Genomic DNA, 124,056 nt, shown 5'->3' on the forward strand with positions numbered 1-124,056 from the left:
AGAGCCCAAGCCAAGGGCAGGAAGCCCCTATTCGAATGGGAACAGAGCTCAATGCCCTTGAAGGCCCCATATCAAAATGTAAACAGAACTTGAGAAATTCCTCCCCCCCTCCTGGCGGTTCCCTAGACCAGCCCATAAAACGCCCTTAAAACTAAGCTAAAACCCACCTCGGGGTCCAAAACCCTGCTGTGTCGGGTGCACTTGGACCCAAGCTCAAGCTTGTAAATAAACCCTCGTGTGTTTGCATCGGTGCCGGCTCCTTGGTGGTTTCTGGGATTCGCAGTCTTGGGCACAGCACTCAGGAGGCGTGAATGCTTGCAGAGTAACTGCAAAAATGCAGGGAGGCAAGGGGTGCAAGGGCGCACTGCCTACTGGAGCAGTGGGCCAGGTCCTGAGCTTGGAGCACTTAGAGCCTGCAGGGAGCAGGCTAACTTGCAGCGCGGCTCCGAAGAACCGGGCTTTGAAGGTTCTTTTTTATCTTCATTTTTTTAAAGATTTTATTTATTTATTCATGAGAGAGAGAGAGAGAAAGGCAGAGGCCCAGGCAGAGGGAGAAGCAGGCTCCACGCAGGAAGCCCGACGCGGAACTCGATCCCGTGACCCCGGGTCACACCCTGGGCTGCAGGCTGCGCTGAACCGCTGAGCCCCCAGGCTGCCCCCGAAAGTTCCAGAGTGAGCGGGAAGCACGCTCCCGGTGCAGCCCCGGGAACCTGGCTCCCCGCAGCCAGCCCCGAGCCCCTCGGGCCCTCACGCCAGCGGCTCCCCGGGCGCATCTCCAGCGGACAGCGCCGCCGCGGCTCGCACCACCCACGCCGCCCCGGCCCCCGCCCCCGCCCCCGGCTCGGCCCGGCCCCGGGCCCCGCCCCCCGCTCGGCTCCGGGCCCCGCCCCCCGCTCGGCCCAGCTTCCGCTTCCGGCCCCGCCCCCGCGGGGAGGACGCTGTGCGGGGAGGGGGGAGACGTGCGCAGGCGCAGTGTGCGCGGTGCAATGGCGCTACCGTGCCCGCTCAATAGGTATCTGCTGCTCCTGGCGCAAGAGCACCTGGAGTTCCGCTTGCCGGTGAGCGTGCGGCGCCCTCCCGCTGCAGCTCCTCGTCGGGAGAGGAATGCGGGGGGGGGGGGCGGGGAGCTGCACGCAGCCTGAGCAAGCCGGCGTCCGGGAGGGGGGGCTTGCCTCGGGGGCACCCGCGTCCCCGGGCCCTCGGTCCCCGGGAGGGTCCAGGCTGGGCGGAGGGTGCGGGAGGGCCGCGCCCAGGACGGGCTCCCGCGGCCTTGCCCGGCATCTCCATTCATTCCGCCCGCGCGCGGGGTGGAGGTGCGGCGGGCGGGTAGGCGCGGTCCTCGCGCCCGGGGCTCCGCGTGTGGCGGAGGGGGAGGCCGCCAGGAGCGCCGTCCAGGTGGCAGGTCCAGGTGGCAGGTGCGCAGGCCCCGCGGAGGGGGGGGCGGGGGGGTCACAGGAGGGGGAGGCCGCCCGGGAGCGCCGTCCAGGTGGCAGGTCCAGGTGGCAGGTGCGCAGGCCCCGCGGAGAGGAAGGGTCGGGGGGCGGGTCACAGGAGGGGGAGGCCGCCCGGGAGCGCCGTCCAGGTGGCAGGTGCGCAGGCCCCACGAAGTGGGAGGGTCGGGGGGGTCACAGGAGGGGGAGGCCGCCTTGAGCGCCGTCCAGGTGTTAGGTGCGCAGGCCCCACGGAGTGGGAGGGTCGGGGGGTGTTACAGGAGGGGGAGGCCGCCAGGAGCGCCGTCCAGGTGGCAGGTCCAGGTGGCAGGTGCGCAGGCCCCGCGGAGGGGGGGGCGGGGGGGTCACAGGAGGGGGAGGCCGCCCGGGAGCGCCGTCCAGGTGGCAGGTCCAGGTGGCAGGTGCGCAGGCCCCGCGGAGAGGAAGGGTCGGGGGGCGGGTCACAGGAGGGGGAGGCCGCCCGGGAGCGCCGTCCAGGTGGCAGGTGCGCAGGCCCCACGAAGTGGGAGGGTCGGGGGGGTCACAGGAGGGGGAGGCCGCCTTGAGCGCCGTCCAGGTGTTAGGTGCGCAGGCCCCACGGAGTGGGAGGGTCGGGGGGTGTTACAGGAGGGGGAGGCCGCCTTGAGCGCCGTCCAGGTGGCAGGTCCAGGTGGCAGGTGCGCAGGCCCCGCGGAGGGGAAGGGTCGGGGGGGGGTCACAGGAGGGGGAGGCCGCCCGGGAGCGCCGTCCAGGTGGCAGGTGCGCAGGCCCCACGGAGTGGGAGGGTCGGGGGGTGTTACAGGAGGGGGAGGCCGCCTTGAGCGCCGTCCAGGTGGCAGGTCCAGGTGGCAGGTGCGCAGGCCCCGCGGAGGGGAAGGGTCGGGGGGGGGGTCACAGGAGGGGGAGGCCGCCCGGGAGCGCCGTCCAGGTGGCAGGTGCGCAGGCCCCACGAAGTGGGAGGGTCGGGGGGGTCACAGGAGGGGGAGGCCGCCTTGAGCGCCGTCCAGGTGTTAGGTGCGCAGGCCCCACGGAGTGGGAGGGTCGGGGGGTGTTACAGGAGGGGGAGGCCGCCTTGAGCGCCGTCCAGGTGGCAGGTCCAGGTGGCAGGTGCGCAGGCCCCGCGGAGTGGGAGGGTCGGGGGGTGTTACAGGAGGGGGAGGCCGCCCTGAGCGCCGTCCAGGTGGCAGGTGCGCAGGCCCCGCGGAGGCGGATGGGGGGTGGCGGGGGTCACAGGACGGAGAGGCCCCCGCGAGCGCGGGGCGGCGTTCCAGGACGGAGAGGTCGGGAAGAGCGCTTTATTCCTCGAAGAAACATTTTCGGAGTACTTGGAACTGCGCGAGCCGGACGCGGGGATGTGCCGACGACAGAGACTTTCCTGTCTGTTCGGGCCGAGGTCTGAGCGCACGTGTGGACGTATTAGGGGCGTTTGTGAGCGCCCTGACAGGCGCAGAGCACAGAAGGGAAGTCGGGCCGCCTGAGGGCGGGGGATGCTGGCCTTTGAGAGCGCTTGCAGGAACCCGTGACGCTTGAACAGTAAAGTACGGGTAGGACCTAGCCAACCGGGGACATAAACAAGTAAATTGGAATTACGATTCATTACTGCTGGATTATGAAATATGTAGCTGAGGGTGACAGTGCGCAGGAGGGGTAGACAGGGGCCAGAAAACACAAAGCCTTGAGTAGTCTGGAGGGGAAGAGAAAAGTCATTTAGCTTGTAAGGGGAATTTGCTGAGAAGGTTTAAGCAAAGATTTTTTCCTTAAAAATCCCTGTGGCAGCGACAACGAGGGTAGAATTTGAGAGGACAGAGCCTGGAATCAGGGACCAGTTAGGAGCCCGTTGGAAGAGTCTTGTTCGTAGATTAAGAAGGACTGAATTAGGGCCGGGGTAAGGGGATGAGATCGACTGGGAAATTACGTAGGTGATGAGATCATCAGGACTGGATAATGGACCATGACGGGGCCAGGGGCCAGTGAAGGATGACTCCTGGGGTACATGTAAGAGCGCCTGCATTTTAAAATGTAGAGCACAGGCAGAGGAAAGATTTACAATTTGGTTATGCTGAATTTGACGTGTTGGCGTAGTATCAAGTGGAGATGATGGGGTGGGGGCCAGTGAATATAGGAGCATGCTCGGAGCACCATAGAGTGGTGTGGACTGGTCATATATGTTTGGGAGGCTTCTGCCTACGAACACTACGAGAGAAAGTGAAATTATTCAGAAAAAGCAGAGCATCGAAAAAGCGATGGGCCAAACACAGGAGCTTGGTAGCATTGATGTGAGGGGAGGTGAGAAGAGAGGAGGTCATGAAGAGGATAGGCAAGTGTCCGAATAGAAGGACTTTGATGGCACGGAAATCAGGAGGGTAAAGTTTTAGAAATTTTGCTAAAGCTGTTGCGTAGACTTTTGTGGTGGGGTGGTAAGCTAGATTGCTTGGTTTAATGGTCACTGGAAAACGAGGAAGAGGAGATAGACTGTTCTTAACTAGAACATAAGGGAAAGTAAGAGATTGGTTAATGGAGGGAGGGCTAGGGTCAAGCAAAGTTTACAGGCTGACGAGAAGGGGAGAATGATATAAAGGCACAGTGGGAGGTGTTGGTCTCCCCTAGAAGGGGACAGTGGGCAAAGGAGAGTTAGGTTGGATGTGGGGTAGCTTTCTAAGTAATGGACGAGTCAAGGTTGTTTCTTGAGAGATCAAAATATCAGGGACCAAGCAGTTGAGGGGAGAAATTGGGAAAAATGGTTAAATTTGAAATAGTCATTGAGAGCAAAAAAGGGAGCTGCAAGTTAAAAATTGAGAACACGGGTTATTAGAGTGATGCTGGAAACCCACTTGAGGGTGATGATCACCTATTTGTAATTGTGCCGAGATTCTCCCAATTTTTTCAGTGATGCTCACCTCACTGGCCTTAGGAGTCCTGAAGGAAGACTGTGTGGCATTGATTCAGGATTGATGTTTTGCTTGGCAGGTGATTTGGCAAGATGGGGGGTGTAAGGGCTTAGGGTTTCATGGAGGAAGTAATATTTTAGTAGATCTTAATTGATAAAGAGTTGTTGTGTGGGCAAAGAGGACCGGAGAGCCCTCTTCAGTGAGAAACAAAAGCAAGTGTAAAGGCATGACACGAGTTGATGATGGTGGTTTGGGATGTGAGGTGTGTGGGGAGTGATGTTGAAGTAATGGGCAATGAGGCCAGCAAGGTGGGTCGGATCCAGAGTTTGGAATGTTTTGAAACCATTGCAAGGAATGTGGATTTTATTTTAGTTTTAAAGGGGAGCCATTGACTCTTTTTAAGCCTGGAAATGACTTTTTTTCTTTTTGAACCAGTAAGTGACTAGTCATCATTTGTAATTTAGAGGGAGAATTCTGGAGTAGAGAAAGTACATCGCTTAGAGGATACTGGAGTGGAAAAGGAGGCCAAGGAGGATGTGTGCCTGTAGTCGGGCAGCGCAGTGCGAGCTGAGTGGTTAGGCTGCAGCCTTCAGAATAGCATCCCTGGTACTTGGACATTTTACCTGTTTCTTTTTCTTAAATTATTTTTAGTCAGTGTCTTATGCTGGTGCCACTTTAGTCTCCCAAAAAGCTTAGTTCTCTCTCTCTCTTTTTTTTTTTTTTAATTTTTATTTATTTATGATAGTCACACAGAGAGAGAGAGAGAGGCAGAGACACAGGCAGAGGGAGAAGCAGGCTTCATGCACCAGGAGCCCGACGTGGGACTCGATCCCGGGTCCCCAGGACCACGCCCTGGGCCAAAGGCAGGCGCTAAACCACTGTGCCACCCAGGGATCCCCAGCTCAGTTCTCTTTTGCATCCTCATTGTGCCAAGGCTGCAACTTCTTAGTCTGGCATTAGCCCGCCGTTGCATGCTTCTTTTCTCCGTCTCCCCACACCTTCCCACTTCCTACCTCAATGCAGCCAAAAGTGAGTCCCCCCCTCATTCCCTGGATTTCATGCTTTGGCCTGTGCTGCCTTTTGTCTAGTTGGGTTTTCCCTATTGCAGTCTTCAAAATCTATTGATTTTGCATAGTCAGCATGCACTGGGATTTACCCCCATATTCATTTTATTTTAGGTTTATTTTTTTATTCTTTTTTCAAGTCTGCAGTTTCTTTTTAAATAGGCTTTTATTCTTTGTCAAAATTCTTAATTATGTCTTTTATCCCCTTCAGTATAGAAAGCATAGTTATGTTAAATATGACAAAGTGTCGAAAGCATACATACTCACTATGATAAAAGAAGTCCTGTGGGTCTTTTGCTTTTATGTGTTGTTTCTCTTGGTTCTTTTTCATATGTGTGCTGGCTTATTTTTTAAAATACATCGTAGATGTATTTGTAAAGTTAATTGAAATAATATGAGACTCAGAATGATGTAAACCCTCTTGAAGATAGGAGCATTAACAGTCTAGCATGACTTGAACTTATTTTCAGGTATTAAGTTTTGGTTCTGTTCTAATTCACACATGTTCCTCTGGTGTGTAGCTTTTGAGGATCCCAGTCCAAACTGGTGGTTTATCGAGCTGCCTTTCTTCTCCATGGATGGCCCAGTATTTTTGTGCCTAGCTTCATTAGGTTGTCCAAAGGATCATCCAGGCTCACAACTGCCTTTGGAATTGGTAGATGCCCCAGGAAGCAAGTGGCTGCACCTTGGGATTTCTGCCTTCTGAAGTTTGGTTTGCTAACTCTTGTCATCGCTCCACGCCTTCAAGCAGATGCCAGGTTCTTCTAGTTCTCAGCAGAAGGGCTGAATCTGAAGCCTAGTTTGGGGTTGGTAGAAGTGGCATTCCTCTTCCATCTGTGCAGATTCTCTCTGTATTCCAGGGCATAAGTCCATTTCTTTTTTTTTTTTTTTTTTTTTATTTTTATTTATGATAGTCACACAGAGAGAGAGAGAGAGGCAGAGACACAGGCAGAGGGAGAAGCAGGCTCCATGCACTGGGAGCCCGATGTGGGATTCGATCCCGGGTCTCCAGGATCGCGCCCTGGGCCAAAGGCAGGCGCCAAACCGCTGTGCCACCCAGGGATCCCCTATACATATTAGTTTTATAGTAACTATTGAGTGAGAGGATTCCTTTGGGGAAGACCATCAAAAGCAGAGTCTACACTTTTGAGTTCATCTACTGTATTAGAACTGCTAAGCAGCAAAACTGTAATGAGTAGCTGCCTTTATGATTTAAAATGAGAGATTAGGAATATAAGTGTGGTCCTGTTTTACCTTTGTAGAATTAATCAGGGCCGGTTGTAGTTGGTGCCTGCCTTACCCCACTAGAGTTCAGACACCTAGGTTTTATTGCTGGCTCTGAAACAAACTAAATGGATGAAAAAGTGAGTGGCTAAAAGAACTGAAAAGCTCACGTAAATTGATGCATGAGGCATGCCCCAGATCATGCCGTATTCTTACATCCAGTATAAATGTTCCTAATGTAGAAAGATTCTCAACCAGAAAGTGAAGTTGCTACAAGAGTAAAGATTTTGTGTTTTGCTTTTTCCAAGTAGATTGATGGAGTAGTATAATACAAGTTTTGCTTATAAATTTGAAACTTTGGTTTATCACATTTACTCTCAGTTTTAAGTCTTTGCTTAAGTTTGGGGTAGTGGAGCTAATGCTATGCCATAAAACTTCAATAATCCTTCACTTTTTTTTTTTTTTTTTAGACTCCTAGAGACTTTGTGGGTTTTTTGGCCTCTTATTAGTTTTTAACAAGGTATCACAGGAGCAGCATTTTTGATGTTTTAAATGTAAAGCTGATTTCCTACTATGTGTTAGTGTAGAATGAACATTAATCATTCTAGACCAAAGTAACTTCATCTATAACTTAATGTTTCTCTTAAAAAAACAAAAAACAAAAAAACTCCTGTCAGTCTTGCTTGATTTCTTGAGCCACTGGACCTCAAGGTCATCATCACCTTGAGTCCTTTACTAGCACCCTACTTTCTGTGCTCCTGTTGTCACAGACTTCCTTACTTGATGAGGCAGCTAATGATTCCTATTTTACAGATGAGAGAAGTGGCTTGTGTAGAAAACAAACAAACATACATATGGCCACTATTTGGAAGAGGTGAAAATAAAATTGTGGTTTGTCAGACTCTCAAGTCCAGTGATACCTCCTGTTTATATGTGTGTCACTCATGTTGCAAAATGACTTTTGGGTTACCTTCAGTAATTTACTGATAGACTATGCAAGTTCTTGGTCTGTCCATATAATTCAACTGAATTTAGCCCTGTGTAAGTCCAGGATTTAAAAAAATACACACACACACACACACACACACGCACACGCATATGCATACACACTCATTATGAGCTGGGTGTTAAAGTCTCCTTTTCCTAGTTGGGATAAAAGAGGATTGTAGGCCCCCAGAAGAGGGGACAGACATATTTCTAATTGGATTACCTCCTCCGTAAGATTTACAGAGAGGAGTGGGATTCTACTTGCTTTATGTTATTCGAGGAGACACAATTTGTTAGCGGTATATATTGTAAAATTTGCATAGTCATTTTGTATTTATCAGTACAAAGTGATTGCTTCAGAGAATATAATACTATCTGAACAGATTTCAACTTTGCATTCCTGATGTTTTTAAAGTAGCTACTGCTATTCTCTTTCTAGTTCTATAACTTTATCCAGAAAGAACTTAACTTGCTGTTAAGTTAAGGAGGTTAACTTGCTGTAATAACTTCTCTTTAGTGAATCCACAGTGATGCTTCCTGGTTAATCCCTTATTTTTTGTCTGAACATCCTCAACTTACCTGTCTAATAATTCATCTTATTTTTATTGATCAGTGTTGGATTACTAATCTCTAGTGTTTGTCATCCAGTTTTTTCCATTTTCTGAGCAAGGCTTTTGGCAATCTTCTTGTGTAAAATTTCTCAGAAATTACTGTGTTTGTGACTGTAAAATTTTTTCAGAACCCAGAGTTGTAGTTTATTTGGTGTTGAAATTTAAATGCCTTGGGTAGGTACTCTTAAAAAAAATCTTATTGTACCTATATCTGTTAATAGACTTTGAGTTCTCTGTTAAAATGTTTTTTTCTATAATATTTTTAATGTAGGAAATAAAGTCTTTGCTGTCACTTTTTGGAGGTCAGTTCATCAGTAGTCAGGAAACTTATGGAAAGGTAAGTTGAATTTATATTTTTCATTAGATCATGTGCATTATGTTTACAAATAAAACCTTGAGTTTGAAGAGAAGAACTACAAATCTTAAATTTATATTTGTACAGTTATTTGTTTCTTTCTAGGGGCAATTAATAAAAGATATTTTTGAGAAAAAGTTGTGGTTTTGGAAAGTCATTTAAATTTATTTCCAGTATTCATTTAGTTTACTAGTTTTGAATTTTTAATTCAACACTTAAACCATAATTGGTATCTGTCCCTTAATTGAAAAAAAGGGCTGTTTCCCCTTGATGAGGTATGATTAGCATTAGAATTCAGAATTTAGTGGAATTTCAGACTTATAGTGGGAATTATTTAAACATTTAAAATTGTGTATTATAAGATTATAAATTTATGAGCTTTGTATTTTGTTTTTGATAGTTTATCTGTGTATTAGAGAAGCTTGGAAAATAGAAAAAGAAAAAATCATTCATAATTCTTCCGTTACATGACTTACAATCTGAGGGTACTACCTGCAATTTTTTTTCATATACTTTTTTTTCCTTCAGTTCTAATACTACTTAATGAACTTCTGTAGTCTCTTTTTCACTTGATAGTATTAATATAGGCACATGTTGCTACATAACCTTCATTACTAACAGGATTGTGTAATACTTTCTATTGATTAGCTCTACCATTATTTAATGATTTCATTCAGATTGCTTTTAAATTTTTCTAATAAAAATAATACTGAGATAGCCATCTTTTTTGTTTGGATTATTTTGAATTTTTCTGTAGAATAGTGTAAACATTGGAAGAAGAAAGACTGGGTGTGACAGGGAGGATTTCTTCCAGAAGATGAGACAACTTAGTTGAAAGTCCGCTAAGGTTGGACTCCTGGTTGACTTTAAGTACTGTGGGAGGAGGAAGGGGGTAGAGTATAGACATAATTGGGTAAGGATGACAAACTGAGGTCAGGGTTCTGCCTTTTCTATATTCTTACAAGGGGTTGTCTGTGTGGGGATGAAAAGTGCCTGTAATCAGGGTGCCCGGGTGGCTCAGTCGATTAAGTGACCAGCTCTTGATTTCAGCTCAGGTCATAATCTCAGGGTCTGTGCTCAGTGTGGAGCTTGCATAAGTGTCCGTCCTCCCACCCACTCCCTACACCCACATGTGTGCACATGTACGCATGAGTACTCTCTCTGTAAAAATAAAATACAAACCCTTGTTTTTTTATTTTTTTTATTTTTTATTTTTTTTAAATTTTTTTTTTTTTAATTTTTAATTTTTTTATTTTTTATTTTTTTTTTTATTTTTATTTATTTTTTTTTTTATTAACTTTTATTGGTGTTTAATTTACCAACATACAGAAAAACACCCAGTGCTCATCCCGTCAAGTGTCCACCTCAGTGCCTGTCACCCATTCCCCTCCAACACCCGCCCTCCTCCCCTTCCACCACCCCTAGTTCGTTTCCCCGAGTTAGGAGTCTTTATGTTCTGTCTCCCTTCCTGATATTTCCCAACATTTCTTTTCCCTTCCTTTATATTCCCTTTCACTATTATTCATATTCCCCAAATGAATGAGAACATACACTGTTTGTCCTTCTCCGATTGACTTATTTCACTCAGCATAATACCCTCCAGTTCCATCCACGTTGAAGCAAATGGTGGGTATTTGTCGTTTCTAATTGCTGAGTAATATTCCATTGTATACATAAACCACATCTTCTTTATCCATTCATCTTTCGATGGACACCGAGGCTCCTTCCACAGTTTGGCTATTGTGGCCATTGCTGATAGAAACATCGGGGTGCAGGTGTCCCGACGTTTCATTGCATCTGAATCTTTGGGGTAAATCCCCAACAGTGCAATTGCTGGGTCGTAGGGCAGGTCTATTTTTAACTCTTTGAGGAACCTCCACACAGTTTTCCAGAGTGGCTGCACCAGTTCACATTCCCACCAACAGTGTAAGAGGGTTCCCTTTTCTCCGCATCCTCTCCAACATTTGTGGTTTCCTGCCTTGTTAATTTTCCCCATTCTCACTGGTGTGAGGTGGTATCTCATTGTGGTTTTGATTTGTATTTCCCTGATGGCAAGTGATGCAGAGCATTTTCTCATGTGCATGTTGGCCATGTCCATGTCTTCCTCTGTGAGATTTCTCTTCATGTCTTTTGCCCATTTCATGATAGGATTGTTTGTTTCTTTGGTGTTGAGTTTAATAAGTTCTTTATAGATTTTGGAAACTAGCCCTTTATCTGATATGTCATTTGCAAATATCTTCTCCCATTCTGTAGGTTGTCTTTTAGTTTTGTTGACTGTATCCTTTGCTGTGCAAAAGCTTCTTATCTTGATGAAGTCCCAATAGTTCATTTTTGCTTTTGTTTCTTTTGCCTTCGTGGATGTATCTTGCAAGAAGTTACTGTGGCCAAGTTCAAAAAGGGTGTTGCCTGTGTTCTCCTCTAGGATTTTGATGGAATCTTGTCTCACATTTAGATCTCTCATCCATTTTGAGTTTATCTTTGTGTATGGTGAAAGAGAGTGGTCCAGTTTCATTCTTCTGCATGTGGATGTCCAATTTTCCCAGCACCATTTATTGAAGAGACTGTCTTTCTTCCAATGGATAGTCTTTCCTCCTTTATCGAATATTAGATGGCCGTACATTTCAGGGTCCACTTCTGGGTTCTCTATTCTGTTCCATTGATCTATGTGTCTGTTTTTGTGCCAGTACCACACTGTCTTGATGACCACAGCTTTGTAATACAACCTGAAATCTGGCATTGTGATGCCCCCAGCTAAGGTTTTCTTTTTTAATATTCCCCTGGCTATTCGGGGTCTTTTCTGATTCCACACAAATCTTAAAATAATTTGTTCTAACTCTCTGAAGAAAGTCCATGGTATTTTGATAGGGATTGCATTAAACGTATAAATTGCCCTGGGTAACATTGACATTTTTACAATATTAATTCTGCCAATCCATGAGCATGGAATATTTTTCCATCTCTTTGTGTCTTCCTCAATTTCTTTCAGAAGTGTTCTATAGTTTTTAGGGTATAGATCTTTTACCTCTTTGGTTAGGTTTATTCCTAGGTATCTTATGCTTTTGGGTGCAATTGTAAATGGGATTGACTCCTTAATTTCTCTTTCTTCAGTCTCATTGTTAGTGTATAGAAATGCCATTGATTTCTGGGCATTGATTTTGTATCCTGCCACGCTACCAAATTGCTGTATGAGTTCTAGCAATCTGGGGGTGGAGGCTTTTGGGTTTTCTATGTAGAGTATCATGTCATCGGCGAAGAGGGAGAGTTTGACTTCTTCTTTGCCAATTTGAATGCCTTTAATGTCTTTTTGTTGTCTGATTGCTGAGGCGAGGACTTCCAGAACTATGTTGAACAGCAGTGGTGAGAGTGGACATCCCTGTCTTGTTCCTGATCTTAGGGGAAAGGCTCCCAGTGCTTCCCCATTGAGAATGATATTTGCTGTGGGCTTTTCGTAGATGGCTTTTAAGATGTCAAGGAAAGTTCCCTCTATCCCAACACTCTGAAGGGTTTTGATCAGGAATGGATGCTGTATTTTGTCAAATGCTTTCTCTGCATCTAATGAGAGTATCATATGGTTCTTGGTTTTTCTCTTGCTGATATGATGAATCACATTGATGGTTTTACGAGTGTTGAACCAGCCTTGTGTCCCAGGGATAAATCCTACTTGGTCATGGTGAATAATTTTCTTAATGTGTTGTTGGATCCTATTGGCTAGTATCTTGTTGAGAATTTTTGCATCCATGTTCATCAGGGATATTGGTCTGTAATTCTCCTTTTTGGTGGGGTCTTTGTCTGGTTTCGGAATTAAGGTGATGCTGGCCTCATAGAACGAATTTGGAAGTACTCCATCTCTTTCTATCTTTCCAAACAGCTTTAGTAGAATAGGTATGATTTCTTCTTTAAACGTTTGATAGAATTCCCCTGGGAAGCCATCTGGCCCTGGACTCTTGTGTCTTGGGAGGTTTTTGATGACTGCTTCAATTTCCTCCCTGGTTATTGGCCTGTTCAGGTTTTCTATTTCTTCCTGCTCCAGTTTTGGTAGTTTGTGGCTTTCCAGGAATGTGTCCATTTCTTCTAGATTGCCTAATTTATTGGCGTACAGCTGTTCATAATATGTTTTTAAAATCGTTTGTATTTCCTTGGTGTTGGTAGTGATGTCCCCTTTCTCATTCATGATTTTATTAATTTGAGTCTTCTCTCTCTTCTTTTTAATAAGGTTGGCTAATGGTTTATCTATCTTATTAATTCTTTCAAAGAACCAACTCCTGGTTCTGTTGATCTGTTCCACAGTTCTTTTGGTCTCGATATCATTGAGTTCTGCTCGAATTTTAATTAACTCTCTTCTTCTGCTGGGGGTGGGGTCTATTTGTTGCTTTTTCTCTAGTTCCTTTATGTGTAAGGTGAGCTTTTGAATTTGAGATCTTTCCAGTTTTTGAATGTATGCTTGTATTGCGATGTATTTCCCCCTCAGGACTGCTTTTGCTGCATCCCAAAGATTTTGAACGGTTGTATCTTCATTTTCATTAGTTTCCATGAATCTTTTTAATTCTTCCTTAATTTCCTGGTTGACCTTTTCATCTTTTAGCAGGATGGTCCTTAACCTCCACGTGTTTGTGGTCCTTCCATATTTCTTGTTGTGATTAAGTTCTAATTTCAAGGCATTATGGTCTGAGAATATACAGGGGACTATCCCGATCTTTTGGTATCGGTTCAGACCCGATTTGTGACCCAGTATGTGGTCTATTCTGGAGAAAGTTCCATGTGCACTTGAGAAGAATGTGTATTCAGTTGAGTTTGGATGTAAAGTTCTGTAGATATCTGTGAAATCCATCTGGTCCAGTGTATCATTTAAAGCTCTCGTTTCTTTGGAGATGTTGTGCTTAGAAGACCTATCCAGGGTAGAAAGAGCTAGATTGAAGTCACCAAGTATAAGTGTATTATTATCAAGGTATTTCTTGAGTTTGGTTATTAATTGGTTTAAATATTTGGCAGCTCCCACATTCGGGGCATATATATTGAGGATTGTTAAGTCCTCTTGTTGGATAGATCCTTTGAGTATGAGATAGTGTCCCTCTTCATCTCTCACTATAGTCTTCGGGGTAAATTTTAATTTATCTGATATAAGGATGGCAACCCCTGCTTTCTTTTGAGGACCATTTGAATGGTAAATGGTTCTCCAACCTTTTATTTTCAGGTTGTAGGTGTCCTTCTGTCTAAAATGAGTCTCTTGTAGACAGCAAATAGATGGGTCCTGCTTTTTTATCCAGTCTGAAACCCTGCGCCTTTTGATGGGGTCATTAAGCCCGTTCACATTCAGAGTTACTATTGATAGATATGAGTTTAGTGTCATCATATCTATTCAGTCCTTGTTTTTGTGGATTGTTCCACTGAACTTCTTCTTAAAGGGGAATTTTAAGAGTCCCCCTTAAAATTTCTTGCAGAGCTGGTTTGGAGGTTACATATTCTTTCAGTTCCTGCCTGTCTTGGAAGCTCTTTATCTCTCCTTCCATTTTGAATGAAAGCCTTGCGGGGTAAAGTATTCTTGGTTGCATGTTCTTTTCATTTAGGACCCTGAATATATCCTGCCAGCCCTTTCTGGCCTGCCAGGTCTCTGTGGAGAGGTCTGCTGTTACCCTAATATTCCTCCCCATAAAAGTCAGGGACTTTTTTTCTCTTGCTGCTTTAAGGATCTTCTCCTTATCTTTGAAATTTGCAAGCTTCACTATTAAATGTCGAGGTGTTGAACGGTTTTTGTTGATTTTAGGGGGGGATCTCTCTATTTCCTGGATCTGAATGCCTGTTTCCCTTCCCAGATTCGGAAAGTTTTCAGCTAGGATTTGTTCAAATACATATTCTGGCCCTCTGTCCCTTTCCGCGCCCTCGGGAACCCCAATTAAACGTAGGTTTTTCTTCCTCAGGCTATCATTTATTTCCCTTAATCTATCCTCATGGTCTTTTAATTGCCTGTCTCTTTTTTCCTCAGTTTCCCTCTTTGCCATCAACTTGTCTTCTATGTCACTCACTCGTTCTTCCACCTCGTCAAGCCTCGTCGTTAGGACTTCTAGCTTGGATTGCATCTCATTTAATTGATTTTTAATTTCTGCCTGATTAGATCTAAATTCTGCAGTCATGAAGTCTCTTGAGTCCTTTATGGTTTTTTCTAGAGCCACCAGTAGCTGTAAAATAGTGCTTCTGAATTGGCTTTCTGACATTGAATTGTAATCCATATTTTGTAACTCTGTGGGAGAGTGGGCTGTTTCTGATTCTTTTTTTTGAGGGGTTTTCCTTCTAGTCATTTTGCTCAGTGCAGAGTGGCCAAAAACAAGTTGTATTGGGAAAAGGAGAAAAAGAGAGAGAAGGAAAGAAAAGAGAAAAAGAAAAAAGAGAAAGAAGAAAAAAATAGGGGAAAAAGAGAAGAAAAAGAAAGAAAAAGAAAAAAAGGAGAAAAAAGAAAAAAGGGGGGGTGGGGGAAGCAATCAGAAATCAAGAAGAAAGAGAGAAAAAAAAAAGCACAAAACAAAACAAAAAAAAACAAAAACAAAAACAAAAAAACAAAAAACAAAAAAAAACCACGGGGGAGTATCTTCCGATTCTGTGTAGTTTAAGTCCCTTGACTTCCCTTGGAACTGGTCCGTCTCGCTGGTCTTCTGGGGGAGGGGCCTGCTGTGCTGATTCTCAGGTGTGAGCACTTGGGGGAGCTGCTCTGCCCCTGCCTGGTGCAGGGCTCGGTGGGGGTTGTTCACCCCGTGAGGCCCCGGGAGGAAGCCACAGTGGCGGGGGCAGCTCTGGGACCCTGGATTCAGCCCCCGCAGTAGCTCCGGGGCTCTCTGTCTGCAGGGCCTGGGGGCTCCGGGGCGGGGCCGCTGATCTGCTCAGTTCCATGCAGGAGCGTCCTTGCTGTCCTGGGCCCTCCCGGCCTCTGCCTGTCCCGGGGGAGGCCGGATCCTGGGCTGTGTCCCGGCGCCCTGTGCTCCGGGGCCTGCGCTGTTGGATTCGCGCTCCCGGCGGTGCAGCCCCCTCCGCGGAGCCGCCGCCCGAGCCCCTCCGAGCTGTTCCCGGAGCCGCGCAGCCCCCTCCGCGCGGAGCTTCTTCCTCTGCGCGAGCCACCGCGGCTGAGCTGTTCCCGGAGCCGCGCAGCCCCCTCCGCGGAGCCGCCGCCCGAGCCCCTCCGAGCTGCTCCGGGTCCCGCCGAGCGCTGCAGCCCTTAGGGAGCTCGGCGCACTCTCCGGGGCGCAGTTCCTCTGTTACTGTCCCAGGGAGCCCGAGGGCGTCCCCGCCTTTCTGGGGATCCTGCTCCAATTCCCGGGGAGCCCCTTTCCGCGGGGAAGGTCGGTGCAGCTCCTGCTCCTCCGGGACGGGGCTCTCCTGCCCTGGGGACACTCGCCCCGGCCTCAGCCCGGCTCCTCGCGGGACCCCTCCCCCTCGGAGGCCTTTTGTGTCTTTATTTCTTTTTCCCCGTCTTCCTACCTTGATAGAAGCGCGAACTCTTCTCCCTGTAGCATTCCAGCTGGTCTCTCTTTAAATCTCAGGCCGAATTCGTAGGTTTTCAGGATGATTGGATGGTTTTCTAGGTAATTTGCTGAGGACAGGTGACCTGGAGACCCTACTCCTCCGCCATCTTGCCCCTCCCCCTCTTTTTTATTTATTTATGATAGTCGCAGAGAGAGAGAGAGGCAGAGACACAGGCGGAAGGAAAAGCAGGCTCCATGTACCGGGAGCCCGATGTGGGATTCGATCCTGGGTCTCCAGGATCGCGCCCTGGGCCAAAGGCAGGCGCCAAACCGCTGCGCCACCCAGGGATCCCCTAAACCCTTGTTTTTTTAAAAGTGCCTGTAATCTTGATGGTTGAGACAGAGGATTGGTAATCACCCTTGATGCACCTGAAACTTTTTTCCTTAGGTAATGATAATTTAATAATATATCTTATGATTTTCAATCATAGATACTTCAAAGAGTTCCTTTCCTACCCCCTCACGTGGCCACTACTACTTAAAAAAGAGGGATCATTCAAAGTAATAGAGTACTTAGAAGTTAAAAATAAAATAGCTGTATTATAAGGAATGATGAACAATAATAGAAAAATCTGAGATTATACTTTGGTTAATTATTGATTAATTAAATTTTTGTTATAAATTAATTAAAAAATCAAATGAACTTTGATTATTTTGGTCAAAATACATAAGCGAGTAAATAGAAAATTGATCTTCAGTTTAATCTTATATTTGCTGATATTTGCATTTATGGTCATTTATAAAAGTTCTTCAGAAAAGTAGCAACTAGGAATCTCTCCTTACTGACTCCTTGACTCCTTGGCACACAAGGCCATGAAAGCAATTACAAGTAAGTTGTATGTTGTTATTTTTTTTTCAGTCTCCATTTTGGATTCTTAGCATTCCCTCTGAAGATATTGCCAGAAACTTAATGAAAAGGACAGTTTGTGCCAAGTAAGAGAGACTTATAGTGTTTTCCTACAGATTGTACACATTACTTCTACTTCTCTGTGCCTTTTGTTATGTTGGTAGAGGATAGAAGGGGTTGTTGTGGGGAGCTCCCTTTATCTTGCAGATACCCAAATTTGCCACTGGGTGGTGGTGGAAGAATAGGGAGTTCTCGGCTGAAACGGGGAGGGAATTTTCCTGGTGAAATGCATCAACACTTGTTTTGGGTAATGTTAAAAAACTTCTATATTAAGCAGGAATATGATACAAGATGTAAATGCTTCATTTACATAGGATAAATGCCACATTTAGTTATAACCAAAGTACTGAAAATTGAACAATGTTTTTCTTAGAGATGGCTTTTAGTTGGGTGAGCAGATTGAAGTGTGAAATGACAAAAAGTAGGGACTGCCATGAAGTACGTTTTGCTGTTTTATTTGTTAGCGGAATCCCAACTAGCATATCTTGTGTAGATTACTATAATGATGTTGCTCATAGTGTGTCCTACCTGTTTTTTAGATACTATCTTTGGTGTCTGATCTTTTTTCCTTTTTTACCTTCCTTCTTTCTTTCCTTCATTCTTCCTTCTTTCCTTCCTTCATCTTTTAAATTGAAACTTGCTAATGAGTCTTATTTATTCAGTAAAAATGACTAGCAAACAGAAACAACTAAAAACCCACATATTTTGAATAATTATTACTTTTGGTTAGCATATTAAAATTTATAGCTCTAAGAGTTTGATTTCAGCAGATAAGGCTTATTATAAAAATAGCTTTTTGGTTTAAAATAGCTACTTGAGCTCATATCTTCTGCATTTCCTTAATGGTGCAACTAATTACTATGTAATGATTGTATATTATTATATAATAGTTTCCTTGATTACTTTTTATTATCTGTATATTTTGAATAGCTTAGGTTGGGTATACCCTCAGTGATAGCTAAGTAAGGGTTGTATTACTGTAGACATCTTCTGTCTATAAACTTAATAGAAAGCAAAGGAGGAGTTCCTTCTCAGATGATAAAATTCACAATCCTAATTGTAGCATTAATTGTTCTGGAAGTATGGGATGCCTGGATGGCTCAGCGGTTGAGTGTCTGCCTTCGGCTCAGGGTGTGATCCTGGAGACCTGGGATCAAGTCCCATGTTAGGCTCCCTGCATGGAGCCTGCTTCTCCCTCTGCCTGTGTCTCTGCCTCTCTCTCTGTGTCTCTCATGAATAAATAATAAAATCTTTTTAAAAAAATTGTTCTGGAAATAAAAGACTATTATAAGCATGAATTGAAAATTATTATTTTTTTAATCTATTCATGAGAGAGAAAGAGAGAGAGAAGGAGGCAGAGACACAGGCAGAGGGAGAAGCAGGCTCCATGCAGGGAGCCCGAGGTGGGACTTGATCCCGGGTCTCCAGGATCAAGCCCTGGACTGAAGGCAGCACTAAACCACTGGGCCACCGGGGCTGCCCATTAATTGAAAATTAAATTCAAAAAAAATTTTTGTGATACACTAGGGATTAATAGTTAATTTTGTTTTGTTGATTTATTTTTAACATGGAATATTTTCAGGATGCCACAAATAGAATGAAAAATGTAATAGACACCTAGGTATCTACCTTGTTAGATCTCAACATTTTGAAATATTTGATACAGCTTTCTAAAAAAAAAAAAAGAAAAAAAAAGTGGTTTACAGAAGCCATTGACTCTGTGCACCTTTCCCAATTCCATTCCCCTCCTTCCCTCAAAGGATAGTTTCTTAAGGAATTTTTGTCAGAAAGATTTCATTACTACTTCCATAATCATTAAAATATATTAGCTAATATCCATGCTTCTTTGTATAGCACCTGTGAGAAATGTTGCAGCTTATATAAGCTTTACAATCTCTAAATTATGGATTAAAATAGTTCAGTCACATATATATGAAAATTGTTTACTCTGAAAATCTAAATCATAGAAGGTATTATACATTAATGTTCGATTATAGCTGAAGCTTTTCATGTTATATACCTAATCTTTATTTTGACCATTTAAAATAGAAATTTATGAATATATAAGTTCTTTCTGAAAAAGAAGACATGGAATCATAGTTCATTGATTCTAGGTTATCATTACAAGCACTAGTTGCTACATCATTAGGGTTAATTATGATCTGTGAAATTCGGTTTTACCCTGAATGGCCTGGTCTGGGATTCTTTTTTTTTTGTTTTTAATTTTTGAGAAGCAGTGTATTATAGTGCATGTAGTCATGTGTGGAGTCTGGAGTCTGATGGATTGGAATCCTAGCTTTATTAATTGCTATATGACCTGAAATAGTCATTTTAATCTCTTTGTGCCTCAGTTTCCTCTTTGGTTCAGTGGGTGAAGATACTGGCAGCTACCGCGTAGGGCTCCTATGAGGAACAAGTGAGTCCATATTAAATGGCCTTAGAACAGTCCCTTGTACTTTGAGTTACATTCCGTGTTAGCTTTTATTATATTTTACCATTTTTGTTTTTCAAGGTTTTCCCTTTTCAGAGGTTGAGTTACCTCTGCTTTCCCTCAGTTGATCCTCCAGGCATCCTCTCCCTGAAGTTTCACGAAGGCAATGAACTTTGTTTTGTTGTGTCCTAGTGCCTAGAACAATTCCTGGTATATAGTGATCCTTAATAAGTATTTGTTGAATAAATGAATTGATCAAGCTTATTATTTTTAAACATTAAGAAAAAGTCCTGAATACATGGAATTTGGGGACATCTATTTTGAATAATTGTGTTTGCTGCTGTTTACTTTTTGTATGTTTCTGTAGGTGAGGTCACCCCTTTAGTGATGCCTAAGTAAGAGTAGAATTATTGTAGAGGTCCTTTTTCTATAAATTTAGTAGAGAGGAAAGAAGAGTTTGTTTTCAAAGGATAATATTCTCAATCCTAATGGCAGCATTATTTACATTTATAAAGTAGTTTGAATTAGGTCCACAAAACTATGCTACTATGTAGATTTGAGGTCCATTACAATGAATTCTTATAATATTTGTAATGAAATTTTTTTCTCGTGACTGTTTAAGTGTTCCTTGAAATTGGTGGAAGCTTGGGGATTTTTTTATAGTAAGAATTCTCTTTTTGTAATAGTTAGAAAAATAAAAGTCACTAAATGTTAATAAGTAATTGCTGAATATTAATTGTAACATTTTTAACTGCTCATTTTTGTTTTGTAGAGAAGACATTGGGAAAAATTGGATTTACTGCAGCTTTTCATCTGTTTTAGTGAAATAAATGATGTTCCTGCATCATTTGTATTCTAGTATAAAAATATAATAATGAAAACTTGGAAAAATCTTGAGTTAAATTTCCTTTCTTTGTAAAGTTAAACTTTGTGTGGTTTGGACTTATGTTTATTTTTAGGACACATTTCTCATTTATAAGCTTAGAAAATGCAATAATTGTATTAAGGGAACAAACATAAAAAAGTAGGGAAGTAATTGTTAAATATTATTGTTAAACTGATTTTTTGTTACTGAGGTTAGTACTAATCATTTATTTCCTAGGTCCATATTTGAATTATGGGGTCATGGAAAATCTCCAGAGGAGCTATATAGTTCTCTTAAAAACTACCCTGTGGAGAAGATGGTGCGTAGTGAAATGTATTTTTATATAGGTATATCTACAGATACTGTAGAATTACTAAGCTTAAAAGAATTCATTTGCTTTTATTTTAGGTTCCATTTCTACATTCAGATTCTACATATAAAATAAAGATTCACACATTTAATAAAACATTGACACAAGAAGAAAAAGTCAAACGAATAGATGTAAGTGAATTTAGCAAAAATAAAAAAAAAAAAAAACCTGTGAGAGTAATGTGGTCTGATTGCTGTTGATACATAATAATTTCTCAGTTCTGGATAAGTGCTTATTTTGTAGCACATTGTGTGCTAAATAATTTTCATGTTTTGTCTTAATTTAATGCTGATACCAAACTTACAAGATAGGTATTATTATATAAGCACTGTTTTTCCTTTAAAATTCTCATGGGACATGAGAATCACTCTTTTTTTTCAGGCTCTTGAGTTTCTGCCATTTGAAGGGAAAGTGAATTTAAAGAAGCCACAGCATATATTCTCTGTACTGGAGGATTATGGTTTGGACCCAAACTGCATCCCTGAGAACCCACATAATATTTATTTTGGTAGATGGGTAAGCAAGTATTCTTTTTACCTGTTTCAGATTGTTTCTTTAAATATTCTTTCACACTTAGAAAGCTCTATAATCCAAATCAAAAATAAGACACATTACCATTTTTTTCCATGTAAGTATATGCTTATCAATGTTAAATGATGAACATATATTTTTTAATCTTGTTACTCAAGTCTTTTTCCACCCAAAAGTTTTCCTATTTAAATAAACTGTACAGCTTTACAACATTTCCACAGTGCACAGTATTGCGATGTATGGTATGCCCCATACCATACATAGTAGTAGGCCTTTGTGTAGTACTCTATAGGTAAAATTTTAAAGCAATTGAAGACTCAGAACTACTGTATGACTTAAAATCAATGGAAAATATGTGGTTATATGTTGTGTTTTGTTTATTTTTCTGGAGATTCCTGAGAAGCACAAGAGGCTTGTTAGATATAGGACCTAGGTAAGGGGTAAAAATAACATAAGACTTGCCAGAAAGTCTGGATTGATTTTTAAGCAGAGAAAAGGCAGGGTGCGCTCTGGTAGTAAGGGATCTTATTTGTGGGGTTTTCGAATCTAAGCTCACATTCTGAAAAGAAATAAAATTACTGCAGAACAGTCCTGCTCACTTCCCTAGGGTAATGGAAGCTGGGGCTTATGTTACAGAATATTGTTTTTAGGAGGAAAAAAGAGGTGGATAAAGTTTACTTACCACCAACCCCTGGAATTATTGCATTCAAGTTCAATTCAAATTTAGTTTGAAATTGAATTTGTTACAGTAAATTGCAGCACACTAAAAAAAATACAAGGTATTTGTCCATAATTACCACAATCACATTTTTTAAAGGAACAAGTGTAGAGCAATGGTAAGCGGAAAGAAGTTTTTATCATTGAGATACTGTGGTTTTATTGTGAATGGTTATCTTAAATCTGTTTTATGTTGTTAAACTAATTTGAAGAATCTCTGATCTAGATTGCAGATGGACAGAGAGAGCTTATTGAGTCATACAGTGTCAAAAAGAGACACTTTATTGGAAATACAAGCATGGATGCTGGTTTATCATTTATCATGGCCAACCACGGAAAAGTGAAGGAAAATGATATTGTCTTTGATCCATTTGTTGGAACAGGTATTTTTATTTAACCGTCAAACTAGTGCATACATGTTGCTTATTTATGTTAGTCAAGGTTATAGTAATGTTTTTGCTAAAAGATTAGTAAATTTGGACAGAATAATCTTAATTATCATGTGATAGTGGCTAAGAGACAACCACATATTTGTCTATGATAATAACCCAGTATGCAATATTTTTGCCACTTCAAGGATGGTATGATTTTAATTTTGTGGACTGCTTCTCCAAGTAAACCACTAGGTGGAGGGGCATACCATACATCGCAATACTGTGCACTGTGGAAATGTTGTAAAGCTGTACAGTTTATTTAAATAGGAAAACTTTTGGGTGGAAAAAGACTTGAGTAACAAGATTAAAAAATATATGTTCATCATTTAACATTGATAAGCATATACTTACATGGAAAAAAATGGTAATGTGTCTTATTTTTGATTTGGATTATAGAGCTTTCTAAGTGTGAAAATAAGTAAAGTGCCTTAATTATCAACCGCTAGAGCCTGGCTGCTGAGGCTGTGGTCTGGCCTCTGTACACACTTGATTGGATGGCCTTGTAATTGACTTTGTGTAAGAAGTCCTAAAATTCCAAGTTTGCCTCCTCTGATTCCATGAATACTACATTTTCCCACTTTACCCCATTTTTGCTGGATCTTACTCATACCTAGGGAGCACTCATATTTATGTTTGTCTGGCTAGATTCATTGTGATTCAGACTGTGACAGAACAAATTATGTTTGTGGTTGGCGTTTCTCCCTGTAGCCGTCTTTCCCCATCAGAAACTTGGGAAGCAGTGTTGATGCAATAGCAGAAACATTGTTGAATTAAAAAGTAAAAAACTTCCTGAGGAGATTATGGCACAAGAGAGAGGTTATGTGACTTGGCCGAAGTTAGTGTGTAAATTTCATGAGATTGAAACTCCCGCAGTCTAACTCCAGAGCTCATGCTCTTAACTACTATCTTAGGGCTGTCTCTTTCTGCATTAAGGTCTGTTGGCCAGCTGTTATATCATAAACTAACTTGAGGAATGTGACCACATGTGATTAGGAAGAAAGAGTATCAAAGTTAAGAGGTTTCTAACTGTTGGAATGATTTTCTGTGTTTGTTGTTGAATTAATCTGCTAGTGAGTTTTTCTTCTCCCACTCCCCCAGCGTCTCTGTATATCCCACACCCAACATATAGCTTCTTTGTTTCTTTGCTTTCCTCATTATCCTATGCACCTCTCCCAACATTTTAAACTTTTATTGGAAGTAATGCCAAACTTATAGTAAAGATACAAGAATAAGAACAGAGAACACTTGCATATACTTGACCCAGATTAAACTGTTGTTAACATTTGAGCCTTATCATTTGTTTTCTCTTTCTGTTTATTTACATAATTTTGTTTTCTTTACCATTTGAAGTAAGTTGCATCCGTCCTATCAATACATAGTAGTACTACCTTCACAGTTATCATTTGACACTCATTCTATTATAAGCAAGAGTCTTTTATTCTCTCCTATGTATTTATTAATATAAACATGTAGATTCCCCCCCTTCCCCCTTAGTGTTCTATAATTCATTACTTTCCTTTATCATTTAGTTACTCAAATTGTCCCACATTTGCCAAGTGGACCCCTTTTGCATGGTTTCTGTCTTTGTGACCTGTTCCTGTATTTTATTTTATTTGTTTTGTTTTATTTTATTTTATTTTTTTTGTTTATTTTATTTGTTTTTTTTATTTTATTTTATTTCTTTTATTTGTGAGTACTTTCTTACTTTTTGGCTCATCTTTTACCTGCCCAAACCCTGGAATCCATTATTTCTCCAGGAAACCATTGTTTCTTTTAGTGGAGAATGGTGTTAGAGATCAAGATCTGGGTGCTAGGTATCTTCATTTCTCGACCCTTTCAGCAGACAGGCTAGGACATTTGTGTACAAATGTACACAATATACATATAAATGTGTATGCAAGTACATGTGCCTTCTTCCACAGTGAGAATCCTGTTTCCTCTCACCATCCACGCATTTATTCTTTTGCTCATTCCTCTAATACATATAAAATAGTTTCAGAATTGCTTTGCCTTTACCACTAAAAGCAAAGCAAAACAATACAAAAACCCTCTTGAAAGGATATGATTTTAGGCTATGTATTCAGTTCTCTGCCCCAGCTAACGAGCAGTAAAGTTAAATATCGTGCTTTCTTCTTTTTCCCCTTTATTTAAAAATCAGTTTGGAGTTCATTTTTTTTCAATTTACCTTCAGTTTTAGATTTTTACTTCCTTCCATCCTTGTGGATTTATTTTTAAATATGTAGAAGATCAGTTTGCTTCCAAAAGTCAGCTATATGAAAGGTAAACTGAGACAATTATCACTCTTTTCCATATCCCTTCCATCCTCCTCCCCCATCCCTTGTAGATAACCAACGTCTTTTTCAGTTGATTCTTCTTGTTTGTTGTTTGTAATGATAGGCAGATATGTACATTTTATTTCTACTTATTTCTTACACTACTTTGCTTTTCTCAATTATTTCCTGGAAATCACTTTCTGTTAATTCATAGGGATTATCTTCATTCTTTTTTTATGATTGTACTTCATGGATGTATATGCTATAATTTATTCAGTCTCCTATACTTGGACATGGGTCGTATCCTGTATTTTGGAGTTATAAATAATGACTGCAGTGAATAATCTTTTGTAGATATACTTGCATAATGTTGGAGATACAGCTCTAGGGTAAATTCTTAAAAGGAAGTTCATTGGGTTGAAGAATATTATGTATATTGTTAAATCTTGCTTCACCAGAGGAGTTCATTGTCAAGGTTGTGAAATGTTACCAGTCTCTTGGATGAAAGTGTTACCTCAGTGTAGTGTTACTTTGTATTTCTCTTATTATGAGTGAAGTCAATAAATTTTTATATTTTAAGGGCTATTTTTATAACTTTGAATTATTTTTCATGTCTTTTGCTGATTTTTTATGTGGACATTTCTTTATTTTTGAAATTACTTCATATATTAGGGACATTAGCTCTCTCCTGTTTTCTTTAAGTATATAAGATGTATACATACATATATTACATGCATGGAGGTGTGTGTATATATATCCACAAAATAAAATATTTTCTCCCATTTTTTTTGCCATTTGTTTTTTTGCCATGTTTTTTGACTTTACAAGTGATTCTTTTTGTCATGCAAAAGATTTCCCTATATCTAAGTTATAGACATACCTAGCTATGTTTTTCTTCTAGTACTTTTATAGTTTTAATTTAGTTTCCTTTAGATCTCTGGTCTGTTTGGAGTTTTTCTTGTATGCTATGGGGAATGGATCTGTAATTTCTCTTTTTCCAAATGCTAATAAGCCTTTTATGAATCCTTAATTTGTTCTTGGACTTTAAAAATTTTTTCTAAAAACAAAACAAAACAAAACTTTTTCTGTGAAGTAAGAATTCTTTGAATACATACATGTACATAATGTTTAATATGTATACATACATGTAGAAAAGACTGTAAGGTCTAAAAATGGAGTTCCTAGTATAGGTAAAATTTCTTTCCCTTTGTGTATGAGGTTAGATATATTATGAAATGTTAACTACAGTCAAAATATTGATTACCTTCAGAATGTGGGGCAAGGAGACCTGCCCCTAATTTGCTTTAGAGAAGCTCCTTAGATTGGGTAGTAGGTCTTGGTCATGTGACTGTTTACATAGGGCAATTTTTTTTTTTTTTTTTTTTTTTTTTTACATAGGGCAATTAATTGAAAATTACAAAGAGGAAGATGTTTGCAAAGATCCTGCTAAAATATATTTTTGTAATTTCTGTTTGTAGTTTAAGCATAGCTTTAGAATTTTAGTTTTTGGGCTTTTGTTTTGAAATTGGTGATGTAATTGTGAATAGATACAATTCTTAAGTATAGTTTGTCCTTTTTCTTGGGCCTTTTGTCTCACTGATGGGTAGTACCTTCTGAAGGATTGGAGAAATAGTAACCCTGTGTCCTCCTCCATGGCCATAGATTTTCACAAAGTATTTGATGCCATTTTTTCCTTGTTTCCTTTTCTAGTATTTTAAAACAAAGTCAAATGTATCCAATTCTTTTCCATTTTAAAAGCAGGAAATTAAAATACATGAGCTTTCCAAATGCTTTATCCACTGACTTCTCATTATTTGTGATTTTCTCAAGGTTATAAGATAGAGTAGAAAGTTTCTGGGAAGCTGAAAGGAGAGATACTATCTTTTCCAGCCTAAATGCCTTTCCTTTTTCCTTAGTCTGCTACTGTTTTCTAGGATGACATTATGAGCTGTAGAAATTTACTTTCTTTTCCATTTTTAGTGACTATGTTGATTTCATTTTAATAAGATTTTAAAAAAAGTTGTGTATCTCCATTTTAAGAGAGAAGATACCTATCATTGGGCCAGCTCTTAATAGTTAGGAAGTCCTGTTCTAGTGTGAGCATGGCTAAAGGACTGATGAGCGTGGTATGTTGAATACCTATAATGGTACAGGCCTGCCTTGATGATATACAAGAGTTGTGAATTAGATATACAACTGTTATTAACTGAATGTACAGCATCACTTAATTTAATAACAAATTTTACTTTTGTTATCTAATTGGTAAGCTGAGTGTATATTTATTTCATTTGGTGCTGACCTCAAAGGAGACAATGGTATAGAGAAAAGAACAAATAGAGTGAGTTTTAAATCCTTAATCCATCAATTATTATGTTACTTTGGGCAACATTCTTAACTGGTCTGGGTCTCAGTTCCATCATTGATAAAATGGTGATAGTAATATATTGTGAGGATTAAGTGAGGTAAAATATATAACACATGAAATTCTTAGAAAGTTGCCTGACACATGGTAGACATTCAGTAGACTGTGTAATGGTTATCATTATTATTTTGTTAGGAACTTAGATGCCTTTTTGATGAAAGATGTTAGATATAGCCAATATTGAATGGTGATGATGAACAGTTTGGCCATGAACTCATTTTCTAGTCCCTTCTTTGGCTAATTTCCAAGATACTCATAATTTGCAACTGTTGGCAAGTTGTGACATCAGGCAAGGAAATTGAAGGTTAAAATTGTAAACATCTAATTCTTTATTTATAATGAAAATAATTGGTACAAGTGTCTGTCAGGTGCTCTAGGTAGCTGCAATATGATTTTATGACAGGGCTTCATAGATACTCCTTTTCTCCTTGCCCTGTCTCAGGTGAGTGAGCTATTTTAGTGATTGAGAATATACCCAGAACAGTATTACACACTCCTTGGCACCTTCTACCTTCAGATGATCCATAGTGTGAGGAAAGGAGTATGGCTCCTTTTGAATTTTATCATTGCAGAATGATAGACACAGGTGCCAGGTGTTGGGAAACTGACTGTCCTGGTCCTGGGAAGAGACTATGGGGAGAAAAAGAGACAATTAGGAGACCAGTAATTGGTCTTTGTAGTCTGTGTAATAATCTCTGCTTCATTCCCATTTTTGTCCACAATCTTTATAGTCTCCTTTTCCTAAGTTTCCTAGTGTATCCAGTAAAATTCCTGTTTTCTAGTCACATCCTTTTGCTCAGGCTATTAGTGTAACTTGTTTGAGTTTGTTTTGAAAATGGATCTTGTAGGTATGTAGTATTCTATTTTTCCTCCTTTTTTCCTTTTTCAGCAAAACCAAAGCCCAGTCTCTCATTTCTATGCTTTTTGTAAGGCTTTTCTCTTAAATTTCTAATGTTGAGAATCACATTTCTACATTTCTACATTTAGGCAAATATTGTGCCTAATTGTGCCTTATTGTGTCCTTTTGCCTATAAGATACTGCCCTGACCTTAAAGTGGTTGCTATTTAAGTAAAGAGAAATTAGAACACTGAGTTTGGGGTATTGGTACACTTGAGAGTATAATAGGAAATTGGGTGAGTCGCATTACCTGGCCCCTCACCATTTCACCTCTCCTTGATCACCCCTTCTTCCACCAGAAAGCTTCAGGGAAACTCCAACTGAGGTATAACTAAATGCAAAAAAAATACTTCAATTTATTTGAGAAAACAATTAGATGTTTAACAGGGATTACCCAGTGACCAGTACAGAGAAGCTAATTTATATACTGACTTTATTTAAAACTTTGAAAGCTTAAAGGGCACAAAGTAAACTCACAGATGCAGTCTAACAGATTATTCATCTCCTTTCAGCAGTGTGCTCTAAATTGGGTCTTCTCAAAACTCACTCTAACCAAATGGATAAGGTTCTGTTTAAGGAAGCACAGGAAAGCTTTTCTCTTCCCCTTGGCAACTAGTTCTTCTAGGTGAGTATCTGCCTTAATTGGCGGAATCGTAGTAATTCCTCGTAATTTGGGTGAAGTGATTTTTGTGAGTATTCCAACTCATCACAACAGAATATCTTTTCCAAAACGTGGACGGTTCCATTTATAGAACAAGACTGATGAGGTTGACCTAGCTTACCTCTCACACAAATGCTTCTTGTAGTTAGTAGGAGGGAACCTAGGTTTTGGTTTCTGCTGTACTTGTTAGTCCTCAATCCTCTTCTTTAGGGACTCCAGTAGTAGTCATCAGTTACAGTATTTTTCACAAGCAAAGTCTATTTATTTAAGTGCATGTTCCCAGACTGTGTTTTTAAATGGCTATGGAAAGAACACCATTAATTTACAGACCTTGACCCTCTGGAGGCACTACCCATCTTAATTTTAGAGATTACCTTTGAAAAGGATATCAGGGAAAAAATAGAGTTATTGTCCCTTATCTGAGTCTGTGCATAGTTTTAAGAGTATATTTCTGATGTCAGTTTGACAGATCTTTCTACAGTAGAGCTGTTAGGACTAAGAGCATTTTAATTTGGATGATTAAAAAAAAAGGTAAAGTTGAATTAAAAGCACAGTTATTAAAATATTTAACTTTGTGATTCTTTTTCCTTTGAACAGTTTGAAAATACTACCTTTTATTTTAAAGGGTTTTGTTAATTTTTAAATCTTTATTAGGATTTTTCTTCATATGTGAGCTGGGCACAGCCACCAAATTACTTAGTCCAGTCAGATTGTGTTGGGACATTTGTTCTTACTTCAGTCACAGCACTAAGTAAACAGAAAAGTCATTGTATTAATTATTTTTGTGTATGCTTGCTTGGTAAAGTTATGCAGAAATTCATATTTATAGTTTAAAACAAAAGGCAATTGCTTCATTGGTTACAGGAATAACTATTTCATGTCCTAATAGTTTAATTTTTGTAGGGAGTCATGTCTTAACCCATTTAATTATGCCCTCTTTAGTTATTTGAAACTCAGGCTTCAGTGGGAATTGAACCCAATTGTCAGAATTTACTTTTTGCCAACTCTGTGTAGTAGCCTTAAATGCTCATTTGTAAGTAAGGAGCAAGATGTTTGTATAGACCTCTCCAAATCAGATGAAAATGTCTAAATATACATTATTTTGATCAAAAAAGGTTTGTTTTCCCGAAGTGGTATGTTTAAAGTAATGATGCTAAGACATATGTTAATTCCCTATATTGTGACCAATGTAGTGAGCACAGCTTAGGGTTTTAAATCTGAAGCCTTCTAAATATGGTCAGGACCAGTGTTCCTCTGTGGTATTCTTCCTACAGCTAGTTTGTAAGACTCTGGATTGGGTTAAGTGGGGGAATAAACAAGAATCTGTGACTTTCTGGTTAACAGACCATAATTGTGTGATTTTCCAGGTGGCCTTCTGATAGCATCTGCTCATTTTGGTGCATACGTATGTGGGACAGACATAGACTACAATACAGTTCATGGCTTAGGTGAGTAGAGGTTCTAGACTGTTATAGTCTTTGTTCTTCTACCAAGTGTGCCTTTAAAATAAATAAATGGGTTTACATGGAGTTATGCATCTGTCTTTTATGTTAAGATACAGAGTTGTGATAATGTAGTTTTACTTATTTTTTATAAACAGTGATATTTCGTTGGGTATCTGCTTTTTATGAAGCAATCCAGTATGTGCAAAGTGATCTCCTGGGGGGAGCACAAGGATGAATAAGAAAAAGCTCTCCCCACAGGCTTAGTTGAGAGAAATTTTTTAAAAAAATTGGCAGACTCGAAGGTTGTGAACTTTAGGGCTGGGAAAGAAGTAGGAGAGAGACTAGTCATCTTCTAATCAGCATGTCTGTGTTAATAACATGTACTGTTTCTGTTTAAAGATTATCACCATTTTTTTTTCATAATCCAACGTTGCACGAATACTGGATTAATTTCTAGTCCTTGAGTACCATATCATTTTTAATTTCATAACCAACCAAAATATCTTTGAAGCCGTTAAGGTGACAGTAACTTAGAAAATTCTGCATTAGACTGAGGTTAACTCAAGACACATTTGCCTCCTTTTGAAGCCATTTTGGAAACTATTTTAAAATCTAGACACTTTACTAATGATGTGTGATTTGATGGAATGGAATCAGACTAAAGAAAGTATTCCCATATACCTGAATGGCACTAAAAATGTCAAATTTCATCGATGATTCTGAAACTATTTGTGTTGGTATTCCATTGTTGTAACTAGAATCAGCCTTTCTTTTCATCACCCAGTTATTCTCAAGTTACTATATTGGTGAGAATTTATTTTTTATTTTATTTTTTTTTCCTGAAACAATTTGACATACTGTGTTTGACCTCTCTTTTTTCTTCCTTGACTGTCAGGAATTTAGCAAGATTTATCATAAGAAGAATTGGTTATATTTTACCAAGTTTACCTAAGTGAGCTAACCAGAAAAAGATATTCTTGGCAACATGTTAGAGCAGACAAAGTGCTAAGAAGAATTATTCTGGTTTGCTTTTAGTAGAAGCAGTATGTTTACTTTAAGGAGATTGTCCTACGTAATTTACTAGAATTCTTATTTATGAAAGCTGTGTTATAACCTTTCAGTCTACTTGGATAGAATTCTGATTGAGGTAGAATTTTCTCAGAGCTTATCCAAGATGCTTTTAAATATGCCCTCTGTTTCATATGCTTGTAATCTCTTTCTATGCTCTCAAATATTCTCAAAAGTCTCCTATTTTAAAAGAACGAAACCTTTCCTGTCCGTCGTATAGGGGGGCCCCTCTAGCTGCCACTTTGCTTTCCTCCTCCTCACTGTCCTCTGCCCATTATTTTCTAGCTTCCAGGCCCGCAGAAACCTCTTACTAGGGCCACAGATCTATAGCATTTGGCAGTGTTGACCTTTGTACAGCCTCCCTTGGTTTCCTGCACCGTGGCCTCATCGGGTGGTACTTTTACTTCTTTGACTGTTCCATCTCCATCTCCTTAAGGCCCTGTGGGTTTCTTTGACCTGTGATAACATGTTCCTTTTCTCTAGGCTTCTCTCTTTGACCACTTTTCCTATCACAGCGCATGTTATGCAGAGTCATATCATTCTTCCCCTTTTGGTTTTTTTAAGTTTTGTTTCTGTTGTGAAGTAGATCAAGATACAGAAGAGTGTATAAAAATAGAATAATTCTAGAAAAAACATGTAAATGCTGCCTAGATTAATAAAAAATGTCATTCATTCTTATGGGTCTAACTTAAATGCCTATACTGATATGTCCTCAGTGTATATATTCTGGCCTCTAACTACCCACTGAATAACTCTTTCTGGATGTTCTATAGGTAGTTCACAAGCACAATTGATACATTTCAAATGGATCTCATTTTTTCCTTTAAGCTTGTTTTTCTCTTGGTTTCTCTGTTCTTTTTTTTTTTTTTCCCCTTTCTCTTTGAGAGAGGATCTTGAGCAGGCTCCATGCCCAGTGTGGAGCCCAGTGCTGGGCTCGATCTCATATCCCTGAGATCATGACCTGAGCTGAAATTGAGAGTTGGATACTTGGCCAACTGAGCCACCCAGGCACCCTGTTTCTCCAATCTTAATCAACGGTTTCATCATCCACTTGTGTCTCCTAAATGAGAACTTTTGAGCTTCTTCCTTCAACTTCCACTTTAACTTTTTTCATCTGTAATGTCTCCATTTGACTTCCTCTCTCCATGGTCACAGAGCTCCTGCATTTCCCAAGTTAGCTTTCTTTGTTTCTGTTTCACTGATCTGATTCATCCTATTTCTACATGGGGTTGTTTGCTCTCGGAGGAAAGAGACCATGGTCGATACAGCTTTGTATCTTACTTGTATATGCTTTCAATTCAGTAAGTATTAAATGAATGTTTGAAGGCAGTTTTACTTGAAAGATGACAGAACAGGATCAGTTAGTACATTTTACTATTCAAAATATTTTTTTTTGTAGTAGAAGTAAAAAATAGCTGTTTAAATAAAGTTAAGATTTTAAGCAAGTTTTATTCGAGTAAATCTAGGTTTAGATGTGTTAACATTACTTTTAGCTAAACAATAAGAAATAAGAATGCTCTATTTCATTAGTAGTTTCTGTATTCCTTTTTCTTTCCCTTTAGGAAAGGCTAGTAGGAAAAACCAGAAATGGAGAGGACCAGATGAAAACATTAGGGCTAATCTTCGTCAATATGGTTTAGAGAAATACTACCTTGATGTCCTGGTTTCAGATGCATCTAAACCTTCCTGGAGGAAGGGCACATATTTTGATGCAATCATCACTGATCGTAAGTTTATTTTTATACAAAAGTAGGAGTAGGATTTGTTTCCTAAAGTCATTTACATTTAAAGTAGAAAATTTATCGACACACAGAAAAATATCAGGTTGTACTAGTATTCTCCCCCATGACTTCTTCACATAGTGAAAAGGAGAAAAATTGTGAATATAAGGCAGGATACCAATTTAACTCAGTAGTTAAGAGTTTTCTGTTTTGGTTTTTAAAATTACATTTTTTTTTTTTTTTTTTTTTTTATGATAGTCACAGAGAGAGAGAGAGAGGGGCAGAGACACAGGCAGAGGGAGAAGGCAGGCTCCATGCACCGGGAGCCTGATGTGGGATTCGATCCGGGGTCTCCAGGATCACGCCCTGGGCCAAAGGCCGGCGCCAAACCGCTGCGCCACCCAGAGATCCCTAAAATTACATATATTAACTTGTCTTCTCTTTTTCTCTTCAGTTTCTTTTTTGAAGCATATATTTGTTGCAAATTTTTGACTAATTGGTTATTAGTATGCCAACTGGAGCCAAAATGTTATGTGCAATTAGAGTGTTAAATGTCAAGAGAGTTTTATTTTTAAAAAAATATTTTTTAAAAGACTTGCTTGAGAGAGAGAGAGAGAGAGAGAGAACACACACCTGTCTGTGAAAGGCAGGGAGGGGCAGAGGGAGAGGTGGTTTCAGATTGAACAAAAAAATTATCAAGGCATTGCACTGTCATTATGAATCTACTTTATAAATACCGGGTGACTTTTTATTAATAGTCTATTCTCATTCTGCATGTATATTTATATAAAGTATGTATTTTGTTTTGGTCCATTGAGAGTGAGTTGGATGCACTGTGGCCTCTTACCCTCATACTTCAGTGTGTATTTCCTAAGAACAGGGATAGCCAGAGTACGGTTTCAGTTTCAATAAATCAAGGCAATAGTTTAATTTTAGTTTGTCATCCACTGCTGTCAGTCACCCAGTAACATCCCTTTATTTCTTTGTTTTCTCCCTCTGGGACAGTATCCAGTCTAGTGTGTCAGGAATTGCATTTTTTAATATCTCTTTTAGGCCTCTTTTGTCACACTGTCACAGCCTTTGTCTGTCTTTTTATGACATTGACATTTTTGGAGAACACAGTGGCCTGCTGTCCCTCCCAGTGTTTTAAATAGAATGTTCTGTGTTACGCATTCTTGGCTGCAATATTTCATAGGTGGAGATGTGTTCCTCTCCGAGTGTCCCATCTGGAGGCCCATGATGTCTGTCTGTGCCTCACTGGTGATTAGGTGACTTTTGACTCTTCACGTTACTTATGTTTTCTGTCTAGCTCCATATGGTATCAGAGAATCTACAAGAAGAACTGGTTCTCAGAAGGAAATACCAAAGGGGATGGAAAAATGGTAAGTGACAGTTAAATATGATATGTCACTAATTTGAGAAGAAGCATGTTGTTCTTTTTAATTAGCTTAGTTTAGCAGGCTTAAGGTTTTCACTGATTTTGAAATTTGTTTTCTTTTTCTAGTCCAGAAAGCCATGTTCCTGTTTCCCTGAGTTATCATCTGAGCGATATGTTTTTTGACCTGTTAAACTTTGCAGCTGAGACCCTTGTATTAGGTGGAAGACTCGTCTATTGGTTACCAGTGTACACGCCAGAGTATGTAATATTAAGTAATTTTATTTTTAATTTTGCTTGTATATACAACATAATTTTTTCCCTATTTCTCATTGTATTCAGGATAAATACCTTTGTGTTTAATGTTTATAATAGTCTTTGTTTACCTATGTATGCATATAAAACAGGCCCCTTCTTAGTGATTGAATTGCTTTCACCTTTGTATTTACATCAAGAGTTGGCAAACTGTATGTGGTTCATATATGGTTTTCAGCCTGTTTTCGTAAGGTACTTGAGCTAAGATGAGTTTTTACTTTTTTTTTTTTTTAATTTAAGATTTTGTTTATTGAGAGAGAGAGAAAGTGAGAGCACACAGGGAGAGGGAGAAGCAGACTCTGCTGAGCAGAGAGCCCAATGTGGGGCTGGATCCCGGGAGCCCGAGATCATGAACCTAGCTGAAGGCAGACACTTAACCTTAACCAACTGAGCCACCCAGGTGCCCTGGGTTTTACATTTTTAGAGTTGTTAAAAAGAAAAACAAAAACAAAAACAAAGAAGAACATGTGACAGAAATTTATGTGGCCACTAAGGCTAAAATATTTACTGTGTGGCCCTTTATAGGAAAAATTTACCAGCCTGGGTTGTGTCCCCATTCTTAACTCAGGGCCTGATATATCATTAGCTGTTGGCGACTGTTTTGCCAGGCCACAAACAGGTAATTTCTAACAACTTAGTTGAGTGATCCATCTACTACTAGCTCACATTAATATATATTGGTTGTTATCACCTTATGATATGCAGTACATCTTTTTAAAAAGTTAACATCAAGATAAAAGCTGTGCATATATTAAAGCCTTAATTATGTTCCATATTATTAATTTGGGTTTATTATTTAGTAATTATTAAATACAAGCAGAGCTGTGTACATCAGCAATGAAACGCAAGATGTCTTGAATAAATAGGGTCTTTAGATTTGAAAGACAGTTCAGTGTCAAGCTCAAAATTTGGCTATTTCTTTAACCTGCAAAGAAAGAACTGTTCAGTATTGGTTGGACTGCTCATATGGATTTGGTAGCTGTTAAAAAAAAAAAAAAAAAGGGGATCCCTGGGTGGCGCAGCGGTTTAGCGCCTGCCTTTGGCCCAGGGCGCGATCCTGGAGACCCGGGATCGAATCCCACATCGGGCTCCTAGTGCATGGAGCCTGCTTCTCCCTCTGCCTGTGTCTCTGCCTCTCTCTCTCTCTCTCTCTCTGTGTGTGTGTGTGTGTGACTAATAAATAAATAAAAATTTAAAAAAAAAAAAAAAAAAAAAAGGTAGCTGTGATACAAACCCCAGGACACCCACCCACCCAAAGAGCCAAAGAATAGTTCCTGTGACATTCCACCTTCCTCTATTTAGCCCCTCTTGGAAATTCACCACCAAGCTTGGGGACTTCACCCCACAAAATTGTAAGTGTTGTTAGGTTTTCGTGTCAGACTTGCTGTAGCGTGGAGAGTTGTGATTGGTGAGCCAGCCATCTGTGGCTTCCAATTACACCGAGACTGTAACAGCATTTTTACTTTCTGTACAACAAAGAAGCTTTGTAAATAAAATCTTAACATTTTGAAAAAAAAAAATCTTTAAAAAATTATTTTAGTTCCTGTGTTTACATAATTATACAGAATGCATTTTAGAAGACTGTTAACTTATCTGTCTTTTCAAAATGGTGGATGGTCCTCAGTTGGAAGCTGTGATGTTTTTTGTTTTATAAACCTTGTGTTGGAAGTTACTTACCATGGCCTAACTTTAGTCACACATTTGTTTATTGGCTGATAATACTGTACACATTCATGCCCAGATTCCTTAACACTGGCCTTATGTTTGGCTGCCAATGGTAATCTCATTTAATCTTTTCACTTTAGAAATAAGGAAAATTATTTCCAAGGAGTGAGGTGACTTGTCTACAGTTAATAGCAAGCCTTTGGTTTTCTTACTCCTTTGGCTTTGTTCACTTAATTCAACAGTCTATCAGATCTCAGGTGCCTGGTATGTGAGGTGATAGATGGAGTTTTATTAATATTTTCCAAAAAGAGCAGTTTTGTTTCTTTGTATACAAAAGTGGGTCCTGCCTTAGATAAGCTGAATTCCAGCAGCAAACTTTGTTTTTTTTGTTTGTTTGGTTTTTTTTAAGATTTATTTCTTAGAGAGAGAGAGAGAGCATGCAGAGTAAGGGAGAAGCCCAGGGGAGGGGAGAGGGAGAAAGAATCCCAAGCAGATTCCTCACTGAGTTTGGAGCCTGATGCAGGGCTGGACTCCATGACCCCAAGATCATTGAACTCAACCAACTGAGCCACCCAAGTGCCTACTGCCTCTTTAAATTAAAGATTTGTTTATTTATTTTAGAGAGAGAGAAGCTTACTCTTCTTTTTCAAGTTTCAGGGCTAAATTTTTAAGTTTATTTTGAGATAGGTTCAGACTTAAATAAAAGTTTCAAATGTAGCAGAAAAAAATATTTCATCCAGATTTTCCAACTATTAATGTGCACTTACTGTATCTCCCCCCCCCCCCCATTACATTAATCACATACCCATTATCATTCATCTCTTTTGGAACTATTTGAGAAGTTGCAGATAATGATGCCCCATCACCCCTACATATTTCATTTTATTTCTCAGAAATAAGAACATTGTTGTCAAATAGCAGTCAACCCTCCAAGTTTGGAAATCAGTATTGATAACACTACTGCCCATTTTAGGGACCCTATTCAAATTTTACCAATTGTGGTCCATTGGAGAAAATGTGCTCCATTAAGCTATCATGTCATTCTTCTCCAGTCTGGAATAGGTCCCCATTCTTTTTTATCTTTTGTGTCCTTGACAGTTATATAGAATATATGGCTTATATTAAAGGGTGGCCCTCAATCAGGGTCCATCTGAAGTCTTTTCTTCCTTTTTTTTTTTTTTTTTTAAATGAGGGAGGGGGCAAGGAGGGGGAGAGAGAGAAGGAGAAAGACAATTGGTGTTTCTTTTATAATCATATTCATGTAGTGCCCTTGGTAGGAACACCACTAAATTATACTGTGTTTTTTGTGCATTGCTTCATGGGGCACATAGAGTTAACCTCTACTAGCGATCTTAAACTGGATCATCTGGTCATGTGGTTCTCTGTCCGGTTTCTCCACTGTAAGTCATCATTTTCTCCTCTGATTAGTGTTTCATGGGGAAAGTTATCCCAAGATTACATCAATATCTTACTTTTCATCAAATCACTATTCATATTGACAACTCCATTGTTGACAACCACCACAATGGTGCTTTTTTGTTCCATCATTTCTTCTCCATTTTAAGTTGGCATTCTACTGTAAGGAAGAGTTTTCCCTTCTTCTCCTGTTTGTTTACTAATTTATCAATTTATATTGCTATGGAATCATGGATGCTTATATAATTCATTGGGTTATAATTCATTACTGTCACTATTTTGTTCAAATTGTCTCAGATTTGATCAGTGGGAGTCACTTTGAGGTGGTTCCTGTGTTCTTTTGAAATATCCTCATTAGTTTCTGTGTACTTCTTATTTTTTGGCATTTCTGACTGTCCACTATTTTGTAGTTTATTATTTAATTATAATTGAAGTTGAATGTGCTTAAGAATATCTTTTGTAATTCTTTTGTTTTTTCCTTTCTCTTTATACAAAATTAAATTGGAGGTACTTTTAAGTATTTTTAATATTTCTAAAGACCTTACAAAATGGATGCTGGATATTTTTTCAATGACTTCTTGATTTTAATAATTTACAACAAGGGAAAATTTCAAAATGCATATAATCAGAGGGATATATTTGAAATAGAAAAGGGATACGTATTTTTATCACTTTATTTAAAAAAAAGATTTATTTTTTTGAGGTGGGGGAGGGGGTAGAGAGAGGGAGGGAGAGAGGGAGGCCAAGCACACACACTGGGAGAGAGAGAGAGAAGCAGACACTCTACTGAGCAGGGAGCCCGATACGAGTCTTGATCCCGGTACCCTGGGATCATGACATGAGCCAAAGGCAGACAAGCGACTGAGCCACCCAGACACTCCTATCACTTCTATTTTTTTTTTTTTTTTTAATCTTAGATGTTTGTCAGGGGAAAGATTTTATCCAGGAATGTGGCTAATGCTCACATGGGAAGACAATGGTATTTACTTCCCTGACTTCATCCCTGGAAAAATTTTTGTCCACATTCTCTAATGTTCATTATTAGACTTCTCTTTTTCCTTCCCTTTATTTTTTTTTTTTCTGTTTATACTTTTATTTGCATTTATTCTGTGCAGAATTTACTCCCGGGCCATAAGTTTTTGTTTCTTCAGTTTCTTCTGGGATATCCTTTTCTTCTCTGCACCTCCTCTTCTGGTTTAGAAACAGTCTACTCATTTTCAGTAAGGATCATCTCAGTGTGGCAGGGAGCACTCATGTATTGGTTAATCTGACGATGAGCCCTGTAAGTTCTTTGCTGCATCTTGGGGGCTTTATCCACCTGGATGTGCTTGATGACCAGAAAACCTACATCCAGACCCTTACATTCAGCATACTCCCTGCATTTTTAAGCATGTGCAGTAAAAATTCTGCACTCTTTGGGCCATCAGCTATGTCCAGCCCTACTGTTTGGCCTGGGCACAGCTACCAACTCCACCATTATAGCGACAGAATGGCACACATTGCTTCAGATACTTGGTGGCTTTTTGGATATGCATAGCCTTGATGGCCTGGGCAGTTTCATGTGTGTTCTTAAAGTGTATATGAATATTTGAACCTCTTGATTTGCATAATTTTATAGGGTTTTCTGGGTCGAGTGTATAGCAGCCCTTTTACAGAGATCACCTCAGGTTGCTTATGACTAAGATGATCTTCCCTTTAGCCTGACGTGATCTTACTAATGAATTAATAATTTTATTACTGTTAATTTATTAACGAACTTAGTTTGTCTTGTGTTTTTAGGAAATGAATTATTTTAACTTCTGTATTATATGTCATCCAAAATCTTTGTTCTTTTGAAATAGCACAAATATTATTAAGAATTTAAGACCAAAATCATCTGCAAAAGGTTGAAATAATGTTTTTGCTTCTGAATTAAACAATTTAAAATTAGTTTGATTATGCTGTATTGAAAATAAAGCTTTTTATTGGACTAAAAATAAAGATTTCATTTTAAAATTGTACCTTAGCCCAGCTTAAGTTTAAGACTTTTATGCAAAAAAAATACTAAAAAACACAAAAAAACAAAAAAAAACTTTTATGCTTTTGGTATAGTGAATATAGGCTCTTAGTCCTACTATCAAATTTGTTATTCAACCGAATTCTGTTATATGATTCAAGTTTAAAAATAACAGGGACCCCTGGATGTCTCAGTCTGTTAAGCATCTGCCTTCAGCTCAGGTCATGATCCTGGAGTCCCCCATCTAGCCTTGGGTTGGGCTCCCTGCTCAGCAGGGAGTCCTCTTGTCTCTTGCCCTCTCCCCCTCCCCCCAACTCAGGTGCATGTAAGCACCTGTGTGCGCTCTCTTTCTCTCTCTCAACCATCTCTCAATAAAATCTTTTAAAAAAAGAATTACATATTGTAATCAAGTTTAATATTAAATATCTTTAAAACTAGGGCATTTTGAAAAATGTAAGACATAATAAAAATAAAGTGCCACCTAAATGCTTAGTTATTTGTGAAGGATTGTCAGAGCTTCAAATAGAAAAAGGATTTTCTATTTGGCAATTTAAATTGCAGTGAAGAAATTGCTACTCAACAAACTTGCCATATTTTCTCGAGTATAGATTTACCCCATGTTAGTATATTGGGTTTTTTTGTCAGCATCAAAATTTTTTGCTTTGTACACTTTTTATCTTTTCACCTTTGTTTATTCTGTCCCCATTGCTTGATAAAACATTTCTTCATTCCTCAGCTGATAAAATTCTAGTTATCTTTCAAGACCTAACTTAACTGTCACTGCCTCTGTGATACTTTTCCAACCCTTCTCAGCAGAATTACTCTTTCATCTGTGCTCTCTCACAGTAGTTTATTCTTCTCATTCATAGAGACTGACAGCATAGAATTACTGTAAACTGTTGGTATTTATGGGTTTATTATTCAGTTTCAGCTTCTTGCAAGTGACCCTGAGGATCTGTGTGATACTCATTTGGATGGCATAAATTCAACTCCCATGTGTTTGATGTTACAGGAATTGCTAAGCTACTGAGTGCAGTGAGTGCAGCTGTCTGCTTTATGTGGCCATATAATATTGTTTTCTAATTGGCATTATAAACAGAGAACTCTCTTGAGGTGATTAGAAACTGCATTTCTTTTTTTTTTTTTTTTTTTTTTTTTTTAAGATTTTATTTATTCATGAGAGACACAGGCAGAGGGAGAAGCAGGCTCCACGCAGGGAGTTCGACGTGGGACTCGATCCCAGGTCTCCAGGATCATGCCCTGGGCTAAAGGCGGTGCTAAACTGCTGAGCCACCCAGGCTGCCCAGAAACTGCATTTCTTTGTGAAAGATGTCCTTTAATAGAAAATCTCACTGCTCTGCTTGTGATAGAAATGCTGACAAAGAAGCTTTAATAAAGTATGTCCCAGGGGGCACCTGGATGGCTCCAGTGGTTGAGCATCTGCCTTTGGCTCAGGTCATGATCCCAGGATCCTGGGATCGAGTCCCACCCACATCAGGCCTCTCTCAGGGAGCCTGCTTCTCCCTCTGCTTATGTCTCTGCCTCTCTCTATGTGTCTCTCATGAATAAATAAATAAAATCTTAAAAAGAAACATGTCCCAGTATAGGATTTGGGGGATACATTTTTTCCAGTTTTATCAGGAAATAATTGACATACATCACTGTATGAATTTAAGGCCTATATAGCATGATAGTTTGATTTACATTGGGAATAAACTTTAGTAAAATGAATTTTGGAGTGGCTCAGAGCAGTGAACATGTTTTTCATCTCTTAATTAGGAACCAAGAAAAAGTGATCCCTTGAACTGTTTTTAGTGAGTGCTCTAATCAGGCAAAAATGTCTTTCTCAAATGGGAGGTGAAATTCTAATGACATTTGGAAATAGTTTGAGGTGTAAGATTCATAGGAAAATAAGTGTCAAAATTGATTCATGGAAAAACTAGGGGCCTATGTGCACAGTTTTACTTTTAAAAAATATAATCGTATATCATGAAAGTCACCCTTGTTACATCCACAAAGTTGTGCAACCATCACCACTTTCTAATTCTGGAACATTTTTGTCACCCCAAAAGAAACCCCGTACACATAAGCAATCACTACCACTTCTGCCCCTGGCAGCCACTTATCTGTCTCTCTGGACTTGCCTATTGTGGCTGATTCAGGTTTTAAATAGATGTTTGGATTGTAGGGCTATAGTAATAAAAATGAAATGAAGATAGCATACCTTACTATCATAATGGCTCAGGCATAGTACAGGTTTATGGTTCCTACTTAACAGTTTGCACAGTTCATTGCAGTATGTTGGGTATGAAATATGTTAGGATAATATAGAGTAAAGAATTTTTTGTTACCTGATATTTTTAAATTCTTAGTATGGTAAGAATTATGCTAAATTGATTGGTTTTAGTATAATAGGGTAGTGGTTATAAACAAGCTTGTTGATGATAATGATGACCCAAATGATGTTCTTTCATTCTTTTTTTTTTCTTTCATTCTTAAACTCAAAGATCAAGCTGAAAAGATAATCTAAGACACCATTGTTTTTCTGCTTTTAAGCAAAATGCCTGGTGACTCAGTTTCAACAGCTTAGCATCATTTGTGTCATCAGTATCAGTTAAACTTACATTGGTTTTGTACTTTTAGATTTGATTTTAAATTTGTTTTGGTTTTATAGTTATAAGGGATATAAGCGTATGGACTTTATATCACACTTAGGCTTTCTATATCTTTAAGTCACTTTTAATAAGAGTACTTTAAGTCAACTCTGCCAGGAAAGAAGATTTTTTTTTCCCTCTAGAAAAGGGAACATAACTGAGTTTGACTACTGCTGTTTCAGACATCTGTAAACCCTGCTTTTTCTAGCTTAAGGTCAAGGCTATATCTTCTCCTATTAATCATGGTGTAGAATGTATTGCTTCATGTGAAGACTCCAGATTTGATGTCAACTAATGTTATGAGAAATACATTTCTGGCTATCAAGGGAACATTAGAAAAATGTTAGATCAGACAAAAACTGAACTGGTCATTACTTACTGGAAAGCCCTAAGGAAGGATGCAGAGAATGACTTCAAGAGAATTCTTTCCACTGATAATACAGTGAAGTGCATTATGAATGCTGCTTGATAAGTGGGTGATGAAGGTTTCAAGCATGTGGTTGAGGTAATGAGGGAGAGCTCACTGAAGGTCAGAGGGGCTAGAGAAGTCAGTCAAAGAGCGGTAGTGAAGACAATGTTGATGCATTGGAACGGGCTAGCTGAGACTGGTGGTCCTTTACAGGATGCTAATTGGCACCTTTTCCATTTTGGACCAGAGCTTTAAAATTTCCCATACAATAAATGTTTGCAGAGACTACGTAGAAAGGTATCAAGATTTCCAAAGGAAAAGATAAAAAATGGCAATTTACAATGTCCTTAATGGTACCCATACCTAGGGAGCCCCTGTCCACTGCTGTTCTTCAGCATTCTGCTCCATAGTTGTTTCCTCCTCATCTGTCACCTGTTTCTTCTGCAAAGAATGATGCCAACAACCTGTTCTGAACTATGGCAGTCTGACTGTCCTGCTTTCCAGGTGTCCTCCTCTCCATTCACGTAGCACATGAGTTGCATAGCAGCAGTCACCACTGTTCATTATCGTGGATTTGATTTTATTTCATGGTTAAGGTGACCATGTAGTGTTTATTTTATTGGTAGCCTATTTGAATAATCTTATACATAACTTTGATCTTGTATTTACAAAGTTAATAGCGGTTTCAAGGTGCCATTAAAATTTTGCAGGGACACTTCATTTTATAGGGAAAGTATATGCCGATTGGACATTATTCTTTGGGAATTAATAAAAGTCTCCAAATGAATCAGTCCCTCATGAATGTCAAGGAGTTGTGGAATATATTTCTGTCCTATATGCTCTTGTGAAATCCTTTAGCGTGGACATTGTCTTGTATTTTTGTGATTTAAATGCTTGGTATTCTTCCGTAGAGCATACTTGCATTTTCTCTCATACTCATTCTACAGGGAAAATGATTTAAACTACTTTTTTCAGGGGATCCCTGGGTGGCTCAGCGGTTCGGTGCCTGCCTTTGGCCCGGGGCGTGATCCTGGAGACCCGGGATTGAGTCCTGCATCGGGCTCCCGGCATGGAGCCTGCTTCTCCCTCTGCCTGTGTCTCTGTCTCTGTCTCTCTCTCTGTCTATCATGAATAAATAAATAAAATCTTTAAAAAAAATAAACTACTTTTTTCAGATGTGGTAATGTTAAAATACGTTGCTTTTTAAAAATACAGATTATTCATAGGTTAAAGGGACAGTTAGTCTATGTGAAATAAAATGGGGGGACGTCCATACAGCATTGGATAACCCTGTGACGATCCAGTGTGGGGTGTGCATGTGAGTGCTCCTAAAAGTCAGCTGTTCTTTCTTCAGATATACTGAAGAGATGGTACCCTGGCACCCTTGCCTGAAACTTATTAGCAACTGTGAGCAGAAGCTTTCCAGTCACACATCAAGGCGCTTGATAACAATGGAAAAGGTGAAGAAATTTGAGGTAAATTATCCTAGTATCTTTGGGGTAAATTCTGGAAGAATCCAAAGGAGATTTTTGTAGTTTTCCTATAATGGAGTCTGGAATTGCTAAGTCCTTGATTTTTAAAAAGCTGTCGAATTCAGGAAGAGGCAGAAGTTCAAGAGGTTTGTGGGATTTGGTGGGATTCAGAGGGTAGGAGTTGGATACAGAAATTGGGTAGCAGCATAGAAATAGAAGCTCACCTTCACTTCTCATCTTTGCTATGAACACAGTTAAAAAACACAGACACACACTCACACTTAAACAACTGTTGTCTAATGAGCAGTCTACTAGAGACTATTTTTTTCTCCAAAAGCAAAACCTACTTGACTGCATACTATTCTCAAGAGAAAAATATCACTTTATATAATGGAGAAAGTAATTGGCCGTCATCTTAGGGCCTAGCACTCGTGCTCACTCGCTCGCTCTTTCTCTCTCTCCCTCACACACACACACAATTCTTGAGAAGAACAAAACATTGGTTATTTCATATCCAGGTCAGAATTGATATGAATAATGCCTCGTAATGGAGCTTAATTAAATCTACAGAATGCTCCCTGGGCTGTACTAACATGGACTGACAACCGCAGCTTTCCCAAGTTCACTAAACTTGAGCGAGCCCCATCTTTGTTTTTGATCTGTAGAGTACGCAGAAAAGAACAGTGTTACTGCCTGAAGATTTTGTGATATTTATCTCCATGTATGGTTTTTTTTCATCTAATTCACAGCTTATGGATTCTTTCACAGTAATGAAAACTAATATTCATACGGTGCTTTTTGAATATAGTATTATATAATTCTTGTTTTCTTTTGTGCTTTTAATTTTCATTTGCTGTCTGTCTGTAACGTAGACCCTTATTACCACATACCTGGTTTGTGCTGATCGTCTCCTTGTCAATGATCTCTTTTCCATTTTTCACATCTCTAGTTCTTAATTGTTAAATGACTCTTCCTAAAGCACTGCATTCATTATGTCACTTCTTTATGCCCAAAGCTTAATGGCTCATCTATTTACTGAGTAAGATTCAATATGATGTAAACTTTCTTTGGTAATCAGGCTCCAATATCAGGGCATTTCAGAAAGCTTAAGCCATTTATCTATATAAATAGTTGAATCATGTTCACTCAGGGGTGGTTGTATATGTATTTATGTATTTATATACAGGTGTAGGTGATATAATTAACATAAGTGTCTGGTTGTCACTTTTATTTATTTATTTATTTATTTTTTATTTTTATTTTTTTTTTTTATTATTTATTTATGAGAGTCATACAGAGAGAGAGAGAGAGAGAGGCAGAGACATAGGTAGAGGGAGAAGCAGGCTCCATGCACCGGGAGCCTGACGTGGGATTCGATCCCGGGTCTCCAGGATCGCACCCTGGGCCAAAGGCAGGCGCCAAACCGCTGCGCCACCCAGGGATCCCTGGTTGTCACTTTTAAAACAAGTTTATATTCAAATGATATCCATGGGGTGGCATTTTGTACTCGTTATATTTATGTCTTAATTATTCAGTATTTTGAAACTTTTAGATTTACATTTAAAGAAATGTATTAATAATAAACAGTTATTTTGCTGTATAGTGACATCTTGCTTTTCTTCAAATTGTGTTACTGGACTTTGGTGCTCACATTTTAGCACACTGGTCATTTAATTGTTCCTTGGAAATCACAACCTGTTCCAAGGATGATGATCTACCATTAAATATTTAAAACATTTAAGAAATTTAAAATGATAAAAGAGGGGTTTCCAAATTGTTTGACACAATGACAACCTTCAGAAATGACATTTTTGGATGGACAACGTTTATTTGGATATACAGTAGAAGTCCTTTTAACTAACCTCCATTTCAAACTCAGTTGATTAACCAGTACTGGCCATTTTTGTCCTAAAACACCAGTATTTATGCCTGTAACATGACATATACTTCCAGCTGATTGGAAGAGTTGCTTGATCTCTGTTGTGTCTGGAGGCTTCTGTACCTACCAGCTCAATTGCCTGTTTGCCGAGTCATTTGTGTTTGTTGTGGGAACTGTTTAAGCCATGTTTGTTATGGTAATTATGTAGTCTAACTAAGTGCTAGCTTGACCAGTGAAATGTGAGTGTGAGAATAAAGTTGTCATTTCTATAAAAGCTAAGTGGAATATTTCAGAGAAATAGGTTAAATTGAGTTGCTAGGAAGACTCTTGGACTGGGGGTGGGAGAGATGACTATAAAAGATTGGCAAGAAGTTAGCCCAATCTAAGTTTCTCTACCCCAGTTGCTCTGTAGGAGTCTTTAAGTTCTTGCATCATTTTACAGAAGCCAAAGCTGGAAATCTTTGTGGGTCTTGATTCTATATCAACAGATTATAAGTGAATATACAATTTTTTAACTTAAGATGTTCAGCATATTTACAAAACATTTTCATGTTTTTTCCTGATTTTACTGACATTTTCAATTAACTCATATTAGACTGTTTGAGCTGCTATACCAGAATACTGTAGACTGAGTGGCTTAAATAACAGAAGTTTATTTTCTTACAGTTCATGAGGCTAGAAGTCCAAGGTCAGGGTGCCAGCAGGTGTGGTTTCTGGTGAGACCTCTCTTGCTGGATTGCAGACAGCCACCTTCTTGCTATGTCCTCTGTGTGCACATACTCTTGGTTTCTCTCTCTCCATACGGAAACATCAGTCCTATTGGATTTGAGCCCCACCCTTATCTATTTTAACTTCAGTTATCTCCTTTAAGGCTCAGTCTCCAAGTCCAGTCATACTGGGGTTTAGGGCTTCAGTATATGAATATTTGGGGAGTCACAATTCGGTCCATAACACTAAAAATTACCAACATCTATCACAGTGAATAAGAGGCTTCTGTTGCATGTTAGAGATGCTTTTTTCATGCTCTTCCAGTCAGTTACTTCTCATGTATGTTTGTCTTTTAATATTTTGAAGAAAGTATTTGATAATTTAACTTAGTAACACTGCAGCTCTTAGAAATCACAGCACTTAATGTAATTATTTGAGTTAGTAATAACATATGCCAGACACATGAGTAATACATGTAAAAAAATAGGAATAGTACCTGTAGATTTTGTAGTTGTCTTATATTAGTAAAATGAATGACATCAGAATTCTTTATTTTGTGGCCTCCATAAATAGTACTTGCACCATATGATGGTTGTCATGTTCGAAGAAAATATAGAGAAAGGACTCCAGTAATTAACGGGGCCACATACTAAAGTAGTCATTTCTATCTTAATGGCAGAATTGAAACCTGTTGTCAACAATTTTTGCATTTGCTTTCCTTTAATTTATTTAAGAAAAATCTTTTTTCTGGTACTTTTTCCAGGTTTATAATATTTATAATATTTCACTAGGCAGATATTTGGATAGCATAAAAATGCTAAGTAAGGGCACACACCTTAGGTATTTTTTATTTTATTTTTTATTTTATTTTTATTTTTTGATATTTTTAAACCTATAAAGAGAATGTTAATTCTTGTTTGTTTTTATTATTTTACTTTGGTCCTTTTCAAATTGATTTAAAAATAAGGAAAAACTCTAGTGCTCAAATAATTTTTTGAAAGTCTTCACTTTATATAAGTTCAAATTTAATCAGTGAGTTTTAACCAGTATGCAGTGTACTGTAACCGAAAATACTTCGTCATGTTAAATTAATCATGTTTGGTTTTGAATTAATCACCTCATTTCTACCTTCTGTTTGTATGGAGAGGACTGTATATAATTGCAGCAAGATCTCAGTCCTTTATAATGCAAGTGATGACACAGAATTGTCAAACAGTTCTCATACGCCCCTAACAAATTACTCTCGGCCTTGTTCAGCGTTGTTGACTTTGGCAATGGAAGACTATTAATTGTAGATTTTTACACTCTGGTGTACTATCTCTCTGCATTTTTGGTTTGTCACTTGTTAGGTTTAAATTCAGTATGACTTTTGGCCCACTTGATTCATTGTTATAAAGTGTTCTCCCTCTCACCATGTAAAATGTAACCTTAAGTTATAAATGGGAAAACTGTCTAAAGAATGTAGGTATTTTATAAAATTTTGTGTCTTTTTACTATTGCTCTAGTTTTTAGACTTGCTTATTGAGCATTAGTAGTAAAGAAGAGAATTTTTGCTACCCCTATTAATGAAAATGCCTTATAAGAGGGGCCATTATTCCCTATTGATAGAGTGTGAAAGAGAAGGGAATGATGATTAATGCTTTGATGCTGCTTATTGTTACAAAGCTTTCATGCCTATCTTGTTGTGTTATTTTGCTAATTTTAGAGACTAGGAAGTAGCTGAGTAGAGACCAAACTCTTCTTTGTACTTGAAACTCTTTCTTTGACCTTTTTTTAATGCATCATGTTGCCTCTTTACCAAGACAGTTTCTGCCTTTGGAATATGCCAAGGTTAAAAGGCAGATATTCTTGAGTGGCATATTTCTAGTTTCTTTTAAAAATCATTTTTCCTCATTGTTCATGGGGCCATGGTAGAATGGGATTTGTTTTACTTGAATTCATTTTTCCTGTTGATATAACATGTAGTTGATGCTGCTATATATAGCTGTGGTCACAGTGGTTACTCTTATAAAACATTTTTCTCATATGAAGTTTGTTGGGAAAAAAATGCTGATTTCCAGAGTTGTCCAGAACATATCAGAATATGAGTGTAATAGTTACATCTTTGGTGAAAATCACCTAAAACGGTACTGTCCGCCTTTTCCAATCATGCACTTGGACAAAAGAGTACCCAAAGTAGTCATTTTTGAGATTTCCTTAAAGTCTTTTTTTTTTTAAACATTCATGCAGCTTTTAAAGGCGATTCTGTAGTATGTTTAAGTGTAAAAAAAAAAAATGTATCTTAGGTTGCCATTGCACACTACCATCATGTGCTGTTTGTTTTGTGGCTTATCTGACATGCTACCTTAGAGTGATTTGAGAAGTGCTGAAGTCTAGGTAAGTTGAATTCTGGTATTATATGGGCACTAATTTAGACTAAAGTTATGAAGTCAGTTGTAATTATTTTTTACAGCCAGCCAATATGGTTCAGATGATTTAAAATAGAGAATATTGGGAGGTCATAGTGGCAGGTGATGAGAATTAATGTTAATTTTTTAAAATTTGGACTGAATAAAGAGTCCACTAATATGAAGCTGATGAATGCTTCATTAATCAGAATAGAAGGTGACCAAAGCTGAGGGATTTGACTTAAGGACCAAAAGATTTTGAAGCTGTGGAGAGAGAAAAAAACCATTTTTTTTTAAAGATTTTATTTATTTATTCATGAGAGACACAGAGAGAGAGGCAGGCTCCACGCAGGGAGCCCAATGTGGGACTCGATCCTGGTCTCCAGGATCACGCCCTGGGCTGAAGGCAGCGCTAAACCGCTGAGCCGCCCGGGCTGCGGAGAAAGAACCATTAACATTGTAACATGTTTTAAATGAGGAAGGGAGAGAAGAGACTCCAAGGTCACTTGTTTGAGAAAATGACTTATGGATGACTTGAAGTAGAAGAAATTAGTCTTTGTGATAAGTAGTTTACATGGTAGAATGATAGTAGCGTTGCTAATCATAAACTGGTGGTTTGGTGACATAATGCTTGTGCCTATTTTGTTATGTTTTATCTCTTCTCAGGATTAATGCTGCTACTTGTTTTGGCAACTATTTGAATTAAAGGTGGTTTCCCCTGGCTGACCTTTCTTTCTGAAATATTTTGTTTTTTGCCTGTCTCATGCCAGGACAGTGGATATTTTCCTTTTGATTAGAGCTATGAAAGATTAGAGATGAGGTGTGAAGTATTTCAGTCATATAACATGCCTAGTGGGCAGGAGATGCAACTTCATGGAGATGCTACTTTATCAGTGAGAAAAATAAGACTGGGGTGACACTAAGTAAGAACATGGTAATTAGATATGGGCTTTAATGGAGGTCCTAATAGAGTACGGTATTCGGTATTCATTACCATCAAAATGTGTATATATGAGAGACAGAGACCCAGAAAGAATCATTTAAAAAATTACTTGTGTAGTAAGTCAGAAGGAAACCATTTGTATTATCTATAAATTATGTTTTGACCTGAGATCTTTGAAAAAGGCTTGTAAGAGTAGAAAGAGTAGATAGAAGCCTAGTGATGCAGCATATCATGTTGAATTAAGTTTTAAGAACTGTGTTATCTACTTATCTCAGGTTACCTTGTCCTGAATGGCTTGCTTTAGCTGTTAATGGTACTTTTCCTTGAATTTACATCTTAAAGGGTCATCATTTGACTTTTTCTTTTTTTCTTTTTAATTTTTATTTATTATTTATGTATTATAGTCACAGAGAAAGAGAGAGAGAGGCAGAGACACAGGCAGAGGGAGAAGCAGGCTCCATGCACCGGGAGCCCGATGTGGGACTCGATCCCGGGTCTCCAGGATCGCGCCCTGGGCCAAAGGCAGGCGCCAAACCGCTGCGCCACCCAGGGATCCCTGACTTTTTCTTTTATACATCTGCAACTAACCGATTTTGCCAAACAAACTGGGTATTTTGTAAGTTAATACTGTTCATAATGGTTTTAAATTATTGTTTCTGGTAAACCAAGAAGAAGCAAGCGTTTATCGCCTACCTGCTCCAGGAAGGTAATCATTTAAGATACCTGGATTCTAGTACATATCTCTTTTATTTGCAGGAAAAATGCAGTTCTCTGAAGGTGACAGAGCATCTGTTATTATGCTCTAGCTATAATGATTGTATTTTTGAGCTGTGATAATAAAACAGTCTTTAATATACTCATGTCATATTATAGAATCTTAGAGGTCAGTTGCAAAATACAAGGTATGATCTGGGAGTTGCAAAGTATGAATGGTTTAGGGAAATGGGAAGTTTAAATATGGAGTCTGCATGATCCTCTGGAGCTTCTTTTAAAATTCTTGAATGGCAGATTTCCTACTTGTTGGTTTTTTTTTTTCTTTCTTTATTTATGATTTGGTTAACTTAGAATTATCTTTCTGGTACTTGTCAAATCCAAACATGAAAATATATGTCTTCTCCCTCCATGACCTACCAAGAATACAACCCTGAAGTTTTTAAGCATATATTTTTTCTGCCTAAAACATAAGTGTAGGGCAGCCCTGGTGGCTCAGCAGTTTAGCGCCGCCTTCAGCCCAGGGTGAGATCCTGGAGACCCGGGATTGAGTCCCATGTCAGGCTCCTTGCATGAAGCCTGCTTCTCCTTCTGCCTGTGTCTCTGCTTCTCTCTCTCTCTCTCTCTGCTTCTCTCTCTTTCTATGTCTCCCAGGCAGGCAGGCAGGCAGGCAGAAATTAAATAAATAAATAAATAAATAAATAAATAAATAAATAAAATTTTTTAAAAACCCATAAGTGTATAGTTTAATGAATAATTATGAAGTGAACATCTGTGTAACCACCACCAAGGTTAGGATTACAGTACCTCAGAAGCACCCCTTTTGGTGGCTGTTTCTGATCATAAACACTTCTTCCTGCAGGTATAACCAGTAATCTGACTGTTATAGTGATAACTTTCTTGCTTTCCTTTCTAGTATTGTTGCTATTGAATTGATCTGTAAACAAAGTAATTTGCTTGTATCAGATCTTTATGGAAATCCATGTGTATTTTTGTTAATTTTTCTTTTAATGGATTGTGACAGCTTAGAAAAGTCAACTAGAAGAATAGTCTCCAAATTAAAGCAAAAGAATATGTATGCTGGTGCATATTTTGGTCTGTTAGATTCATCCTTTGCTACTTACTTAGTTTTAATTAAATATTTGGACATATTAACTAATAAGTTGTATTACATTTTTATCTGGTGTGTTAGCCCTGTATTCTTTTAATATTTGAGATTAAGTTTTGAATTTTATGAAGTTCATGTATTTCTAGTGGAGAGCATGTAGGAAGTACTTCTAGTTCTGTATCGTCATGATAGCATGAATATCCATGATGGTCTTTTTACAGTTAGAAATTATGTGCTGAGTGCCTGATGTCAAAGTTGAACCACTAAATGTTATTCATTTTCAAAACTCAGTGAAGATTTTAATATATTTAAAAATTTTTTTTAAAAGTACAGATTATATACGAATACCTAATTTAGGGATAAAGATTTCTACCCTTACCTTGTTACCATTAAGAATAATGCTAGAGGTTTCTCTTCAGCGTATTGGATGCCAGACTTTTGACCTGCTTGTCCTTGGTTTGGAAATGGCCTAGTGCTGTTTATAGTTGTATAACTTTAGCACAAGTGGTTTCTATAGCTACTGTCCAGTACCAGATGTAGAACAGTGGGAAGGTTTGATAAGGGGAGCAGGATTTTTAAACAAAAGCCGGACATGGGTAATTACCCTGACGCTGAACTGAGGCCCCTTATATTCAGCACTGTCATTTACCTTTCATTTCATTCTCAACTGATTACAAGGAGAATCTACCCACTGTTTTACTCTTCCATCTCTTTGCCTTCTTCCTCTCACCTTATGTAAGAATGTATATCATAGCTTTAATCCATTTCAACAATACACAAGTGAGTCTTTCTTGATAAAGTTAGATGAGCATTGTTAGTTTGGTGACTTTTGCTGTGATGATAGCATCATTGGTTTTCACTTATCACAGAATAAGTTTCATAAGCCATTTGTACTCAGTTGTTTGCAACGAAACTGCTGTTTTGTATAAACTACTGTCACTCTGAGAATATAAATGACTTCAGGTTAATACTAGTGAAGTAGAAGAAATCATTATCTCATTATCAGGAACTGTCAGTAAGTAAAAAAAAGAAAGAAAAGAAAAGAAAAGAAAAGAAAAGAAAGAAAGAAAGAAAGAAAGAAAGAAAGAAAGAAAGAAAGAAAGAAAAAGAAAGAAAGAAAGAAAGAAAGAAAGAAAGAAAGAAAGAAAGAAAGAAAGAAGAAAGAAAGAAAAAAGAAAAAAAGGACAACTTAAACCTGACATATAATTATAATAGAAGCCATTCGGAATACTTATGAATGGTTGTAGACTTCTACAGCTTCATCCCCAAACTGACACTTCCCTAGGGGAAACCTCTTTATTTTTAAATGGTAATTTTATGCATTGTTATAAAAGGTATACATGTTATACATTGATGAAAAGATATTTTGGGGGAATTGTATAAAAGTAACTCTTTTGGTAGTAAAAGGACACAGTGAGAGAGAACTTTGGCTTTAGTCAGAATGTGAATGGAGGTGTTATAAGAGGTAAAGCGGAGGCTTGTTTATAGTAGAGGCTAGGGTTGGGGGGATCCAGTCTGTAGAAGTGGATGGGGTAGGGGGCAAGGAAGTTGAGGAAACATACCTGATGACTCCCTTATAGTCTGTTAAGAAGGCTGTAAATGTTTACTGGGAGTGAATAAACATTTTAATGTAAGGTCTTGAGGACGGGTGAAATTTTATAAAAGGCACTATGAGAATTGAGAAAGCTGTATCTTTTTTTGTTTTTAAGATTTTATTTATTTATTCATGAGAAATGCAGAGAGAGAGAGGCAGAGACCCAGGCAGAGGGAGAAGCAGGTTCCCTGTGGGGAGCCTGATGCGGGACTTGATCCCAAGACCCCAGGATCACATCTTGAGCTGAAGGCAGACGCTCAACTGCTGAGTCACCCAGGGATCCCCTAAAACTGTATCTTTTAATGATTGTTACATTCATGTACTTCTGATATTTTTGTATGTTTTCTTTCCCTAACTTGTTTACATGTTCACTGAGGAGAAAGCCCTGGCTTTCATCACTCAGCATGTGTTTATGGGACCATTTGTGTAAGGTGTTGAGGCTAAACAGACCAAGTTATAGTCTTTATCCTTAGAGACCTTGCTGAGTGAGAGAAATGGTCACCCAAACCAGTCCAGCCTCGTGTTTGGTTCTGTAGTGATCTGTGCAAGGTGCTATGTGAACATCAAAGAGTGTCTACCTGAGAAAATAGTGGTCAAGGTCAAGAGGAAGCCAATATTTTAGCAAAGGAAAAGAGGCATGAAAGGGGTTGTGGAGCATTCATGGGTCCCTAAACATTTTAGCATCACTGAAATGCTAAGTATTTTGGGGGAGGAATGGTTGGAATCGAAGCTGAACACCAAAAAATGCCTAGGTTGAAGGTCTTTACATACCAAAAAACTTTAAGTTTATCCTTTTGGTGATGGCAAACCATGAGGGGGTATCAGTTAGGAGAGTGGCAACAGTTCGTGTTTTATGCAGGCCAGTTTGTGTTGTGGAAAGACATGTGATATGAATGTGAACGCTCCTGGCATGGTCATGCAAAGATGATGAAGCTGTAAACTAAGAAAGGTAGAATTGGAGGTTGTAGAGGAATTAATAGAATTGAGAGTTTTTGGGAGAGGTAGACATGACAGGACTTGACTGATTGGATAACTGGGCTGAGGGTGAAGGAGTTAAGTAACTTCCAGAAATCTGGCTTGAGATACCTGAGTGGGTGATGGTTTTCTTGCACATGTTTTTCTCCTTTCCTTGTTCTGCCTGGAGCACGTGGGGCAGTGCTCCTTTCCTGGGCTACTGCTGTTGGAGTCTCCCAGCTGCTTTCCCTGCTTCTGCAGTTTCTCCTGCCATTGTGTTTCCTATCTAGTAGCCAGAGTGTCTTTAAGAATGTGTGTAGGTGAGCTCTTGCCTGTGGTCTCATGGCACATTGGTAGTACATCTGAGTCTAGAATACTATAGGTACCGAGTGAAGCTCTCCTGCTTAAAATTCATCAGCAACTTTCTGTGGAATTTTGAATGAAATGCAGGCTCCTTCACATAAGCTTCAAGGCCAGCCTGGTTTACTTCTGTCCTGTGTCTTCCATTTCATTGTGTGTCACCTTTGCTTTTGTTTACCAAGTCGTAGCCACACTGGCCTGTCTGAGGTTCCTGGAGTGTCATCCTCTCTGTCTAGCCTTATAGTCTTCTCACGTTGTGTTTCCTCTCTTGTTGTGTTCCCTACAGTGTTTTCTTCCCTTCTCTTTTTGTGAGTTTAATTCCTCTTTTAGCCCTCAGATAAATATTACTTCTTAGGGAAGCCTTTTTGTTCATACTCTTCACCCTGTCTAGCCGAGTGTTTCATTTTCTTATGGTAACTCTTTCTTCCCAGTGTTTAATCACAATTAATAAGTACATGTTTGGGTATATATTCTTTAATGTCTTGTCTTCCACTAGCATATAAGCCCTGTGAATTCACAGATCTTGACGGTTTTGCTCAACTCAACAAATACTTACAGAATGAATAGTAATTGTTCAGGGATTATTTGGGGTCCTCCTTGAATAAAAACAATCAAATTCAACAATATTTAAACCATCTATTTGAAGGAAGAGTAGGAACAAATAGTTACGGTTTGCTGCAAGTTTTCTGTTTGAAAGTACACGGAATTTTGTCATTACCCTGACATCAATCCTCAGAAATCAGTGTTAAACAAAAACATTTGAATCCCGTGATACCTCAGCCTCATTTCTCATGAGAAGCAAACCAAAAAGGCAGCCGAATCACCGTATCGTGGAAAATCGTAACACCTTCCATCTGTTTAAGGAGGAGATAACAAAGAATGACAAGTTTCTGAGAGAAAGCAGTAATGAGGATAGTTTCACCTACGTGGAGTTCTCAGTGAAGAATCTATATAGTTCCTTTAAAGTCTGAGCAGTTTATGATGCTCAGTTTGAGAAGCACTCATACATGTATGTATGCTCACAGTATAATTTGGGATATCATTAGTTCCATTTAAAGTATCCATTTAAAATGTTACTGCAAAACATACAGTTTTGTTTCTTTTCTTGAAAATTTATTCCCATGGAGGTTAAAAATTACTAAATTATAAGGGGTTGGAGTACTTTCCTTTTAATGTCTTTTTTATTCTTTTTCTTACTCTTTTTTGTTGTAGAGTTGTAAAAATAATTAGCTTGAATGAGGAATAGCTTGAACAAGATCCAGCTTATGTCCTTTTTCTTTCTTTGATTAGAGAATAATTTGCAGTTCTAGATTGGACATGGATGCCAATGATAATACTTTAGAGTCACCAAGGTAGATATGTATTTGTTTATTTCCATATTATTCTTTAAAAAATGAAATGGCATGAATAGGTGCTAATGTTGCCTGAAGGAAAGTGGCCATCCTGGTCATTTTGGTGCTCTGTTATTAGATGTTTACAGCAAGCAGGACTGACAAACGGTGAGGTACGGTGTCAGATATGTGGTCCGCGGTCCTTTAAACCATCAACTCACATCAGCAAATCCTACGGAGAAGGCTTTATCTACTTCAGTCAGCAGAGGGCAGTGTACACATAAAAGTACACCATGGATTGTAAGGCTTCCTTTGGTTTTTTTTTGGCAAGTCTGTTAAAATTCCTCGAGTGGTTTATGTTTAGAATTAGCAGTACTGATAGGACAGGAAATTGGCTGGGTGGGACAGTGGTTAAGGGGGTTCTGTCTAAAAGCTTAGATCAGAAATATGTGCTACCGTAATGTTCCTATTTTGTGAGGAATATCCTCTAACTGTCAAACTCCATTTTGAGTGACCCACTAATCTGTCATGTAGGAAGTTAACTCTTTAGCTATTGCTTCGATATAATTTCTACTAAAAAAAGAAGTGTGATGGAAAAAGCATGGGTCTTGAAGTCTCATCTGGGCTGTAGTTCTGCAAATGCTACTCATTGGCTGTGTGATCTGTGGCAGATTATTTTAACTCGTTCAGTGTCCATTTCTATATCTGCAAAATTTAGATAATGATATGTTAGGAAAAGATGCAGAAGATAATTGACTTTTGTAAAACATATGGTTGTAAATATAAGTTGCTTCCTTGAATCAGAACCTGTATATTTCTTGTCATATTTATGCTGTTTGTCTTACAAGGTTAAGTGATAGGTTTGAAAGCAGTATAATTCCATTATGTAGCCATCTGAGACTAGTACAGATTTTCTTGCAGAAACTTGCATAAAAAATGGTGGTATGTTCAATAAGGAATTAATAACCAAAATATATAAAGAACTTCTATAGCTCAATGCCAGAAAAAAAGCAACCTAATTAAGAAATGGACAGAGGACCTGAATAGACATTTTTCCAAAGAAGATATGCAATGCAAATGGCCAACAGACACATGAGAAGATGCTCAACATCACTCATCATCAGGGAAATGCAAATCAAAACCATAATGAGATGTTACTTCACACCAGTCAGAATGGGTAGTATCAAAATGGCAAGAAATAGCAAGTGTTGGCAAGGATGTGGAGAAACAGGAACCCTCATGCACTGTTGGTGGGAATGTAAATTGGTGCAACCACTGTGGATGACGGTATGGAGGTTCCTCACAAAATTAAAAATAGGAATACCATATGATCCAGTAATTCCACTATTGGATATTTACTCAAAGAGAATAAAACATGAATTTGAAAAGATATATGCACCCTTCTGTTTATTGCAGCATTATTTTCAATAGCCAAGACATGGAAGCAACCTGGGAATCTGTCAATAGATGAATGAATAAAAAAGATATGGTGTATATGTACAATGAAATACTACTCAGCCATAAAAAGGATGAACCCAGAGGGTATTATGCTAAGTGAAATAAGTCAGAGAAAGACAAACACTATATGATTTCACTTAGCTGTGGAATCTAAAAAACAAATGAACAAACAGACTCTTAAACACAGAGAACAAACTGGTGGTTAATAGGGGAAGTGGGTAGGAGGGATGAGCAAAATAGGTGAAGGAGATTAAGAGGTACAAACTTCCAGTTACAAAATAAATAAATGATGGCAATGAAGATAGGTACAGCGTAGAAAGTATAGTCAGTAATGCTGTATTGTGTGGTGACTGATGGTGACAGACCCTTATTGTGGGGAGCATTGAGTAATGTATGAGATTGTTGAATCACTATGTTGTACATCTGAAATTAATATAACACTGTATATGCACTATACTTCGGTAATAAAATTCTTAAAATGGTGAGTATCTAAAAAATAGTGTAATTAATAATCTTAATATTTTATTCCTATCTCAACTACTGACATGCTCCAAAATTTAACTAGTAGTCATGAAATCTGGGAAAGATCATCTGTAATCATTCACTACCATAGTTTTCTCTCTAAGCATTTCCTAATTCCTTGTGTGTTTTTATTTTCCACGAAGTATTTTCTTGCTTACTAAAAATTGGCAGAATGCAGGTTTTGTGATGCATAGGTGATATAATGATTGATAGCGATAGGCAGATTTGGAAGTATTAGGGAAACCAGCAAACACTAGGCAAACGAGTATGAGGGACGCCAAGGGTTGTGTTGCTTGAGGATACTCTTCTCCTTTTAAGTAAACACTTTGGCCTTTGAGATACGGAGTTGGAAAAAATATCTGCAGATATTCTTGGTTCAGATGAGCAGGGAATGTGAATAGAGAAGAGTCACGAAAAGGTGATGAAAAATATGTAGAGTTGAATATCACTGTCTCAAGTGTGAGCCCTGATAAACTAAAGATAGGATGAAAGAGAAAAAAAGAAAAAAAGCATATCAAGTTTGCAATTTTCTTCAGCATCAAGGTAACAGATTCTGAATAGTTGCAAATAGATTTCATACGGAAGGGATATATTTTAAATGTGCATTCATAGGTGTATGATATTTACACGTATGACATGTGTGATCATATGTGGTAGACTGTAGATAATATTGAATGTTTCACGTGGAACATGTTATATGAACCATGAGATTTCAGCTTAGATGAAAATAGTAGCTGACATCCTTAGAGTGTCTCCCTTACCCGAGAGCTAGAGCAGGACTTCCGCTCTTTACCTTCTGCAAAGTAGTGGAGTAGCTCTTGCCAGATCTCTGACTGCACAAGAGATTTGGAGCTTTTGGGTTTTCCAGGAGTTTTTGTTACAACTGTCTTAGTTCACAGTCAGCCTTATAGAAGAAGGCATTCCAGCACAGGACCCAAACATACACCTCACACTGATTATTCTGTACTCCCTGAGAGATAAAGAAAATAGGATATTTTTTTCTTCCCAGAGATTGCATCTCTAAGATTATAGCGTTTCCTAACTTTTTCCAGTAGCCACTGGGTCCCTCTACCACACTGAACATAGGCTGGTAGGGGCTTATTTTGCTTTTCCTCTATTCTGAGGAAGTCTTGAGGTCTAAACTACTCAAATATGACAAGGTAGTACATGTTTTCTATGTCTCCTCTCTTTTTTTTTTTAGATTTTACTTATTGGAGCGAGCAATGAAGAGAACATGAGCAGGTGGTGGGGAGGAGGGGCAGAAGGAGAGGGAGAAGCCCACTCCCCACTGAGCGGGGACCCTGACTCGGGACTCAATCCCAGGACCCCAGAATCATGACCTGAGCTGAAGGCAGATGCTTAACTGACTGAGCCACCCAGGGGCCCCAGTAGTTCGTGTTTTCTTGATAACCATTAATTACCATAGGTTTTAGTTATTACTTTTGGGTTTTCCAGGCTCCTGCTGTTCATTTCCAGTCTCTCACTCTGATTGTCATATTCTCTGCTTTTTATCACCAGTTTGTCCTATTTATGTCCTTTAGGTCAAAGACCAGCAATTTTGTTCAGCTGTCTCTTTGGTCTGTGAGGAAGCCTATCTCCCACTGTGCTCCAGCTTTTGTTCCCTACTTGGGCTTCACCGGGTGAGCTGTGCAATTGGCAGCATAGGTGGTCTAGGCCCACTAGCAGCTGAGCCTGAGTCGGTCTCCAGCCCGTCCTCAGCCGTCTTACCCTAAGCCTGCACGCTGGATTCTATCCTCTCCTCCTCACCACCGCAGCTCTAGAACATTCCCTAAAGTAGTCCACATTGCATTTTGACATGGAGGTGATCATGCCCAGCCTGGAGGAGTCACGAGAAGAAGAGAATTGAGGACAGGAGGCAGAGCTGGGAAGGCCCTTATCACCTACCCGTGTTGTGATTCCTCCTGTGTGGAGGAGGAACCCGGGAGGACATCCAGAGACTGATGTGTAGGTGAATCTGACTCGCAGACATGGAGGGGAAAGCCTCAGAGTCGGGGAGAGTCTGAAGCCATTTGGATTTTAGCCAGACATGAAAGCCGGCACATTAGATTCGTGTTTGAACAGGTTGAGTTTGGTCTCAATATGGAAAATAGGCTGGAGAGGGAGTCGCTGAAGGCAGGGCCACTGACCTTTCAGGGGGGAAAAAGGCAAGGAGAGCCGGGGAGCTAACACTGCAGTACTGAGTGGTGGGCCAAGAGAAGTGGCCTTGAGACACTGGGGGTGCAGAGTGGAAGGTTCGAGGTCTGACTCGGTGTGACCGCCGGGTATCGGCCCCTGGCTTCTGATTTCCACGAGTAGGCGGAGAGTGACTCGCGGGGCTATGAGGAGAGAGGTGGGCATCTGAACTGAGCTTTCCCATACCCCCAAGTAGTGACGTCTGCCAGGGTGAAGCTCAGGTAGCTCAGGAAGTGGACATGGTTTCTGGAGACCTCACGTGGTTCGAAGCAGTTAGGATACCCCGGGGAGTAGAGGAGGGCATACCCCTTCCTTTCAGAGGCCCCCTCAGACTTTGATGGAAGTTGGAATGCTGTCCCGGGAACAGTGCCCTCCTGAAGTTGACCCTACTCCAGGACTGTGATATCCCTCAGGCATCCTTGTGGCTCCCTGCATGTCCTCCTGGTATAAAAACTCTGTGTCACTGAAATAATCCTCATAGTTGCCGGAACTAAGTTGGTAGTACTTCTCATCTAGTTGTGTTGCTTTGTGGGGAGGCAGCTCAGCTGTCAAAGCCTCGCTAACCATCTGGATCCCCAGAGATACTCCTTCCTGAGTTGAGGGAGAAGTTAGCTCTTTTGGGAGAAAACCTCGGTACGTTGCAGTTGAGAGTAGACCTGTGTTTGTGTTTGAATCCTAGCACTGCCACTCACCAGCTAGTTCTCCGGGGCCTCATCCGTAGGGAGTGCCAGTAGTGTGCCGATGGCTTAGAGCTGATGAGTTTATATAAAACATCCGTATAGGGATCCCTGGGTGGCGCAGCGGTTTGGCGCCTGCCTTTGGCCCAGGGCGCGATCCTGGAGATCCGGGATCGAATCCCACATCAGGCTCCCGGCGCATGGAGCCTGCTTCTCCTTCTGCCTGTGTCTCTGCCTCTCTCTCTTTCTCTCTGTATGACTATCATAAATAAATAAAATTAAAAAAAAAAAAAAAAAAAAAAAAAAAACATCCGTATAGTCTGGGGCCCATAATAAATACCTAGTAAGTGCCACCTTTCATTTGGTGTTCTTTAAGGATTGACCAGATAAGATGTATCTTTTACCTTTTGGAAATTATATAGTAATCGTTCACATGTTTTCACGCATCTACGGGAGTGTATGATATGCTTAGTGTCATAAAGTTTAAGTGATATTTTTTTAAATCTGATGCTCTACCTTTATTCTCAGGTTTATTTTTTTAAATTTATTTTTGGCTTATTTTTTTAATGGCACGATGGTAAGAAGCAGTACAGCATAAAGGTTAAGATCTCGGTCTCTGGAGATGTATTTGTATCTTGGCTTCTTTACTCAAGAGTTGTGCAACGGGCAAGTTGGCTAACCTTTCTGTGCCTCAGTTTCCTTATCTGTAAAATGGAGACAATTACTGTACTGTTCTTACACTGTCATTGTCAGGATCAACTGAGTCAGTGTATCTAAAGTACTTGGAACACTGGCTGGCACCAGTGGCCCTATACCTGCTATTGGGTCGTGCAGTTAAGGTGCCTCAGGCGTGGAAGTTTTTTTCTGCTTGTGCTGAGGAATGGATGTTGTTACTCCTTAGAATCTTCTAGGGTCGTATTTTTCTTTTCAGTAATTCCCTTCAGAGCTGGCTGAAGTACTCATCACATGGAGAGCTAGCACGGGCAGCAGGAGCATGGGAAGGGGTTCCAGTCCACGTGGTGGGCTGACAACGCGGCTGTCTTGCCTCTTCCCGAGACCATGACAAGGATAATAGAGAAACTCACAAGACAATGAAGCCTTCACAGCAAAGAGAGCAAGAGCGATGCACCAACAAAAACCCCTAGGGGTGGGAAGTAGAATCGTGTGGATAAGTGAAGTGGAACACGGGCTCTTGCATGGATGGAATGGCAGGCGGGGGCCACAGGGAAGACATTTTTTTCTTTTCTTGTAGCAAATCAGGAAATCTGGGCATGTTTAATCATTTGGATTTTGCGTGATTCTTTAAAAAAATAATTGTGTGGTGAAATTGTTTCTGAATAAATAAGTCAGCTGGCATAATCTTATTTTGCCTACACCTGTGCTTTTATCAGATATGAAGAAAAGGACAAAATATTCATCTCATACAGGAGTAAGGAAAAATGTAAAAATATTTTAAAGATATTGCATTCCAGATATATGTGTAGATACTCTGATACTGAAGCCGTGATAAAAAATTAGGCTTTGTATTTTCTAATTGTGTCTTCACCTCTTTTCTCAAAACCACATCAATTTACATGCAATGAAGTCTGAATTCACAGAAGTACATAGGAAGGGAGATTTTATTTCTGATTAGATTCTTATCACAGTTTGAGACCGCTGGTGAAATTGAGAATGAGAAGCTCGTTAGCCCTCAATTTTCTTAGCTGAAATAGAACATTCTCCCCCCAGACTTACATTTCCAGTGTCCAAACATCAGTCTGAGCCCTAGGCCTTCCCTGTCTCTGAAGCCTAAAATTGTGGAAACCACTTGTTTAGCTTTTATCTTCGTCTGCTGTGGTTACTGCAAGTTGCCAAGAATAGTTTATTTCATGAATTGAATGCGGATATACCTCCACAGTTTTATCTCTGTATGACCTCATACAACTGCAATCACTTGTCGTTACATTTTTTGGAGTAGAAGCTCCCTTGTGTGATGATTCTTGTTGCAGGTGATTTCAGTTTGTGCTGAACTGTGAATCTGAAGATGCGTGTGATTGTCTCAACTTGGGTTGCCTGGGGTGATTCTCTTTGCCCTCTCTGATCTCTTTTTTCCAACAGAAATGTTTGTTCTCTCTGTGCAGAAGATTTTTGTGTGAATCACATGAGGTGAAGCAGATGAAAACACTTTTGGATACTCAAGCATGATACAGATATAGAGTGATGGGGTAGTTCTGATTCAGATAAGAAAGAAAAACAAATGTGCACCAGAGGGCGGGATTTTGCTTCAATTGAATGACTGCCTTGGTTTCTAGCTAACTAAAGAAATAACTCAAACATCTTTCTTTTCTGTGTTTCCCAACCAACCAGGACCGGGACCAGTATTCACATCTATTAAGTGATCACTTTCTCCCATATCAAGGTCATAATTCCTTCCGTGAGAAGTATTTCAGTGGCGTTACTAAAAGAATTGCCAAGGAAGAGAAATCTAGCCAAGAGTGAAAATTAAGATTTTGACAGTGGAAAAAGGGTGGATTTAATGGAAAAGACATCTGGATGTGAACTTCCATGTATGATACAGAAAACATAGTTTTAAATAACTTTATATAGTGAAATAAAAGCTACAAAGTAAATTGAATAATTCTTTTACATTTAGCTTTGTTTATAGATGGTTTTGTTGTATGTGGTCTTTGAGACTTATTTAATTTATATTTGCACTTCCAAGTATTATGGAAATTGAAAACAGTTATATTTTTTGTAATTAATTTGCAAGGGGAACTGATATTGTTGACTTTTTAAAACAGATAACCTGCCGAATATGTTTTAAGCAACTAACTAACCTTGGTTAAGAATTTACTCATTCGGTAGGTTCGTTTAATTTGGTTTCTGATTGTAACAGATGTACAGTACCACTAATAAAGCTTACTGAAGATTCCTAAAACTGTGTTGTATTCAGTGCTTTTCAGGGGGAGGTGATGAAGGAAATGAATTTTCATTTTTAAGTTCCAGACTAGTATGTAATGACGGTGATAATTGTGAGGAGGAGAAAGGCTAGGACCTGGCAACCTGAAAAGCTCCCCAACTCCTTGAGGCCTGTCCACATCTGAAGCCTGTCTGTACCTTGGACTTGCTCCTGCATTCCTAGACCTTGACTGTTGGTCCAGTTAACTACCCACAAGTTTTGGTTTAGAAAGTAACCGATATTAAAAGCAGTAACAACAACACAAGTCCTTGATGGTTCCCTAATGGTATTAAGCCTAATCAGAGCTCTTTGAAATAGAAGCTGTATTTTTCTTGAAGGAGAAACTTTGCTGAGTCTACACTGTGTCCGTCATGAAAATATCTTGTTTGAAAACCACTCTACCCATTAATTCAGGATGCTAAAAGCTTTCCTGCTCTCGGTGGTCAAATGTACCTCAGCAGGGCGGCCGTAAATGGATCCTCTCCCTCTAACCATAGCCTATTTTTATTTATGCTCTTATTATTGTTTTAGTGTTACTGCTGGCTTTTATGCACTCCCAGTTTGGGTCTGCATGGCTTAGGACCTCCAAAAGACCAGTGCTGCCCAAGCAAGGAGAGAGAGAGCCATCTGTGTAGTTCTCTCTCCTTTTCTGATCCTGCAAGCCTGGATTTCAGCAGCAGATCTCAGACATTTCACTGATTGTTTTGTTTGGGTTTCTGGATGTGATTTGTGGTACACTGGGGAAAATCTAAAAGTATTCAAGGATAATTTATTTTCAGTATTTCTGTTGTAAACCATCTTATTTAAAATTTTTTTGAGGTTATATGGAGGGTGAGTTTGCAACTTTGTAGCTGACTAAATTTGGAATATGAGATTTTCAGCCTTGCTCTGTTTTTGTTTTGGGTTTTTTTTTTACTTATCACAAAAAATTAGTCCACATAGTTCTGGAAAAGTTGCAACGTTAATTTGAGTCACTTTGTCCTTAAAAATCATCCAACATTTAAAAAAAATTTTTTAATTTTCAAATTATTTCTTACTACTACCAACTGAGGTCTTCTGATCTTTGATTCTTTATCCTCTTTATCATCAAGTTCAGTCTCCTGTTCTTTAAATGTCACTAGGTAGGCTCAGAGTATAAATGTGTGCAGTTATTTTAAAGTTGGTACGCAGAAGTGAAAAAGAATCCTGATCACTTTCAACCAGTTTTGACTTTATTTTATTTTTTTTTTCAGTTTTGATTTTAGAGCAGAGGTCTCAACTCTTATTCTGTAAAAAGAGGCTTTATTTTCTGGCATCAGGATCTTATTACTTTTGGCAGAAGTTAGAGCAGATCATTTCCAGGAGTGTTGTGGTCGTGTGTGTGTTTCTCATGCACCTTTCAGCAGGAATATTACCTGGCAAACTGCCTGCATTTTGGATAGTACCGTAGTATGAATTTATAGTATTATCTGTGTGTGAACCCTAGGTGGTCCGTTAGCTGGCCTATTTCATGTTTATAATATGACAAAATCTATCATTTTGTTTTTGGCATATATTAAATATCCATATAATCCAGATGGGTACCTTGGTGGTATTTCATCAGACGTAACCTCTTTCCTACCCGTTCTGGTAGGGATTTGTTTTTGCTGTAATATCTGGGAGGAAATAGTGGAGTAGATGGTCTTTGGTGTGTTTAGCCAGAGTGGCCAGCAAGCAGATTAAAACCAAAAAAAAAAAAAAAAAAAAATTAAAATCTGCTACAAGTTTCTCAGCCACTTCCTGCCCATGGTGACCTAGGTTTTGGCCAGTTTGCCACTAACTTCCTTATGACTAATTCTTTAAATACAAAGATTAAGCAATAAAACATTTTAGACTCTTTAAATTCTGGGAGGTAAGTTGGTGTTACCACTATTTCCTTATGAAGAAAACTCAAAAATCGGAGATTCCCTTCATATTTAAGAAAAACGATTACAACTAAACCTTATTTCAAGTTTGGTAGGAGAAGTCGAGTATGAGTTAACATACCAGATGCATTGTAGTGAATGTGTTTATATTATTGGATGAAAAATATGCTTTAAAAGTTTGAGATTTAGAAACAGCTTTTGAGGTAATATGTTTTATACTCTTATTATAATTAAATTAAAGAAGCAGGGGTTTGACTTTTTTTAACATCAGGAAATTAGATATTAAGGTTGTATTATCTAGATGCCAATATAAGCAAATCTGGCTCTTGAATCAAAGGCCTCAGTTGTTTTGAGTTAGAAAAACTGCTGACATCCTATGCTGGAAGTATTATCAGGTATTGCTAATCCAAAAAAATATGGAATTAAATATAATGTTTATGTGTTGGAAATTGAATGTGACTTTTTTTTTGGAAATGATATTTCTACACCATTTTAGTCTCCCTAGAAAAGCACAATGGAAGTAAGCTGCTGTTCATGGTTGTACTAGAAAAAAAAAAAAATCTTTGTAGATAAAGCAGGGCATAAATAAATAAATTCATTAATGGAGAAGAGGGGTGGAAATGAAGGTGGGTGTTGCTGAGAAAATTGATGACTTCATTGTTGATTTTCCTGTTTGACCAAAAGGGAATAAATTATACCAGAATTAAGGACCTTGGCTCTTTTTACAAGAGCATGGTTTTGCTTCATTATAAAGTTATTTAGAAAACTAAACACTTGTAAGAATCTTTTTTTTTCTTAGAAGGATTGTATTCATAGAATAAGTGAAGTCTACTTTCATTTCCAACTCACCCACTCCCATTTTTCTCAGATATTTATCAAGTAATGTGGTTTGCAATCCAAACAAAAAAAAGTGCCTTAATCCAGAACATACACATGGACACAATAACACTAGGCTGATGATGTTTGTACTTTACTAAAACATTGAGATCTTCTCTAAAACAGTGGTTTGAGAACATAAGGTCTAGAGTGTAAAGAATTGTAATGGAATGATAAACATATCTGCGATTCTATCTAGCCGTAGAATCATAGAGACAGCACATTCCTGTCTATCCTTTGGGGTGAAAAAGCTTACTAGGGAACCTGACCCTATTCCCTTAACAGAGGTCTGCCTCAGGATGTTCATATGTTTCACAGTGTGGGATAAGCAAATTGACGTTTAGACATAACTGAGACCAACCTGGAATTTGGCTCTTATCCCTTCCTTCATAAGCCATTGAAGACAGGCTCTTAGGGGAATGGAGGCTGAATTATCATGGCAGTTTCTTAAGAAGTCTGGGTCATGGAACAAAATGGAGCTTAATAGATGAATGTTAAGATAAGCCAGCCTCACTGTCTGTAACTGCTAGCCTTGTTTCCCGGGATTTTAGGAGGGACTCAGTATATCTTTGTCCTAGAATTTTGAACGTTCTTGCAGAGATAATACTGCAGTGATGCCAAACTGAATTGCCTAAAAAGGAATCTGCTTTGACCTCTACGCCTTTAAAAATCTCTCCTTTAATCAAGCCTTCCTGACTCTCTCCTGAGGGCTTATTGGAAGAACTCTATTTTGTCTAACATCCAGCAATGAAGATTAGCCGGGTTTATGCCTGAAATTAGTCAAATTAAAAAAAAAAAAAAAAGCTGTGGAGAAAATTAGAATTGAAAACTGTAAATGGTACTTGAATTGGGTTTTGATGGACTGTACAAATATTTTATCTAATGTAAGTTTGTGAAGTGGATCAAGATGGTCAAAACCAGTATTGGTAAAGCTTTAGAAATCTGTGAAAGCTCTTTAAATATGCATTTGTTTATGAATCACAGACTGCAATACCTCGCACGAGTCTGAGTGCAGCCAGCACAAACATCAAAACTTTTTTTTTTTTTTGCATTATTTTCCTACAACGTAAGCCTCTGAGGAAACAGTTCTCCATAGACACCTTGCATTTCTGTGTATCTAAGGAGATACTGACCCCCTGCACCCGAGACTCTCTTTTCCGGGATGTGGGAGCATCATTGAAAGGTACAGCGTCTCCACTTCCTCTGCTCCCTCCCCCTTCTGTAAAAAACGATTAGCAAACCACTGTGCTTTTGCCAAAATTGAGCACCTGAGCCATCGGAGCCATCCGACCTCCCTCCCGTTTCCGTGGTGGAGGAGATGAAGCAGACTCCTCACCGTCAGGGTTCCGGGAGAGGCCGCCAAGCCTCATCGTCAGGCGGAACTGGCATATTCAGAAGTGCCGCTTAGCCCGGTGGCAGCTGGGGTCAACGTGGAAAAGGGGCAGCTCTTTGGGGAAAACACTCTGGGTCATACCATTGCCTGAGACTCCGGCTCAATGGCATCCTTGATTCATAAAGGCTACATTTCGGGGGTTTAAAAAGACATATAGGTTGTTGCGTTTAGGAGATTCCTTTAGATCGACCTCGGTCGCTACTGGATTGGCCACAGACTGTAGCCCCGGGGTCTTCGGGAAGCTGCTTGGGCGAGTGACCCCAGTGCCAGATCCTGGAGGTGGTGATGGGGAGCTTGGCCTGGGCCAGGGGCGCGAGGCTGTGCCCGGGCCCCCGCCGACACCCCGGTGCCGAGCCGTGCCACGCTTCCCCTGGCTCGTGGGCCGCCACTGATGACCCGCGGTTGGTCTGTCACCCGGGAAACTAGAGGGATCGGCAGGCTGAGGATACCTTCCTCCGAGGCTACTGTAGTGGACACAAGCTGTGGCTGCTGCCCCGACGGTCTGGGTCATTCTCTGCTGAGACCTACGAGAGTCACACTGCTGGTTGGGCTGGCACCTGCCAGGTGGCCATTGCTGTCGCCTGGCTCCGTCATCATCTCAAACAGCAGCACGTCCACCGCCATAGGCAGGACACGAACCGAAGGACTGTATTTCCGGGGCAGAGCTGCCCCTTGGTGCCAGACTTGGGACTCCTGCCAGAGGCTGACCTGGTTGCCTTGCGGTTTAGGAGACCACGCGCATGGGGTGGTGGCCAGCACGCTCCTGGCGATGGCTTACTTCGGATCCCTGCCCCCCTCCGAGAAAGCCCTGGCCGTGCGTCACTGCTGCTGACACTTTCTCAGGTTATGGTGTTGCTGTTCCACTCCGATGGGTTGACTCCAGCCGCACTGCTCTAGCCCTCGGAAGTAATCTGTGTCAGGTGTTGGGTGTTTGGGACCATTCGGTGTGACAAGGGTATTAGACCTCTTGCAAAAGCCACTCGACAGTGGGCTGATAGTCAAGGTGTTTGGTAGACTTGCCATGCTCCCTACCATCCACAGGCATCTGGAACTTCTGAGCTCGGGACGTTTTCTCTACATTTGCTGTTTTCGCTGGCGGTCCTTTACCAAGCCAGGAAGGCTCAGTACACTGCTCCACAGAGCTCTGAATGGTGCGGTGTTCTGTCCTTTGTCAGACACCAGAATCCCAGCCGGTATGTTTCAAACTCCAAGAGCTCATCTGGTGATCGCTAGCTCGAGTCTCAGGCAGGGAATGCACCTGTCTCAGGCAGTCTCCTCTTCCTGGTTAAAGCAAGAAAATAGAAATTCCAGCTGATGTATTGCCCTACATTTTCCTCTAGATGCCAGAAAATGCTTTCTGAATATTCCAGATTTTCTTTTTTTTCTTTCTTTTTTTTTTATATTCCAGATTTTCAATTTTATTTTAGTGGTAACCGCTGGTCCCCAAGTGACGGTATGTGTCGCTGTCCTTTTCCCGTTACAGGTGTCGCAGGCCTGCCTGCCGATGCTCAGGCAGGGAATGCACCTGTCGGGGGGGGGGTGTCGGGGGGGGCAGTTGAGTCACTGGAGTGTGAAGTGGGACCTGGGGACCAAGCAAGTGAGGCCCGACAGTGTGGCGGGGGCCTTCTGTTTCTCCCTCCCGCCCCTGCCCTCCTGCCTCCGTGACGCACCTCCAGCTTTGCCGTGAGCAGGTGGTATTACCAGGTTTGGCCTCTCATGCTGGTGGTAGTGGGTTGGAATGTGTGTTGGTAGTGGGGGGCACTTAGGAGTCAGAATGCTAGTCGGGGTGAGGGGTGGCCATGCGGTCATCCAGGTAGGGATGGAAGGCTCAGGAAGGATTTAGGAGGGGCATGAGCAGGTGCTGGTAATGGGTCAGGAAGAGGGTGGGTGGGTGGGGTGAGATCTGAGCTCCACAGGGCACTCGGGGTGGGGGGTGGAGATTCGGAGCACGGAGCCTCCGGGCTGGAGAGCCGCCCCGTGGGCCGCTGAGAACCAAGGGCCTGGCTGGGCAGCAGGGAGCCCAGGCCCGGGCCCAGGAAAGCGCTGGAGACCAGGTCCTGCCCCACACAGCTCTAACAGGGGCTGTAACTCAGGGCTCTAGAGCATGGCTCTAGCTCAGGGCTCTAACGTGGGGCTCTAACTCACGGCTCTGACTCAGGCTCTAACTCAGGGCTCTAACTCGTCCGGTGGAGCTTCTCCGCCTTCGTGAGGTGTGTGTTCAGCAGCGAGAATTGGCGCGACCGCTGCTCTGGAAACCAGACCAGGCAATGCTCAGCTGATTCCAAGAAATTTCTACTCAGATTACTCAGGAGCTGAGCTACCCCGTCACGTGGCTCGAAGCTCTGGAACGCCACTGGCCGTGGGCAGGTGTCCCTCTGCCCCCCTGGGTTGGCGGATGCGCCGTGTGCCCAGTGAGGTTCTCACCTTAACGTCGTACAGCCAGGACCTGAAAGAAGCTGACAAGTCGTAATTGGTTGCCCCTAAGAGACACATGCTGGAGAGATACCCAGGCTACCTCGGGTGGCACTCAGGATGTGGAAAAAGAAAAACTCAGAGGTTTTTGTATTCCCCCCCCCCCCTTCTCCTTATCCTTTAAAATTAAAAATACTTCCCCTTCCTTTCTCTTATTTAAGTGACTCCATAATAGCTTTTGGGCAGCGACATAAAAATCACAGGGTAGGCCAGAATATAGGGAAAATTTTAATTAAATTGGGAGTCTTGTTTGTTTTTTCATTTATTAAAAAATGTCGAGCCAAAAATCCCAATTTCCCCCTGCCTCTTTTTATATGTCCTTATGCATTTGGCAGAGTTCATGACAAAACCTCTTTCCAGCTGTGGACCCACCAAAAAGCCTTTGCTGAAGCTCCTACTAATTTGGAATAAACTGAGTGGTTGAAAGCTTCACACAGAAATCCTGCCAGGAAATGTCATAAGGTCCCTTGACATTTAATTCTACAAACACCCTTATCTTTTGGAACCAAATAAATAAAAATGTGTTTTTAAAAAAAATTTTTTTTGCCTTCGTTAGCTCGTTTTCACTAAGTTTTGGGGGAAAAGTTCAAGATCCTGAAAACAACAGAACTTCATTTCGCCTTCGGTCTGGCTTTTTTGAACCCAAAAAGATGACCTTTCATGATGCTAAATGGATTCCTAAGGACAAGGGCAAGTTCTATGTAATGAAAAAGGCTTCTGGGGGACGATGTGACGCCTTTCCACTAAGTGGTCCAGGAGACTTCTGCAGCAGGTGACCTCACCTGGTGTGTCTGAGCGAAGGGCTAGACTTTGAAGCCTCTTGAATTGATCTCTGTATATATGTATATTTTAAAGGCTGTATTTATTTATTCATGAGAGACCCAGAGAGAGAGGCAGAGACACAGGCAGAGGGAGACACAGGCAGAGGGAGAAGCAGGCTCCATGCAGGGAGCCTGACACGGGACTTGACCCCAGGACCCTGGCATCTGACCTGAGCCGAAGGCAGATGCTCCACCGCTGGGCCCCCCAGGCGCCCGGATGTATGTTTCATTGCCATCCTCAATGGAAGAGACTCTGCCCCTGCCCTCAGCGTATAGTCCAGGGCCTAGGGGTGGTGGTAAGCAAAGCGGTAAGTAGTTAATTAAAACAGTGGTCAGTGTTTTCAGAGGGTTAAGCCCAGTGTGAATATAAGAGGAATTAAACCACTTCTAACCATTATGGACCATGTGTTTCTGATATTTTGACTTTTGGAGCCTTGCGGGCCCTGGAGAGGTGGCTCTTCCTCTGGTGGCGGATTCTTAGAGGTGTTGAGAGACTCCCTGCATGTGTACCTTTCAGATGCAAATTAAGCAGTCCAGAGACTTCCTCTCTGCTTTTCTACTTTGGGCCACAGTTCCCCTGTCCTAATCATAATCACTCCAGGGACAGGTACCAGGCACCTAGGGACAGGCCCTACTCCCCAGAGCCCATTGAAACTATTCAAACTAGCCAATCCCAAACCTGCTTACCCAGCCTTACCCATCCTTTCCTGTAGGAACTCCAGTAAAGGCCCTTGTCCACATTTTCTCTTCACTCCCCTCGTCTCCCGACTAACCCTGTGTGGCCCTGCACGGCAAGGCATGCCCTCTACTTTTGTGAACTTCAAGGACCAAATGATCTCTCTGGTGGCAACTGTCTTCTGATCTGTTGGTCTCACCATATCTGAATAATCAAAAAATCTACACTTAAAACTGAGGGGTGGGAGAGGACTGGGTGAAGGAAGACTTCTGGGAGAGACTGACATGTAAGCAGACTCCTGAGGAAGGAGTAGAAGTTGCCAGGTAATGGCAGGTGGTGAGGGGGGTGGTACCAGGCAGAGGGATAAGCATCTGGAAAAGCACATTTAGATTCAGTTCAGGTAGTTCACCTGCCTGTAGCCAAGTATGTTGGATGAGGAGAAGAAATGAGGGCCAGATCGTGACGGACTTCTGTGTCTAGCTACTGTCTGAAGATGATCAGAGGAGAATCTCCCTCCTCGTGATGTTGATCCCTTATGATGACATCAAGGACTCTTCTGGAAGTTTTAGCTTCTTACAAAATAGTACCGTGTGTCTAAAGTGCTTGACTTTCTTGAGAAAGGGCTCTTGTGATGAGGTCTGTAGCTTGGCCGCTGTTATAGGGTCTGTTTTTTCTCTTGGTTCTGTGTCTCAGTTAGTGACTGAGTTGGGTGAGCCACATACTTAGTGCTGCCTAAGCATCACGACCCTGGAGCCTTCGTTGTCTCCCCTCTAAACCTTCACAAGTTCCCGGTTAGATGCAACAGATACCTCTATGACCCTGACTGAGACACTTGCTACAGAGCCAGGAAACCGCCTCCGGTCCGCCTCGGGCGATGAGAGAGATGATGTTTATAGACTTCACTCCTCACACAGTGCTGACGGGGTACAGGCCTGCAGAAGAGCAAGCTGACGAAAATAAAGATTGTGGGTTGCCGGGTCATGTGTCTCCTTACTTGCAAGGATAAACACAGGCCCTGTCTCCAGGAGCTGCTTCTCTACTACAAGACGAATGAGCTGTTGACGCATCATGGTTTTGAAATCCTAGCAATCTGCATACAGGATATTTTACTGATCAACCTCAAGGAATCTGTCATAAATTAAAAAAAAAAAAAAAGATTCAAACACTGTTGCTTATTTCAGAATTTTGCATTGGCATCCGTTGTTCTTCTGAGACACAGAGTGTTCCCTGAAGGAAAGTTGCTCAGACCCCCTTCACTTCCTTTTCACCTGTCCTTGAACCAAGAGCATCACCTTTTTTTTTTTTTTTTTAAGATTTTACTTGTTTATTAATTTGAGAGAGAAAGAAAACAGCAGGGAGAGAGAGAGCCCCAAGCAGACTCCCTGTGGAGCTTGGAGCCCAACGCAGGGCTTGATCCCATGGTCCTGAGATCATGACCTGAGCTGAAACCAAGAGTTGGAGCCTTCACCAGTTGAGCCACCCTGGCGCCCCCGATTCACCATATTCTGATGACCTTTAAACAACCCATCAGTAATGGGGATGAGACGGAGGGAAGGATGGAATGCCTGTAGCCCTTGTTTGTTTTTCTTTCCTCTCTGACCCTCTGCCTCTGTCACTACCTGCTTGTCTCTCCTTCAACATTTCCTGCATACCTGAGATACACCAATTGCTGTGGACACAAAGATGATACACGGTGTGTATCCTGGGCTGAAAAGCTATACCCAGTCTTTGGTTGAGCTCATTTTTGTTACATTATGAAAAAAAAATCATATTCATTCTGAGTCCCCATCTCTGATGCTTAAAAACAAACAAACAAACAAAAAAACCAGTCAAAATGTCAAACAAAAACAAGACTGTACCACTTTCAAAGTACTGTTCTCTGGGTGACATACTAGTGACGCGGGAAGTGGTGGGGAGTTAGGGTGAGATGATGATGGCAGGTGGTGACGGAGGAATTACAGTGACTTTAAGATTTAATGAATCTTAAAGGAATTGAAAGATTTTCTCCTTTAGTGCTATTCAGTGTTATTCCTTTTCATGTCTTAAGCCTTTTCTTTAAATGTTCATGTTTCCGCCCATAAAGTTCTACAGCCATCTTTTTCATGCTTCCTCTATAAAGTTCTACAGTCCTTTTTAAAATTTTTTAATTTAAATTTTGTGAATAGGCAATAAATTTACATGGTTGAAAATTCAAAGCAGTTCAAAAGGGTATACCCAGTGAAAAGTTTCCTTCTTCCCCCGCCCTTCTATCCCAGTGGGTCCCTCAGCTGCCCAGTTCCCTGCCCTGGAGACAACCACGGTCACAGATGGCTTCGCTCAATGTCAAACGACATAGGATGGTCCAAATGTGAAGCCATAATTGCAACACCCATGTGGGGCAATGGCAAGAACAAAGGACCAGGAGTCAGAGGGCGCTTCCCAGTCCTATCAGGCAGCTCTTAATTCATTCGTGTCTGTTTCTCACTGTTGACGTAAAAATAATAGCAAACATTTCCTTAGCAAGCTCCCTTAGAGTGAGGGTCCCTTGAGATGATGCGTGTGAATGCGTTTAGAAAAACTGTTCCCTATGGAGAGAAAAGCCCAGAACCTAAAGCTAAACCCATCAGGCAGGAGAGCTTGTCACGGGAAGGACTTGAATTGTTCAGGCTATTGCCCGGGAAAGTCTTTCGTTTGATTTCAAAGCTTCCAACGAAGAGATATGTCAGTGGGCAGTCTCCTGGTCCCCGTCGGGGAGGATGAAAGGTGGATTTGCTGCCTGTCAGGCTTCAGATCCTCTCAGGAGCCGTCCCATCACCTAGCGGAAGGGAGAGGTGGCCCCTCTGAGATGCGGAGCTGAGCAAAGAATGTGACTCCTTTTGGAGCTGCTGATCTGCCACCTTTGGGGTCAGGGGAGGCTCATCTCCCGGGCTGCTTGATTCCTTCCTGGTGCTTCGAGTGGTTTCCAATCAAGGAAAGATACGGGCTAGGCCGCTTTGAAAAATGGGGAGTTGGGAGCAAACACAGACTGCGGGGGCCTGTTACCTCAGGAGTGATGGGGCCGTCTGTCTTCCCTGAGGCGAAGTCTGCGTTTACCTCAGAGGGAGTCGTACTTTGGGGAAGGAACACGGACTCACTTGGGTCCCCTGCGTGTGAAGGGGACCTGGCCTGATAGCCTGGGGCCGGAGCCCTTGTTTATCCACAGAAGATAGGCAGCGAGGAGGAGAGATAGGGCGGCCTTTCCTCGGGCGCCTGCACCTGGCCCCCGGGGGGCTGTGTCTAGAGCAGAGAGGAGCTGGGGCAGCCCTGAGTCCGCGTGCTGCCTGCTGCCGAGGACAGTCCCCGTGTCCTCCGGCCGGTGAACCCTGGCGCAGTGTCTCAGAGGAATCCTCGCCTATGCCTCTCCTCGTAGGCCCTTCCTTTTTTTTTTTTTTAATAGTTAATCTGCAGAGACTCAATAAATGATACACTTGTGAGCGTTGTTCTCCCTTAGAGAGCAGCTTAAGCAAAGCCCCAGGATGCCTGGGAGCGAATCCCAATTGGCAAGCCCGTGGTGTCCCCTCTCTTCCTTTTCCCTCTTCTTCATTCCTCTGGGCCAAGAAGTAAAGGTTACTCCACAGGTACGATCAGATGGGATGGCGTCTATGGTCATCTTGACCTTTGGATGCCGGAGATGAAGTCTTTTCTTCTGTCTTAGGTTATCTTTGGAGTTACTTACCTTCCATGTATGGGGGGATAGGGGTAGGGGTGGGGAAAGAGGTACTTTTCAAAGAGAGTGTTTTAGTGAATTACAAGGGGACATCTGGGCGGAGACACTGATTCCATTTGTGGCTCTATCAGGGGATCTTTGGAGAAAGTTTGTAGTCCTCCGCCGACTGGAAGGGCTTGGTGGCTTTTTGGTCAGTGTTGAATACAAATCAGAGCTCTGAGCACTGTGTTTCTAAGAGGAATTACAGTGACTGATGAACCGAACGGGCTTGGTTGAACTAGTTGCTGGAAGTGTACAGCCACCAGGAGCTTGGTGATAATGAAAATAGTTAAAATGCTTCTGTCTAGGCAGCAATTAGTTTTCAGGAAAAACACAGAAAATGTGTCACATACGTACATTGCCTTCAATCAGTCAAACCCACCATCTGTAGGAGATGGTTTTAGCTTTTTGACAGCAGTGGAACTCCAGGAACCTAGGTCAAGACCTGGCAGCCTAAGAGATTACCTCCTTATTGCCTTGGTTGTCTTCAAAGTCTTTCTATAAGAGCATCTTTGCTACAGGGCAGGTGAGGATTGAGAGGCTTAGCTGGGCACCTCCATCTCCCCAGCTCCCGGGCTGAGCTGGCTGGGTCTGGGGACTCGAGGAGCCTGCCTGGGGTCTCGGGTTTATTATCCCCTTATCCTTTCCTGGATATGTCAGCACCTGCACCTCCACCTCTGCTCTGTGTTGGTACCATTCTTGCCTCCCCCCAATGGCCAAAGAGGGGGCAGGTAACAGCTCCACTCCAAATTGGGTCTGTTACTGGATTTCTAAATTTCTGTTCACTTCTAAGACTCTGGACCCAGAAAGATCCCAGAGGTGGGGAAAGTCTAGAGTATATCACCCTGTTTAGGGTGCCCATCCTTATTCTCGCAGTATATTTTGGGTCAGGCGTCATGTGGCTACCCTTGGTATCCATGACAGCTCTTACAAATGGTAGGAAAAGCGGCTAGTGAGTAGAAGTTAGAGGCTGGGAGTGAGGGGACTCAATGAACTATGCTACCGAGGATGACAATTACGAGCATATACTATTTCATAGGCTGACATTGTGATAAATGCTTTTAGGTAATACCTAATCCCCATAACCATTCTGTGCCCTAGGAATTACATCCATTTTACAGATAAGGAAACTGAAATTCACAGAGATGAGCAAGTGGAGCAGTTTCGTGGTGCGTAATGCGGGAGGTCCGGTTGAGCCTACATCTGACTGACGAGATTCGCATTTCTGACCGTTACTCTACTGCCAATGGCCGTGAGCCCTTGTAGGCTTCTTCTCAGTTTCTCCCGGATAAGGCCTCTGGCCCATGCCTCTTGGCATTCTCGGTGCCTAATCAGAGTGTCTGGTTGTGTGGCATGACATCCTCCTCTCATGAAACTATAAGGCCTCCACTGACACAGAACTGCACATTGTCATGTCCAAAGATAGCTCTTCAAAATATCCAGAAAATTTATTGGGAGGAAAGGAAGGGGGGTAAAAAAAAGATGGTCAATGGAAATGTAGAGGGCAGTGGTTTGTGCCGACAAGAATGTTTTCATGAGCCGTCCCCTCACCAGCATTCTAGTGAAAATGATCGTAGAAGGACCATCAAGAGCCAGAGAAAGATTATGGAAACCCTATGGATTTATTTGAAATGCAGTGTAACTCTTACTCTTCCTGAGCAGGTTTTGTTTTCTTTTTCCTTTCTTAATGGTGTAGACCCAACCTAGACCTGGTTGCAGGATTTTGATTATATTTCCCAGATCAATAACTCAAATTTAAAAATTGAAGAGTTGTTTGCCCCGAAGGGTTAGCTACCCTATTACCTACAGGCTCTAAAAATAATGCTTTGCCTCAGACCCTGACATCTGCTGGTTCTGTTTTACTTTTATCTTATCATGGGCTCTCCAGTTCCAGCTGTCTACCAAGGGAAGTGAAATGCCAGAGGGGGGTGTGTGCCGGGCCCCCACCTCACCTTCAGGCAAATAAGGCCAAGTACACTCCAAGAACACGTTGACTCTGTGCCTCTAAAGAGAGAATAGGCCATTCACTTCATGATCCGTCACTCAGTGCTTCTGTGACAAGGTGCAGATAACAGCACCTCAGAGCACCCAGAGGTTCTGGGTTGGCCCTGCTTACAGGATGTGGCCAGTCACTGCTGGGGGGTGAGGACAGGGCCTGGGCTCCGTCCAGAAGGCATACAATAGATTTGTTTCAAAGTTTTCCTTTTTTCTTTTGATTGGGAAATAAATCCCCCAACTCTGATGACAGACAATGACCCAATTTAAGGGCTGAGGGTAAGTCAGTATATTAGATTTCTGAGTAGAGCAGCATTTGATTTGGAGAACACAACATAGACTGCTTGTCTGCTTTCGGATCAGGGGACTAAGGCGTTGTTTGTGTAGTTTCTGCGCTCAGGGAAATGGGGTCACTGGGTGTCTTACTCTGTTTGGGCTCCTGTAACAGAAAACCATAGCCTTGGTAGCTTATAAACAGCAGACATTTATTTTTTTGTAGTTTTGGAGGCTGAGAAGTTCAAGATCAAGATGATGGCAGATTAGGTGTTGGGTGAGAGCCTGCTTCCTGATTTGTAGGTGCTTGTCTTCTTGCTGTATCCTCCCAGGGCAGAGGGGCAGGGGAGCTCTCTGGGACCTTCCATTCCTGAGGCTCCTACCTCATGCCCTAGCTACCTCCCACAGGCCTCACCTCCTAATATGATTGGGCTGGAGGGCTGGGGTTAGGATTTCCACGTAGGGATTTTAGGGAGATGCAAACATTCAGTCCATTGCACTTACATCAATGACATCCACGGAGCCCGTCTCCGTGGGCCGTTTTAATCTTCTTCTCATCAGATAGATCTTTCTAAAGGCTGCCCAGAGAGTCGCCTCTTGTTGCTGGAAGGGCTGGTGGGAGGTGCAGTGTCTGAATGAGGGACCGCGTGGTCAGAGAGGAGAATCCTGGGCCCGGTGATCCACTGGGTGGGAATTGCCCAAGAACCTGTTAGACATGCCCAACCTCAGGCCCCGCACCAGACTTGCCGAATCGGAATCTGCATCTTAACACAGTCCCCATGTGACCTATTTGGACATTAATATCTGATAAGCACTGCTCCAAACTCCAAACACGTTTCCATTAATATCACACACGTTGGAAGTGTTGTCTGCTAGCAGGGAGGCAAGATGACTAAAGTCATTAGCCTAGTTCTTCAGCTTCTGTCAGCAAGGTTAATCATTTGTTTATTTAAACTAAAATGGCCTGCGCTCTCTGAATCCGTTTATTGTGCATCAGTAAGTCACAGGCTGCTCCCCCCCGCCCCACATATTATAGTTCTCAGAATGAACTAAAGGTGCGTCAATTCTTTTGGCCCCTGGTGCTTAGACCTGTTCAGTCTGACGTTTGAATATGTCAGTGTCCTTGTCTGTGCCCATAGCCGGTGGGGAGCCACGGCGACGCTGCTGGAAGGCAGTGGCTGCTGTGGACAGCTGCTGGTTTTGCCTGACCCACCACCTCTTCCCTTCTCATTTTGCAGCAGCATCTTTCTCGTCAGGGGTTTACAGGCTGGTGAGGCTTCAGTCCAGGTCCTCTCCCCTCTAATGGCCAAGGGGTGGGCATGTGACCGCAGCAGGACCCGTGGATGCTCTCTGACAGTGAGGCCAGAGCTCATTTACTCCATCATAGCAGCTGCAAGGACTGGGCTGCCTAGACCCGGAGCTCCTGGATTGCTGTCCTGCCTGCAGCCTAGCCCTTCTCCTCCGAGAGTCTGTTCTTATTTGTCCAAGGTGGCGAGAGTTCCTTTCTGTTGATTCAAACCAAAGAACCCCAGCTGAGTAAAGGAATCTAAATATGGTTCATGTTGTGGAAAACCGATTTCGGTCTCTTTTTTTAATTTATTTTTTAAAAAAGACTTTGTTTATTTGAGAGAGAGAGAAAGCAAGAGAGCATGAGTGGGGGGAGGGGCAGAGGCAGAGGGAGAAGCTGAGACTCCCCACTGGGTGGGGAGCCCGATGCAGGACTTGATCCCAGGACCCTGAGATCATGACACTTTGCCAACAGAGCCACTTAGGTGTCGCCCAATTTTGGTCTTTTTTTTTTTTTTTTTTTCCCCAATTTTGGTCTTAATGACGAGCGTGGCATTTATGAATCGCCACAACCTTCCGCTTTGTTTCATTGGTTGGATTGTGTCTATAGCCAAGTATAAAACATTTTAAGGTTTTTAAATGCTGTTTGTAATTTTTCTTCCTTACCTTGCTATGTTTTATTATATGTGTGCATATCTGTGAAAAGGCTAATATTGATCAATAATTACCAGGTTACGTGTAGTTAATACTTTTGTTGCAGCTTCAACATTAACCTCAGTGTGTTTTTTAGTTTTTAAATTTATGACTTTGGTCTGTAGATGCTCTTAGTACATCCTTAGCAAGTTACAAATTAGCTCCAAGACAAGAAAGAACACATGTATAGCTTATCAATCTATCATATGGAAAACAGTGGTGTTAGCACAGACCGATACACTTACTGACCATCAGAAGGTATTACTTAGTTGGCAGCTTTCAGAGACTGTGTAAAAATTCACATACTTTTCTCACAAATGAATTTCTTAATTTTATTAGTGAACACAAAGGACTAAAGGTGCTAGAGATTGATCAAATGAATAAATAATATTGCCTTTTAAAAAATCAAATGCATCAATTCCAGGGCATAATTAACAGTATAGCTCCTATTTTTAAAATGACATTGGAAAAAAAATGGAAGCGGATTCTGATAGAACGTTGGTTGGTTTAATATCCTAAATAAAAAATCGGTACCTTTCAGCTGTTAAAAATAGTATAGATTAATATTTAATGGACATGTATTCATAATAGAAAAATAAAGGGTATGTACCATGTGATTGTATTTTATCTGTTATTTATGGTAATATTAGTTATACATGTAAGTATTCTAATCTCTTACAGTAGCCATCTCTAGGTAGTTTTATTTTTTCTTTATTGATTTGTTTTATTTTCATTCCAGTTATGTGCTTTTTCTGAAAATTTTCTATTAAAACATGTTCTGCTTTTATAACATGAAAAAAAGGAAAAGGTTATTTTTTGTTAAAAATAAATTAGAGTCTCAGTGGACTTTGTGTGTAAATTATAATATGGGAAAAGATGTCAAGGATGAGATAGCTAGACTAAGCCTTATTATACCATGTAGAAATACTAAATTTCCCTGAGAATGCAGGAAAAGTCTTGTTAGCTTTTATTTTTTTTATGAACCAAACTCAATGGGACTTAAATTAAGAAAATATTTCTTTAACAGTTCTGTTTAATTTTGTAAAAATGTCCTGCAGTCAAGGATTTTAAAAAAAGAATAAATTGAACTTGTGTTGTAATAGACATTTCTGTTTTCTAGACCAGGGCTTCTCAAATGTTAATGTGCAGATGAGTCCCCTGGGGATCTTGTGAAAATGCAGATGGATCTGGGATGAGGCCTGAGATTCTGTATTTCCATCATGTTTCCAGGTGGAGCTGGAGGCTGCTGGTCTGTGGACTACGCTTTGAGTGGCAAGGGTCTCTAAACAGAAGTTGTCATTCTTAATGACATCGGAAATCACTCTGAGCCAAGGAAAAAGTAAACATTCTCTGAACAAAAGCTTTTACAGCCCAGGGCAGAAAGTTGGGAGGATTGGAACCTTCTGGGTCTGGAACTTGAATGTTGCATCAGAGCGGGACTGAGGTCACAGATGCAGGCGTAGGAGTGAGGGCTGGGATGGGGGATCAGAACATATGGAGGTGGGCTGAGAAGGAACCAGGGGAGGAGGGAGGCCATCCTATTGACATGGCTCTTCCTTACCATATTATTTGCTATAATCTTCCTGAAGATGCCACTGCTGATCTCTTTCACCCAGTGGATTAGGAAGAGATAAATATTGGCAACCTCTGGAGAGGATACTTTGGGAGAAGCTGTGGCCTGTGAGCATGGAAGGAGGGAGAAGGCGGGGCCAAGTCTGAATATCGGGGCTGACTCCTGAGCAAAAGTGGTCAGTGGTGGAGAGAGAAAGGGACCTTGCAACAATTTGGAATCCTGGATCTCTAGTGTGTCTGGAAAACTACTTGTGTGCCAGTTGACACCTGGATAAACCAGAGGTCTGTGGACCCCTCCCAAGAACAGGTGAGCAATTCTAGAGGGATTAGTACTTTCTCTTCTCAAATGCAAATTAGAATACCTATAATACACTGCTGCCAGAGTAGCCTTCAAAGCCTTGGGCTTCTGGATTGATGTTATGTAGGAGAAATCGAGGCAGAAACTATTAGATTTCATTTCCCAATTGACTTGCATTCTGTAGGTGGAAAGGCAGTGTCATAAGAAAGAATTAATTTGCCCCCAAGATACAATCAAAGTTGCAATTAAAGATTAGAAACAATCTGCAATAAACTGCATATTTAATAAACGGTGGCAATTTCTGACAAGATAATAATATTCAATAAACCATAAAGCGCAGATTCTATTTCGAGAGCAAGCACTAGGTCAGAAACGTGGTTTCTGCATGCCAAAAAATCATGTAAATTATGAGATCCAGAGGTTTAAGTCCCATCTCTTTTTTTAGGGGATGGAGAGGCAGAGAGAAAGAATCTGAAGCAGGCTCCACACCCAACATGGAGCTGGAGCGCGACACTGAGATTGTGACCTGGGCCGAAATCAAGAGTTGGACGCTTAACTGGCTGAGCCACCGAGGTGCCTCTTAAGTCCCATCTCTCAATCTTTAAATAGCTTTGTTTTCTATTTAGTACCTTTAGTGCAGAGCAGGCATAGTTAGAAAGGATAACGAGCTATAATTACTTGATACTAGAATAGGATGGGCTTTATGTTAGAAGTGGAGGCTGATCTCCTAGGCGGCCATGGGGCCCCTCCCTTGAGTCTAGGAGAGTCTAGACATACGAAGATCCTCATCAGCAGAACTACTTGGACTAAAGGATGAAGATGATACTGAAAGAGAAAGCCAAAGGCCAGGGAGGGTAGTTCCCAAAGCCAGGAACCAATGACAACATCCAACTCACAAAAACATGAACAATTTGCCTATGAAAAAAGATCTAAAGGGATGCCTCGGTGGCTCAGCGGTTGAGTGGTTGAGCGTCTGCCTTTGGCTCAGGGCATGACCCCAGAGTCCTGGGATCAAGTCCCACATTGGGCTCCCTGCATGGAGCCTGCTCCTCCCTCTGCCTATGTCTCTGCCTCTCTCTCTCTCTCTCTCTCTCTGTCTTTCATGAATAAATAAATAAAATCTTTAAACAAAAAATAGCTCTAAAAAAATAGCTCAACAAGATGACCTATGACAAAGGGAATGTGTTAGCCAGACCAGTGTAAAGGACCCGGGGAAGCTACATGGCTCCTCTGAGGTGGGGGCGGGCCAGGGGCAGAGCTGAGGCTTACGGGCCTGGGGGGCCCACGGGCCTGGGGGGCCAATGGGGAGCCCTTGTAGCAGGTGGTGGAAAGCACTTCCGGTTAGTGCTTCATTCATTGGTAGCAACTTTCTCTTGATACGTTTGACGATTCCAAACGCCAATACTGCATAGCCTACCCTTTAATTCTGGGCAACTGCAGGCTGACCTGTGGTTAGGGCGAACTTGGTTTAATCCCTGATGCCTTCTTTCACTCACCATAACACCTTGAGAAATTACGTGGTCCCTTCTGTGCCTTGATGTTGTTAACTGTGAAATAGAATCAAGAAAAAGTACCTATCTCATAGAGTGGTCATGAGGATCATAAAATTAACACACGTCTAGTGCTTAGAACAGCGCCTGACACACTGTGAGTAACTCAACAGATAATAATGGAAACTGTAGCGTTATTATTCTACTGCTAGGCAGCTGCGGGCAAATTGCGTTGTTTCTCTGAAATCGTTCCTTTTATGTGCAAGGAGGGTCATAGTTCCTATTTCCTGAGCTTCTTGGGGGTGTCAAGGGATGGACGCCGACCAGGTGGTTGGACCGTGGATGGTGGAGCTCGGCTGCTGCTGGGCAGCGTGGGGGAGGCCCCTTGCGCCCAGTCGTTTGCATTTACAGGGCAGTGGTGACAGGAGGAGTGGACTCCAGGGAGCCATGATCAAGGCCACGTTGGGAGAGCAGGTGAGCAAGGACGACCTCTGCAGGCCTTGCCCTTTGCAGGCCAGAGCTCATCCTCTTGGCCTCGCTGCGAGGGGATCATAGGTCCGCACTTGAGCCTTGTGGACTGAGTACAGTCCTGCTCTCGGGATGCTCCGGACTCTGGGCCACAGGTGCTGGAAGGCCCGGGTGCATGGCCAGGCCTGTCTCGGGGGAGGCGGTGGGCCAGGCAGGTGGCGCAGCCAGGGCCAGGCTTGGAGGCCAAAACAAGGGTGCACTGCCTCACGGTGGAAATGTTGGGGCGCCCGAGCAACTCCCTGCACAATTTCATTTTTTAAATGAAAGAAAATACTGTTTTGCGAAAATATACCCTGTATATAGTAAAATGCACAAAACCCAGGTATATGGGTCAATAAGTTACCCCAGAGTAAACCCGTGGGCCTCCCTTAAATCAAGAGCTAGAATCGCGCCCAAACGGGAAGCTCTCCGGGGCCCACTTTCCCGACGCAGCTACCTCGGGCCGGGGATGTGTGATCGGTTTCCTGCCTTTCGGGAACCAGCACCTGGACTTCTTCCCACGTGGTCTCACCAGGTAGGCGCGCGGCTATAAACACGACAGTGGTAGCTGCTTCTGCTCAAGCCTGTGGCGAGATTTCATCTGTATCGTTGCTTCCAGCTGAAGCTTGTTCACATTCGCCATGTGCCTAAGGCTGCGGTTTGCAGTATTTATCAGCCCTACTACTAAGGATAGACATTTGGGTTATCTGCAAGTTGGGCCGTTCTTGAATCCGGCCCCAAACATTCTTTCGTAGGTCTCCTGGTGATCGTTTACATGCACTTTGTTAGGTTTACACCTGGGGGTAACTCAAGGTGTATGGACTTGCTCAATCATAAGGCACGCATATTTTTGACTTTAATAGATTATGCCAGATTATTTTCCAAAGTGGTGGGACCAATTTATATTCCCACCAGGCATGATGAAGAATTTTAATTGTGCCACATTCTCACCAATACAGTGATCTTTAAATTTTAGTCATTTTGGTAGGTGTGTACTAATTTTGTCACGTTAAAAAATTTTTAGTAACAGTTTTATTGCCCTGTAATTTGCACGCCATACAAGTCACTCACTTAGAATGTATAATTCAGGGGCTTTTCGTGTATCCACAGAATTGTGTGGCCAGCACATGTCGCTTGTAATTTTTACTTTCCCGATGACCACCCCTACGCATGCTTGTGGATCGTTTGTCTCCTTTTGTGACCTGTCTTTTTAGGCCTCTGATGCATTTTTCTATTGGGCTGTCCATCTTTTTTTTTTTTTTTTATTGTTTCATAGGCTTCCTCTGATCTTGAGCCTTTCTTCAACTTGTGGCTCTCTACTTGTGTAATATTACTGTCTGATAAATAGAAGTTTTCTTTTTCTTTTTTTTATTTTTTTAAGATGTTATTTATTTATTCACAAGAGATAGAGAGAGAGAGGCAGAGACACAGGCAGAGGGAGAAGCAGGCTCCTTGCAAGGAGCCCCACGTGGGACTCAATCCTGGGACTCCGGGGTCACAACCTGAGCCGAAGGCAGACACTCAACCACTGAGCCACCCAGGTGTCCCAGAAGTTTTCTTTTTTTTTCTTTTTAAGCTTTATTCATGAGAGAGAGCATGAGCAAGGAGAGGGGCAGAGGCAGAGGGAGAAGCAGACTCCCTGCTGAGCCAGGCGCCCAATGTGGGGCTTGATCCCAAGACCCTGAGATCATGACTTGAGCCAAAATCAAGAGTTGGATGCTTAATTGACTGAGCCACCCAGGCACACCCCAGAAGTTTTTATTTTTGTTGTAAATTAGACAATGTTTTCCTTTTGGGTGAGAACTTTACGTGTCCTATTTAAGGAATGGTGCATTTTCCTGCCTCGGGTCTTGGAGTTAATCTCTTATACTATTTTCTAGAAAGTCTGTTGTTTTACCTTTTATATTTAGGTCTCTGATCCTCTTGGAAGTGATTTTAGTGTGTGGTGTGAGTTAGGGAGGTCGCATTTTATGTTGATCCCACTAGGATATCCACTTGTCCTCGCGCTATTTATCAAAAATGTCATCTACTCCCCCCTGCTCTCTAGTGCCACTGTTGGCATAAATCAAGTGTCCATTTATGCACGGGTCTGTTTTAGGGCTTTCTTTTCTATTCTGTTGAACTAATCATATATGTTTGTGCCAATACCACGCTGTCTTAATCACTGTGACATTGAGAATGTGATTTGATATTTGATATCCAGAAAAGCACGTCGTTGTGTCTTTTTCTTTTTTCTTGTATTCGAAAGCACCTTGGTTATTCTTAACTCCTGCATCTCCCTATAAAATTTAAAACCACCTTGTCAAGTCCCACAAAAAGCTCTGCTAGAATTTTTACTGGAAGACCTTCTTCATTCTCACCCCCCGCCCCCCCGCCCCGCCGCCGATTTTTTATGACGTGAATCCCAGAGTTATTTCTCCTCACTTCATGAGAGGTAGCATTCCAGGGCTACCCAGTTCAGGGTCACCACAGCTTTGATGGCCACGACAGCAGTCCGTACTGGTTTCTGTAGGAACCAACCTGGGGACCAGCGGTGGTAGAGTTGTCCAGGCTTGAGAGCCATCTGAGTTCCTGACCGTAAGGGAAAGAGCCAGGACTACTTGGGGGATGTCTGGGGGTTCTTGGAAAAAACCAAAGTCTGCTCATTTGGGGAGGGAGAACTGGAGTCATTGCATTTTAAAGTGCCAAGTTCAATGGCACTCTTAAAGTTCATTTTAAGGTGCCAAGGTGTATACCCAGAAGCTGAACTCCAGTCATTCTGGTTCCATGATGACTGAAAAAGGGAAGGGTTTCTACTAGTTCCAGACAATGCCAAGCTACAGAAAATACTCATGAGTCACCTCTGTCCCTCCCTTGCTCTGTCCTAACCCCCTGTAAGGTGAACACTCAGCAGGACGAGGCTATAAACTAAAGTAGCTGTAGGCCAACGGCGTGGTAGTTTATGATCGGAGAGAGGGAATTCCTTTTGAGCAGACATGTCCGTGACGCCAAAGAGACAAAGCTGTTAGCAGCCCCTAAAATGCCAAATATGACTATGCCTTGCTTTACCTCCACTGTTTCTGGGAGAATTCTGAAAATATTCCCAAAGCAATAATCATGTGGGCTTCTCTGGTTCCTACTTAGTTTTGTTTTTCTTAAATGAAGCAGATTTCTGAAATAAAACAACAAAACCCCAACACTGAATTTTTTCCTAGGTGTTCTTGCTGGGGCTCATTGCTTTGGACTCTTGTCCAAGACCTGCCGTTGGAGACAGCCGTCAAGGCTTGATGCGTGTTATCCTAACTCCCCTTTGTTAACAGCTTGATGTTGGGAACGCGCCATCTGCTGTTGCCAGCAGGGTGTCCCTGTTTCAGAACCTGTTACCCAGGACCTGCCAGCGTTCAGATGTATCATCTTCTCTGGTTATTGGAGATTTCTAAGGAACAGTTTTTCTTTTGTTTTATGGAGGCTGTAACCATGTACATGAGGGGAGAGATCGAAAATAGTGATACATTTGGTTTCCGTAGATGAAGGACATTTCTTTCTAGTTTTCATAGGCCCTGATAAGATTACTTTGATTTTTAAAGAATCAAATAGAGGAGTTAAGATACAGCTACTTCCCAGTTGGTCTCTTTGGGAGGGTTTGGGGCAATTAGAGGGTCCTACAAAGCAGAACCACATGAAACAAAATAAAACCAAACACACAGATGACATACTAAGTCGTAGCCGTGGACTCCCTTTCCCCGTCTGAGTTCTCTGGGTAGAAGCTTATTCAGGAAAGAGAGACTGGTCCCTAGAGACAGTGATGCAGATGTGCTTCTCATCAGAGAGTGAAGGAACTTTCACTTCTTTTGCTGTCTCTCTAGGATTCCCATCTCAGAATTCAGTGAATATTGATTTCTAGTTTGCTGCTAGTGGTTGGAGGCCATAGAACTTTGGAAGCGTGCAAGGCTCGGGATTGTTGCACAGATACCCTCTCCTGGTTTTTTGCCTCCTCTCGTGTACCTGTCACTCTTACACGTTCTCTGTCTCCAAAATTTGAATAAAAAAATGACTTTCAGATCTTGCATTCATCCTAAGGGAGAGATGTTTGCAAAACCAGGTGGGTTCAAGAGGTCAGAAACCTCAAATAAAGGAACGAAACCCTAAAGGTTGAATTCCAGGGATCAGCCAATTGGTGGGAGAGTCTGAATGGTTCTCTCTTCTTTCCTTCCTTTTCCTTCTTTCCTTCTTTCCTTTCTTTCCTGTGGAAGTGGTAGACTTAGTGCCTGTCTTCCAGGAACCTATATCCTGTTTGGTGGTGACACTGATACACATAAACCAAATTTGAACCACAATGACAAGAGAACACCACCACTCATTCAGCATTTATGTGAACAATGTGCTAAACATCTTAGATGTTTTATCACATTTCATCCTTAAAACAGTTCTGTGATAGCAGTGGTATTGTTCACCACATTTTTACAGATAGGGAAGCCAGAGGCTTAGGTTAAGATGTTGCCCAACACCGCGCATCTACGAAGTGGAAAGGTCAAGCTGCTCTGGCTTCCACCACCTTGATAATTCAGTCCTCTACTGTGCCTCACAGGCCACAATAATTTGGACTGTTTAAGGGATGGAAATAAAATGCCAGTGAAGGAAGCTTTGTGGGTTTGATGGGACTTGAAATGGTGACGGGTGTATGGGTGAAATGGGGAGATGAGTGTCATTTATGGCCTTAATACGTCCTCAACTCTGATCCATTCTTTGCCTTCAGAAGCGATAGTTTTTCTAAATTCCCACACACGAGTGTTTGGAGTGTAGTAGTTTTCCATTCTAGGAAGGAGCTGGTTATCATTAATCACTACGTGCAGCCCTGTTTCCTCTGGCTTCTTTTGGTTGCTGATAAATCTTTCTAATTAGCTATAAAAATAATGAAAATACACGTCATGTTTTAGTCGTAAGCCACTTGGGCCATTGGCATTTGTGTGATAACTTGAATTCTTACTTTCCTGTACCAAATTGCTTTGAGTTTATGACATTTTTAGGAGACCTCCTATAAGTCCACAGAGCTCAGGATTGCAAAAGCTATGAATTGTTTTCAGTAACTCAATCACAGAAAAACAAAGCAAAAAAAAAAAAAAAAAAGCATTGACACATTGTCAGTGGCTTATTTTCCCATATGTTGGCGGGATATTAAAAATCTTTGAGATCTTTGTGAAAATTCAATGCAGGCTTGGTTCTAAGAATGAAAGCTGGCATACTGATCCGTGAGGGAGATTTTTTTTTTTCTCTCTCGAAGCTTAAGTGAACTCTTCTAAGAGTTGGGGGAAAATATATAGGCTTAGAAGTCACACTCTAATTGGCCTCCAGTGTTGAGCTATGGCCTCCGAACAGGTTCAGTATGGAACAGCTGGGGAAATCCCGTCTTAGCTCAAGTTCTCTGTGCCCTGGCATATCTGTAGTTCTCAAACCTCAGTGTGTATCAGCTCAGATTGGCCAGGCCCCGGGCCACACTTTCTGACCTAGTAGGTCTTGGAAGGGGCCTGAGATTTGCACTGCTAACAAGTTCTCAGGTGATGCTGCTTCTGCTGGGGCATGTGCCAAATTCTGAGAATCTGACTTCCAGTCCTAGCTCCAGGCTAATGAGCTCTGTGACCTGCACTTTTTTAGTGTCTGTTTCCTCATATCACCTGCACCTAGGTCAGTGAAGGTTTAGGAACCATTTTAAGAACTGCTCTGATATATCTAATAGCATCTGCTGAGATCTCAGCTAATGAAAATATTTATTTCCTTTTTCCTTCCAGTCTAAGTGGGATCTGCTTTGCTTGAAGCATTGGCAGGGATTTTCTGTATCTGGGGAGCTTTGAAGAAGAACTATTGCTCTTCTTCAGGCTGCAATGCATGCCTCTGAGTCTCCTCCTCGTATGGATGTAGAAGCCACAACATAGCGCAGTGAAACCTGATAATTCTAGTAAGCACTTATTTTGAAAAGAAAACATTTTTATTTCTTTTTATTTTCTTTTTCTTTAAAGGTTTTATTTATTTATTCATGAGAGACACACAGAGAGAGAGAGGGGCAGAGACACAGGCAGAGGGAGAAGCAGGCTCCCTGCTGGAGCCCGACATAGGACTCGATCCTAAGACCCTGGGATCACGCCCTAAGCTGAAGGCAGATGCTCAACCGCTGAGCCATCCAGGGGTCCTATTTCTTGTGTTCCTGACCGTATATTCCACAGCACCTAATAGAATGTTTTGAACTTAGCAGATGTTCAATAAGTACTTGCTGAGTTGAAACACTTAATTTTATTATTTTAAAAATATTAAATCTGTAAGTATTAAACCAACACACTACTGCACTTTGGGCCAAATAAGAAATCAAAGGGCAAATCAAAATATGAAACATTTAATTTTAAATTTTCAGTTAGGTGCCAAGAGTTCATCAGGAAAATTGTATCCTCTGAGTAAACAAACAGAAATAATCACAATTTAACACACTTAACTGTGCTTTAGAACTTATGCAGAATTGGAGATTTTTAGTCCTCACCAATCTTTGTAAAAGAATGTAAAAGACTGAAAGTTGAATGTATCGCTAGAGCCTTTGGTGCTCAGATCATGGGAGATCCTACACTAAGAGTGTTAGTGTTCCTCTGAGCAGGACTGTTAGGAGTACTTTCTAGCCCCAGGTCCTTTTGGAAGGATTTTCCCTGTGGCCATTGATGGTTGGGTCTGAATAGAGCTGAAATGCATTTTGCATCACTGCAGAAACATCGTAACCACCGTTGAGTACTAACTCAGACGGAGCTTTGCCCACTCCGGGCACAGAACGAGCGCTCTCCCGAAGCACTCATGTTCCATTCTCTTCGTGAAGACTATACTGAGAGACTAGAGCTATTCTTTCTTGGGATACAATCCGAATCACTAGATTCAGCACACCAAACACATACTGAGAATTTCATTATTTATTTTTAAAAGTCAGGACAAGTAATAAGCTTGTTTCTTTGGTTAATAAATGAAGCTCTCTAGTGGGACATTATGAGTGACTCACTCTTGTTACCCATTTGAAATGGGTACATGAACCATAAAGTCACAACATAAACCACTTTGGAAATACACCTTGCCTGGTACTCATCTCGTGGAGCTGAGCCATCTTTTCCTCTTTCTCTAGGCGCCCACCGCATGTGCTTTTGCGCTTACTGTGGCGCACATGGCGCTGAGTCTTTATCCCACCATAATTGTCCGTTAGCATGTGCTCCATTGGGCTGCATGCTCCTTAAACACAGGGTATGGGTTTCATTCTTTATTATAGGGGCATACTGTTTATTGAATCGATAAATGATATCCAGATTTTCCTCATCAAAGTAGATTTCTGGATTGAGGACGGGAATATATAAGCAAAAATATTTCGAATACCACCTATAACTAAAAGAAATTATCAGAAGGGCGATTACAATGGAGAAGAGACAAGGGGCCTGGGAATTATCACTTAATCTTTTTGCTATTAGTCCCCTGGGGCAATGTCTGTTTTTATACAGTTGGTGTAAAATATCTTTCATTGATTTAAGAATTGATTTTTTACATGCTCTTTTCCTCACTCATAAAGATTCATCCAAAATGAGAACTTCTCAATTCCACATTACAATGGAACATAGATAAACAGGAGTTGGTTAGGAATAATCTTTAATTATCTGGATCCCACCTGAGCCAGACTTTAGAGAAAAAGGCAAAATGCGAGGAACAAATAATTAAAGAATGATTTTCAAGACAGGCTGCCAGAAAAAAAAATCTGTAGGTGTAGTGTTCATTCAATCCATTTCTTCATTTATTTAAATATGTAAAAATAATTGCTTTTCATGGTACTATTCCATCATCAGAAATTTCTTAACATATACAAATTAGTGGCTGATAGCGGGAATAGTACATTGTAGAAAGGCTCTCAATAAAAATTCAAAAACTCATTTTAAGCAGAGCCTCCTATTTAGGGAATCGGGGTTCTCCAAGTGAGTCTTAAATGCCAATTACGTGCTCTATATAAAGAAAACACCATCTACAATCTTGGCAGACACCTTGAAACAACTTCTTTTCAGTCTCTAATTAAAGGAACCTGCGGATTTCCGTGTCAGGTAAGTCGGAGAGTAAATGACTATGTGAGATCCACGAGTAAACCTTTATTTAACTGCTGCTTCTCCCCCCTCCTCGGACAGAGGCTGGGAAAGAGTCGTGTATTCCCTCTCGCAGCTCCGACAGGTGACTCCCCACGTCTCAGCAACTTCAGGTAATAAAGTCTGCTTCTTGCTCACGTGGAGTCCAGGTCGGCCTGGAGAGTCCTCCTCCGCCTGGCGGCCGGTCATCTCATCGAACCACGGAGACCCCAAGGCCACTGTTGCAAAGGAGGAGAAGGTGCCCAAAGCACATGGCCCTTCGTTGTCTTGGTCTAGAAGCCACACGCCTCACTGCGGTTCAGTCTGTTGGCCGAATCTAGTCCCAGGACCCGAGATAACTGCAGGGGAGGCTGAGACGTGCATCTGAACATGCGGGTGGCAGGCAAGCATGTGACATTTCCCCGCCGCCTTCTGCTGCCTGCTTGCTGTGCTGCTGAAGGTGATGGGGTGGGAGAAGCTGAGGACAGCGGGACCTGTGCAGCCGATCTGGACCCTCTCTTCTGGTCGGGGAACGCACATCCCCTTAGGAGAACCACCTGTCTCCCACTTTCGGCTCGTGTAGTCTGGTCTGACCTTCCTTCTCCTACGGAGCTGGGCGTGTGCCTGAGGCCGGCGAAGCAGAGAAGGCCCTGAGACAGGAGAGCCCTTCCCCCAGGCCCCCCAAGGGCTCGGTGTGCCCACAATGGCTGGGCCAGGGCAGTGCCCCCCCTGGATGTGTCTGCTTGAAAATGAAGCCATAAGAAGAGATTTTAGAGCCAAGAGAAAATAGAATTTGGATGCCATTGATAGAACACCTGGAACAAACAGTACCAGTTCATGCCTCGACTTCCCCAGTTGTGTGAGCCATGGATTCCCTTGTTGGAGCCAGGAAGACTTGTGTTTCTTTGTCTTTAAACCTAAATAACAACACAACTTCAAAACAGCATCCTTATGCCCTTTTGTATTTTAACCCGACTAAGAAAGTACCGGTAATGGTCATCTTTACTTTTACGTTGCACAATTGTTACTTTTGTAATATAACACCATATAAATGAGGAGTGACTAATTGTCCTATAGGCATTTCTTCTAATCCTAGTTCAACTTTTAGTAGTTTTTGTAATTACCAGTTGGCTGACTGATTACCATCTGAATCGCAATGGATTTCATTTTGCCAGTTAATCATTTCCACTTGCAACAAGCCAAATATTTGAGTCGGCTTCAAGAACATTAAAGGAGAAACACCTCTTCATCCCTCTCACCTGCACAAAAATCCTACTATCTGTCAATAGGACGTTTGGCAAGTATCTAAAGTAAATCTGAGGCGTGTTTTCTGTGGCCCTCGCCCAGCGAGGATGTGGAGCCACAGCCGGATCCCAGCCCTGCAGACTGAGGGATTTGGCCCGGTCGCCCTACTCAACACAACACTTCTGACAAGAAGATACGCAGTGACTTTCCGGTGATTTCAAACTGTTGTAACCTCTAAGTCACGTATTTGCTTACTTTCTTTCCAATAGGCTGAATAATTATTTGTCTTTAGTGCTCTCCATCAGAAGCCAAAAGAAATTGAGCAGCTGGGGCCAATTTTTAAATTCAAAACCAACAGAGCATTTGGCTGTCCGGCGTGGAACTAAAGGGTGACTTCTTGAACATCCTCATCACCACAGTGTCCAACCTGCCCTGTTCCAGATGTGCAACATCTGGGCTTTGAGGAGTGTGATTAGGAAATCAGGCGAGACATGTGGACATCCGAAATGAGATAAGGGACTCCAGCAGATCACTTTCCCTTCTTATGTCGTTTCTTTCATCCGATTCTGTCCAAGTTCGCTAGGACCCTCTATCTGGAAAGCAGAGTTCCTCCTCTTTTACAAGCAGAGCAGCACGTGTAAGAAAGTTTTGTCGCCTGTGGTAATTAAATGAACTGAATCGGAATCCACATTGAAAAAAATCCCCTAAATCCCTCTCCATAGAATAACTTCAGTTGAATTAAACTGAAATCCTCTTAGGGACTGGATAGAAAGTGTTGCTGGGCCTAGAGGGGTGGGTGGGAGGCATCAAGTTTCCTTTTAGAAGACATTTCCTCTCTTCCCAGATTGGGGCTATTTTTCCTTCCACATAAATAAACATTGTTTTCACCCCTACATGACATAGAAGGTGATAGAACGACCAGTTGACAATTTCAAGTGAGAGTGATTGATATACAGCAATTTTGGCTGGAAAGGGCTACCGTTGAGCTTCAGGTCGGATCCCCTAGGGGTAGAAAGAGGTTGAGCATTTGGCGACTAGCCTCTCCTTCATGAAGACCCTCCTTGCGTTGGTAACCACGATCACCTCATGTCTAAAAAAATCCTGAAGTTAACACAAAACCAAGTCGAGGTTGAAACTAGTCATCTCAGTTGAATTTTAGCATAATCCTAGCAATGGAGTAAACATCCTTTGTCAATTAATCAGTGAGTATTTGCTGAGGCCACTCTTCATGCTCATGTGGTATCAAGTGAATGGGGGCAGCGGACCACGAGCCTCCCTGGTTCATGATGTGGGTGACAGACTGAATAATGGCTCCTGGTAAAAGGCAGCGTATCATTAATACTGGCTATGGGCTTATGGGAGTAAAACTCTCGGGGGGAGGGGGCTCAGAAAACAGGCTGCAGTCCTGATGGATGACAGCAAGAGTGAGGGGTTGTCCTGGGATTGAAGGAAGGTTTCATCCCAGACTGCGCACCTCCCCTCCTACCTGTGCCTGGAAGACACACACCCTTAGTCCCAAGACAGGCTAGCTTGGGAATATGGGTAGCTCTGTGCTAACGTGTCCCCACTGGGGAAACAGCATTTGTATCCTCCTTATTGTGGCTTTGTTGCATGGAGGTTATGGTCACTGGAAAGAATGTTTATCCATAATGCATCCCATCCTTCCTCAGTCTTACAAAAGAGATCCCAAAAGGTAAGATAGGCGCTTTCCTGTGAGAAGCTTAGGATTCAGTGGTGGAAAGAGCACTTTGGGACTGTGAGAATTGCCTGTGAAATCAAATTTAGGTAAAAAGATAGCCCAGCAGCCATATGTAAATTGTTCCCTCATGTAGAAACAATAGTGAGCCCTGGATAATTCAATAGAAAACATTAGTCATTTATCATCCTTAATTATCAGTCATCTCTAACTGCATCTGGTTTGCATTTTTTATTAGAAAGTTTTTTGTTTTTTTGGGGTTTTTTTTTTTTTTTTTTGGTTTTTTTTTGAGTTGGACCCGGGCATTTTTTTTTTTTAATTCTGTTCCTGATTTCATTTTGTTATTCTTTTTAAAATTCCATCACTAATTCCCATGATGTGAGGAGGTTTCTATTTCATAAGGCACAATAAATCAAGCAGCTCCTCTGTCGTAACGTCGTCCTTCCTGTGCATTTGTCAGAGGCCCTGGATGGCTGGGTTTACTGAAGGTTAGAGACGCACGGCGCTTTGAAGACAGGCTCAGGCAACGGCGAGGGCCAGCACGCCACCCGGGCCGCCTGACGGGGAGCAGCTGCTGCAGAGGAGTCAAGTGGCAGGACCTGACCTCCGGACATTTTGAAGTTGGTGTGCTCTTGACCTGCTACTCTGGACGGTGTATGTGTGTGTGTGTGTGTGTGTGTGTGTGTGTGTGTTGCTGGCGAACGTGCACTTTCGTGTAAAGGACTGATGCATAAGAGCATTCTCTCATAAAATACGGGGGACAGCTACTATTTACCAAGAATCCTCTACACGTTCTGCTATATGCAATGTGCTTTTTGTGCATTGTCACAATAACCCTCGAGGGAAGTAAATATTATTATTTATCCCTTCCCGGGGAGCAAACCCTGACCTTACAGAGGTGTCATTGCTTGTTAGTTTGTTAACTGGGTGGGGGTCGGGGGGTCTCTAAATGCTAAAAGCATAATAAATCAGAACCTCAAACCTGCATGAGGTAGGCCTATGTTACAGTGTCTGCAGGGAGAATCATTTTTGCCATGAAAATCACAGGACAAGATAGGTAAATTCCTTGGGTCCCCCCCCATGATATCATTTGTGTGTTTTGTGTTTTGTTTTCATTTTTACCAAGATTATAAGTTTATGTAGAGGGCAGCAGGGATGTAGTCATCATCAGAGTGTCTTGGGCTGCAGGGATCTTTGGTGGAGGCTATTGATCACCGTGTCCCTAGGAATGAAAGAGATGGGCAGCCTACTAGAGTACTGCTTAATCTATAACGTAGGAAAACTCCAGCCCCGGTGGCCAAAAACCTGATCTGAGTTGCTACCATGGAGAGTAAGGGACACTTACCAAGTCTCCCAAGGCAGTTCCCAGATTCAGAGCCTCTTGACTGGAGAAAAGGCCCGATCCCCTTGAGGAGGAACCCATTATTGTCTCAAGCAAAGACCATAAATCTTTCTGCTTAGTCTTTTCTAAAAGAAACCTGCGGCCATTTGGTAGAGTGACCATGCACTGTGGAAAAGGAAATACCTAGATCTTTTTTTTTTTTTTTTTGAAATACCTAGATCTTTTGGGGATTACTAGACACTGGTTCCTAATTATGGCAATTCCTATGACCTAAACTATCCACTGTAGCTTATCAGTCAAAATGGAAGTTTTTAGCAGTCAGGAGACATATAGAGAGGTCTGAGGCCACATTTAATTCACAGTGAGCCCATGTGGCCGATTGAACTATCCCCTGGTCATTTCCCTAGTTCTGGAATATATGATAGGCAACAGTGGGAGTCTGCACATTGGCTCTCTGACCCACAGAGTAAGGGCCATTATGGTAGGAGGCCCTGTGGAAAGCTCCTGGAACTTCTCATCACTACAAATGTGGTATAAACCAAGAGCAATATTGCATCTGTGGGGGAAACTGCAGAGGTTAGTGCCACCAGCAAAGATTTGAAGGGCCTAGAATGATCCCTGTCACGTGCCCACTGAACTCACCTGTTTGATCTGTGAGGACATTGGCTGGGTCTCCACCTGCAGCTGCTCTCCCAAATAAGGTATATTTACTGGACCAAATAAACACAGGCTCTGATGTGATGGTACCTTTTGCTCCAGACCAGCAGGGTCCACCATAAGCAGTGTGCTTTTGTCCGAAATAGCCCACAGCTGTTCACATGTAGACAATAAGATCTTCACACTCTTGAGTCAGGTTTATGTCAATCCTGTTCCCCATTGTAATGTAGTTTGCAGAGAAATGCATTGTTGTGAGATTGTCCAAAACATCACGCTGGTCCTCTATATACTATTATGTTGATTGGGCCCAATGAACAGACCATAGCAAATCAGATGCCTTAATAAGAAACATGTAAACAAGAGAGGGAGACGTAAATCCCATAAAGCGTCAGGGGCCCAGCACATCAGTGAAGTTTCTAGGAGTTCAGTGGTCTGGAGTAAGGTGAAAGAGAAGTTCCTGCAGCTTGCATCATCTAGCATGAAAAAAGAGAAAAATCTTCTTGGTATGAAGATTTAAAAAAAATTATTTTGGGGGTCACACCTATAACATTTGAGAATGCTACTTCTGGCTATGTGCAGAGTTACCCCATAATGCCGCCAGTTTTGAATGTTAACCGGATGAGAAGAAGGCCCCATCGCAATTCCAGCGTTAGTGCCTGTCACTCTCCCACCCTGCCCCTATAATCCAGCAGGGTCCCTGATAATGTGTGCATTGCAAATAGGGTGCTGTATGGGGCTTCTGGCAAGTAGATCTCCAGGTTGCAGATCTGTGCCTCCCCCTGCAAGTAATGATTCTTTTGAAAACAGCGTCTGGCTTGCTACTGCCCCATGTAGAGGTGGAATGCCACCAAGCGACTCTGTGGCTTGAGCTTCCCATCATGAATTGGATGTTGGGTGTCACCTAGTCACAAGGTTGGGTGTGTACAGCACAATCATCAAGTGGAGATGTTGTGTGACAACTTGGGCGGGTATAGAAGATACTAGTAAGTTGCTCTAGCAGGTGGTTCAGACTCTTTCAAAGTGGACTCCTGTTGCATCGCCTCCTCTCCCTCAGTTCATTCCCTCGATCCCTAGTGGAGTTCTCAACAACCAACTGAACGACAAAGAAAGATCTTAAGCCTACTTTACAGAAGGTTCTGCATGTTTTGCCACTACCATGGAAAACGGACAGCTGCATCATTACAGCCCTGTGGAGAGGTGACTTGACATATATACCTGCTGTTTCTGTTTCTCTAAACCCTGGATAACACAGCAGACAATGTTATTGTGATGTAATGTACTGTAATATGTTATCAATGCATGTTGCATATTTTCTGGTAACTTCAATATCGTATATTGTAACATAGTATCCGTGGTGTATGGATGTGGCACCCTGAATGTGGTGCCGAATTTTCTTCTTTAATTTGTAGTTGGGAAATGATCTGCTTTTTGTTTCAGGTTGTTTAATGTTTTCCAATATAATATTCCTTCTTGCACCCCAGTGGGTTCATTGGGGTTATAGTAATATAAATCATGATAAAGTAACATAAATCATCCATTCACTTATGTGTACTTTGCTTCAGAAGCTTGGTTGCCACCCTGTAGAATCTTGTTTCCAAATTTGCTTCCAAATCATTATGTTCATTTTTACAGATTTTTTTTTTTAATTTGAGAGAGAAAGAGAGCACACATGTACAGGGGCAGGGGGGAGGGAGAGTGGAGAGAGAATCTGAGGCCGACTCTGCTCTGAGTGTGGAGTCCAACATGGGGCTTGATCTCACGACTGCAAGAAACCAAGAGTCAGATGCTTAACTGACTGAGTCATCCAGGTGCCCCTCATGTTTTTATAATTTGCTTTTTATTTGGAAAAGTATTCTTTAAGCATGTTCTCTACTCTCTGACATTCTTTCACTGTTGTCAGTTTTGACCTACTTTATTTTTAAAAATTTTTTTAAAAAAGATTTTATTTATTTATTCATGAGAGACACAGAGAGAGAGGCAGAGACACAGGCAGAGGGAGAAGCAGGCTTCATGCAGGGAGCCTGATGTGGGACTCAATCCCAGGACTTAGGATCACGCCCTGAGCCGAAGGCAGACACTTGACCCCTGAGCCACCCAGGCGTCCCTTGACCTACTTTATATCAGGTTTCTCCTTGTTCTAGGAATGAACCGTGAAACACTTAACTTCCTTTAGTTTTCACCATTTTAGAATTTCATACCCTCTTATTTAAATTATTTTTCCAGTTTTCAATTCAAAGACAACTGTTTTCAAATGATAGTGCAGAAGCTGGGGGCAAAGATTCACCGTAATCCTTCGATCTCACTTTTCCTCTAATGACTTCCTGTTTTTCACCATGATTTTTGCTGAGCATTCTTTTTGGAAGCCTCAGCCTCTTTAGGACTTTGACTTTTCTGACGTGCTTTCACAGTTTCCTTGACAAACTGATATCCCATTCATCATTTCTCTGGATGAGGCAAGCCAAGGCGCCTTCCTTCTTCCTGGGGCACTCTCCCTTTTCCAGGCCCCCAGTTGACCGAGGTCTAAGCATAAATGTCTTTTGCTCTGGGATATTTCTATGGCCCTTTGCATTAGATTTGATCCCTTAAGTGACGTCCTCCACTGTTTACTTCCAGAGTACCTGCCTCTAGTGAATTTTCAGCCACTTTTTTTACCATTGGCTAAATGTATTTTTCACTCGCTTACGTGCTCCTGACATAGAGTACCAGTTAACATATGGTCAGGAAATGCTCTAGACTTCTTAGTTATTGGTGAAACGCAAAGTTACCCATTCTTGTTTCATAGGAAGGCTCGGACCTTTAGCATTTTTCTTTGTTCTTTTGCCATTTCGAATTTCTTTACCTTCCAGACATATCAAGCATTAGAAAAATGTTTGCTATGTGAGGCAGCATAACATATTTAATATGAGAAGGGCTGCTCCCTGTGACCCTCAACATGCCTCAGGGTCTCAGGTCGTCATGAAGGCCCTACAGCATCAGTCTGTCACAATAGGCAGGTCCTTGGTGCAGTGGAATCCTTCAATCATTTGACATCATGGCTGTGTTCAACCTGATGGGTGCCTGTTGTCCCTTTTCTGGGCTCAGAGGTTGAACAAATGGATGTGAAGTGGTATCAGAGGTCCATGGTTTTAGTAATTGTGGGGAAATATCCTTAGATCAGTCACCTTGAAAGGGTGCATTTTCTAGTCTCTAATTTCTGTGCTGATGGACTTCAAAGTAACGGATTTCAATTAACAAGTGCTCAATTCAGACATCATACAAATATGACCACAAATGACATTTTGCCCACTTTATTCTTGAATCATGAATGAATTACTTAAACTTCTGATTATTACTTAAGCATATTTATTTAACTTGGTTCTGGGCAAAAATGACTTAAGCCACAAATGAGTGTAAGAGAGGAATGTTTGGTTAGTGGCATCACATCCATGCAGTTGCTAAAGCTAGAAACCCAGACATCCTCCTTGACTGCCTTTTCTCCATTCCCATGTCCATCCTCATCAAAGCATTCCATTCAGTTCTACTTCTACCAGACTGTCCACTTCATCTCTTTGTTAACATATGAATCTCTACCACTGTGTTCCATAGTCTCCTTATTTCTTACTCAGATTGCTTTGTCTACTTCATCTGTTCTCCTTGTCCCCACTGTTTTCCAAATGACAGCCACGTTAAGCCAGATCATGCATCCCTTACGTAAATCACTTCCATGTTGTCTATAGGGTCAGGGTCACTCTTTTGGTACCACATTCTAGGTCTTCCACACTTGGTCCTTGTTCATCTCTTCAGTCTTATCTTGGGTCCCTTCTTCTATACACTATCTTCATGCCATCTTCTTTACTTTAGGCCCTGTAGACACTTCCTGCAGTGACCTTTCTCTCTTAATTGTGTAGCTAAAATCCTTTGTTTTTACTATGGTAGAGGCACCACGTGGGGTTGGGATTACTCACCCTCTGAGCTCACCAGAGCTCCCTCTGCTTACCTGTGTCAGGGCATTATTCACATTGTGTTTTAGCTTTCTTTATTTTTCTCTTCTGTCTCCACTCTCCAAAGAATTACAAATTACCCAGAGGCAGGAGCTGAGACTTATTTGTGCCTAGCCTGGTGCCTGACACAGAGAGGATGTTTCCATAAACATTTGTCGAATGAGTAAGTTAATGGATAAAAGGAGAAGAGTAAACATCCAAAAGTTTCCTACTCTTTATTAGTTCACAAACCTAGTCAAGTTAGGAGTTTATGAATTACTGTCAAGTTCTATGAAGGCACTCACTTTTGTTCTAACTGAATACACTGTTCTTCAAAGACACAAATGACATTAAATGTTTTGTAAATGAACCCACTGGGGTGCAAGAAGGAATATTATATTGGAAAACATTAAACAACTTGAAACAAAAAGCAGATCCTTTCCCAACCACAAATTAAAGAAGAAAAGTCCTCAGCCAATATTAAAATCTACTTTAAATACTGCCAACATTTTAAAGAGAGGACACAACCAAGTCCAGAGACCAAGACTGTAGAATGAAGACAAATGATAAATTGAAGAACATTAGCCAAGAAAATAAAATATCAGGAAACTCATTTGGACGATGAATGAAAATGAAATGGAGTTAAGAGTTTAAAAACGTCTCATTTCTACAAGGCTTGCTTCATCGTTTTTGGTTTTGTTTTTCCCTGTAAGCCGATCTCAGAGACTTTCCTTTGTAGAAAGAGGCTGCGGCTGTCATTTTATCATGGCATGTATTCACGTCCTACACAAGCACCAAATTACGAAGCAGCGTCTCCTAGGAGGCCAGGGGCAGGCTGGGCGTGCTCGGCAATGATGGATAGGCCCAGCTAGAGAGAGGAGTCGAAAACTGGATTGTTCCCAGTGTACATCCCCAGAAAGAAGTGCTGAGGTTCCTTCCCCTCTTCTTTTTCCAAATCTTACCACTTTGACCTCAGTTTCTCCCAGCTTCCTAGAGGCAGTGCCCAGGGGTTCAGTCACTGTGCCCTTGTCTCCTGACCTCTGCAAGACCTCTAGGCTCAGCCTATTCAGTTGTTGGTATTCTTGTGTGATAGTCGTCACCAATTACGTTTCTGTGTGTAAATACTGTCTCCCTAATGAGATTATTCCCTCTGCCAACACCAGCCATTGACTTTCAAACACTGTTCCCAACAGTTAGGAACAATGTACAGTGTACATGGCGAGCACTCAGGCGACATTACAGTTACAGTGAATTAAAGGAAACAAAAGATACTTCGTGACAGATTATTTTCCCCTTGCAAAATTATTAACAGAAACCAACATCAGAGTGTGACCATGTTAAGTGTCCCTATATATAGCAAGTCTTTTCTCTCTCTCTCCTTTTCCAAATTAGATGTGGGCATTAAGCCACTCCAGTGGTTTTCGATCCTGTATGCATATTTGAATCACGCGAGGAATTTAAAAAATACAGATGCCAGGGCTGCTACTGAGACTAATTTAGCCAGAAAACACAAGGGAGTGCAAAAGGGTCCCCAGGTGATTTTAATAGTCAGGGTTGGCAAGCAGTGCGCATTCTCATCAATTGTCGAGTACGTCCACAAAGCTCCGCTCCTTGGAGCAGTACTTGGAAACTGCAGCTGTGGGCTGCTTCTAAGCAGTAAGTGTGCCATGCTGCTCACGAGTGTCACAGCTTCTCAAATATCCCAATATCCCCTCACTCATCTATTGACAATAAACAATATAAGCAACTTCTAATATTTAGATATTTTAATTTCTAATTAAATATTTCATATTTAGATATTTTAATCTATATGTAGAGGACGAAATGGGATAACCCAAGTCCAAGAAGTTTAGGTTGCTTCTATACACTTACAGAAAAAAAAAAAAAAAAGGAGAATTGGCTTACTTTCTTAGAACAATCCAACCCCAAACCATTTTCATCTGAGACCCACATTATTTTTTATATCTAAAATAGCCAGTTTTTCTCAAGAATGAGAATTCTGAATTATTTGGACAATAGCATAACTACTAGTTTTACTTGCACTTGTAGAGCAATATTATATTTTTTTTCCTTTTTTTTAATAAAGATTTTATTTATTTATTCATGAGAGATACACAGAGAGAGGCAGAGACACAGGCAGAGGGAGAAGCAGGCTCCCTGTGGGGAGCCCAATGCAGGACTCGATCCCAGGACTCCAGGGTCAAGACCTGAGCCGAAGGCAGATGCTCAACTGCTGAGCCACCCAGGTGTCCCTATTATATTGTTTTGTTCTTATTTTTAAATTTTTTATTACACTCTCACTACATGCCAGACTCTGCAAAGCCCTTTGTATATAACCAGGTTTAATGATCAGAGTATCCAATTGAGACATGTGCACGTGTAAACACCTGTTTTATTCACAAGGAAGTTCAGGCTCAAGAAGGTCAGAGATTTACCCAGAGTCACACGGCCATTGAGAAGCGAAGGTAGGATTCCAACCCAGATCTGAGCAGGTCAAAGCTCTTACCCTTCACGCCGTGCTGCTGCGTAAAACTCGCAATGAAATGCTGAACCCGAAAGCCAAGGACGATGGAAGAGACATAAATTACAGTGGGCCTCCTGTTCTAAGTTCAGCTGTAAGTCCTGTATGGATTTCTGTCGGCTGTTACTGTGTTTGTAACTTTCCACTAGAATGTGTTTTGGATGATCTTGTAAAATTTCAAAGAAAATTCATGGGATTTTTTTTCCATATTCAAAGATGGGGAAGGGCAGCAATGTGGAATTTACCCGACAGACCATGCTGGGAAAATTGAGCAAAACTTTTATCCTGATGTGATTAGACTTCTATTCCATTTGCAAACCTGTCACTCTCTCTCTTTTTTTTTTTAAGAAAAGCATAGATAAGCAAATAAGCACATTTAGTGTTAAACGGAAAGCCTTCTGTGAAAGCAGTTAGTTGATTTACGGTGCCATCGGTGGCAATGTTTGTGTCTGTGTATGTATGAATTAAGTTCATGTAGACAGTTTGTGTCTTGAAATTTTGAGGTTCTATGTAATATTAAAATTTAATATATCAAGACATCCTAATATTACTGTTTACTCTAGTATGTAAGATTGGTTCATGCTAACATTCATCTGTAGGATGTCAGTGACTAAAATAACCATTTGGGAAAGAATTAATCTACCCATGTGGAGAATAGGTGTTAGTTTGTTAACATGGGGAACAGCATCTCGATCCAACCTCGTTCCTTAAAGCTTTTCCTTGGAACAGATTTGTTCTTTCATACTGAAGGGCGATGTTTTGGTGCAACGTCTGTTTGGTGCATGGGGTCAGGTCCCATCCACTGGGCACGGTGTAGGTCTGCAACCCTGATGGGCATGGTGACCTAGACTGGCAACTTGTTTGTTTGCATAAAAGCCTAAGGAGCACTAGTTACTTTCTGTTGTGTTGAAATGGCGAAACTCAGTTACCTCTGTCTATAGGGTGTTGTGCATCTTGATGACACACTGATTGCTTTGCTTCAGTATTTTCTGGCCTTAAAATGACCATGTGGAAATTCAGTCAGTTTCTTGAGATCTTTTCAGTTTGCTCAGATTCTAACTTCTTAACTTGTTAATACATATCCCATGTGTTTAAATTACCCAGAAGAGAGGAGTTAGGAATGACTCATCACCTACTTTTACGAGTCTTAAGAAGCATTTAAGTTATATGCAATCCTATGATTTTAAAATTTAAGAAGCTGTGCAAGAAATATGAAATGGCCAGTTAAAGTAGTTATTCAGGTGATTTCGGTTTAGTCTAATAAAAACTTTATTTGGTAGGATTAGTCATAATTACTTGCTCATAGTGGTTGAGTTCTCTGTGTAGATGTAGTTTTAGTTTTAATTTTAACTCAGTACCACACCTGGTTTTCTAACTTTGTTAGGAGAGGGCACTGGAGAGCACAGCGAATACAATCTGGAGCTTTTTGTTCTCAGTGGTTGGTCCATATGTTTGTTTATTACTTTATTTTTGTTCTGGTACTTGGAGTCATGGCAACTGTGAATGCCTGCATTTGTCTTGGTGATTTCTAGAGGTTTCTGAATCGTTGACCAATTCAGTGGTCCTGCTTCCAAAGATGTATTTGCTAGCTGATCAAATGGGTACACGAATTCTCACAAATAAGTAAAAATGACACTCTTAAGTTGTGACTCAGAAAGTATGTGAGCTCTGACAATCTTGTTTGAGCCAAACGACACAGTTCTAGAAACCATGCAGAATTTCTAAGTTTATGTCAAAGTATTTTGGGCCCTTCACTCAAACCTCTTATTTGTTAGAGTTTGTGTGAAAAGGAATCTTGTATTTTAACCTGTCCCATGAACTATTTCTTACTTAGGAAATATTTTCCACATTGCTTATTTAATGGAGGCGGAAAGTAGGAGATATTTTCCCTGGAAGGTATTATATTATTTCCTTACAAGTCCAAGTATAATTTTGAGAGTTTAATACATTATCTTCACATTTGGTCCCTCATAAATCTGAGTTATGTGGGTAAAATAAAAAACACACAGCAAATTAGTAATTTCTCCTATCCTGTGAACTCCATCACATTAGTTAGTTGAACTTCAGACACCTAAGAGGCAGAAGAGTACACTTGACTCTTCTTAATTTCTGTACTAACGTTCATACTTCATTGCATACTGTCTGCATGCTATGTATTTGCAATGTTAAGATAAATTGCTTATAAACATAATTGCAGTATAAGTATATAGGATGAGAAGTTTACAGACTGTTAGGGGGGACTTGTAACTGTTTCTTCCTATGAATATTCTAAGGTTCTAGACAAACTAGAAGACACTGCTTCACTCTTTAGTACACTGGCCAAGATTGTTTCATTTAGTACCCTATTCCTAGTACTGGTTGATCAGTTGGGTCCTGGAACTTGCTCAAGAATTTAGAAAATAAGATTAACTCTTTTAAAGATTTGATTATGGAATTAACATATGTTAGTGAGAGGGCACACTCAACCAGGCACCTGAATAGCCTAAGGCTATATATATATATATATATATATATATATATATATATATATCCTAAAGCTAATAAGTTAATTTAGCAAGTGTAGACTGTAAAGTCAATATATATAAATAAATTATATTTCTAGATATTAGCACTGAATAATGGCAAATTTTCAAAGTTAGTAGACTTATCCAAGATGCTTCACTGGGCTCTAGAGTTTTTCCAAGGTATTGTGTGAGCAATGAATGGAGGAGGACTGAATGCTTTCTGAAACTATATTCTTAAGTTGACTTTTGGTGGCATGTTCTTGAGCGTTTTGTTCTTGATTCAGGGTTATCTAAGCCAAATGGTGGAATAGAAGAAGTGATTGTATACATGGGGCATCAGCAAACAAAATAGTAGAGCTATCTTATTGAACTTGGCCTTGACTGCTTTTTTTTTTCTTTTTGTGAAATATACCTGGGGGTGACTATTCTCATATTCATAGTTGTTTAATTTTGCTTGTGCTTCTCAGAGTAATAAAATTTCATGTATCATTTTGAACATGGTTGTGTCCTTAAATCCTGTGTAGAGTTGGAGACTTTGTCAAAGAAAAGAATATGTCCAGTAGGATGGAGAGGGATGTTCCTTTAGAAGGGAAATTTTCTCCCTTAAAATTGTTTAAATTTTCTCCTTTAAAATTTTATTCTCCATATCAAATGTTATATGGACCTGTTTTATATATGGCAAATTTACGTGTCAATGTTGACATAGTCTCGAGGAGCTTTAAAACTAGCTCTGGTCACCTAGATTTGATACTCGTGATTTTGCCATTAAGAAATAGAAAACCTCTGGCTTATTGTGTCTTCTAAAGGCTTTCTGGAAACATAATAGGCATGTCAGAGGAAAGGTTATTCCCTGGTTGGTGGGCATGGAGAATGCCAGGGATCTCATCAAGGCCTGACCTGGGTTTAAATGTAGAAAGAAACCAGACAATGGTCCCTTTTTGTAGTTTTTAATTAGTATGTGTGAGCTGAATGTTCACGAACATTCTTGGGGTGAACACTGTAGGTCACATTGATCTATTTTCTACTTAGTTAATAACAAGTATATTATATGAACACTATAAACTCTATATTTTATAGAGTTAATAACAAGTGTATTATATAGAGACTATATAATATAACAAGTGTATTATATAGAAGCTCTCACATGTGTTTACTCTGCCAACACATTCTGTCTTATTTTACCCCCACAGTGATTTTGTAAGGCACGTAGATATCTATTTTTTGACGGAGTCAAAGAAGCCTGGATTAAGAATCAGGTAGACACTAGTAACTACTTTTATGGCCTCAGTTTCCTCATGTTCAAAATAAGATGATTCTAAAACTCATTATTTCCACTGTACATAAACTCATAACACAGAGAGATTAAGCTATTTCTTCAAGATCACACTTTTCCAGATAGTTAGAGCTGGCTCTAAGCTTAAAGCATTTGCCTCTAGATTTTAGAGTCAACACACTTAGAATGTCAGACTAGTAATATTTGGAAATGGATGCTAATAATAATCAGCATGTATTGGATGAAACTGGCCCTGCTATGTGATTATTTAAACAGGTCTTTGTTGAGGAGTACAGACCTGGAAACTAATCTCTCTGGTTATATTGTCTACTGAAGATTGATGATGAGTTGAATTATTTGCAAGAACTTGTGAACGTTTCAAACACGGTCTAAGGGAGAGGAAGCTGTGGCCACACTAACCATCATGGGAGATAATGTCCTAAAATGGAGCTGACTGGAGAATATGCAGAATTGCTGTATGGCCTTGTTCAATAGGAATATTTGATTCCCTTGTTTTTTCCCCTTTGTTTGCCATGTAACCTTTTGATACTAACTTTATTCATTCAGCAAACATTTTTTGAAGATGCCAAGTGCTTGGTCTGTATGTTCAGTGTTGAGAAATGTGGTCTGTATTCTGGTCCTTGCAGGGTTCATGATCTGCTGGTGATTGGCGAAGGGGAGAGAAATGAAACATCAGAAATAAATTGAGTGGGATATCTGCTATGACAGAGATATGAACATATTGTGATGAGAGCAATTAAGTCTCCTGGGCCCAGGCTTAAGTGAACAAGAGGAGGGAATCAGAAATTTTTTCACATGGAAGAAGACACTTAATCCAAGTCTTTGCAGTATGAGGAGATAAGGAGAGAACTTTGTAATTGGGATCAGCCATTTGTTAAGGCCTAGAGGCCTGAGAAAGCATGGCTTCTTGAGGAATGAACTGCAGACTTTGTGTGATCAGAGATTTTTTTTTGGGGGGGGGCGGCCTATGGACAGGCATGTGAGAGAGAAGAGATAAAACTGGAGTCAAGCTGACATCAGACATTGAGTGACGTTGATCATCAGGCCAAGTTTTTTCTGTATAAAATGATGAGCCAGCAAAGAAGAGTTTGCCGTGTCTAACCAGCAAAAGAATCCTGGTTCTCTTAGAAATTAACTCTTGACTGCAGAATAGAGTAGTATTTTGTGTGTGTGTGTGTGTGTGTGTGTGTGTGTGTATTCTTTTCTTGGGGGCCAGTAGACCTATAGAATTCTAGGTCCATTGGCAGCTAACCTGATTTGTCAGTGAAAATTAGTAAAGTGGTATTCCAGCTTGCCATTCCGCCTGTTTAAGCCTTATTAGTTTGTCTTCTCTGGAGCCTGATCGGTTCTGTATAATTCCAGAAAACCATATTTTCCGTATCCACACAACGGCTTACCATTCTGTGGATCCCTGTATGGTGTTACCTACATCCATAATCAGCTCCTCTCCAACCCTCAGTTGGCAGCAGATCGAGGTTAGACTCCAGATCCTCGCAGTCCTAGCCAATTGCTTACATCCTTGGATCATGCGCTCCCTGATTTCAAAAACCTAGATAAATCAGATTTTAATTTCTTTCTCAGGAGACTAAAATACTTTAAGTAGCATGTTGATAATAGGCATTAGGGCATCGGTGCTATTTGTGGCTTTGTCTTTAAACCTCTGTAAATTGGAGTAGGTTTCCTCGTCTTTGTATTGTCCCATCATGCCTAGCATGGTCTTGTTCATGGAGTAGGTTAGTACCTGTTCACTGAATGATGACTTCACAATCATATTTCTCCTATAAATAATTTTTGTGTTGTATCTGGAATCTGCCTCTTACTATTTTACATTAGCCATTAATACGAAATTGATTTAAGTTCATCCGACTTCTTTGGAGAATTTCCATAAGAAGAGGCTTGTTATATTAGAACTGTGAAAGGCTAAGATTTGGAGAACAGAATTCAAGCCAGTGAGTCACTGCTGCAGATATAAGCTTGGGGTTTACCACCACAGTCGATGGCTGGAATCATTTGTAATTATAGGGAATGTTACTTGTTTCATCAGACTTTTCCAACTTGCAGACTTTCTTTTCCCCCCTCTCAAACAATATAAAACTTCTCTTTGATGTTAATGTATCAAAACTCAAGATGATTAGATACAGAAATGAATGGGTTTATATTTTCCTCCAAATGTGTGATTTGATGGTGGTGACCGTGAGACAGAGGAACATTCTCATCGTGTTGTTAGAGGGAAATTTCTTAACCTCGAGGTTCTAATAGAATACCTGGATTGGAAAATGACTTTCCTTCTTGGGAAGGTAGCCTCCTTGCCTCAGCCTCTGTTTTTGTTAGCACTCTTGGTGTCCCACTAGGTACTAAGAAGTAATAAATAACGTTTACATCACAGGACCTACACTGCATATCAAGAAGGCCATAGAGTAATAAATGGTAATTATTTTAAATAATACTCAGGGGAAAACAAGCTTCCAAAGAATACAGTGTGCCAGGCTGATGAATTGAAGAGGTACCTTATGTCATTTTAGCTTTCCATACCTTAGGGCAGTAGTATATTATGGTGCTTGTTGGAGAAATACGACATAATTTTTAATTTTTTGCATGCGTATTGAGTGTGAAACTTTCCTTAATTTTTAATGGTTTCTGGAGCATGAGTCAGGAAGCCAGCTTTCTTTCTTTCTTTCTTTCTTTCTTTCTTTCTTTCTTTCTTTCTTTCTTTCTATATCCTGGCGTTCTCCAACTTTCTAATCAATTGAAATTAAAAAAAAAATCTGAACTTGAACCAAGATTTCTTTCATCTCATCTTTACATCTTTTGCCTCTAGAGATTTAGTTGGCTTCTGAAGACTAAAATATGTTTGAGTTCCTTATTTCTGAACTCTTTCTTTCCTTTGCATTTCAGTATGTGTGTGTTCTTGGGGCAAAGGCTGGAGGGGGGTGGTGTGGGCAGTAAGGAGAGGAAGTGGAGAAAAGCACTTAAAAATGCCTCTTACCCTCTTAAAGAAACATCTCCAAACTCTCTGTTTATTCTTATGGTAAGTGGTTTTACAAAGTGCTGGGTAGGATAATTTCCCTGAAATTTTCCCTGGATTTTAATGACCTGAAGAATTATTCAGAATTTCTTCCAGCACACTAAATGGAAGGGCATGTGGTCTAGTCTGGAGCTTCCTCACTGCTTTTCTGGATGGGTCATGCCTCTAGACTCAGCTGGCCACCCCAGAGAAGACATCCTTGTTTCCCTCTCATTGAGGAGCCACATAGCTCTCTTCTCCCCACTCCCTCCCTTGCTCTCTAACCTATAATTTGAGGTAATTGGCTATTAAATTTGATGTCCACTGTCTCTCCATCTGCTCCCCTCCATATCTTTGCTGCCTTATTTCCTCAGTCAGGTGCAGCACAGCCATAGGACAAGTGTTCCTTCCAGACCTGTGGTGAGCTTTCTCTACAAAGCCTCCTGCCAATCCCACCCACGCCAAACTTCCCCGTCCTCAATGCAATTTGTCTTCTTGTCTCAGGTACTATTTACATGTGGAAGAATTACTCAGTGTGAGCCACCTATATTTCTCCTAGACATATTTGCCTTTTCATTAAGTCTGTGTGTCAGATGCATAATTCTAATGCAAATAAATGAATGGTGGTTACCTCGGGTTCTATAAAGGTCTGAACTTCTTAAAAGTGTGCCTTCTGTCTCTCCATATAGGCCACAGCTACGGTATAACTCTTTTATAGTCCTGCCCCAACCCGCTTCTCTCCACAGTAGCAATTCTATGTCTTTTCTCCTTGACATGGTTGCAGTGACCTCCTTTCTTTGTCCTTCTTGCTAGAAGTCTTAAAAACACGGTTGGAAGGCTTAGGGTATCACAGGTTGGAAAATGGTTAGCAGTCCATAGAAGCTGGGACACCTGGGTGGCCCAGCAGTGGAGCGGCCCAGTGTGTGATCCTGGAGTCACAGGATCGAGTCCCACATCGGGCTCCCTGCATGGAGCCTGCTTCTCCCTCTGCCTGTGTCTGTCTCCTCTCTGGGTGTCTCTCATGAATAAATAAATAAAATCTTAAAAAAATAGTTCATAGAAGCCTGCTAAGGAATATTGATATCTATCTGTCAGCCACTCTAGTGATCACGTGAGGATCAGTTTCCCTATTTGTCTGGGCCTACGTAAAGAGAAGCCTATCGCATTTTGCTTTCATGTGTCAGTATTTTGAGAAGTTTCCAAAAAGTAGATTTTTTCCCTTAAGAGTGGATAAGAAATTGTGGGTTTAAACTACCAACTGATTTAGAAAATGTAGGCACTCAACATTCATTAGCTCCACAAACATGTACTGAGTACCAGCTATGTGCCAGACACAGTTGGTATAAAAAGAAATTAGGCAGCTGCTCACATAGGATTAAATCTAACAAGGAGTTGCTTTCCAGCCTCCCTCATTTGGGAGTTACTTCTCATTGCGAGAAACTTGGAGGCATCCTGAAATTGTGGATAGTTAGCTTCTAGCATTTGATTGCCCATCAGGAATATATTGCGTTTGTGTACACTGCTTCAAATGTGTTTTGTTTTGAATTCAGGAGGAAGAATTTCCCCTCATTACAGTAAAGCTATCCTCTCTAGTGCAGTGTTAATACTACACTTCTTACGGTACACGTGCACATTTTCTATATCCAATCGCATCACCTATTCGGCAAAGCTCTGTCTGGATGTCTTGCTCTGCACATCCCCTGTTAAGATGAAGATAAATTTTATTCATTACTCAAAATTTGTCCACATACTTGTGTATTGATATGAGAGCTAATAGATACAGATAATTGACTTTTCTTTGTATTGTCTTAATGCTGAGATCTTCCAGATAATTTTGATTAACTTCAGGGAAAGAAAGATGGATCCATGTGCTTTCCTGAGAAGAATAGCAGTTAGAAAGTATCGAAGTCAACGAGGCAGGTCTTTTATCCAGTATCTCATTTAATCCTAGGCTAACCCTATGAGGATGGTTCCATTTATGTTTCATATTTTGAATTTGAGGAAATAGAACCTTAGATTATGTAATAATGGTAAGTTGAATTTAGCAGATATATTTGGAAATATTAGAAAAATCAGATTCTTCTTTGGCATCTGACACGTAAACAGGGTACAATAAGAGATTTGGAGGGGGGATATAATTTGAGAATAAGGAAGAAAATGAAACACTTTAAGGACTGTGAAATCCTCCCACATCCTTGCAACATTGAGTGCAAAAGGGAAGGGGGCAGGGATTAAACCTTTAGTAAAACAACTGTAGATATATTAAATCTTTGTTCACTTTGATATATTGCGCTTGTCTGAACATAAAGCAACTCCCAGTATGAAGCCATTTCCATTTTTCCAATGAGAGGATAGCAGAAGTTTTGTGGCCAATTTGGGTTACACCAACTGTTTTAGGGAGAGATGTAATCGGTAATTGGTACCTATAATATAATGTGATTAATTAGTTGTCTATGCACATTTGGAATAAAATTGTATATTGATTTTAGAATCCGTATATTTATATAAAGTAATATGTAAAATAGTATATGGATTTAGAAGTACCTCTTTTTTCTATCCTTACATTTCATGAAGCAATTTCATTTAAATGCATCACATAAATCTTCAACCTTCATGTCATTTTTAGCACTAGAAGAGCTTTTTAATCACCAGTCAAATTTTCCTAAACAATAGCACCTTTACCTCTGCCTTCCTGCTTGAGTTAATAATTTTTTTTGTGTATGATGCCGACACTAAAACTTACCTTCTTTTTGTAGTTTTTGCATTATAACCAATTGCACTAAACTTATTTTCAAAAGGCCTGCTATGTTAAATCTGTTCCTTCAGGTGACCCCTAGAAACATCATCTGATATAATTTCAGTCAATATTACTTTTTTGTCCAAACTAAAACAGTTGAGGAAGTGCCCTGTAACACAAGAGACTTTATAAAGTATGCAGTGACTCTTTCATTTCTGAAGAACGGTTTTAGAGGAAAAACAAAAGTTTCATTTATATGTATGTATATTAAAGTTTCCAGAATTTTCACTTCTGAAGCATGACCACAGTGACTTGCAGATGTAAAATAATGTGGAAACCTCCTATCAGGTCCAAAGGATTCGATAACGTCTATATGATGCAACATTTTATCTTAAGCTCTTTGCTTACAATGAAGACACCACAGCCAGAGATAAGATAACAGAGCTGCTGGGATAAGAGTGGTGGATGAAATAGGTACATGGAGCATCAAGCCTGAATGCAAAACATATTGTCGAAAGGAGGCACAGAACTTGTTCTTTCTAATTCTGCTTGAAAATCCTGATGTGAAGAGACATTACCTTTGTGTGAGCCCACCATACGGCCTCCATTTCATACTCCTTTGTTTGCAAATGATGCCAAAAACAAAGATGCAAAAGGAGGATTCACCCCTCCCGGGTCAACAAGAGGCCTGACCTCTGCCCAAGAGTGGGCCCCACTGTGGCATGATCTGAGAGGCTGCCAGAGAAATATCAGAGCCAACTAGGCTTTGTTCTTTGGCAAAGATTTTGCAGTTTCAAATTTGACACTTTGAAGAGCTAAATATGCACCTGACATTTTACTGGGTGTTGGATGGTGGTGGCGGTGGGTATGGTTTGACACGCAAAAAATAAAAATGCTCTTCCAGTTTTCAAGGAGCTTATGGCCTAGAAGTGGAACAGATCTCAATATCTGAGTTGTGTTAGCAGGTTCTGGTTCCTGTTCTCCAGGAATGCGGTAGGGAGGATAATCAGGCTTAAAGTGGAGGTGCTTCAAGGAGGGCAGACAGACCAGGAAGCTCCTCTGGGAAAGAGGTGGAATGCGGGACAGTGGTGCATGGGTAGCTACAGAATCAAGGAAAGAAGTGAAATAGGGTTGTTTTTTGTTTTGTTTTCTGTTTTGTTTTGTTTTTAATCTCAGAGATTGCAAAGGAAAGCAATCAGACTTCTGAGGTGATGTTTGGGATTGGAAAGAAAGATGTGGTTGTAGGGCCTGAAAGGGCTGGGCATCTGTACCTGTCTGGGTGTGGAGCCTGAGTACGTGCCCAGCAGGCCTGGGCAGCCTGGCTGGAGCACGGCGTTAAGGGAAGGTTTTCCAGGGGCCAAGCCAGGCTGTGGCACTTGTTGCATGCTTTAGATTCAAGTTAGGTGACCCTCCTCTTTGGTTTGCTTGAGCCTCCTAGGTGTTCTCAGATGGTACTGGGGGGAAAGAAAAGTGGAAGACGGAGCCAGTATGAGATTCTTGAATTATTTTTTTTTAAGATTTTATTTATTAATTCATGAGAGACACACAGAGAGAGGCAGAGACACAGGCAGAGGGAGAAGCAGGCTCCCTGCGGGGAGCCCGAAGTGGGACTCGATCCCAGGACCCCAAAGGCAGACGTCAAACACTGAGCTACCCAGACGTCTCTCTTGAGTTAGTTTTAGTTAATATTTGGTGAAATAAGAGACAGGATCACCTTTGTATCCCAAGTGTTAGGAGCATTTCAAACCAATTCCATTTTATGGAGTAGGGGTAGGATTGTGATTTGCTCGATGTCGCATGACTAGTATGGTCACAATGCAGAGATTTCCGTAGCTCTAACTGGATAGCCTAGGCAGTCTCATTTCTTCTTATCCATTACTTTTCTTTCTCTCTTGATATTATTCTCTCCATTTCTTTGTACCCTAAGTCATTACTGTCTCCCATTTGATTTTGGAAAGCTTTCTTGTGGCAGGTGACAGGAATCCAATTGGAACATGCTTGAGCAGGAAAGAAGAAAAAAAATATATATGGAATTTGGTATATAAAGGTGGTGCCATATTTGGGGTACTTCATATATTCTGAGGGCAAGAACGTGGCTAAACCTCAGGAACACCGTCCCAATCATCTGTGACCCAGGCTGCACTAATACTCTGCTAGCATGGTGGCTCCCACACTACCAGGCACGTTTGGGCTGGGGACAGTGGGGGTGGGGATGGGAACCGAGGGGACAGTTCCCAGAAGCTCTTTGGTCGACAAAAAACAAAACAAAACTTTCACCGCAGTTAATAGTGATTTTGAAATTAATTATTATAATACGTACTCCACTTACTTACAAAATGGTTCAATGGAGCTAATGACAAGAAAAGATATTTTCTAAGACTATATGCATTACATGATTTTATTGTAAATCATATCTACTTGCCGTCAAGCAGCAGGTATGCCTCTTCCCAATCTATAGATGAGGAAATTGATGTCCACAGAGGTTACCCAGTTTGGCCAAGGACACACAGATGGTAAGTTAGGGGGTTGAAACTTAAGCCTTTTCTACCATCTTCCTACTAATGACTTCAATTTTTAAAATAAATCAAGTCTGGAGACACCTGGGTGGCTCTGTGGGTTCAGCGTCCGCCTTCGGCTCAGGTCATGATCTCAGGGTCCTGGGATGGAGCCCTGCTTTGGTCTCTGTGCTCAGCAGGGCATCCAGTTGAGATTCTCTGTCTCTGCCCCTTCCCCTGTTTGCACCCCCTTTGTCTCTCTCTCTCTCTCTCAAATAGATAATAAATAAATAAAAGCTTTAAAAAATAAATAAAATAAATCAACTCTGCTGTTCAGGTCTTTTTCATTTATTTGAAGGAAACAACATTCCAGATTAATTTGAAGTAAAAGCAGCTTGAAGGCACATTGAATTTTCAGACTTGGACAGCTGATCATCTGATGGGAGATGTAGTATTTCCATTTCTCTTTTGGTTGGGAAAAGCCATTCTCCATGCTCTTCTTTTCTCTTGATTTCCTATTGGCATCTCTGCTTCCCTCCATGCTTTTCAGCATTCAAGCCAGATGCCAATTGTCTGTGTGTAGACACACTGCTTCTCAAATATACCAAGATGCCAGATGTATGTGTAATATTTGACCATATGTGAAAATTCCAGTAAACTCCTAGGGACTTACGTTCCAGTGTCAGTGCTGAACAGCAGGAAGACTATAAATTCCGTCAGCTAACCAGAAGACTCACATATGCCTCCTTTATAAATATCCAATAGATGTGATGTATTCTAAATTTGACTTTTTAGTATGATGGACTTTTTAGTATGATGCTCTTCCCGAGGAGGCAGTGGCAGATTGCAAAAATACAGTCTGATGGAACCTCCTCAGATTATTGCTGTTATTAGTGTTCACATATTGTGGAGAAATCTGCAAGCAAGAGCCATTTCTCAAGATGGATCCCGAAAGAAAAGAAGAGGAATATGTGCAAATAGTAGGTAACGGATATGTTAAAAAAAAGAAAAAGTTGAGCCACCTATACTAACTGACCTAGAAATTCCAATTCCCTTGGGGGAATTAAATTCTGGAACCTCAAACAAAACATTTCAAGAGTATCGGAGAGAGGCTAGAATTTTGAGACATATCTCCATGCTCCCTCTGTCTGGCCCCCCAGCCTCCTGCCATTTAAAAAGCGAAAACATAAACCAAATCCACTTCAGGAGAGTTTGCTATATGCCAAGCTTTGATTTGGACCTGGTGAGAGTTAACAAGACAAAACAGACAGGCCTTCATCCTTGGATCACTCATAGTTTCGTACAGGGAATCTCCATGGTCATGAACGTTCCTAAGAAAGCAAGCCAGGAGGAAGGAGTGGAAAGTAACATTCCTTTGAATGGCCCAGTGTTAGGAGAGAGGCCGAGACTCTTAGCTTGTCTCTGAGCTGGCAAAGGATCTGGCAAATGGGGGGCTCCCTGTAGAACCACCCTATCTTCTTCTAGCAAGAACAGTAGCAGTGGTAATAACAGGAGCGGACCTTTATCAGGTGCTTACATGTGCCAAGCATTTTAATTCTTTTTCTCACTTGACTTTCAAAACAACCTAATGAGGAAAGATACCATTTTATTCCTATGTTACAGTAGAGGGAACTGAGGTTTAGAAGATAAAAGAACTTGCCAAGGTCATATAAAATGTTTGATCCCACAGAGAATTGCATTTTCGTTTACAGAGGCTGGGGAGTGTGAAGTGTTTTCTGGTGGAGGTGTACTTGTGGCACAAGCGTGCTACTCCTCACCACTGCCAAAGCAAGCCCTGTCCATCCTGCAGGAACTGTGAGATGGCCTCTATTTCCACCATAAACTCTTCTTGGGACCCCATCAACTTTCTTCCCACAGTGCACCTGCGCACACATGTGTGCTTCATCTACTTGTGGTTTAACTCTGTTTAATCCTTCTCTACACAGTGTAAAATTCTTCATGTCGGTGTATTTGTCTAGAGATTAAAAATAAGTGTTCTATAGCATCCATTGCAGTGCACATTATGTTCAATTTTTTGGTATTTATTTAATTTTTTTGGTATTTATTTGAATTAAAGTTGTATTGGTTATCTATTGCTGCTTAAAACACCACACATATTATCTTATCATTTTTGTGGCTCTGGAGTTGAGCAGGTCTTAACTGCGTCAACTGCAAAGTCGTAATTGAGGTTTCGGGTGGGGCTCCGATATCATCTGGAGACCTGAGTGGGGATGGATCTGCTTCCAAGCTCACTCAGGTTGTTGGAAGAAGTTATTTTCTTGTGATTGTAAAAGTGAGGGCTCCAGCTTCTTGTGGGCTACCAGATGGAGGCTGCTCTCAGCTCCTTGAGGCTGCCCCAAATTCTATGCTATGTAGTTCTCTCCCATAGGCCCTCTTCTAAGACTGCAGCTTCCTTCCTTAAAATCAACAACAGAGGGTCTCTAGAATGAGTCTGGCAGTAACATGGAATCACCTTTGCCATAGTCTATTAGTTAAAAACAAGATACACGTTCCGCCTTCTGTCAAGGGCATAGAATTATACAAGGGCTTGAGCAACAAGAGTCAGGATCAAGAGGGGACTGCCTTAGAGTCTATATCCCCCACAAAGAGAGAAGCAGGAAATGCACAAATATTTGACACTTTATCAAATTCATTTAGCAAATTTAATCATAGTACTTGCAATAGAATTCAGAAACCTGATTCTGATCTTTTTGTCCTCACTACTAAATTATCACCAGCAATAGCGAGATGGCCTTGGCCACACAGCCAGTTCTTGCTAGCGGAGTTGGAGCCCAGAGATGTATCAACTAGGGTGTGCGTTGAGGGAGATAACTTGCTGTGAATAGTCACTGTCCAAAGTGGTGTGGGCAACTCAAACTGAGTTGAGATGCAAGGCCATCTGGCCAAGAGTGGCTGGCAAAGACCTGGGTAGATTGGGTTTGAGAATCTTTAGTCCCTCCAAGAGAGAAGTTGGAAAGGCCCAGGTAATTTGTCAGGACCCCAGCCTGGAAGGGCAGAGGTAGAGCAAGGTGGGGGGGATTCAGGAGGCTGAGATGGTGCCACAGGAATGAAGAAGAGACCAGCGTGCAGGTGGGGTTGAAGTCAGATTGAGACTCCGTGCACCTGACCCTCACCCACCGGAATAGCATTTAGCTACATCCGTGGGCAGAGGAAGGGCTCTTAATGTTCTCCCTGTGAAGGCGTCCCCGAAGAGAGGGGCTGAGAACTACCTCAAGAAATCTAGGCTCCAGTTCCATATTGGTGAAATTTATGAGAAGAAAAACATAATTACATTTTGCTCTTTCCTGAATGAAAGGCACATTTTTCTTAATTGTTTTTAGTAAGATGTCTCTTTTTTTCTATCTTCTTTCCTCTTCTTCTCCTGTTCTTTAAATACCTTTACTTTTCATTAGAATCCTTAGATTTCCATCCAGTTTTTCTTTTCTCTTTGAAACCTAATGATAAAGATATAATTCTATCAGTTGAACAAATTGGATCAAACATGCTTTTCCGCGTATTGCTTATTTATTATACAACTTCCTATGCCTTTTAAAATAACACATGTTTTATGGGGTCTTTCTCCCATGACTCATTTTTGGAGCTGATCCGAGAAGGAGTTATTCTCCAGACGTGGCACCATTGACCCTCATTTCGAATTACATTTTTTATTTATTTTAAAAAAGATATTTCATTCACAGAATCCCCACTGAGCTTTTTATTGTGGAAAATTAGGGCCCGTAAATCATCCCCCTCAGAAAACTATAAATTTTATACAATTGAAACATTCCATGGACTGAGCTTGGCACTTTGATGAAATCACTCCTTTACTTCTCATAATTTATGAGCTTCCCCCGTTCACCTCCCTCCTGCTCCATCATCACCTTGCCCTCCCAGCAAGGGGGAGGGGGGCGGTGGGGTGGGTGGTGGTGGTATCATGCCTTTAAATTGCTCACCGGGGTTTATTGAGTATAATTTGTGAGCAAATTTATATGAATCCACAATATTGCAACTTACCCGAAATTATGAATAAAACTTTTCATTTTCTTCCTGCAGGCAAAGGGACAGGGGTTGATTACACAGGAGGTAGCTCCGCAGGACGTGCTGGGGAAGAACCAATGCCCTGGGGCCCGATGACATGGGCTAGAGCCTCAGATCTGTCAGGGGTTTCCTGTGAGACCGAGGCCTCAGTCGTCTCACTTGAAGGGTCGGATGGGTAATCCTGAAGCTTCCTTTTAGCCCTCGCACGCTCTGATGCCATGGATTGAAGATGGTTCTTGACATGCTGCTTCTCTTAAAGGGCAGTTAGGAAACCAACAGGTTTGATGTGCTATTTTGGACGTAGGAAGTTAATTTTCATTTTTAGGGGAAAGGAAAGAAAGCACAATAGTAGTAAAGAAACAAAGCACTCCTGATTTTTTTTTTCGTCTCCCAGGTTTGTACCGGATTGTGAGGTCTGGGAAACCAGGGACCTTATTTCACTTGGAAACCCTGATTCTTAGTACAGAACCTGAGACCTGAGTTTCTGATCAAAGCAACAGAATGAATACAGATAATCTAAAGGTTTGTAACCCCATGTATTCAAGTGCCCGAAACAGTGCCACACACGTGGGAGGCCCTTAATACATATTTGTTGAGTTTCCAAGAAATGGCTTATTTGCCATCATTGGGGTGTTGGAATTTCCCTGTGTCCATTCCCTGTCCGGTTGACATCTTTATTTCCATGAACTGAGCTTAATTTTTACTGAGTGAAATTTTTAGCTTAAAATCTGGATTGATTTTAGAGGTTGAGGAAGAGAACCAAAGAATTCCATCTGGGGGAGAGGCAGAGCACAGGGTCTGTGGACCAAGCTTGACCTTACGCTGTTAAAGATCTGAGGCTCATTCATAATCAGCAGTGATGCAGTCAACCTGGGCAGTTATACTCACCTCATCCAAGCCACACCTTAGGGTGACATTACTACTTGGGGAGGTGGGTGGGCAATTTTATGAAAGTTTCTCTCTTCCAAATTTGTTCTTCAATCAAATTTTTTCATCTTTAAAGCAAAGGTGATAATAGTACTTACCACACTAAGATATGATGATGACTGAATAAAAAATAAATGGAAGGTGCCTGCCATCCAGTAAGCATTCAATCAAGGTCAGCTATTAGTCTTATTAGGTCAAATATATTGAGGACCTTAAGGAAATTTGAAAACAAAAATTTTTGATCTACTAAATAAATAAATTGGCGCAATCCACGCATGTGTTCACATCACTAGGACGCCATGAGCTAGAATTCAAAGGGAAATGGGAACTCAAGCAACTGTATAGCCATGACTGAATTAAGAAATGCCCCAAATTCAAAATAATAGAAGACATGAGCAAAAATAAGCAACTTAATTCCATTTTAGGACTGTGACAAATCTAAAACAAAGTGGGAATTACAGGCAACAGCTTAAGGAAAAATGAAACCCCCCAAAAATGGTACTTTGCCTCCCAGGGGGAGACTTTAAAAAGATAGAGGAGAATATTTGATTATGAGACAAAAACATGTGTAACTTTCTCATTTCCTGCTCACGAGATGCTCTGGCTGCCGTTATTTAAAATGCTGTGTTGAGGACATATAAAAGGAGACTAAGCAGATATGAATGTTCAGCAGGACGATTCTTTATGGCTCCTTGGCACCCCGTGCCAAACATTAATAAGGTTTACGAGAAGCCAGTGAGCACTGTAAATTGCTCCCCTTCTAATTTGAATCATGCTGCAGACCCCGTTTGTTTCCTGCCTGCTGATCTGACAATGAGAGATAAATCTGATAAAGTTCTCGAACTTGGAAAGAGATTTGTTTTCTGTCCAGGGACTCTCTCTCCGCGAGGAAAAGGTTATTGGGCCTGGAGCCACAGGCAATAATATGTGTACCTGAACCGCCCCCTTTGATATTCGCAGTGTTGTCACACAGGATACTTTGCTTATTCAGCCTTTTTAAATGGTCCTGAAGGAATGTTCTTGTGCAGCCCACCACCAACCCCCCCCCACCTCGGCCACAAACTCGCCTGCAGCGAAGCGATTTAAGACTGAAATGTCATTAAGTGGGCCATATATTGCCAGCAAGGGCTGGGTGGCCATCGCCTTGGACCCTCTGTCACCCCAAACTTCATTTCTTATTTACATTTTTTAATATTTAGGGGGTAAATAGTCCCAAGGCACATAGGCCAGTTCATCCCTTGCCCGGGTATCCTGCAAACACGTCCAAGAAGAGGAAACCGACTTTCACCTTGATTTTAAAGTATTGTTTCAGGCTGTTTTGCATTCTGACCCCGGTGAGTCTTGGTTGAAGTCAGTCCCGTGCTCTACTACAAGGCAGGTGGGCAAAGTCATAACTGACAAGTGCCAGGAAGGGAACTTTCCATCTTGTGGAAGAAAAGAGACGCTGGATCCTTCTCATACAGCACTAAATTCTCGTCCTTTCCTAACAGCCCGGAATCACAAAGACTGTATTTCAGAGTGACAAGATAGCTAACCGGGTGAAGTTCTTAAATAAGTATCAGTGACACACTTTTCTCTTAAGGGAAGAAACTCAACAGATGCCCTGAAAAGCTAAAGAAACAGTTAAGATAAAACTGTAATAGATTTTACGACGGGTGATTGTGACGTTGCCACAGCAGCATCTGGATTTTAACACAAAAGTGAAAACTGTAGCATCTGTATGACCGAGAATAATTAAAATTAGGCATAAGCTACCGTTATTTGAGTATTTACTCCATGCCGGCACTGGGCTAAGCAGTTGACATGGATGACCTCTTTGAATCCTCACCTCTTCCCTGGGAGATAAGTAAAGTATGACCCCCTCGCTGTATAGATAAAGAGAGTGGGGCTTTGGGGGAGGGGATTAGTCTGCCCAAGGTCACAGTGCTTTTAGGATGGAGGGCCCAGGTCTCATTCCAGAGCTCAAGCTAAACTACTTGGCAATTGCTCCCCGCCCCCACCCCACCCCCCGCCCATCTCCTAATCCTAGCCTGTTCCTCCAGCAGCAAAACTTCTCCTCAGGCTGAGAGTCCTAGTGATGTCATCAAGGTAGCAATTTCTGGAGTTGTAGGGAGGAAGAACCACTGGAATACAGTGGTTACAGTGGATACAGTGGTTCTCTTCCTCAACCTCTAAGATCAATCCAGATTTTAAGCTAAAAATTTCACTAATGCTCTAGGCTCACTATGGGATCCTCCTTCAAGTCACACTTGGTTCCAGTCCAGGTTGGGTCTAACACTCCAATTCTATAATCTTCTGGTTTGCTCGCTGGGCTAGAGTCCCAGTCTGTGCATCTGCTTAATGCCCAAGTGCTTTATGACTGGGTCCTCATTCCTCTTTCCTCTTCTAAATTTCTTCTCTATCTGCACCACACCCACTTACTCACCTCTCCATTCTCCCATGACATACAGAGAACACTGAAGCACACGTGCACACACACATACACACCAGTGGACACCAGGTGAATCCAACTCCCTGCTACCTGGACACATACCTCTTCCATCATTTCATGTAATCACCAGAAGTTCACAAATAACACTGTCCCTCCACTCGAAGGGAAGGTTACCACTTCAGGTGCCAGCTCTTCCCAACTTGGCCCAGTCCTGATGCAAGAAATCGGGCCTCTGTACCAGATAAGAGGCCATCTACCTCCGTCTCCAACAACAGCACAAAGCTAATTGGACCACACCCTCCATTCTTATCCTAAGAGCAATTGCTCTAGAAAAGTTCTGTTCACCCGTAATCTGAACCTGTGATAAAAATCACATTTTGTTTTAACATTGACGTATTTTGATATTGCATTTATCTCGTTAAAGGTTCACCAAATATCAAGACATTTTCCTAAGTACAAACAGAATGATGACTTGGAGATTCTGGTGACAGAGATAAGACCCAGGTTATGGTCACTTTCCACAGCTCTGGCCCTGAGCTTTCCAATCAGGAAGCCAGCTGGGGTGATGGAACTGCTCTGAACCAGCTTCCCAGGTGCCTGGCATCTAAATCAAATTTTAACTTTAATTCACTGAGACATTTTAACTTCGTAGTAGAGAAACTTCAGGAGCCATGAAACAGATTTGCATCAGGGGCCTCCTGACACGAATCCCTGGGAAGACACAACATTGCTTCAGTGTTATTGCTGCCCGAAGTGTATAATTTCAACCCAATCACAAGGAAACACCAGCAAACACAAATTGAAAGTTTACAAAACAGCTGGCCTGTACTCTTTTAAAAAATGTCAAAATGAAGAAAAGACAAGGACAAAAAAAAAAAAAAAAAGACAAGGACAGACACTGTTGCAGACTGAGAGACTACAGAGAAGCAACAACTCAATGTGACATGTGATCCTAGACATGTGATCCTCCCAAAATAATTTTATAGAGGGTTATTGGTGAAATATAAATATAACCTGTAGATTCGATATTAGCACTGAATCAGTGTTGATTTTCTGAAGGTATGATTACAGTGTGATGATGTAAGTGAATTCACTTATTCTTAAAAAATGAACACCAAAGGACCACCGTGTCTACAACTTATTTCCAAATGGCCCATAAAATAATGAGTATCTACTGAGAGAGAAAAGTGACTCCCCTCAAAAAATGTGGCAAAACACTAATGTGGGAAATCTGGGTAAAAGCATATGGGAGTTCTTTGTAACTTTCTGGAA

At 41.0% G+C, this 124,056-nt stretch overlaps 1 protein-coding gene across 4 annotated transcripts; it reads left to right on the plus strand.

Moving 5' to 3' along the window:
- Positions 1–936: 936 nt before the first annotated feature.
- On the plus strand, positions 937–63,854 carry TRMT11 (tRNA methyltransferase 11 homolog). Of its 4 annotated transcripts, none has more exons than XM_041744816.1 (13): positions 937–1,058; positions 8,476–8,541; positions 16,927–17,000; positions 20,508–20,589; positions 20,679–20,771; positions 21,022–21,156; positions 22,115–22,271; positions 29,944–30,024; positions 32,652–32,816; positions 34,120–34,192; positions 34,315–34,446; positions 43,995–44,115; positions 63,284–63,854. In XM_041744816.1, the coding sequence occupies exons 1-13, from the start codon at positions 987–989 to the stop codon at positions 63,413–63,415; spliced, it is 1,383 nt and encodes a 460-aa protein (XP_041600750.1). In that variant the 5' UTR covers positions 937–986; the 3' UTR covers positions 63,416–63,854. The 4 variants fall into 4 exon arrangements, with proteins under 4 accessions (XP_041600750.1, XP_041600753.1, XP_041600751.1 ...); XM_041744819.1 differs by lacking the exon at positions 63,284–63,854 and adding an exon at positions 61,869–63,277; XM_041744820.1 differs by lacking the exon at positions 937–1,058 and adding an exon at positions 19,326–19,390 and having other exon boundaries at positions 8,477–8,541.
- Positions 63,855–124,056: the final 60,202 nt, after the last annotated feature.

The sequence above is a fragment of the Vulpes lagopus genome, chromosome 2 (genome assembly GCF_018345385.1).
Source record: "Vulpes lagopus strain Blue_001 chromosome 2, ASM1834538v1, whole genome shotgun sequence".
Taxonomy (NCBI): Eukaryota; Metazoa; Chordata; class Mammalia; order Carnivora; family Canidae; genus Vulpes; species Vulpes lagopus.

Coding starts and splice junctions, on each gene's coding strand:
- TRMT11 (XM_041744816.1), top strand. CDS start 987: ATGGCGCTACCGTGCCCGCTCAATAGGTATCTGCTGCTCCTGGCGCAA. Junction 21,157..22,114: donor ATATTTATTTTGGTAGATGG/GTAAGCAAGTAT, acceptor TCTCTGATCTAG/ATTGCAGATGGACAGAGAGA. Junction 30,025..32,651: donor CAATACAGTTCATGGCTTAG/GTGAGTAGAGGT, acceptor CTTTCCCTTTAG/GAAAGGCTAGTAGGAAAAAC.